We start from the raw sequence: 144,179 nt of genomic DNA, 5'->3' as shown, positions 1-144,179 counted from the left end.
ACGTAAGGGGCACTGTTGCCACGCTCCGGCTGAAAACGGGCATGGGAGGGAGCACTATAGTCTTGGTCATCGATGATTGAGGTCTCGTCCCATCGAACGGCCTGGATGGGACGGGGGCTGACCCGTGGCTGGGTTGCCGTGGACGCCACGGGTGGGCTGGCTTACTCGAGAAGCCACGGTTACGCCGGGTTGAGGTGCCTTGCGCCAGATGCTGCAGCCGGGTCGACATACCTTGCTGAGTCGAGGGTCTTGGCCTGGTTGCGGTCCTTGCCGGGTCGAGCGACCCGGCCTGGTGCACGCCGGTTTGTGGGGCGATGCGGGCCCCGCTGTTTTTGAAATAGATCCGGGTTCCGTTGCCTGCCCGGGGTTCATCCCCTCGACAACATCATTGGAAAATAATATGAAGCATAAAGCACCATGTTCAAGTACAGGCTACAACGGGTTGCGGGAGAGTGGACCGCTGGATATAGAAGGGGGAAGGTGATGGAGATGTTGGTGAAGATGATGGCGGTGTTGGTGAAGATCGCGGTGATGATGATGGCCCCCGGCAGCGCTCCGGCACCACCGGAAGGAAGGGGGAGAGAGGCCCCCTTCTTCTTCTTCTTCCTTGACCTCCTCCCTAGATGGGAGAAGTGTTTCCCCTCTGGTCCTTGGCTCCCATGGCTTGGGAGGGGCAAGAGCCCCTCCGAGATTGGATCTATCTCTCTGTTTCTACGTTCTCTCATTCTGCCCCTTCACCGTTTCCTTTATATCCGAAGATCTGTAACTCCGATTGGGGTGAATCTTTCGCCCAGATTTTTCTCGTAAAATTAGCTTTCCTGTGGCAAAAGAAGAGCACCAACCGCCTTACGGGTGGCCCACGAGAGTCCAGGATGTGCCCAGGGGGGAGGGCGCGCCCCCTTGTCTCGTGGCCACCTCGGACACCGTTTCGCGTTGATTCTTCCTTCGGAAAATTCCAAATATTCCAAAATAATTCTCCGTCCGTTTTTATCCCGTTTGGACTCCGTTTGATATTGGTTTTCTGCGAAACATAAAACATGCAACAAACAGGAACTGGCACTGGGCACTGGATCAATATGTTAGTCCCAAAAATAGTATAAAAAGTTGCCAAAAGTATATGAAAGTTGAAGAATATTGGCATGGAAGAATCAAAAATTATAGATACGATGGAGACGTATCAGGTACCGGGCCCTTGCATCTCTCAGCACCGTGTTGACGAAGTGCATGGGATGCTCGACGAGGGCAGGCGCAGCAGAAGAAGGGCAAAGCACGCTCCCCTAGCTTGGAGATGAAGCGCCCCAGTGCAGTTACTCGCCCAGCAAGCTTCTGCATTTCCCTGAGAGTTTGCAGCAGACTCATGTCTTCGATTGCCTTGACCTTCTCTGGGTTGGCCTCGATCCCTCTGTGAGACACGAGGAAACCCAGAAGCTTACCGGAGGGAACACCGAACACGCACTTCTCTGGGTTGAGCCACAGGTCCACTTTACGAAGGCTCGCGCAGGTTTCTTCCAGGTCCTATATCAGAGTCTTCGCCTCCCGAGACTTCACCACTATGTCATCGACATAAGCCTCAGTGTTCCTCCCGAGTTGCCGGCCTAATGCAATGTGCATCAGCCGTAGAAAGGTTGCACCCAAGTTGCACAATCCGAACGGCATGAAGGTGTAGCAGTACACCCCACACAGGGTCAGGAAAGCCATCTTCTCCACATCTTCGACCGCCATCTTGATTTGGTGATAGCCCGAGAAGGCATCCAGGAAACACAACAGGTCACACTAAGCAGTAGAGTCGACGATTTGATCGATTCGGGGGAGTGGGAACGGATATTGCGGGCAACCCTTGTTGAGGTTGGTGAAATCGACGCACATGTGCTCATTCCCCCCTTTCTTTGACACAACAACATGGTTCGCTAGCCATTCCGGATAGCGAACCTCGCGAATAACTCCCGCGGCTTCCAGCTTGCGGGTTTCCTGGACGATGAAGGCTTGTTTCTCGGTGGACTGCCGCCTTGCCTTCTGTTTCACTGGGCGTACGCTGGGGCATATGTTCAGATGATGCTCGATCACTTGCCTGGGGACCCCCACCAGCTGCTTGGGTTCCCACACGAACACCTCCTTGTTCGCGCGCAGGAAATTCACCAGGGCCTCCTCTTGCTCGGGACCGAGATTGGCGCCTATGGTGAAGGTGGCGCCGGAGGACCCATCCTCGTCGACCAGTACTCGCTTGGTCTCTGCTTTGTCTTGGGTGAACAAATGCTTCTTCTTGGTGGGCGCAGCCCCCTTAGCCTTGGAGGGATCGGCACTGGCGGGCTGCGCCACTGCGGCCGCCTTGAAAGCGAGCTTGAGCGCATGCAGGGCATCTTTTGCATCTCCTGCTATGGTGAGGACGCCGCTGCTCCCGGGCATTTTCATCAGGTTGTAAGCCTGGTGGGTTGCGGCCATGAACTGGGCCAAGGCCGGGTAGCCGAGGATGGCGTTGTACGGGAGGCCGATGGGGGCAACGTCGAAGTCGACCAGTTCCGTGCGGAAGTTGGCTTGGGTGCCGAATGTCACCGGGAGGCGGATCTGCCCCAGGGAGCCGGTGGGGCTGCCCCCGACGCCCGAGAAGGGCTGGCTGGGTTGGAGTCGCTCCAGCGGCACGTGGAGGAGGCTGAAGGCCTTGATCGAGAGCACATTGAGGCTGGCCCCACCGTCGATGAGGGTCCTGGTGACGGCCACCTGGCAGATGGTAGGAGTACACAACATCGGGAGTGCTCCCGCGCAGGTAGTGTTGGTGGGGTGATCATCCAAGCTGAAGGTCAAGTCGTCCTTGGGCACCGCCCAATCCGTAGGAACTCGGCGGCCAGTCAAGGCAGCACCGACCTGGCGGACGAACGGCTTGACATGGCGACTCATAGGTGGGGCTTGCGAGCCACCTAGGGGAGCCGCGATGACCGGGAGCGCCGACGCTGCATGGTGGGCGAGGAAGAGGCTGCGGAGCTCCTCCTAGGAGACCATCGAAGAAGCTGGCAAGTGGAGCAGCCACATGCGCGGGACGCCGGTGAGCGCCGTGGGTAGCCAGTTGGCCATGACCCGGTCATCGCCCCCGGCCTTGAGGATGGCCTCCTCATATGCTAGCAGGAAAGCTAGCGGATCCGCCGCGCCATCATAGCGTGGCGACATTTCTGGCTTGAACTTGTTTGGCCACAGCACCTGTCGCAAGGCGGCGTTTAGAGCTCGGAGCCCCCAGGTCCTGGCACTGGCCCCTACGGCCGGAGCTGGCGGCGGCGCATTGCTGATGTAGGACGGGCCGTCGACAGGGAGAGCTCCGGCGCACCCCTACCTGGCATGCCAAATGTCAGATTTCGAGTTCTGGCAGACCCTTGAGGTTTGAACTCTGGGGTGCGCGCGGAGATCTCTCCCCTACCAACCTACGTCCCAACGCCTCGCTAAGGATCTAGACTAGCAAGATGAACAACACAAGGGACACGGGGTTTATACTGGTTCAGGCCACCATTGTGGTGTAATACCCTACTCCAGTGTATGGTGTGTGGATTGCCTCAGGGGCTGATGATGAACAATACAAAGGAAGAACAACCTCGCGAGGGGTGTTCTTGTGCTGGTGTGGATGGTTCTGGCTAAGGTTCGATCTCTCGCTGCCTTGAGAATGGCTAGTCCTATTTATAGAGGCCCTGGTCCTCTTCCCAAATATTGAGCGGTAAGGGCACCAACAACGGCCATTTGAAGGGGAACATCTAGTACTGCTTATCCTGACTAAAGTTGGTCTTCGACTGCCAAAGGCCCTGATGATGACGCCGTCTTGGGCTCCACGGTGACCTCCACCCTGCCGCTCTGTTGGCTTTGGTCTTGCTGCACCGAAACGGTAGCCTTTGCCCGATACCTTGGTCTATGCTTGCCCCCTTTGCACCAAAGAGGGAATAAGGACACTGCTGTCACGAGTAATATGTGATACTATCCTAAAGAGACTCGAAGGTCCCACCAAGGATAGAACCGCATATTGAAACGCTTTTGCAAGGTGGACATCATTACATCAACATTACATAATAGATGGGGATACATACAACAGGCATACAGTGCCACACGAATACAACATCATCATACATAAGATCAACATCCGACTACGGATGAAACTCAAACAGAAGCTCAAACGACATCCACCCTGCTAGCCCAGGCTGCCGACCTGGAACCTATCCCCTGATCAAAGAAGCAGAAGAAGCACTCCAAACAAGTAAAATCGCTCTGGCGTCATGGTCATCGCATAACCTATACCTACAACTGTTGTTGTAGTAATCTGTGAGCCATGAGGACTCAGCAATCCCATTACCATGGGTATCAAGACTAGCAAAGCTTAATAGGAAAGGAAGGGTTAAAGTGGTGAGGTTGCAGGAGCGACTAAGAATATATGGTGGCTAACATACGCAAATAAGAGTGAGAAGAGAGCAAACGGAACGGTCGTGAAGCTAGCAATGATCAAGAAGTGATCCTGAAATCCTACTTACGTCAAGCATAACCCAAAAACCGTGTTCACTTCCTGGACTCCGCCGAAAAGAGACCATCACGGCTACACACGCGGTTGATGCGTTTTAATTCGGATCTGGTGTCAAGTTATCTACAACTGGATATTAACAAATTCCCATCTGCCACATAACCGCGAGCACGGATCTCGAAAGTTTATACCCTGCAGGGGTGTCCCAACTTAGCCCATGATAAGCTCTGGCAATCAACGAAGGATATTCCTTTTCCCAGGAAGACCCGATCGGAATTCCGGTTACAAGACATTTTGACAATGGTAAAACAAGACCAGCAAAGCCGCCCGATGCAGCGACAATCCTGATAGGAGCTGCACATATCTCGTTCTTAGGGCAACACCGGATAAGTGAAGCTACGAGTAAAACTATACTTCAAGTTTCCCCGAGGTGGCCCCGCAGGTTGCTCGGTTCGGACCAGCACTTAGAGAAGCACTGCCCCGGGGGGGGGGGGCTAAAATAAAGATGACCCTTGGGTTAATTACTCCCAAGGGAAAAGTAGGTGGTGGTGAGGCAAATGGTAAAACCAAGGTTGGGCCTTACTGGAGGAGTTTTATTCAAAGCGAACTGTCAAGGGGGTCCCATAAATCACACAATCGCGTTATGGACGCAAAATCCGGGAACATAATACCGATATGACGGAAACTAGGGTGGCAAGAGTGGAACAAAACATCAGGCATAAGGTCGAGTCTTCCACCCTTTACCAAGTATATAGATGCATTAATAATATAAGAGATATTGTGATATCCCAACATAATCCTGTCCACCAAGGAGCAATCTTCAACTTCACCTGCAACTCATAACGCTATAAGAGGGGCTGAGCAAAAGCGGTAACATAGCCAAGCAACGGTTTGCTAGGAAGGGTGAAAAAGGTTAGAGGCTGACATGGCAAATTGGGAGGCTTGAAGAGCAAATGATAGGTAGCGCAGCAAAGCAATAGAACGAAGCAACTAGCATAGCAATGATAGTAGTGAGATCCAGGGTAGCGGTCATCTTGCCTGAAATCCCGCAAGGAAGAAGAACCAGTCCATGAAGAAGATGAAGCCACGAAGCTGAACCAAGTGTAGACGAACGAGTCCTCACGATCGCAACGAAACGGGAACTATCAAGAAGAAGCACACAACATGGTAAACACACCACACAAGAATAAGGCATTATGCTCAACCAAGTATGATGCATGACAAAACTAAATGAAGCTACTCATGGCAAGAGATGATGCAAACAAGAACAACACATCAAAGCAAGTTTAATTGAGGCCGGAAACAACATATAACAATTCCGGTAAGTCCTCATATGCAATTTTCGAAATTGGTCCAGAACTGAATAAACCTTATGTTCATGTTGTTAAACAGCAAGTTAAGATGCACAAAGATGATCTACACGAGATTCTAGTCAAGTTACATATAAAGTTCATTTAATTTGGAGCTACGGCCTATAAGATATGAGCAAAACAAGTTAAACATGGCATTGATGCTAAATGCATCCAAACATCAAGGAAACACACTCAAAACATGGATGCAACAAGGTAATATGAAACTACATGCAATTCTAAGCAAGTTTCATATAGAGCACACTCAAAACGGAACAACGGTTCAACACATACACTCTATACAAGATATGACAACAATCTCTCCAAAACAGCAACTATGCATCTTGCAAGCATCAAAACAACATGCTACAACACCTCAACAAGAAACAAAATGCATGGCCAAGATGTACAGGTAATGCATGACAAAACATGAACACTGAGCTATCTCCAGAAATCACTAGAACATGCTCCAAAGGACATGGCAAGATTGCAAATAATAACAGTTTCAGACTTTGCAGAAATAACATCAGGTTGCAATGTTTAGAGTTATCAAACAACATGCTACAGGAACTTATCATAGAAACTTAAGGCACGGAATGATACTACTAAATGCATAGAACAAAAGTCCTTTACTGACCATGAGCCAAAAAGGATCAGAAGATAAGATGGCACCCTTGTAAACATGGCAAATGTTATGACAGAATCATACATGGCAGGAACAACAATAAGTAGGCATGTTGGTGAGCTTGTACCACTCACCACAGATCAATACATGGCATGTCAAGGTGACCAAGAGAAAGATGACATGTTTATTAATCTAAGCATGGCAAGAGCAAGTTCATAGGGTACATGGATCACTAGCAAAGCTCATGGCAAAACTGAACTTAATGTTAACAGGCTGACAACAACATTATTTAGCAACTTTGGAGCAAGATAACAACAAGCTACATCATGATATAAATTCAACCAGGGGCATGGATGGACAGAGCATGACATGTACAACAAAACATCCATAGTGAACATCTCCAGATTATGCACAGAATGACTAGTAGCAGCAGGTTTACATAGCATCATAATATAACACAATCAGTCTAGCAAAACAGCAACAACATGTACCCTACTTAACAAGCTCGATGCACTCACTACAAGACTCACAAAAATACATTGATTGCACCTCTATAAATATGGCATGGTGTAGTTCAAAACACATGTAGAGCTCATGGTCATAGGACGCACACACAAAATGCAATGAAAAGGACAAATCACCAAGTTCTGTTAACAGACAGCAGTTAACATCATATAGTACTCTTGCAACGGTGATTAGGCTATCTATATGAACTCAAACAGGCATGTCACAATGGAACAAAATGAAGAGAATCTCATAGTGAACATTTTGATATATTACACGTACAAAACGAAGCTATATGCATGGAGATATGATGTGATGAACATGGCATGAAATTGTAAGGGGATTTGGGGACTTCGCAGTTTTTCTGAAAAAATCGGAGTGCGTGTGGGATAGCTAAAGCACGCCCGGGCGTTGGATAGGTGGATGCTCACCAAGCGGGCTTCGGCCCAGGGTGGGGAGGAGGTCAGCTGGGCCTTGCAGATCTGGTTCGGGCTTGGCGCTGCTGGGCCAGGGCTCACACGGAGCACGCGAGCGGGCGAGCATGATCCCGAGCGACGACTCAATGCAGAGACAACGACGGTGTGACAGGAGCTCGTCGGACTCAGACGGACAGCGGCCGAAGCTGGCGGAGGTCACAGGACGGTGGATCCCCACCAAATTCCAGCGGATCTTGCCCGGGGGATCCCGTTCACGGTATCGGGCGGAGCTTCAAGGGCGGCGGCGACCTCCGGGCGCCACAAAGTAAGACGAGCGCGGGGTCCAGCCTTGACTAGGGGCGGCGCCGAGGGTGGAGCCCGACGGAGGCGCGGTCGGAGGACGTGGAGGCGGCGAGCTTCACGACCGGCGGCAGAGGCAGTGGTCGCCGACGGGGAGGCACTCGGGCGGAGAGGAGGCGGGGCACTGGGCGAGGCGCAGGAGCGCGGGGGCGACTCGGCCCAGAACCAGCCCGGGGCGGGCCTCGGATGGGCCGGCCGGCCCCTGGGCGGTGCTGGGAGGCCAGGGGGTGCGTGGCAGCCCCTGGTTGGCTGCGGGACGACGATGCGGCGGCGGCTGGCCAATGGCTGAGCGCCAAGTGGCGCCTGTGAGGCGGCCGGCGGCGGATCTGGAGGGGGAAGGCAGTGACGAAGCTATGTACCTAGGGTAGGGTCGTGGACCTGTCCAAACTACCCTACCCAAGGACATCTCTAAAAGAAACCACCTGTCAATCGACTCAGAGGTGTTCCACTCGACGGACTCAAAGACACTCGACCATGGAGCTAATCACTCGACCATGAAGACAACTACTCGACGCTCAGGAGATCTAAAGTCACTCTGCATGTAACGGTCTGTCATTAAGTAGCCTTTATGGTCTTCATAGCACTTTACGTGGGCGTTACGAGTAACCCCCTGTCTTAATGCACTTTAAACCCTGCATAACTGAGTGCTGGAGGGGTCTGGTAAACTCTATATAAGCCACCCCCTCCTCAGTGTAAAGGGTTCGCACCCCTGTAACTCATACGCATATGATCCAGTCGACCGCCTCCGGGCTCCGAGACGTAGGGCTGTTACTTCCTCCGAGAAGGGCCTGAACTCGTAAATCCCTTGCGTATACAACTACTCCATAACTAGGATCTTGCCTCTCCATTAGTACCGCCCTACACTACTGTCAGACTTAGAACCACGACAGTTGGCACCCACCGTGGGGCAGGTGTCTTAGCGACTTATTGGAGAAGTTGCAATTTTTTCCCGATCCCCTTGATCATGGTTTCAGGCGGAGTTTTGGTTGAAGGCCGCGAGATCCGTCTCGGCGCGCTCATGTTCTCGCCTACGACTCTGCTTGGCTTTAAGAGGCTCCACTCGATGTCGACGCGCTCCCAGTCCGCGGAGCGACGCACTTTCGCGCGTGCTTCCGCGGCGTCCTCCTACGGCAACCGTCGACCCAGTATCGGTCGGTCGTTGTGTCGTCCTCCCTCCCTGCTCCCCGCCAGCGTAAGCGCTCCGGCCGGTCGAGGCTTCAGCGGTGGGTGAGGCACGCGGTGGCCCGCCAGTCGGCCACCCCCCAAGTCGCGGGAATCGAGCCCGACGAATCTCTCTACGTCCTGTTCGACCTGTCTATTGGCTCCGTAGAGACTGCATCCGAGTGCGATAGCAGTGATCCAGCAGCGGAGGTTCTGATGGTCGATGGACCACTCGGTCCTCCCAGTTTTCCCAGCACTGAAGGAGGTGACGGCGGAGGCGATCCGAAGCATGCCCACGAGGAGTGTCGGAGTAAATGACCACGGGTAGCCTAACCGGCTCCCTTTGGCCCTCAGAAAATACAATGGGCCGACGGAGCCTTGAGGCGCCCAAGACGCGGGGCCGCCTTCTTCCGGCCGGCTATCGCCTGAGCCGACTAGCGGAAGGCGGACTGGCCGTAAGCAATCTTCGGGGGATGCCACAACAGGGCTGACTCCAAGAAAGCCGGCCCATGAAGGGCCGGCTCCAAGAAAGCCGGCCCATGAAGGACCGGCTCCAAGAAATCCGGCCCATGGCAGGCGGCCATGGGTCGCACCCTATAGTCAACTCCCCATAATAGTGACAGGACGGGGCGTGGCTACAGTGGACCTTGCCACCCTGGAATCTCGGAACAAGCATGGCTACAGTATACCGTATAGGGCGGACATCTCCTGTCCGGCGAGGCACTGTTGCCATGCGAACCATGACGCCATCCACGACGAGTCGCTGGTACAGCCTAGATACGGCGGGCCCCTTCGGTCAGGGAGACATCCGAAGGCGGCCTGGCCTCCCGTAGGCGGCCTAAGGCCAGGCCGGTTTGCTGCAGCCGGCTTGCCCTCCTCCTCGGGGCGCGCGCACCATCAAGCGGACAGGACGAGGTAAGGCTACAGTAAGCGCCCGCAAGGCGGCGGCACTGTAGCCATGCTTACCTCGACAAAGCCCTCATCATCAGAGGCAAGGCGACAGTAACCTGTCCCCGACAAGACCCCCCAAGCGGTGGGGCCGGTAGCCGGCAGGACCCACCAGTCGGTGGGCCCCAGAAGCCGGCGGACGTAGACACTGACAGCTTGGGCCCACGCCCAGGCCGGATTACCATTGTACCCCCGGGGGGTAGGCCTATATAAACCCCCCGGGACACCCATGCAAAGGGTTGGACTCTGATAGTTTTAGCCACCACGTAGAGGGAAGAAAGGAGTTAGCCATGCCCTTCCTCTTCCCCTCACCGAACAGCTCTAGGAGCAGCTTGTAGCAACTTATTCATCTAGTGATCATGCAGAGACCCCGCAGAGCAGCAGTAGGGGTGTTATCTCCACGGAGAGCCCCGATGCTGGGTAAGATTCACTGCGTGCATGTCTTCGCCTCATCCCGTTTCCAGGCACCGGTGATGTCTTACTGGCTCACACAATGATAAGCCATCCGTTGGCATATGTCGCTCCTACCACCCGACAAGGAGTATCTCCCCGAGCCCGTCAATTCGCTGCAGAGGGAAGATCTTCGCCGCCGGAACATGGATGCGCTACACACTCCTATCGTTGGAGAAACCCCTGAGGCTCGTGCCTTAGAGGACGCGCGCTTGGCCAACTTGGCTGAGCGCACTCGACTGGAGAACCTTCAGTGAGCACTCGACGAGCATGCATGGCAACGGGTTCCGGACTCCAGTCGATGGCAGCTCTTTCCACCACCGACTCAGGTATATCGAACTCTGATTCAGAATTTAGCAGTTGCGGCCCGTATAGCAGAGTCAATTCTGCCTTCCCAGTCAGAGGCTGGCAGAGGCTTGATGCAGATCAGGGATTTACTCCGGGCAGCAGGAGATCAAAATTCAGCTGTATCGCAGTCGTGGAACAGGATTCACAGCAGGTCCGTAGCTGCAAATACAGTTCAGTCGGCTCACAGTCCCAGATCGCCCCCGAGGCGTGAGGGGCGTGGAGACCGGCACAATCAGTATAAGAACCGTGAGCAGTTTGATCACCGATTCGATCGCGATGATCGACGTCGAGTGCCCCCCCTCCCCCAATGGGTGGATCGTACGCGCCTCGGCAACAGGATGATAGTCGTCAGCACAGTGTTGGGCGAAGGATTCCAGTCGACCCCAGGGAACCAGGCTTTGATGCGAGATCCATTATCGTTCAAGGTCTGGTCGATAGGAATAGAGCTCACCGAGAGGGTCACGACAGAGATGTACCCACCAGCAGCAGAGTGCGTGTCTCAGGACCATAGTGTTTTACCAGACCCATCAGGGCCACGGTGATTCCTCCCAACTTCAGGTTGGCGACTGCAGTCAGTAAGTTCACCGGTGAGTCCAAGCCTGATACTTGGCTTGAGGACTACCGAGTGGCTGTTCAGATTGGTGGCGGAATGATGAGGTGGCCATGAAGCATTTGCCTCTTATGTTGGAGGTCTCGGCCAGAGCATGGCTGAATCAGTTAGCACCCAGCACATTTACACCTGGGAAGATCTTTCCCGAGTGTTCGTCAGAACGTTTAAAGGAACTTGCAAATGACCACTAGGACTGATAGAGCTGCAAACTTGTGTACAGAAGCCGAATGAGACTTTGAGAGATTACATCCAGAGATGGATCACATTGCATCACACGGTAGAGAATGTATCTGATCACCAGGCAGCCTGTGCCTTCAAGGAAGGCGTTAAGTACAGAGAGCTGAACCTGAAATTCGGTCGAACCGGAGACATGTCTCTGAGTCGAATGATGGAGATAGCCACCAAATATGCCAATGGTGAGGAAGAGGATCGGCTCCGGAGTGGCAAACACAAGTCAGTCGCCCATGAAACCGGAGGAGGGAACTCCAGTCGGAAGCAGAAACGGAAAGCCGAGCCAGCTGCTCCTAGAGAAGCCTTAGCCGTGACTCAAGGAAAATTTAAAGGGAAGCCCAATGGGCCTTGGAACCCTAAGAAAGTGAAGGATAAAGAAGGAAATGACGTGATGGATTTGCCATGCCACATCCACACGAAGAAAGATGAGGAGGGTAATTTCATTTACCCGAAACATACCACTCAACAGTGTCGGCTCTTGATCCAACAGTTCTAGGGGAAATAGCCCAAGGACAAGGAAAAGGAGTCGGACAAAGTTGATGACAAAGAGGATAGTGATGATGGATATCCCCAGGTCAATTCCACCCTGATGATTTTTGCTGACGTTGAAAGCAAAAGTCGACTGGAAGATATAAACCGAGAGGTGAATATGGTTGCTCCGGCGACACCCAATTATCTGAAGTGGTCTCAGACGGCCATCACATTCGACTAGTCTGATAATGCGACGCACATAGCCACCCCTGGGAGGCAAGCTCTGGTGGTCGACCTAGTCATCGAAGGCACTCGACTGACTAAGGTGTTGATGGATGGTGGCAGTAGTTTGAATATACTATACGAGAGACACTGAAAGGGACGGGCATTCCGATGTCCAGACTCAGTACAAGCAACATTAGTTTCTATGGAGTCATTCCTGGCAAGAAGGCCGCATCACTCGGCCAGATTGCTCTTGATGTGGTTTTTGGTGATTCCAAAAATTTCCGCAAAGAAAAGTTGACATTTGAAGTCGTGGATTTCCAAAGTGCCTATCACGCTATTTTGGGCAGGCCAGCTTACACACGTTTTATGGCTCGACCATGTTACATTCACCTCAAATTGAAGATGCCTAGCCCTAAGGGTGTGATCACAGTTACTGGCAATCGCAAGAAGGTAGAAGAGTGCTTTCAGAAGGGCTCAAAGATCGCCGATGCTCAGATGGTAGCAGAAGAATGGATAGAACACCAGAAAAATGCGGACCCGTGTGATTTGTTGCAAGCTAAGAAGCCCGCCACGAAATCAGCGTTTCAGTCATCCGATGAGACAAAACCGGTTCACATTCACCCGACCGATCCCAACGCTGCTCTGACTCACATCTCCACAACACTCGACCCCAAATAGGAAGAAGCGCTCATTCAGTTCCTCCGTGAGAACTGGGACTTCTTCGCATGGAAACCATCTGACATGCCGGTTGTTCCCAGGGGACTGGCTGAGCACCGTCTACGGGTCGACTCAAAAGCAAAACCTGTCAAAGAACATCTGCGACGGTCCGCCGTCCAGAAAAGGAAAGCTATTGGCGAGGAGGTGGCTCGGCTCTTAGCAGCAGAGTTTATCCGAGAAATTTACCAGTCCGAGTGGCTCGCCAATGTTTTCATGGTCCCCAAGAAGGACAAGTCACTTCGCATGTGCATTGACTTTAAACTTATCAATCGGGCCTACCCGAAAGATCATTTTCCTCTCCCCCGCATCGACCAAATAGTCGACTCGACTGCAGGATGTGAGCGACTGTCTTTCTTAGACGCCTATTCCGGGTACCATCAGATCCGTCTGTATGGACCCGATGAGATCAAAATAGCTTCCATCACCCCATTCGGGTGCTTCTGTTATGTCACCATGCCATTCGGCCTCAAGAATGCCGGAGCCACGTTCATAAGGATGATTCAGAAGTGTTTGCTCACTCAAAGTAGTCGGAATGTGGAAGCATACATGGATGACATTGTGGTCAAATCACGGAAAGGTTTCGACCTGCTGACTGACCTTGCTGAAACATTTGCCAACCTCGGGAGGTATGATATCAAGCTTAATCCATCAAAGTGCACATTCGGAGTTCCTGGCGGAAAATTACTCCGTTTTCTCATTTCCGAATGAGGAATCGATGCAAATATAGAGAAAGTGGGCACTATAGTCCGAATGAAATGACCCGTACGTGTGCATGATGTTTAGAAGCTTACTGGTTGCTTGGCCGCTTTAAGTCGATTCATCTCTCGTCTCGGTGAAAAGGCATTGCCTCTTTACCGACTGATGAAGAAGTCATACAACTTCGAGTGGACTACTGAAGCTGACGCAGCATTTGCAGATCTAAAAGCCATGCTTTCTACCTAGCTGGTGCTTGCTGCCCCGATCAGAAAAGAGCCTTTGCTGCTTTACATTGCAGCCATAGGACAAGTCGTCAGTACAGTACTTACGGTCGAGCGGGAAGAAGAAGGGAAAGCCTTTAAAGTTCAGCGTCCAGTGTATTATATATCTGAAGTTCTGACCGCATCAAAGCAAAGATACCCTCACTATCAGAAGCTTGTATATGGGATTTATATGACCACAAAGAAAGTTGCTCATTACTTCTCTGACTATACCATTACAGTTGTCAGCGACGCCCCATTGTCAGAGATTCTGCATAACAGAGATGTAACTGGTCGAGTGGCAAAATGGGCGAATGAACTCCTTCCCCTGGATATCAGATTTGAGGCAAAGAAAGCTATCAAGTCCCAAGCAATAGCAGATTTCCTCGCCGAGTGGACTGAACAGCAACTGCCGACTCAAGTTCACTTGGAGCACTGGACCATGTTCTTTGATGGCTCTAAGATGCTGAATGGTTCCGGTGCTGGGGTAGTGTTGGTGTCCCCTCGAGGAGATAAGCTCAGATATGTACTCCAGATTCACTTTGATTCCTCCAATAATGAAGCAGAATACGAAGCACTTTTGTATGGGTTGCGTATGGCCATTTCACTCGGCGTCCATCGCCTCATGGTCTACGGCGACTCGGATTTGGTGGTTAACCAAGTGATGAAGGAGTGGGACGTCAGAAGCCCAGCCATGACTGTTTACTGCAACGCAGTAAGAAAGCTGGAGAAGAAATTCGAGGGGTTAGAGCTTCATCATATACCCTGACTGAAAAACCAAGCAGCCGATGACTTGGCAAAGATAGGTTCCAAGAGAGAAGCCATTCCCAGTGGTGTGTTTTTGGAACATATCCATGCACCGTTAGTTCAAGAGGATCCTTTCACCGAAGAAGCCCCGCAGCCAAAAAGTGCCACGGATCCGACTGAAGTCGAGGTCCCAGCCGTGGTCGACCTGATCATGGGAGTTTTGGTTATCACTCCTGACTAGACAGTGCCATACATCGCGTATATCCTAAGGAAAGAGCTCCCAGAGAATGAAGAAGAGGCTCGACAGATCGTCCGTTGATCGAAAGCCTTTACTGTGATGAAGGGACAGTTGTACAGAGAAAGCGCGACTGGAGCCAGCCAGAAATGCATAACGCCAGAAGAGAGTCGGATAATTCTTAACGACATCCACTCGGGGACCTGTGGCCATCATGCGTCCTCTCGGACTATTGTGGCTAAAGCATACCGAGAGGGTTTTTACTGGCCCAGAGCAAATGAAATAGCAAAAGAGATAGTCGACAAGTGTGAAGGATGTCAGTTCTACTCCAATATGTCGCACAAGCCACCTCAGCCCTGAAGACCATTCCAATCGTCTGGCCCTTCGCTGTTTGGGGATTATATATGGTTGGACCACTTAGGACTGGCAGGAGCGGCTTCACCCATGTACTGGTATCACCAAGTGGATCGAAGCCAAGCCTATCAAGAATCTTGATGCCGGCACTGCTATCAGCTTCATCAGAGAGTTGATATTCAGATATGGAGTTCCGCATAGCATCATCACTTATAATGGGTCAAACTTCGATTCCGACCAATTCAAAGCCTTCTGCGCTTCTCAAGGCACACGAGTCGACTACGCTTTAGTCGCCCATCCCCAGTCGAATGGACAAGCAGAAAGAGCAAACGGCCTAATTCTCAAAGGGCTGAAACCCCGGTTGATGCGTGATATCAAACACGCAGCAGGCGCATGGGTCAACGAACTTCCATCAGTTCTTTGGGGATTAAGGACTACTCCTAATCGGTCGACTGGGAGAACTCCGTTCTTTCTGGTCTATGGAGCTGAAGCAGTTCTTCTGAGAGACCTGCTTCACAATGCACCCAGAGTTGAGCTCTACTCTGAAGTTGAAGCAGAACAAGCCCGGCAGGATGCAGTCGACCTTTTGGAAGAAGAAAGAGAGATGGCCATGATCCAATCGACCATCTATCAGCAAGACTTGCGTCGATTCCATGCCAGAAACGTGAAGAGTCGAGCCTTCCAAGAAGGAGACTTGGTCCTCCGAGTGGACCAACAGAAGCCAGACAAACTCGCCCCTACTTGGGAAGGCCCCTTCATCGTCACCAAAGTTCTCCACAATGGAGCAAACCGTCTTTACAACATTGATCGCCAGATTGATGTGCCACAAGCTTGGAATGAGGATCTGCTCCGCCCCTTTTACACTTAAGTATTCACTCGGATGAGATGTAATAAAAGTACTCCTATAGTTTGTTTATCAAAGACAAAAGTGTTATAATTTTCCCATTAGTTGTTGCTGCTTTTGTTTATGTAAGAAATCCCCCAGTGGGTGGCTTAGCTGCGAATCCGTTTCGCCTAAGTTTGTAAAAAAATTTCCTACCGAGTGACGAGCAAGCCTCTCACTCGGAGACTTAGCTGCGAATCCGTTTCGCCTAAGTGTTCGAAATCCTACCGAGTGGAGAGCCAACCTACCACTCGGGGGCTTAGCTGCGAATCCGTTTCGCCAAAGTGTTTGAAATCCTACCGAGTGGAGAGCAAACCTCCCACTCGGAGGCTTAGCTGCAGTCCAGTACTCGCCTAAGTGTTTGAAATCCTACCAAGTGGAGAGAAAACCTCCCACTCGGGGGCTTAGCTGCAGTCCACTACTCGCCTAAGTGTTGAAAATCCTACCGAGTGGAGAGAAAACCTCTCACTCGGGGGCTTAGCTGCAGTCCAGTACTCGCCTAAGTATGAAATTCGTTCCGATCCACAAGGACGACGAGGTGCAGGTCGACTGCTACCTTCTCCTTCGAGTTACGGCACAAATACAATGTGAAGTAATAAAAATCTTACCGAGTGGAGAGCAAATCTCCAACTCGGGGGCTTAGCTGCAGTCCAGTACTCGCCTAAGTGTTTGAAATCCTACCGAGTGGTGAGTCTGCCTCTCACTCGGAGGCTTAGCTGTAGTCTAGTACTCGCCTAAGTGTTTAAAATCCTACCGAGTGGAGAGCAAACCTCTCACTCGGGGGCTTAGCTGCAGTCCAGTACTCTCCTAAGTGTTTGAAATCCTACCAAGTGGTGAGTCTGCCTCTCACTCGGGGGCTTAGCTACAGTCCAGTACTCTCCTAAGTGTTTGAAATCCTACCGAGTGGTGAGCCTGCTTCTCACTCGGAGGCTTAGCTGCAGTCCAGCACTCGCCTAAGTATGAAATTCGTTCCGACCCGCAAGGACGACGAGGTGCAGGTTAACTGCTACCTTCTCCTCCGCCGTGGGCCACGGGCTCCTCCGACGCGGCCCGCACCACCTGCGACGGCGCCCGGGCGTAAGGATGCCGGATGGCATTCAGAAGCACCTCCCGCGTTGCATCGAGACAGATAAGAAGATGCCCAACAGCAAAATACGGAGACTAGGGACTCACCATGGGTGCCGAATTCGCGTGGCTGTAGGGCGGCTTGCTGAACTGCCAGTCATCGGGGTCCAGAAAACCGGTCATTTGACCGATGAGGCAGTTGTGTCGCTGCAGCGGCAGAACCTGGTGCATAAGGAAGGCGGTGATGAGGTCGGTGCCGCTGAGCCCCTCTCATGCTTTCATCTCCGACACCCGCTCGCAGAGGCTGAGTATCTCCTGCGATGGGTGCCTGGGGTAATAGCCCCAGTTCTGGTTCGCTTGCGGCGGCGCGTTGACAAAGGCCGGCAAGTTGATGTGATCCGCGCCGAGGTTGTGGATGTAGAAGAAAGAATTCTGCCATTTCTTGGCAGAATCCTCCTACGGCATCTTGGGGCAATCAGCGCCCGACCTCTTCGAGATGATGGCGGCCCCGTAGTCAGAGAACTCTCTGGCCTTCGGCCCCTGCTGCTTCAAGGAGAAGAAGCGCACCCAGAGGTCGATCAAAGGTTCGACCCCCAGGTACACCTCACAGAGGGTGACGAAGCCCGAGAGCTGCACGATGGCGCCGGCGCCAAGAAGATGGGGCTGGAGCCCAAAGAACTCCAGGAAGTCGTGGAAGAAAGCACTTGCGGGAAGGCCAAACCCGTGCTTCAAGTGCAGGAAGAAGACTACACACTCCGTGCCCTCGAGCAGCGGTTCTCGCTCGCCCTACGACAGGCACACCACAACCTCTGTATCCCCCGGCAAACGCCTGGTGGTGCAGAGGTAGGCAATGTCGTCGGGGCTGACAGTCGAGCCCATCCATGACCCTGACGGTAGCGCCATCGATGGAGATGAAAGAGAAAGAGGGAAGATGAGCAGCGATGGAGCTCTGCTCGAAACAGCAGGCTTCACAGTGTGGCGGTCGCAAGGAAAAGAAGTAGGACGAAAAGGTAGGGGAGTGTGAGTGAGAATAATGTTCGCCACCCCCTCACGCCAATTTATAAGCCCCAGTTGAAAATGCGGGGGAGTGGGATCGTTTGCGCTTGCCCTCCCCACTTCCTAACAATAAGTGCACATGTATGCACGCAATAACTGCATAGGGAAGAGCAACCGACTTGCAGACACCGCAATAAATCTGCACACGTGGGCCAAGGGCACGTGGCGGCGGGCCCCAGCACATCGCCCAGTCCCGTCATGCGCATGGCCTGTCAGGCCCCTCCGGCTTCCAGGCGCCACGTGGCGCCCGCGTGAAGCCTAAGAGATTGCCTCAAGATTCTATGGACCCTTCGGTTTCCGCCGCTGCCGGGATGCCTCGATCCGGTTTCCAGAAACCGGCATGTAGTGGGTGTTGCCGGACCCGGCGGTCGCAACGTTCACCTCCTAAGGGGGGGCGAAACTGCGAAGGCCCTCCCATCCGAAGACGGAGGACCTTCACAGCTTTGGGGACTACTATCAAGGGGATGAACCCCGGGCAGCAACGGAACACGGATCCTTTTCAAAAACAACAGGGCCAGCATCGCCCCTCAAGCCAGCACATGCTTGGCCAGGTCGCTCAACTCGGCCAAGCCCCTCGACGCGGCCGAACTCTTCGACCCGGCCAAGCTACTCGACTCGGCCCCAATAACCAGCTCAAGGCAGCCGAACCCGGCACACCAAGACTTCTCCAACAATCCAGCTCCACCATTGGCGTGTTCCTCAACCGAGGGACGGGTCAGCTCCCGTCCCATCCAAGCCGTACGATGGGACGAGTCTCCATCTACCGATGACCAAGGCAACAATTCCCCGCCCATGTCTCTGGTCAGCCGGAGCGTGGCAACAGTGCCCCTCACCTGCCCACTGACCAGAGCCGGCGTGGCAACATTACCCCTATCGTCTATGTTGACGCCAGTAAGCGGCAACTTAATGGAGCGCCACTATACCCGACTCAACTCGGCCACTCCCTGACGATCGACAAGACGTGAGCAGTGCCCCTAGGCAAGCAGGGCCCACACCTAGGGGAACCCGGTGAACCACAGGCACCCGAGGGGTCCTAGCTCTGGGTTCCCAGACACTGACAACCCGGCCCTACGGTCTTGTAACATTACCATTGTACCCCTGGGGGGTTGTCCTATAAAATCCCCCAGGAGCTCTCATGTATACGGGCAAGCACACAATAACGTAGCCAACCGATCAGTAGAACACACATACAGGGAGAAGGAGCAGCCTAAGTCCTGGCCAGCCTTCCTTCTTCCTCCATACAGCTCTAGGACAACTTTGTACTGTCACACATCAACCACACTCGGCGGGACTAGGGGTATTATATCTTCGGAGAGCCCCGAACCTGGGTATGTCTTGTGTCCCACGCTCGCTCATGCCAACCTCGCCTCTGGAGCCCACCAGCGCCCTCGAGCCTCCTCCTCTCTTTAGCCATCCCTTGGCATTTGCTGTGCGCCCACCACGACACACGTGGTAATTTGACACGTGTACTAGTTATCCACTTGATGGAGGATCGTCTACCACGGGTGAACAAACAAATTGTGACTTGACACGTTATGTTAAAAAAGAGACAAACCATGTGGGGCCTACCTTATAGGCAAGGCTTTATACACTCGAGATGCTCTGTACGTATTACTTTTGATGTGTCCCGTCAACTCGCAGAATGAGGACAAGCTTGTTTAGTATGCCGTCTCCCACACCCATGGGCGAGGTGGCTCGCAGGACGAGGTGAAGCTTTCTCGGAGTACGCCCGCTCCCTCGCCCACACGCATGATGGCTCACAGGACGAGGAGAAAATTTTACTACTCCCTCCGTTTACTCCTTGTCCCTACCTTGGTTAGAGAGATTATCATATTGTTTGGAATATATGTCCTTTAGTAGATTTCAATATGAACTACGAGTACATACTCCAAACACTGATGTATATAGGCGTATTTTAGAGTGTAGATTCACTCATTTTTCTCCGTATGTAGTCCATATTGAAATGGACGTAATAGTACGCACTCTCCCTCGCCCCTCGACCCTCGCACACGTGGTGGATGTGTAGGAATTCATTCAGTCTCATATAGCTAGAACGATATATACTGCAGTAACATTATTGCTCGACTTCACGAAGAGGCGAAGAGCCAATCGCAAGGTTAATATTGTGGAGATGCCAAGCGCAAGGTTTATAGGAGACGAGTAGTAGTAGTACTAGTAGTACGTACTAGTGGTACATACTGTATGAGGAAGAAGACAACAAGATGTTTGTTTTGCGTGACAGTCTCTTCTTGCAGGACGTGCTAGACCTAGTGGACCTCATTGTTGCAATGGGACTACTCCCTATCATAGATGGCACAATTCAGAGTGATGGGCAGTGGGAATAATTCGGAGCTGCAAGTCGCATCGAAAGGAATAGCCATCCTCTACACGTGCTCCTATGTAAAATGAGTAAATGAGACAAAAAGAGAAAGAGACAAAGTAAAAAAATCACCAGCCTTAGATACAGCCCTATTGTATCAGTGAATGATATTTCTACGTCGTGATTGACATGGCTATATTATTAACCATGCTAAGGAGGTAGAAGTAGATTTTTATTAATTCATAGAAGTAGCAGCGAATGGATATTCAACGAGGAGTGAAATGATGGCTGCTTGGTTAAACATATAGAAAGGTGGCATCGTGATTTCACGGCTTATTAGTCATTATTACTGCCTATACTCTTTGCCCATATATAATAACCGCGTGGTAGTACAGTAGTGGGCTATACTTTTAATAACCGTGCTCGAAGAGAAGACGTGCACGCACCCACGCACGTAGTGTACTAGTAGCACTCTTTGTGTCTTTTGCGTCTTCCCCAAGCACACACGTGACACGATGGAGCTAATTTCTGTAAGATGATGCAGCCCACGTGATAATTTGACACGTCTAGTAGTAGTTACTCACTTATAAATAATGGAGGGCTGGGAACCACGCATGAACGATGCCACGTCATTTATAAATAAAGTTTCTTTCTTCACTGGTAAGTAATATAAATAGGTTCATATGGAGAGAAAAGGAAACCCTCCACTATAAACATAGCCATGAAGAGCCTACATGGTTACTTGCTGGGGTTGCCCTCTTCACACTCTCTCGCACAAAACAATCGGGGCCACATATTTGATCCGCCGAGGGAAGGGGTGGATGCTTAGTGTAGATGCGAACACCGTCGCCAATGGTGAAAACCCACTATCGGCACTGTCGGCGTCCTGGACTTGGGGGTATCCAGTCCTGCCTGCCTGCGGCCCACCACGTGGCTCCATCAACGGCCTGGTACGGCCCAGCTTCGACATCGATACCAGAAGACCCTCCGAGGGGCCAAGCCTCGCGAGGCGGACGATGCTAAGACCCCTGAAGGAGTTGGCCTCCGCAGGAGGGCTCCTGAGTGGCGGAGAGATCTATGCAGCAACCTAATGAGGCTCAGCTAACGTGAGCCATGAAGACCAAGGCCAGGCGAGCGCCAGGCAGGCGTTAGGCGGGCGCAGAGCACATGTTTCCTCATTGGTGCAAGGGAGGCAAGCCACAGGCACGGAGTCCCAAGGAATCAAGCAAAGGTTTCCATTCTGGTGCAACGAGACCAAGACCGCCAGTATGGTAGGACGGAGGTCATCACCGAGCCCACCGCAGCGTCACGACCAGAGGCTTTTCACAGGAGAAGACTACTTTTGTCATGATAGACTGTACTACTTGTCCCCTTTCAAATCCCGCCGTTGTGGGATCCCTTTCTGCTCATTTTTGGGAGGAGGACCAAGGCGACTATATCTAGGACTTAGCCACCACCGAAGAAGGGAGAGAGAATCGAAACCAGAACAAGTAGAGCACCACACCAGCTCAAGAACACCTCACCTCCTGAAGCTTGTTCATCCTTTGTAACCAGTTCATCCATAGCCCCTTGAGGCAATCCACCACACCACACTAGAGTAGGGTATTACACCACAATGGTGGCCCAAACTAGTATAAATCTCCGTGTCTTTGTGTCTCTGTGAGCTCTTTGCGCTAGGCTAGGGAGGACCGCGAGTAGGCAGGCTGGGCAGGTTGAGATCTCCGCACGCACCCCAGTGTTCAAACCTCTCACGGGTTCCCGGATCCCGAAATACGACATTTGACGCGCCAGGTAGGGGTGCGTCGGATCCTCTCTTTCGTCGTTCGCCTCGTCTTTGCTCCGACATCTCCATGGCCGACGCGCGCAGGGCTCGCACCAAGCGTCGGGCTCCGGTCGCCGCCCGCGTCGCTCAGACGGCTCCAGCGGGTGACGCTACACTCGCCGTGCTCCTTCTCCGGTGGCCAACGCTGCTACGGGCCCTGCCGGCCACGAGCAGCAAGCTTCGTCGCTACACCCGTCGGTGCGCCGTGACGGCCGCACCGCTACTCCATCCCTGACTCTAGTAGCTTCGTCGTCCCACGTGCGCCGTGGCCAGGTGGACGCGCAGGCTGCCCTGCTCACAGCACGGGAGCCTCTTCGCTACCGTCCCGTGGGTGATCTCTACGAGGAGTGGCTCGAGCGCATCGCCGAGCTCATCAGCGTCGCACATGGGGGCTTTGACGGGCCGGCTCGCTCACTACCTCAGCAACCACCTGCAAAGGGAGACGTCACGCACGGGGCTCCTCCTCCTCCTCTGGCCCAGGGAGCCATCGTCGAGCCAAGGCGTGTGGCTCTACGGTGCGACCTGCAGCGCCCGGCGCCGGCTCGGGATGACGTGAGATGCCAGGTGGTTCAACGTCCCCAAGGAGAAGCACGTGTGCTTCCAGCGCCCCAGCACTAGGCTCGCGAGCCGCCATAGGAGGTGGTGGCGCGCGTGCACCAAGACTACGTTCCACCCCCTCGATGACCTCCGGTGGCCACGGTAGGATATCATGCGTTCACTGTAGAGCTCCGCAACGTCGTCTGGCCGAGCAAGTTCAAGCCCGACCTGCCTCCATGCTACGATGGCACCACAGGCCCCGCCGAGTTCCTCCAGCTCTACGGGTTGAGCATCGAGGCGTCCAACGTCGATGAGAAGATCATGGAAAACTTGTTCCCGATGGCCCTCAAAGATAGCGCGCATTCTTAGCTCCTGAACCTGACCGAGGGGTCAGTTTCTTCATGGGAGGAGATGCGTAGCCGCGGGCGACCTGTGCTGCGTCAAGCAGTAGCCGGGGAAGACCTTGCATAAGTACATCCAACGCTTCAACAACGTCCACCTCAAGATCCCCAATGTGTCGGATGAGGCCATCATCTCTGCATTCACGGATGGCGTCTGCGGTGTCAAGATGAAGGAGGAGCTCTCCATCCACGAGGACCTCTGCACTGCTCTGGAGATGTTCAACATGGCAAACAAGTGTGCGAGGACTGAGGAGGGACACCTCTCCCTCCTCTAGCTCCCTGATGCTGATCCTGAAGACAAGAAGACCAAGACCAAGGACACAAAGCACAAGGGGCCAGCCGTGCTTGCAGCAGAGCCAGAGAACAAGCGCGGCTGTGGCCACCCCGAGTCATCCAAGGGCAAGCGGCCGTTCTGCGCCTTCCACAACATCTACATCCACAACACCAGCAACTGCCAGGAGCTCAGGGCTCTCCGCGACGGGCGCCTCGGTCGATGCCCCAAACGCAACGATCGAGGCTACGGCCGTGGAGGTGGCCGAGGTGGAGGGCGCTGGGACGGACATGACCACCGTCAGGAGTGGCGCGACCAGCCTCGTGAGGACGCTGGCAGGACCAATCTCGCAAGGGCAACTGGAGGGAGCAGCCTCATGAGGATCGCCCTCAGGCCAATGCAGCTTTGCCTCCTCTGCCTCCACCACCAAGAAGGAACGAAGATCACCATCGGGACTAGGGGGCTAGGGGCTTCCAGGAGCCACGAGCCATTGCCTGCATCTTGGGAGGCTCACAAGACCTAGCTTCTCGCCGTGTCTTCAAGTAGTTTGCATGTGAGGTCAATGCGGAGCTCCCAGGCTTTAAGCGACTCGCCCTCTCAAGTGGTCAAAGTGCTCCATCACCTTCGACTCCTCAGACCGGCTCAAGTGCGCGGCCACTGCTAGCACGCTCCCCATGCTCTGCTCCCCCATCATCAGCAACGTAACCGTCACCAAGACCCTCATCGTGGCGAAGCAGGGCTCAATGTTCTCTCTGTTCAGACGTTTGATAGACTCCATGTGCCATACTACCAGCCGCACCCCACCAAGCCATTCTCAGGAGTAACCGATGGATCAACACACCCGATCGGGCAAGTTCGCCTCCCTGTCACCTTCGGCGAGCGCAAAAACTACCGAACCAAGCTCATCAACTTCGACGTCGCCGACATCCGCCTGCACTATAATGCCATCCTTGGGTACCCAGCACTGGCCAAGTTCATGGCAGCGATGCACCACGGCTACAACATCCTTAGGATGCTAGGAAGCGGCGACATCGTCACAGTCGCTTGTCAGGAGAAGGATGCGGTGTGCTCCCTCGAGCGTGCTTTCCAGGCTGCAGCGGTTGAAAACCCAGAAGACAAAGATGGCGCCCTCCCTCCTGAGGTCGCCCCAAGACAATTAAGCTGCAGCTAGGCCAGGGATCTCGTGAGGAAGCAACACCCGATGATGCAGCACCGAGCCTCGCGTCTCTGGACGCAGCGCCTTCACCCATTTCATAGGAAGACGCGCTTGGCGCCTCTCTCAGGCTGGGCTCAGGGGCTCTCCTCTGGAGGGCCTCATACCTAGCCCATGTTGCGAGAGTGGCGCTCGGGCACCATGTGGAAGCGCTCTTCAGGGCACGCTTCCCAGGAGAAGGCAGCAGGGTGAGGCGCCAGGCGTGCAGGAGTTCATCAGCGAGGCAATCGACGAGATTCAGGAAGGAAGAGGTTTGCAAGGCGATCGTCGCTCGCCGCGAGGTGGAACTCGCTGCCCAAGTGAGGGTAAGGAGTTCCACGTCTGCATCGACATCCCTGCGCTCAACAGGGCCACGTCTCAGCAGCTCATGTGGCCGTCTCATGTCGGCCGATGCGAGGGACCACCCCACAGCTACGTCTGCATGCCTTTCGGCCTGGCGGGCATGTCTGAGGCGTTCCAGCGCTGCATGAGAGATGCTCAGGCGGCTTGCAAAACCAGGCACCAAGCAATCCTAGCGGAGATGGAGGAGCACCCTCAGGAGGCTTCTGGTCCGTTCGAGCCTCCCGAGGCCCGGCACTGGAGTGGCTCATGAGGAACGACTTCAGCAACACATGCTTTTTGGCTACTTCAACAACTCTTTAGCAACGATACCAGGTGACATCTTCCTAGTTTGTTCAGTTTGGGGGCGCCCCTCGGGCTGCATCATCCCCAGGCCGTGTGGGTCTGTCCCTAAGGCATGTATCATTTTGCATTCACCAAGATTATCTAATCATTTCCATGAGTTTATCTATGATCGTCACCTCATGACCTTCGCCCCACGGACCTGGCACGGCTGACTGATGCCATTTCTGCAGAACACACACATCGGCATGACGCTTGTGCTTGGGTCTGTCCCTGCAACGCTGATAAACCCTTGGATCAAGCTCTGGTTTGCGGCCCGCTCCGCATACGCCACCTCGCAGGGTCCTCGGTGCCTCCGTCTCACGCTGGGGGCTCTCGGCCTCCTTTGTAGTCTGATTTGCAGGATCACTCTATGACGAGCCAAGGGTCATCCCGGACGACCACCGTCCGGCCTCGCGAGTCGCTTGCATGTTAAAGGGGGCCCCTCTCGAGCATCACACCTTAGGAGCTCCTACTGGCTCTCTAGCCCTCAGCCCCTGGCCTTGACCACGGCATCGCGGCCTGGCATACCAGCGACGGCTGAGCTCGCTCAAGGGCCGGGTCCCAAGGACGTAGAGCACTTTGGCAAGCAAAGCAGGAGGATGGCCAAGACGGGCTGCACCTGACGGCACTATAGGCGCGACAAAACCTCTACGATGGATTCGGACCGCAAAAGATAAGTCTCAGCTCACTACGGCATCAGTTCCGCTCCACGGGCCTCATCCCGCAGTTCCACTTGGGCGATTCAACCCCCCTTTTTGATTTCCTGCATAGCTGCTTGCACGCCAAGGGGGACCTCATGAGCATCGCGCCTCATGAGCTCTTACCGGACCTTGGGCCGCTCACCTCCTAGCCTTGACCGTGACATCGCGACCTGGCATACTAGCGACGAATGAAGCCTGCCTGGGGACTGGGTCCCGCCTGCGTAGAGCACCATGCTGTCTAGGGAAGAGAAAAGGGAGGAGCTCAGCCGGACTGGAATACATGCATTCATTACAAAGTCAAAAGGAATAACATCACTATTGGGTACATCTCGGTCCTTACAAGCCCCACGGGGGCTGATTTTCATCTCGCTCAGGAGAAACAACTATAGGGCCTTGCAGCGTTGCTGACGACGCCGGGCGGCTGCTGCGGCAACACTCTGACCCCGACGGGAGCTTGGCGGTACATAGCTATCGTCGCTTGACTCTGGAGAATCGCTGGGCTCAGGAGAGTCGCTGGACTCCCAGGAGTCATCGCTGCTACTGGACGAAGCACTAAAGGGGGCAGCAACATATCCAGCACCCAACATGGCGTCCCTTGAGCGGTCTCCTCCGGGGCAGCACTCCAGCCGTTTGCCTTGCTCGTTGAAGACCTTGAAGAACAAGGTGGCCGCGTCGTCATACTCGAAGTGGATCGCCAGGGCTCCCTTCACTCGGCAAGCCCGGGCGACCTCGCCCCATCCTCGCGTCATGAAGACGTCCCCGGACGACACCACCTCGACCTCAGGCCCGGTGGCCAGGCTGCTACACCCAGTGTGCTGCAGCCACAGCTCCACTGATCCCCGCGGAGGCAGCCCGCCGGCGAAGAACCGCGGGAACCGGATCCAGGTATCGGGAGGCATCACCGCCCACACCACAAACTCGCGTGAGCTATCTTCGGCGTGGGTCCGTGGCATGGCCGGTAGGGTAATGACATCCTGCCATCCTCGTGAGGCGCCACTTCGGTGCGCACTCCTTCACCTTGTGCCCAGGCATAGAGAGGGAGGGGGAAGCTAGGTGGAGGCCTCGATTGCCAAGGCCTGGCCACCTCTCGCCTCACGCCAGCATCGCCATGGAGGTGGAGTCGCTTCTTCGGCAGGAGAGGGTCCGACTCCTCCCTAGGGGCCTTCCCTTTCTCTGCCGCAGAGAACCTCCTGATTGGCGCCATGGGAGCAAGACGGAGAAGGAAGAAACAGGCGTGAGCAAGACGAAAGAGAAATGAGCAGGGGCTCCACCTGCTCGCACGCTTATAGCCGGGAGAAGGTAAATCATCGGCCCCCCATGATTTCTAAGTAATGATGATCCTTTCTGCATGCAGCGTGCAGTCGTCAAGTCAAGCAGTTGCTGAGGCAGCATGGGGAAGCGGAGTCGCCCACGTCCAATCAATCGCCACGCATCATCAAGGCCGCATGCGGTTAGGGCCCGCGGCGCTCCGCACTTGCCCTTTGGCTTCGCCTGGAAGCCAAGTCCGAGCGCGCCTTGGGCCCGGGGGCTATTGTCGGCGTCCTAGACTTGGGGGTATCCAGTCCTGCCTGCCTGTGGCCCACCACGTGGCTCCATCGATGGCCTGGTACGGCCCAGCTTTGACATCGACACCACAATACCCTCGCGAGGGGCCAAGCCTCGTGAGGCGGATGATGCCAACACCCCTGAAGGAGTTAGCCTCCTCAGGAGGGCTCCTCAGGGGCGGAGAGATCTATGCAGCAACCACATGAGGCTCAGCTGATGTGAGCCATGACGGCCAAGGCCAGACGGGCGCCAGGCGGGCGCAGAGCGCCGGTTTCCTCTTTGGTGCAAGGGAGGCAAGCCATAGGTGCGGAGTACCGAGGAATCAAGCAAATGTTTCCATTCTGGTGCAATGAGACCAAGACCGCCAGGACGTCTGGACGGAGGTCATCACCGAACCCACCGCAGCGTCACGGCCAGAGGCTTTTTGCAGGTGAAGACTACTTTTGTCAGGATAGACTATACTACTTGTCCCCTTTCAAATCCCGCCGCTGTGGAATCCCTTCCCGCTCATATTTGAGAGGAGGACCAAGGCGACTATATATAGGAGTTAGCCACCACCGGAGAAGGGAGAGAGAATCAAAACCAGAACAAGTAGAGCACCACACCAGCTCAAGAACACCTCACCTCCTGAGGCTTGTTCATCCTTTGTAACCAGTTCATCCATAGCCCCTCGAGGCAATCCACCACACCACACTAGAGTAGGGTATTACACCACAACGGTGGCCCAAACTAGTATAAATATCTATGTCTTTGTGTCTGTTTGAGATCTCCGCATGCACCCCAATGTTCAAACCTCTCACGGGTTGCCGGATCCCAAAATCCGACAGGCACGTCCCGATCAGGGGTCCCCACCGTTCTCTCTCACAAAGCCGGTGAGGTTGCCTTCATCCCTTGCTCACTGTCGCGACGTGGGCAGTTGCCGCCTCCTGCCGCCCTCCTATAGGTTGAGCTACGTCCCGACATCCCTTAGGTACAACTTCCTTTAGAGCCGGCTTGCACCACTGCTCCAGCTGCCCACATCTATCCATGTGGATATTTCTCTACTTCTTTGGCCCGCACATACCTCTACTGGCTTCTATGTACTGTATTTGTGATGAGTTTATGTCTCATCAACTAGTCCCGGTAATCTTATTCTAATCACTCTTCTTCAATTTCTTTGCCATAGGGATGCTCATCTCGATTTTTGTGAAACTGCACAAAATGATCCGATGGTCAAAGGGTTGCAAACTTCATTTCTTGGGAAGCTCCAATGTTGCCAAAAAATTAAAGCTTGGTTAGGGTTTACGGTTCAAGGGCTAGGGACTGCATGGATCATTTTTTCTTTAGCTGTCTCCGTTCCAAAATAATTCTCAACTTTAGTAGTAGTACAACTTTGTACTATAGTTTGCATAAAGTTGAGACACTTATTTTGGAACGGAGGGAGTGCATATTGGCTATGATCTGTCAATCATTGAGATGCAATAGCATGCATGTTAGTCTCCTTTATATTTGATGAAATGTTGCAACGGGCAACCTTGGACGCAAGATACATCAAACAAAAACTGGAAGCTTCATAGCATTGTACAAATTTATCTCACCGAGAAATTACAGTACGTACTATACTAGTACTATGTAAAGAGTTAGGTGTCGCACAATGTCCAAAAATTATGGTGATAGTGTGAGGCGGGCCATGTAATCACTGAGCCTGCGTGTTTTCACTGCTTTTGCACTCCTCCACTGTAAGAATGGAGAAAATTGTAATCCAGTAGTACCTTCTTTCGCTGAAAGCGTGGGACATCCAGCAGTCGTACCACCTCAGTAATAATAACCAATGAGCTGCCAAATCACATAGACCCAGCAGTAAGTTGGACGGACGAAGCAACCATCACTCTTGAATCCGATTCTCCCTTCAACGCAGGCGCCAGTGAGAGGTCGCGTCCGCTCCGGGCATGAATGCAGCACCTATTCTTTGGAGCAGCGCTGACTGTTTTGGACTGGAAGCGCGCGCGGGCGATGGAGGGGCTTTGGGTGGGCTAGGCTGGCTAGGAGCAGGCATGGCAGTTTTCCGCCTGTCCCGACCGGACGCTTGGAAACGAGAGGATGCACCGACTCTCATGGCTAAATCATACTACAATACACACCATCTCTCTGTAGGAGTAGGTTGATGTGTCGCTCTCTCTAACACACACATGATGTTAAACACACACACATGCACATGCACACACAAGTTCATAGAATAGGAATATCATGTGAGTGCGAAGCCACAGGAAGTGAGATACAAATGGACTACGTACAAGAAGAGAAGAGGTGACGAATATTCCATCAAACCTAGACTGAGGAGTAGTACTCCCTCCGTCTAGGTGTTAAGTCATCTTACAAAAATCAGATATTCCCAAATGTTTAGGCGTCGTCCATTAACTTCGCATCTCAATCCCCTCTTGGCCTCGTTGCTAGCGAGCATTGTTACTTAGGGAGCATTTGGATCCTTAGCAAGAATGTTTATAGGCTAGCCGGGCAAGGTTAGGCATTTGGAACTGTGAAAATATGTTAGCTTTTGTGGGCCAACTAGCTTGGGTGGGCTAGAAAAACCTTGCTAGCTTAGGAGAGCCAGATCGGCTCGCTTCCGATGGCAAACTTCGCGCATGGAAAAATCGGCAACCACTCATGACAACAATTTTCACGGGGCAAGGCTGGTAAGAAAAAGAACTAAACTGTTTGACCAGGCAAGGTTGGCAAAGTGAAAGCTGGCTAGCTGGGCTAGCCGAGAAATTTCCTTAGAGCATCTCCAATGTATAGAGGCAGTGCAACCTCTAAGATGGGCCCCACATTAGTGCGCCTCTAAGCATGAATGAAAGTTCCACAGTGTATAAAGATTTTAACATGCCTCCAAGGTGGAGCTCACCATAAGCCTACAACAAATAAAAAATCCAAGCTACAAATTCTCATGCGCGTGCATGCAGGTCTCTTTCCTCCTCTCTTCTTTGTTTATTCACTTGGAGGCTGCCTCTAGTGTTGGAGGCGACGCTAAGCATAGAGGCGGACAAACTAAATTGTGAAGTGTATAGAGGCAGATGAGAAATCCTTAGAGGTGGACTTAAAGGTGCAAAAACATCACATTGTGGATGCCCTTACTAAGGCTAGCCATAGTGGGAGTAACTTAGGTAGTAACATAGCACATCCCAAGAAAAAATTGCTTATGTGGCATGGAGTTAATGAGGAAATAGATGCTTGTGGTATCATAATATGTTATTGTAAGGCTAGTTGTAATGGGGAGTAACATATACTAGTATCATGCATATGTTACTAGTATATGATACTACCTCCCTAATGCATAGTATCACACATGAGTATCATGTAGTACTTTATTTATTGCCATGCATGGCACATAGTAGCATAGCATTAATTATGATACAGTATCATGATATGATACTCAACCCTCTCTTCCTTCTTTAAGTCTATGACACCTCATCAAAATTGCCTAGTTGGCATGCATGATACTAGCTATGATACTTCCATTATGACCAGCCTAACATAACAGACCCCAAGGTAAAATGAGTCTATATCTCAATTAGGATGGTCGTAATGGTAGTATCATAGCTAGTATCATGCATGCCAACTACATAATTTTAATGAGGTGTCATAGAATTAAATGAAGAAAGAGAGTGTTGAGTATCATATCAAGATACCGTATCATAATAAATGCTATGCTAATATGTGTCATGCATGGCAATAAATAAAATACTACATGATACTAATATATGATACTATGCATTAGGGAGGTAGTATCATACACTAGTATCATATGCATGATACTAGTATATGACACTCCCCATTACAACCAACCTTAATGAAGACTTGCATGTTACCATCCATATGTTACTACCCACTATGAAGGTAGTAACATAGACTAGTAACATATGCATGTTACTAATCCAAGTTACTCACCACTATGACCAGCCTACGCAATGTAACCAAATGCTCCTTACTCTGCCTTGTTATAATAAGGATTCACTTAAAATAGTACGTGAGCGAACAAAGGGATCAATTGGACAGTGTTCACGAGCAGTACCGAGATGTGTGAGGTAAGATACACTGCTGGCACTTTTAATTTTTCTTATTAATTTGTTCATTTCACCCTCTGACTGGTGGGATCCAACATACTACGTGGAGAGAGGTAAGGTGACTAAGGCTGCATTATTTTTGTACTACAAACACTGCTTTAAATCCCAAAAGACCTTACCACCAAAGCCACATGACACGATTACGATTTAAATCCCAATGAGTCCCACGCAAAAAAAACACACCATGCTTGTCACACGGATGCAGGAATGTATAAAACATTATTTTCCTCTCGTTAAACATAACGTGAGGGTGGTGTAGTGATACGTCTCCAATGTATCTATAATTTATGAAGTATTCATGCCATTATATTATCATTCTTGGATGTTTTACAATCATTTTATAGCAACTTTATATCATTTTTTGGGACTAACCTATTGACCTAGTGCCCAGTGCCAATTACTGTTTTTTGCTTGTTTTTTACATCACAGGAAATCAATATCAAACGGAGTCCAAACACCGTGTAACTTTTTGGAGATTTTATCTGGACCAGAAGGAACCCAATGGGCCTGAGCTGCACCTAGGGGGCGCCCCAAGGGGGGCACAACCTACCTGGCCGCGCAAGGTCTCTGTATCCGTGAAAACCAATATAGACCCCGTTCCGGCACCCTGCCGGAGGGGGGCATCATCTCCGGTGGCCATCTTCATCATCCCGGCGGCCACCACAATGAGGAGGGAGTAGTCCACCCTCGGGGCTGAGGGTTTTACCATTAGCTATGTGTTTGATCTCTCTCTCTATATATATATATATATATATCATGGGCTTTGTTAATATAGTCGGATCATATGATGTTTCTCCCCTCTATACTCTTGTTATGATGAATTGAATCTTTACCCTTCAGAGTTTTGTGTTGTCGGATCGAATATTCAGAGATGAGAACACATGATATATGTCTTGCAATATGAATACTTGAGGTGAAAATGCGGTATCTTATTGATTCACTTGATATGTGTTATGGCATTCAACTCGCGGATTCCCGCGGTGATATTGGGGTAATCTATGCATATGGGTTGATGCACGTTTTTATTCGACGGAAACTTTGGGGGTCTCTTTATAGTTGTTTGTGTGGATTGAGTATTATGAATATGAATTTGCTTTGGTGTTATTCTAGTATGAACTCTAGGATAGATTGAACGGAAAAAATAGCTTTGTGTTCTTATAGTACGAACTCTTGAATAGATCGAACGGAAAGAATAGCTTTGAGTTGGTTTCGTGCCCTACAAACAATTCCTATCTTTTGTTCTCCGCTAATAGGAACCTGGGAGTGATTCTTTATTGCACTTTGAGGGATAATCATATGATCCAACTATGTTAGCATTGTTGAGAGGTTGCACTAGCGAAAGTACGGACCCTGGGCCTCATTTTTAAGCATTACAACACCATTCTTGTGCTCGTTTACTATTTTCTACCTTGATGTTTTCATTTATTCATATTATAAAAATATATTTCTACCATCCATATTACACTTTTATCACCATCTCTTCGCCGAACTAGTGCACCTATACAATTTTACATTGTATTGGGTGTGTTGGGGACACAAGAGATTTCTTGTATTTGGTTGCTGGGTCGTTTGAGAGAGATCATCTTCATCCTACACCTCTCACACATTGATAAACCTTTGGTCATCCACTTGAGGGAAAATTGCTACTGTCCTACGAAACTCTGCGCTTGGAGGCCCAACACATGTCTACAAGAATAAAGTTGCATAGTAGACATCAAGATCTTTTCTGGCGCCGTTGCCGGAGAGGTTAGGAAAGAGGCACTCACACCCCGTCAACGAAGCTCTTTTTTGGCGCCGTTGCCGGGGAGGTGAGTGCTTGAAGGTATATCTTTAGATCTTGCAATCGGATCTTTTAGTTTCTTGTTTTATCACTAATTTGGTTTATAAAAGAAAACTACAAAAAAATGGAATTGAGGTTGCAATTGGAACTTTTAGTTTCTTGTTTTATTGATCATCTTTATAATATCTTTCTTGAAAATGATGGATCGAAAAATTATGCTCAATTGATAGAAGAAGAATTTAAGAAAATGATTGGAATAAATGAAGAGCATGAATTCAATGTTGTTTGCATGAATTCTTTGAATATCCATGATGCTAATGATATACAAAGACATAAGCTTGGGGTTGGTATGTTTGATGGAGATGATATTTTTGGTCCCCCAAGTATTGATGAGAATATTTACTATGATGAAAGCATGCCTCCTATCTTTGATGATTATGGTGGTGACATGTATGCTAGATTGAATAATGATAACCATGAAACTTGTCATCATGATTTTAATTTTCAATCACATGATAGTTACTTTGTTGAGTTTACTCCCACTATTATGAATGAGAAGAAACTTGGTTATGTGGAGAGTAATAAAATTTCTATGCTTATGCATCATGAAAAGAGCCCTTTATGTGATGGTTATATTGTTGAATTCATTCATGATGCTACTGAAAATTATTATGAGAAAGGAACATATGCATTTACATATTGCAATAATATCAAGTTTCCTCTCTATGTGTTGAAAGTTTTGAAGTTGCACTTGTTTTGCCTTCCTATGCTAGTTGATTATTGCTCCCATAAGTTGTTTTCTCACAAAATCCCTATGCATAGGAAGTGTGTTAGACTTAAATGTGGTTTCCATGTGATACATGATGCTCTTGTTATGTTTCAACTTTTATCTTTTATACGAGCATCATTGAAATCATCATGCCTAGCTAAAAGGCATTAAAGAAAAGCGCTTGTTGGGAGACAACCCAACACTTTTACCTAATGTTTTTTTGTGTTCACATGATTAGGCTACAGTAGTAATCATGTTTTATTGCTTTTGTTTCAATAAAGTTCCAATTAAAGCCTTTGGGATGAAGTTGGGTGATAGTTGATTTGATCTTGCTGAAAAACAAAAACTCTTGCGCTCACGAAAATAGCTCTCATTTTTAACAGAAGAGTGCTTTTGAGTTGATTATTTTTGCAGAAGATTAATATACAAATTGCTCGCGTGTTCCAATTGTTTCATAATTTTAGGAGTAGCAGAAGTATGGTTTGAGTACAGATTACTACATACTGTTCTGTTTTTGACAAATTCTGTTTTCAATGCATAGTTTGCATGTTTCCTTGTTTATATGGCTTATATTGCTCAATATAAATTGTGGAAATGATATGCTACAGTAGGCATTGTGTGGAAATAATTTTGAATCTTGTCTTTGACAGTACCAAAAGTGAAATGGTTTGCTCTTTATCATACTAACCTATCTCACAAGGTTCCGTTAAGTTTTGGGTGATTAAAGTTTTCAAGTTTTGGGTGAGATGTCGATATGAGGAGAATAAGGAGTGACAAGACCCTAAGATTGGGGATTCCAAAGGCACCCCCAAGTTAATATTCAAGGAAGATCCAAGCAACTAAGCTTGGGGATGCCCCGGATGGCATCCCCTCTTTCGTCTCCAACATTATCGGTAACCTCACTTGGAGCTATGTTTTCATTCGTCACATGATATGTGTTATCCTTGTAATGTCATTTTGTTTTATTTTGCTTGTTGTTTTAATAAAATACTTAGACCTGAAAGTTTTTAAATAAAATAGAGTCCTCAAATAGGAGGTTAGGTAAGTGGCATTCACATCCCGTCAACGAGGCTCTTTTGTATGGAATTGCTCTAGTGCTTCACTTATATCTTTTTGAGCATGGTGTGCTTTAGTATTTTTGAAGAAATACTCTCTTGCTTCACTTAAATTAATTTGAGAGAAAGAAATATTATTCTCATTGATCTTCACTTATATCTTTTTGAGGTAGCTTGTCATTTACTCTTGTGCTTCACTTATATCCTATGAGTGAATTGTTGAATAAATTGAATGTCATGAAGTTGAAATCATATAATGCCTAGTGGTAGCTTCACATTGGGTTTATAAAAGTGAAATCTTTTGAGGCTTGACAATCAAAATATTGGTCATACAAGCAATTCACGAATAATTAGTATAAAGAAGAGAACTTTCACATGCAAATACACTATCTTGGAAATCTTTTGTGATTGTGAGCCTCCATCAAAATATTATATGCCAAAATTGTTGGCGTTGGACAAGGAAGACAACATAATGATTTATGTTTGTTCATATTCACATAGAAGTTATATTGTCATAGATCCTCCAACATGTGGTGCTTGCCCACTTATCTTTGCTAGCCAAAAATTCCGCATCAAGTAGAGACACTACTTGTGCATCCAAAAATCCTTAAACCCAAATCTTGTTTTGGGAGTCCACCATACCTACCTAAGGATTGAGCAAGATCCTTCAAGTAAGTTGTTATTGGTGCAATAAGGCAATAAAAATTGCTTCTAAAAGTGTTAGAGCATTTAGTGTAAGAGAAAATTGAGCGTTGTACAAACTAATGATGGCAAAACAATAAAAGCGACGGACTGCATAATAAAGGTTGCTATCATAAGGGGCAATATAACGTGACATTCTTTGCACTAAGGGGTTGAGCATACAAACAAATAAGTGCATGTCAACGTCTGCTTCCCTCTGCAAAGGGCCTATCCTTTACATTTATGTATTACTTTTATGCAAAGAGTCAAAGTCTTTCTGTCTATTCCTTTTTATTTTTCTCCTTTGGCAAGCATCATGTGGTGAGGAAAGATCTAGGCACATATGTCCAGTTGAATATGGGTAGCATGAGTTATTATTGTTGACATCACCCAAAGGTGAATACGTTGGGAGGCGAAATTATAAGCCCCTATCTTTCTATGTGTCTGTTTGGAACGTTTTCCTCATGTGTATGCGGTGAGTGTTAGCAATCATAGAAGACTATAATATGGTTGAGTATGTGGAACTCTTACTTAGACTCTATTGAATAAGTTGAATTGCAATTGCTTGGTGACTGAGAACACAGGTTGTTGAGTTTCAAGAGAGTTCATTGTTTGAACCTTTACATGTGAATTGGTTGCTACTATAACATGAGAAGTTTTATAAGAAAGAATTGATGTTATGATGCTAGAAAATGTGATTGAAATTATGATTGATCAAACTTATGCACTTTGCTAGCATTCACACTTCATAAATTATTTCTTTTATCATTTACCTACTCGAGGAAAAGTAGGAATTAAGCTTGGGGATGCTGATACATCTCCAATGTATCTATAATTTATGAAGTATTCATGCCATTATATTATCATTCTTGGATGTTTTACAATCATTTTATAGCAACTTTATATCATTTTTTGGGACTAACCTATTGACCCAGTGCCCAGTGCTAGTTGCTGTTTTTTGCTTGTTTTTTACATCGCAGGAAATCAATATCAAACGGAGTCCAAACACCGCATAACTTTTGGAAATTTTTTCTGGACCAGAAGGAACCCAACTGGCCTGAGTTGCACCTGGGGGGTGCCCCGAGGGGGGCACAACCCACCAGGGCACGCCAAGGGCCCCCTGGCACGCCCAGGTGGGTTGTGGCCACCTTGGTGGCCTCCCACACCCCCTCTTTACCTTATAAATTCACAAATATTCCAAAACCCTTTGGGGTTAACCTAGATCAGAAGTTCCGCCGCTGCAAGGTCTCTGTATCCATGAAAACCAATCTAGACCCCATTCTGGCAACCTGCCGGAGGGGGCAATCATCTCCGGTGGCCATCTTCATCATCCTGGCGGCCACCATGATGAGGAGGGAGTAGTCCACCCTCGGGGCTGAGGGTTTTTACCGGTAGCTATGTGTTTGATCTCTCTCTCTCTCTCTCTCTCTCGTGATCTATATCATGGGCTTTGTTAATATAGTTGGATCATATGATGTTTCTCCCCTCTATACTCTTGTTATGATGAATTGAATCTTTACCCTTCAACGTTTTTTCTTGTCGGATTGAATATTCAGAGATGAAAACACATGATATATGTCTTGCAATATGAATACTTGAGGTGACAATGAGGTATCTTATCGATTCACTTGATATGTGTTATGGCATTCAACTCGTGGATTCCCGCAATGATATTGGGGTAATCTATGCATAGGGGTTGATGCACGTTTTTCTCTGATGGAAACTTTGGGGTCTCTTTATAGTTCTTTGTGTGGATTGAGTATTAATATGAATTTGCTTTGGTGTTATTCTAGTACGAACTCTAGGATAGATTGAACGGAAAAAACAGCTTTGTGTTATTTTAGTACGAACTGTAGAATAGATCAAACGGAAAGAATAGCTTTGAGTTCGTTTTGTGCCCTACAAACGATTCCTATCGATTGTTCTCCACTAATAGGAACCCGGGAGTGATTCTTTATTGCACTTTGAGGGATAATCATATGATCCAACAATGGTATCATTGTTGAGAGGTTGCACTAGCAAAACCATTCTGGTGACCATTTACTATTTGCTACATTGCTGTTTTTATTTATTCATATTATAAAAAAATATTTCTACCATCCATCTTACACTTTTGTCACCATCTCTTCGCCGAACTAGTGCACCTATACAATTTGTGATTGTATTGGGTGTGTTGGGGACACAAGAGATTTCTTGTATTTGGTTGTAGGGTCGTTTGAGAGAGACCATCTTCATCCTACACCTCTCATGGATTGATAAACCTTAGGTCATCCACTTGAGGGAAAATTGCTGTAACATCCCAAATTTTCAATTTGGAATGTTATACATTAGATCATCATTGCATATCATATTTTATTGCATTTCGGCTTGATCCTAGAAATTTCTTCGCAACTCAAGGACCCACGGAGAGAGTTGGGCATTTCGTTATTTTCATATTTGAGTTTTCTCAAATTTTGAAATGAGGATCATTTGATTTTAATTATTTTCTCTTCGAATGTTACTTTTATGAAAATAAAAGAGAGCGGATAACATGAGTTCCCCAAAATAAAGAAATATTGGAGATTAAATATTAAAATCAAATAAGAATTTTATTCTGAGTTTTATCGCTATTTTATTTGAATTAGGAAAAATATGCGTTTTCCAAAATTATATTAGAGGCCCAAATAAATGTTCACTTTGTCCGTTATATTTTTAGACGACGGGGAAAATTTATTTCAGGATTTTTGGAGTCTGTTACTATATCTTTTATTTGTTTTTCTGCACGCGGAATTATTTTTTAAAAAGGAACCGACCTAGTCGGGCCGTGCCCGACTAGGACTCGCCCGGCCGGCCTTATAACCCACGCCACGACCCCGCAACCCACACCCCCGCTCCGCCGTCGAAACCCTAGACCTAACCTGCCGCCGCCCCCGGACTTCGCCACCGCCCGCGCCAGCCACTGTCCCGTTGCCGGACGCCGTCGCCGCCACCCGCCGCCTCGCCGCTGACCCCGCCGTCCGCCGGAGTTGCTCGCCGCCGCCGCCGCCGACCCGCGTCCTGAGGTTGCCGCTGCCGGGTTTTGCAGGAAAACCGTACAGTTTTTTTAGAAACCCTCGGTTATTTTTTTAGATCGTTTTTTATTTTTTTACGGTTTAGTTATCTAGCGAACGTCCGTTCGTATGTTTGTTTTAATGAATGGTTTTCACCTGTTAGCCGCAGACAGTGAACGTTCGTTCGTTAGCCTGTTCGTCGGTTTTTATTTTTCTAGGGATTTTCCGTGATTATTTTCGATCGTGATTTCTGCCCTGACTTTCGTTTTAGTTTATCTTTTCGCTTGTTTATCGAAATCTGGTGATTCAAGCGCCTAGATATTCGCCTTGAAGCCCTCTTTCTGTTTAACCAACTTGAACAAGATTTCAGTACTGTAAATTATGACTTAAGTCCAGATTAGTAAACGGATCTTGTTTCTTTCGCAGTTTGAGTTTCGTTGCTTCGTTTGATTTGATTTTTTTTGCAAACCGGAGTTCTTAAGTTGAACTTTCTGGTTAGATCTCTTATTTGAGTTCTACCCATGCTTCTAGTTGAGTGCTTATTGTATGTTTGTTTGTTTGCGATAGAGTACCCGGAGTGCTAAGCGTGCTACTACGAGTCTCTAGGTTTCACGGATCATCAGCAAGGCAAGTAACACTATGATCATACCTCTTTACTACCCAGTTTTATTGCATTAGATCAATACTCAAACATTGCATGGTTAGGATCTGATTAAAATGTGGGTTTTGGGAAGTAGATGATGAGGTAGAACCTATTACCTGTTTATTATCAAACCTTCGGGAGTTACTTCTACGTTATGCTTATACTGCTATGCTATGCTCGTAGACGTGGTTTGGTTTGAGTGATTCATGACAGATGTGAGTGTTGTTACTTAATGGTTAACTTAAGTGGCTACTTTAATACACATCTGGGTGGATTGCTTGAGGCACCCTAGAGTACCAGTGATTGTCAGGGCACCTAGAGAATCCAATGTTGTCCTAGGATATCACGGAGTACCCATGTGATCATCCTACGGTCCGCCACCCAGGCTCAAAGGGATCATAAGATTATTCATGCTAGAAAATTACATGTGCAGCCACAAGCTATTATGGGCTCTAGCATAGTTGAATATGTTGCAAGACCTCTTTCAGTGGTGGGCTAGCAGATGTAGGGGAAAGTAGGTGTAATTGTCCACCCAGAGTAAAGAGTTATTTTTTCAGAAAGTCCGTGCCTCGTTTCTTCGACCATGGATGTATTCGAGTCTTGTGGGGAAAAGTGCGCAAACCTCTGCAGAGTGTACAAACTAATCATGGTTAGCCGTGACGCTATGATGCACGTCCTGAGTATCTAGTTCTTGGATTATCATGTTGATCTCGTCACTCTTAATATAATTTGATTGGGTTAATGATGATGCTTAATTGGGATTGAGTTGGAGGAACCTTCTCAATGTTTAACAACCACCATGATAGTTAAATAAAATTTATTCCTTTGTTGTAGGGAGAAATTGGCTTTATGCAAAACTCTAACCATAGAGCTTTCCACAAGACATATATGCATGTAGTGATAGCATTTATTCTGTTCATTACTCTCTATGTGTTACATTGCGAGCATATTCCATGTGCTGACCCGTTTTGGGCTGCAACGTTCATGTTGTAGACTTTTCAGACGACTAGTAAGGTGCCATAGGTCGTTGTCTTTCACTCAGTGATGTCGTTGGAGTTAATGGACTCACTTTATCTTCCAAGCCTTCCGCTGTTATCGATTTTATATGGCCTTAAGCCATATTATTGTAATAAGTTCTCTTTTAAGACATTCGATGTAATAAGTGTGTGATTGCTACTCTGTTATAAATCCTCGAGTACTGTGCGTGTTAGCATTATCGATCCAGGGATGACACTGATGCACAGAGATCAGACTGTTTGAGGTCTGGTCGCTACAAGATGGTATCAGAGCACATGCTGACTGTAGGACACAACCACTAAGCTAAAGCCCTAGATCACTACTCTATTCTCATTTATGACTCCTCTCCTTTTTCTACTCTTTAGGATGGCGGATGCAAGGAACATGTTCACTCAACCGGATGAAGGTACACCCTTTGGACGACACTTGAAGGAAGTCACCAGATACCTGAACATCGGAATACCAAGCTTCACCGGGACCTACATCACCACTTTACCAGAAGAGGAGCGTTGGATGATTCAAGTTCAAGTTCCAGGAAGGATGTTCATGCCAGTCACTGAGCCCATAGAGTTTTCCTTTGATGCACCAACCTGGAGTCTAGGAAAGAGCATGGCAGCCCACATCACCATGGGACACATTGGAGACATTTATCACAAGGATCTCAAGGATACCATCTACAAAATTTGTGGGCACCGAGATGAGCAATGGGAGATGATCAGCACCAGGAAGGATAGATCAATTGCAGCTTTCATCCAGGAGTTAAACCAGCACATTCATTGCCAGGAGAACCAGATGCGCGCAGGCATGATAGATCTGAAGAAGGCAATGACCAGGATCATGGAGCTGGAGGAAGAACTCAAGTCTACACGCAATGTATATGAGGAGGAAATGACGATACTCATGGAGAAGAATGACGACTTGACGAGGAAGCTAGGAGTATTCATGGGAGACCCCGTGCCAGGAGGAGAAGACGATGATTCCACTTGCCTGGAGAACTACATCATCATCGACGACACCGACTCAGACCCTGGCGATAGCGATGATGACTTTGTTGATGAAGCTGGAGTAGATATCATGGAGTCTTCCACCGATCAATTTTTCTAGTTGACCACCATATCAGTAGTAGTATTCCCCCATGTATATAGTATAGTCCGAGCACTTTTGTAATGATAGTTAGACCGATGTATGCCCTTGTTTGAATTGATTGAAGTGATATTGTTTCTGTTTGTCTCATGTGCATATGGGTAGTGTTTTCCCTCTAGATCTCATTCTATTCTATTTTCTCATCTTTTCTAAACCCATCAGATGCCTCCGAGACGCGACAATGGATTTGCTTTCCCACCGGAGCTCACTCAGTTGATCAAGCTGCAGAATGCATTGATGCAGATACTAGCCTAGAATCAAAACGAGGGGAACAACAACAACAACAACCCACCTCCACCACCACTAGTTGATCACTTAGCCCGTTTCTTAAGGCTCAATCTGCCGGTGTTCTCCAGTAGCACCGAGATGATAGTTGCAGATGATTGGCTCCGCAAGATTGGAAGGGAGTTGACCACTACAGGATGCACAGATGCGGAGAGAGTGCGTTTTGCTGCACATCATCTTGATGGACCCGCAACATCATGGTGGGAGAATTTCACAGCCACTTACCCCATCGACACTATCACATGGGACTAGTTTCAGCAGGCTTTCCATACTGCCCATGTTTCAGCAGGAGCAATGGCCATGAAGAAGTGTGATTTTCGCAACCTGCACCAAGGAGGACACATAGTGGGCCAGTATGTGGATAATTTTAGTAAGTTAGCACGTTATGCCCTAGATGACGTTGCTACAAATGCAGCTCAGCAGGAGAAGTTTCTGGAAGGACTGAATGATGAGCAGACCATGCAGTTGATGGTTGAAACCTTAAACAACTACTAGGAGTTGGTAGATAGAGCTCTTATATTTGAAGGGAAGCAGTAGCAGATTGACAACTGCAAGAGGAAGTATGGACAAGGGAAGTACAATTTAGGAGCTCAGCAGAGATCCCGTTTTACCCCAAACTCGGGAGGACCCCTTCACCATAACCATGGAGGTCACAATCACAATGGAGGGAGTTCGCATAACCATAGTGGCCCCAAGAATGGGAATGGTAATGTAGGAAGCAACAACCACAACCATTCCAACCCAGCAACGCCCGCCAAGAAGCATCTAAGTCACATTACTTGTTTCAAGTGCGGGAAGAATGGACATTACGCCACGGAGTATTCTGAAGCAAAGAATGGAAATGGCAATGGAAGCTCTGGGAAGAAGCCCAACCCTTTCAACAGGGGACAAGTGAACCACGATAACATGGAGGAGGTCGAAGCCCAGCCAGATGCAGTAATAGGTAAGTTTTGGGGTAAGTCATTTACTGCAATAGTTCTATTTGATACTGGTGCATCTCATTCATACATATCATGGGGATTTGTGGATAAGTATAAACTTCCCACCAAAGTTCTTAGAACACCTATGTTAGTAAGCTCACTAGGAGTGGAACATATGGCAAGCCAAGGATGTTTTCAGACGCCATTGACCATAGGTAGGCATGTTTTCCCCTCAGACCTGATAATTTTGGAGTCGCAAGGTTTGGATGTGATTTTGGGTATGGATTGGTTATCGATGTATGGAGGGAACATCGATTGCGCCAGTAAATCGATTTTTCTCACCACCCTAGAAGGAAGAAGGATTAAGTATGTATCCCGACATGTGCCGAGAGGACTCAGGTGAATTCCTTATCAGGAGTTGTACAGGAGGAATTACGCGTGGTGAAGGATTTCCCTGATGTATTTCCAGAAGAGTTGCCAGGCATGCCACCAGATAGAGACATTGAGTTTTTGATTGAGCTTTCGCCAGGCAAAGGGCAAATATCTAAGAGACTGTACAGGATGCCCGCAAAGGATTTGGAGGAAATTAAGAAGCAGATTAAAGAGTTACTGGATAAAGGGTATATTCACCCAAGTTCTTCACCTTGGGGATCACCAGTGATTCTAGTGGAGAAGAAGGATGGATCATTGAGGATGGTTGTTGATTATCATGGATTGAATGAAGTAACGATCAAGAACAAGTACCCACTACTGATGATCAATGATCTATTTGACCAATTGCAATGAGCTAAAGTATTTTCCAAGATTGATCTATGATCAGGATACCACCAGCTGAAGATTCAAGAGCAGGATATACCTAAGACAGCTTTTACCACGAGGTACGGGCTATATGAGTATACCGTTATGTCATTTGGTCTGACTAATGCGCATGTGTATTTCATGAACATGATGAACAGGGTGTTTATGGAGTTTTTCAATAAGTTCGTCATAGTGTTCACTGACGATATTCTGGTCTACTCAAATAATGAAGAGGAGCACAAGGAGCATTTGCGTTTGGTTCTTGAGAAGCTCAGGGAACAACAGTTATATGCCAAATTTAGCAAGTGTGAATTTTGGTTGAAGGAAGTTGGATTTCTCGGACATGTTATGTCCGGAGAAGGAATAGCAGTAGACCCCACCAAGGTTGTTTCTGTGACTAAATGGGTAGCACCCACCTCAGTTGGAGAGATCATGAGTTTTCTTGGACTCATAGGATACTACCGGAGGTTCATTGAGAATTTCTTGAAGATTGCAAAGCCCATGACGGAGCTGTTAAAGAAGGACACCAAGTTTAATTGGACTGAGGAATGTGAGGCCAGTTTTCAGGAGTTGAAGAAACGTTTGGTTACAGCTCCAGTGTTGATTCTTCCAGATCAATGCAAGGATTATCAAGTGTATTGCGATGCTTCTCGTCGAGGACTTGGAGTAGTGCTTATGCAGGAGGGAAGAGTTGTTTCATATGCCTCACGACAGCTTAAACCCCATGAGTTGAATTATGCTACACACGATTGGAGTTAGCAGCCGTAGTACATGCGTTGAAAACGTGGAGACATTTTCTCATCGGAAACCACTGTGAGGTGTACACGGATCACAAGAGTCTGAAGTATATCTTCATGCAGAAAGAGTTGAATCTCAGGCAGAGGAGATGGTTGGAGCTCATTAAGGATTATGATATGAGATTGCATTATCATCCCGGAAAGTCTAACATAGTAGCTGATGCGTTGAGTCGCAAGAGTCATGTTAATACAGTCATGACTGGAGAATTACCCAAGGAGTTAGCAGAGGATCTTCGTCAGCTATGTTTGTAAATAATTTCCAGTGGTTATGTAGCAGCATTGGATATTCAGTCTACTTTGATGGATAAGATCATAGAAGCTCAGAAGACGGACAAGGAGATTGCCGAAATAAAGGAAAGGATGAGCAAAGGAAAGGCTAAGGGATTTCGTGAGATGAACACGATAACTTATGGTTTGAGGACTGCGTATATGTGCCTAATGAGTTGGAGATCAGGAAGTTGATTCTGCAGGAGGCCCATGATTCACCGTATTCGATTCACCCAGGAAACACCAAGATGTATCTGGATTTGAAGGACAATTTATGGTGGACCAGAATGAAGAAGGATATTGCAGAGTATGTAGCAGTTTGTGATGTATGTCAGAGAGTGAAGGCAGCGCATCAGAAGCCAATAGGATTACTATAGCCATTGCTGATAATATCCGAATGGAAGTGGGATAAGATAGGCATGGATTTTATCACGGGATTTCCCAGGACTCGTTCAGGCTATGACCCAATATGGGTTGTAGTCGATTGTTTGACGAAGGTAGCTCATTTCATCCCAGTGAAGACCACTTACACCAGTGCTAAGTTGGCAAAGATATATATGACCAGGATCATATGTCTGCGTGGAGTTCCGAGGACCATTGTATCAGACAGAGGAACCCAGTTTACCTCAAAGTTGTAGAATCAGTTGCATGAGACTTTTGGTACTAGGCTAGAGTTCAGTAGAACCTTTCATCCACAGATAGATGGACAGACCGAGAGAGTCAATCAGATTCTGGAGGACATGTTGAGAGCTTGTGCGCTAGATTATGGATCTACTTGGGACGAGAATTTTCCATATGCAGAGTTCTCTTACAATAACAGCTATCAAGCCAGTTTGAAGATGGCCCCTTTCAAAGCTTTGTACGGAACGAGGTGCAGGACACCATTATTATGGGATGAAGTTGGAGACCGTCAGTTGTTTGGACCATATTTGATTAAAGAGTCTGAAGAGAAGGTAAAAATGATTCGCGATAGACTCAAGGTAGCCCAGTCCAGGCAAGAGCTATGCGGATTCTAAACGAAAGGAGACAGTTTACAAAGTCAGAGACATAGTGTATCTTCATGTGTCCCCACTTCGAGGAGTAAAGCGATTTGGAGTAAAGGGAAAGTTAGCACCATGTTTTGTGGGACCATACAAAGTTTTGGAACGTATGGGAGAAGTTGCTTACAAGTTGGAGTTGCCTGAAGGATTGTCAGGAATTCACCATGTGTTCCACGTTTCCCAGTTGAAGAAGTGCCACACAGAGATGGTCGATATTCCTCTGAGAGATACAATGCCATAGGAAGCGATTCAGTTGGATAGCGATTTGACCTACGAGGAGAAACCAGTCAAGATTATCGAGTTTGCCAGCCGAGTCACATGCAACAAAGTTATCAAGTTCTGCAAAGTTCAGTGGAGCCACCATGCCGAGGATGAAGCCACCTGGGAACGGGAGTAAGACCTACGGAAGGACCACCCGCACCTATTTTCTACCCAACCCGAATCTCGAGGGCGAGATTCATCTTAAGGGGGGTAGGTTTGTAACATCCCAAATTTTCAATTTGGAATGTTATACAGTAGATCGCATATCATATTTTATTGCATTTTGGCTTGATCCTAGAAATTTCTACGCAACTCAAGGACCCACGGAGAGAGTTGGGGATTTCATTATTTTCATATTTGAGTGTTCTCAAATTTTCAAAAGAGGATCGTTTGATTTTAATTATTTTCTCTTTGAATATTTCTTTTATGAAAATAAAAGAGAGGGGATAACATGACTTCCCCAAAATAAAGAAATATTGGAGATTAAATATTATAATCAAATAAGAATTTTATTCAGAGTTTTATCGCTATTTTATTTCATTTAGGAAAAATATACGTTTTTCAAAATTGCATTAGAGGCCCAAATAAATGTTCACTTTGTCAGCTATATTTTTAGAGGACGGGGAAAATTTATTACAGGAATTTTGGAGTCCGCCTAGTATTTCTTTTATTTGTTTTTCTGCATGCGGAATTATTTAAAAAAAAGGAACAGACCTAGCCGGGCCGTGACCGACTAGGACTCGCCCGGCCGGCCTTTATAACCCACGCCCCCGACCCTGGAGCCCACCAGCCCGCTTCGCCGCCGCCAGCGCCGCCGGATGGCGCCGCCACCAGACTTCGCCGCCGCCCGCACCACCACCCACGCCGCCCGCGCCAGCCACCGCCCCGCCGCCGGTCGCCTCGACGCCAACCCTGCCTTCCGCCGGAGTTGCTCGCCGCTGCCGCCGACCCGCGTCCCGAGGTAGCCACCGCCGGTTTTTGCTGAAAAACCGTAAGGTTTTTTAGAAACCCCCGGTTATTTTTTTAGATCGGTTTTTATTTTTTCCCGGTTTAGTTATTTAGCGAACGCCCGTCCGTACGTTCGTTTTAATGAACGGTTTTCACGCATTAGCCGTAGACAGCGAACGTTCGTTCATTAGCCTGTTCGTCAGTTTTTCTTTTTCCAGGGATTTTCCGCGATTATTTTCGATCGCGATTTCTGCCCTGATTTTCGTTTTAGTTTATCTTTTTGCTCGTTTATCGAAATCAGGCGATTCAAGCGCCTAGATCTTCGTCTCGAAGCCCTATTTCTTTTTAACCAGCTTGAACAAGATTTCCCTACTGTAAAATTTGACTTAAGTCCAGATTAGTAAACTGATCTTGTTTCTTTCGCAGTTTGAGTTTCGTTGCTTCGTATGATTTGATTTTTCTGCAAACCGTAGTTCTTAAGTTGAACTTTCTGGTTAGATCTCTTATTTTTGTTTTACCCGTGCTTCTAATTGAGTGTTTATTGTATGTTTGTTTGTTTGCGATAGAGTACCCGGAGTGCGAAGCGTGCTACTACGAGTCTCTAGGTTTCACGGATCATCAGCAAGGCAAGTAACACTTTGATCATACCTCTTTACTACCCAGCTTTATTGCATTAGATCAATCCTCGAACATTGCATGGTTAGGATATGATTAATATGTGTGTTTTGGGAAGTAGATGATGAGGTAGAACCTATTACCTGTTTATTATCAAAACTTCGGGAGTTACTTCTACGTTGTGCTTATACTGCTATGCTATGCTCGTAGACGTGGTTTGGTTTGAGTGATTCATGACAGATGTGAGTGTTGTTACTTAATGGTTAACTTAAGGTGGCTACTTTAATACACATCTGGGTGGATTTCTTGAGGCACCTTGGAGTACCCAGTGGTTGTCAGGGCACCTGGAGAATCCAGTGTTGTCCTAGGATATCCCGGAGTACCCGTGTGATCATCCTACGGTCTGCCACCCAGGCTCAAAGAGATCATAAGATTATTCATACTAGCAACTTCCGTGTGCAGCCACAAGCTATTACGGGCTCTAGCATAGTTGAGTATGTTGCAAGACCTCTTTTAGTGGTGGGCTAGCAGATATAGGGGGAAGTAGGTGTAACTGTCCACCTAGAGTAAAGAGTTATTGTTTCATAAAGTCTCTGTCTCGTTTCTCCAACCATGGATGTATTCGAGTCTTGTGGGGAAAAGTGCGCAAACCTCTGCAGAGTGTACAAACTAATCATGGTTAGCCATGTCCCCGGTTATGGACATCTTGAGTATCTAGTTCTTGGATTATCATGTTGATCTCGTCACACTTAATATAATTTGATTGGGTTAATGTTGATGCTTAATTGGGATTGAGTTGGAGGAACCTTCTCAATGTTTAACAACCACCATGATAGTTAAATAAAGTTTATTCCTTTGTTGTAGGGAAAAATTGGCTTTATGCAAAATTGTAACCATAGAGCTTTCCACTAGCCATATATGCATGTAGTGATAGCATTTATTCTGTTCATTACTCTCTATGTGTTACATTGCCAGCATATTCCATGTGCTGACCCGTTTCAAGCTGCAATATTCATGTTGCAGACTTTTCAGATGACGAGTAAGGTGCCATAGGTCGTTGTCTTTCACTAAGTGATGCCATTGGAGTTGATGGACTCACTTTATCTTCCAAGCCTTCCGCTGTTATTGATTTTAGATGGCCTTAAGCCATATTATTGTAATAAGTTCTCTTTTGAGACATTCGATGTAATAAGTGTGTGATTGCTACTCTATTATAAATCCTCGAGTATTGTGCGTGTCAGCATTACCGATCCAGGGATGACACTGATGCACAGAGATCAGACTGTTTGACGTATGGTCGCTACAATTGCTATTGTCCTACAAAACTCTACGCTTGGAGGCCCAACACGTGTCTACAAGAATGAAGTTGCATAGTAGACATCATGTAGCTGGTTAGCTTGTTTGCTCATCAAACTTGAGGTCTCGAGTTCGATAACCACACTTGAGCATAATTTTGTTTTTGTTCCACTTCTTTCTTCCACCCAATGACAGGTAGGTCCCGTATGACAGAGAGAAAAAGTGATCTGGGGCGGCGCCAGGAGGATTCTTTGACTGGTCAAAATGGATGGATACGGAGCTATACGATCTCGTAGTGACCATCATTACGTATACGCTGCAGCCTCGGCACTTGTTTTCTACGGTTTGCACTCTTCACACTCTCTCTCCACTATATATATATACACGCTGGTGCCTCAGCACTTGTAGTTTCTCTCTTCACACTCTCTCACCCTCTCCAGATCTAAACAAGACTTCATTGGCCTCTCTCTCCCCCTCACTGCTGGTCAAAGAGACGGCAGGATCCGTCCGCCGGGAAGGGAAGGAGGCTTAATGTTGTTGCCGTCGATGAGTGAGGGAATCCACTACCGGCGTAGTTGTTCTCTTTCACCCAGCAGCGGCGCTGCAGGGCCTCTGACCCCTTCTTCCTTACTGCTGTACATAGTGTGGGCAGAACGTCCTCTCGCCCATCGAACCACACCCCAAGAACCTTAAGGTATAATTTACTTATTCCACATGCATTGCTCTAGCTGCATGTGGCCTTTTTCCGCTTCTGCACTCGAATCTAGGTGTTGGATCAAACAAGAAAGTAGTGGGGAAAGTTGTATAGCATGAATCTAGGATGTGGTTCAAAGAGGAAAGGAATGGGGGAAAGTAGTGGAGAAAGTTGTATAGCATGAATCTAGGATGTGGTTCAAAAAGGAAAGGAAGGGGGGAAAGTAGTATAGCATGAATCTAGGACATGGTTCAAAGAGGAAAGGAAGGGGGTAATGTACTAGTACATACTGGCTATCCAGCACCTATGTTGGTCTAAAAGGGAAAACAATGACCAAGCAGTACGCACATTTGTAATGAACTGATCTTTTTGTTTTGGGGGACAATGTTGTAGAGTTGGAGCAGGACTAGATTTGCTACACTCACATAGGGAAAGGTGTCTAAAGATAACAAAACTGGGACCAACACAAATATGCTCCTTGGTTGTTTGTTCTTTGTTGCAACAAACTGTGCATCACCCCTTCATACATAGGTAGATGCACATGGTGCTGGTGCATCCACTGTCCCGTGCAACTTTTTAGCTGTTGTTAATCTAAGGCCATGTTTGGTTAAAAAGTCCTAGGACTTTTTTTAGTCACAACTAAAAAGTCCCTAGTCCCTACCTACTTGGTTCCAGGGACTAAACATGGACTAGAGGTTATTAAATGACATGCTAAAAGACCATGTTACCCCTAGTAATGAACTAATAGAGATAAAGTGCGATGTGGGGCAACTGTTGGAAAAGTCCCAAAAAGATTCTCCCTCGGGGTCTTCTTTCTTTAGTCCCATATGCCCACTTTTAGTCCCTAAAAGTCCCTCCTATTTGGTTTAGATGGGACTTAAAGGGACTTTTTTAGTCCCTACACCAAAAAGTCCCTGTAAACAAACACCCTCTAATAATGCCGCTGGAAAATTGATGCAATGCCACAGTTAAAAGAAAATTACATGTTTAACAAATTGTATTGTTAATATAATCTCTGTATTAATAATGAATCAATTCCACCATTTGAGAAATGCTACTGCCTTGCTTTTTTCCCATTTAGATAAGTTAGATGCTTCTTTTTGTTGGCTTCTGTGTCATCCATCATTATTGACCACTAGTTGTTTCCTTTGCACCTCTATGTAAACAGGGTTATCTACTTCACCTCGTTGCTATTGTGACCTTTTTTTGCACTTCACAAAACACTTTTGTTTTAAGAGTGTTTTGTGCAGTTCAACCAAAATGTCACATCAACAACGTTGCTTGATTGCTTGATCTTTAGTGGAACTGCAAAAGAGGAGATCTTACTTCCTATCCGTGTTGGCAAATTTGGCTCAGATCTTCTTCTTGTGAGTTGTTTGAATTCCACGTCATGAGAGGTCAGTACTAGCCTTCTTCCACATGATTGTGCAGTGTGCTTTCATATGTTGTGCTACTTGTACGGTAATGTTGCTTGATTTTAGTGAATTGCACAAATGGAGACAAGACTCCCAACTCTTGGCCTGTATTTTGCCACTTTCATCAGAAAATTTATGTTGTTTTTTAGTGCTATACTTGTGCTCCCTAATTGGCATGCCAAATCTTACATCAAAGGCGAAGCTTGTCTATTATTGAACCAAGTGATGAAGGGGAAGAACAAGCGGAAGAAAAACAAAAATCAACTCCCGGTGCTGTAATGAAGCACTAGAACTGTGATGACACAAGTAATGATACAGTTTTGCATCTTAATTTATTGCTATGGCTGGAACGAGCAATTGTTTTGCCACTGATTTGATGCCACTCTTAATGTAATATGTAATTATCTCTACTTGTGCAAATAGGGATCTTCTTTGAAGATACCATATATTTTAGTGGAACTGCACAAGAAGATGTTGGAAACATTAAACTAATCGAGGAGTATATAGTAAGCATGGGAACCACAGTAGAGAACAACACATGGTTCCGGAGAAGTGCTTGATTTGTATGCTCTACACAATAAGCCTCCCAACAAAGGTTGGTACTCGCTCATGGATTTCACCCATATGATTGAGCTTTGTCATCTCTATTGGTGTTGTTCTACTGTTTAGATACTGTCATGAGAAAGTGGTATTGTCCTTGAGAAGTGCTTCATCTGTGTTGTTTTAGATATTTCCTTTCCTTTTTTTTGAGACAGCAGGGATGCTAGAATTTAGCTGTCCTCTTGTCTTTGCACAACATGATCATCCTCCTCTGAAGAAGAATATGGAGTACGTGAAGTGACTAGTTTCAATTATGCCAGGATGAAGAAGCCCTATGTATCTTCTCACCAGAAGGAGCAGTTGAAGGTTTACATTACTCCCCACAAGACCATTCTAACTTTAGCTCAGAAAGACTGACAGATCTTGCTGTGATGCGCAAGTACAATGTTGTTATAGGATTCTTTTTGATGAGTTCCATTTTATTTAAAGTGTGCTCTACATGGACCATGTAGGTGCCTGTTTAAGCGGTCAATTCATAGTACAGTTTGCTTTATACTAATCACTTTTTTTGTATTTGTGCAAACAGGGGTGCTCAGCTTGATTTCAATGGGAACTGCACAAAATGTTCATGAATACATCAAATCATTCATTTCCACCACAATAAAGGAGGTGTTGAATCATTCATTTTGTACTATAGGACGCGACCACTAGAATAAGCCACAAGATTTCTCTCCTCTGCTTATTTCTAATTCTCCTCTATTTCTACTCAATAGATGGCGGACCCCAAGAAAAAGTTCACTCGGCCGGATGATGACACCCCTTTCGGACGACACTTGAAGGAAGTCACTAAGTACTTGAACATTGGACTACCAAGCTTCACTGGGACTTTCTGTGCAACTGTACTAGAACAGGAGCGCTGGAAGATCAAAGTCTGGGTACCTGGGAGCATGTTCGCGCCAACAACGGAGCCTATTGATTGATACCTGGATGCACCAAGCTGGAGTTTAGGAAAGAACATGGCCGCCCATATCACCTTTGGACGCATATGTGAGGTGTATCACAAGGAGGTGGAAAACACTATCTATCCAATATGTGGCCGCCAAGACGAAGAATGGGAGATGATTCGTACCAGGAAGGAAGGATCAATTGCAGCTTACATTCAGGAGATGGGTGATCACATTCCTCGACAAGAGAATCAACTATGTTTCAACATGAAGAAGATCAAGAAGCTGATGAAGAAAAACAATGTGCTAGAAGAGGAACTCAGGTTTACACGCGATGTATATGAGGAAGAAATTGTTGTACTACTGGAGAAGCATGATGATTTGAAGAAGAAGCTAGGACTACCCGTGGAGAATCATAAGCAAGAACCAGCAAAGCAGATCCGTTCGGAGGACTACATCATCTTGGATTACACCGACACGGATAGTGATGCAAATGATGACATTGATGACGACTACGTTGACGAAGCTGGAGCAGATATCATGGAGTCTTCCTCTGATAAAAATTTCTAGACAACCACCATGTTACTAGTAGTATTCTTCCAAGTAGTTAGCATTGATCGAGTTCGTAATGGTAGTTAGGTCATTTGTGTGAACCTTGTTTGATATTGAATGAAGTGAATTCATTGTGTTTGTCTCATGAGCATATGGGTAGTGAAATCTCTCTTAGACCTTATTATATTCTGTTTTCTCACCCCTTCTACCCATCAGATGCCTTCGAGATGTGACAATGGATTCGTGTTCCCACTGGAGCTCACTCAGTTGATCTAGCAGCAGAATGCCTTGATGCATATGCTAGTTCAGAACCATAACCAAGGCAACAACAACAACAACAACCCACCGCCACCACCCCTTGTTGACAACCTATCCTGCTTTCTGAGGTTGAATCCGCTGGTATTCTCTAGTAGCAGTGAGCTGATTGTTGCAGATGATTGGCTCCGCAAGATTAGAAGAGAGCTTACCACTGTAGGATGCACTTATGCAGAGAGAGTGCGCTTTGTCGCACATCAGCTTGATGGACCCGCATCATCTTGGTGGGAGAACTTCACTACCACTTACCCTATTGATACAGTTACATGGGATCAATTTCAGCAAGCCTTCCACACCGCCCATGTTTCAACAGGGGCTATGAGCATGAAGAAGCGCGAGTTTCGCAACTTGCGCCAAGGAGGTCGTACAGTGGGATAGTTTGTGGATGAGTTTATCAAGTTAGCACGCTATGATGTGGCCACAAATGCCGCAAAGCAGGAGTAGTTTCTTGAGGGACTCAATGATGAGCTGAGTATGCAGTTGATGGTGGCACCATTCAACAACTACCAGGAGTTGGTAGACTGGGCCCTCATGATAGAAGCCAAACAGCAACAGATTGACAATCGCAAGAGAAAGTATGGACAGGGGAGGCATACTTCTAGAGCTCAACAGAAGCCCCGCTGTTCCCTGTACTCGGGAGGACATACTCACAACCATAGAGGCCATAACCATGGAGGACATACACATAATGGAGCAAGTTCGCACAACCACAGTGGCCCCAAGAATGGCAATGGGAATAGAGGAAGTTGCAGCCATAACCATTCCAACACCTCAACCCCAGCCAAGAGGGACCTTATCCACATTACTTGTTTTAAGTGCCAGAAGACCGGACATTATGCCAATGATTGTCCTGAAGCCAATAATGGAAATGGCAATGGAGGTTCTGCAAAGAAGCCCAACCCCTTCACCAAAGGTCAGGTGAACCACATTAGTGTGGATGAGATTGGGGATCAACCGGACGCACTTGTTGGTAAGTTTTTGATTAATGCATTTTAGCACTTGTTCTTTTTGATACTGGTGCATCGCATTCATTCATATCAAGGGGATTTGTGGATAAGTATAAGTTGCCAACAGTAGCCCTTAAGTCACCAATGTTAGTAAGTTCCCCAGGAGCGGAGTATATGGCTAGTAGGGGATGCTATTAGTTGCCAGTAACCATAGGTAGGCATGTTTTCCCCACCGACCTAATTGTTCTAGAGTCACAAGGATTGGGCGTGATACTAGGCATGGATTGGCTATCCATGTTTGAGGGAAACATTGATTGCGCCAGTAAATCAATTCTTCTAACCACCCCGAAAGGAAAGAGGATCAAGTATGTATCTAGGACTGTGCCGAGGAGGACTGAAATGAATTCCTTATCAGGAGTTGTTCAGGAGGAAGTATCAGTGGTGAAGGATTATCGTGACGTATATCCGTAAGAGTTACCAAGCATGTCACCAGATCGAGACATAGAGTTTTTGATTGAGTTATTGCCAGGCACCGGACCAATATCCAAGAGACCGTATCGGATGCTCGCAAAGGATCTGGAAGAAATTAAGAAGAAGATTAAGGACTTACTGGAGAAAGGTTACATCCGACCAAGTTCATCACCTTAGGGATCCCCAGTGCTTCTAGTGGAGAAGAAGGATGGATCCTTGAGGATGGTTGTTGATTATCATGCGCTGAATGAGGTCACGATCAAGAATAAATACTCTCTGTCGATGATCAATGATTTGTTTGACCAGTTGCAAGGAGCTAAAGTTTTCTCCAAGATTGATCTTCGATTAGGTTATCACCAGTTGAAGATCCGAGAGCAGGATATACCTAAGACAGCTTTTACCACGAGGTAGCGGCTATATGAGTATACAGTTATGTCCTTTGGTTTGACTAACGCCCCTGCTTATTTCATGAGTATGATGAACAAGGTGTTCATGGAGTTTTTGGATAAGTTCGGCGTGGTCTTCATTGATGACATTTTGGTCTACTCAAAGAATGAAGAGCATAAGGAGCATTTGCGTTTGGTTCTTGAGAAGCTTAGGGAACATCAGTTGTATGCCAAGTTCAGCAAATGAGAGTTTTGGTTCAAGGAAGTTGGATTTCTCGGACATGTTATATCCGGAGAAGGAATAGCAGTAGAACCTACCAAGGTTGCTTTTGTCACTAAATGGTTGGCACCCACCTTAGTGGGAGAGATCAGGAGTTTTCTTGGACTAGCAGGTTATTACTGGAGATTTATTGAGAATTTCTCCATGATTGCAAAGCCCATGACGGAGTTATTGAAGAAGGACACCAAGTTTAAATGGACTGAGGATTGTGAGGCCAGTTTTCAAGAGTTTAAGAAATGTTTGGTTACAACCCCAATGCTGATTCTCCCAGACCAACGCAAGGATTTCCAAGTGTATTGCGACGCTTCATGTCGAGGACTTGGAGGAGTGCTTATGCAGGAAGGAAGAGTTGTTTCATATGCCTCACGACAGGTTCGACCTCATGAATTCAATTATGCTACGCATGATTTGGAGTTAGCAGCCGTAGAGAATGCGCTCAAGACATGGAGACATTTTCTCATTGGAAACCGTTGTGATGTATACACGGATCATAAGAGTTTGAAATACATCTTCACGCAGAAGGAGTTGAACCTTAGGCAAAGGAGATGGTTGGAGCTAATAAAGGATTATGACATGAGATTGCATTATCATCCAGGAAAGGCCAATGTCGTAGCAGATGCGTTGAGCCGGAAGAGTTATGTTAACACGCACATAACCGGAGGATTACCCAAGGAGTTAGCAGATGACCTTTGAGAGCTATGCTTGGAGATAGTTCTGAGAGGTTATGTTGCAGCATTGTAAATTCAGTCCACTTTGTTGGGTAAGATCAGGGAAGCCCAGAAGACGGACAAGGAGATTGCTGAGATAAAGGAAATGATGAGTAAAGGTAAGGCTAAAGGATTTTGTGAGGATGATCATGACACTTTATGGTTTGAGGATCGTATTTATGTGCCTAATGACCCTGAGATCAGGAAGTTGATTCTTCAGCAGGCTCATGATTTGCCTTACTCGATTCACCTAGGCAACACCAAGATGTATCTGGATTTGAAGGAAAGTTTCTGGTGGACAGGAATGAAGAAGGATATTGCCGAGTACGTAGCAGTATGTGATGTATGTCAGAGAGTTAAGGTAGAGCATCAGAAGCCAGCAGGATTGCTACAGCCATTGCCGATACCCGAATGGTAGTGGGATAAACTTGGCATGGATTTTATCACTGGATTACCCAGGACTCGTTTAGGCTATGACTCTATCTGGGTTGTAGTTGATCATTTGATGAAAGTAGCCCATTTCATCCCGGTGAAGACAACTTATATGAGTGCTAAGTTGGCAAATATATACATGACCAGGATCGTATGTCTACATGGAGTTCCGAGGACCATTGTATCAGATAGAGGAACATAGTTTACTTCAAAGTTTTGGAATTAGTTGCATGCAACTTTGGGTATCAGGCTAGATTTCAGTACATCCTTTCATCCATAGACAGATGGACAGACCGAGAGAGTCAATCAGATTCTGGAGGACATGTTGAGAGCTTGTGCGCTAGATTATGGATCTAGCTGGGATGACAATTTACCCTATGCAGAGTTCTCTTATAACAACAGTTATCAAGCCAGTTTGAAGATGGCCTCTTTCAAAGCTTTGTACAGAAGGAGGTGCAGGACACCGTTACCATGGGATGAAGTTGGAGATCGACAGTTGTTTGGACCAGACTTAATCAGAGAGTCTGAGGAGAAAGTTAAGTTGATTCGAGACAGACTCAAGTTAGCCCAGTCGAGGCAAAAGAGTTATGCAGATACTAAACACAAGGAGGTAGCCTACGAAGTCAGAGATAGAGCATATCTTCGTGTGTCACCACTTCGAGGAGTTAAACGTGTTGGAGTAAAGGGAAAGCTAGCACCATGTTTTGTGGGACCATACAGAGTTTTCGAACGCATGGAAGAAGTTGCTTACAAGTTGGAATTTCCCGAAGGATTGTCAGGAGTTCATGATGTGTTTCATGTTTCCCAGCGGAAGAAGTGCCACGCAGAGATGTCCGACATTCGTCTAAGGGATACAATGCCACTAGAAGCAATTCAGTTGGATAGTGATCTGACCTATGAAGAAAAGCCAGTCAAGATTCTCAAGTTTTCTAGCCGAGTTACTCACAGCAAGGTCATCAAGTTTTGCAAAGTTCAGTGGAGCCACCATATCGAAAAGGGAGCCACCTGGGAGCAAGAAGAAGATCTTTGCAAGGACCACACAAACCTTTTTGCTGGCCAGCCTGAATCTCGAGGGCGAGATTCATCTTAAGGGGGTAGGTTTGTAACATCCCAATTTTCAATTTGGATGTTATACATAGATCATCATATGCATATCATATTTTATTTGCATTTTGTTGTTGAAAGGATCGATATAGTTGACTAGGGGGGGTGAACAGGCAACTAACACTTTTTAAACTTTTATTTACCAATTTAAACTTTGCATCAAAGTAGGTTGTCTATATATGCAACTATCTGAGCAACCTATATCATGCAATAACAACTAGTACATAAGCAAGCAAGGGATACAATTCAAATAAGCTTGCACAAGTAAAGGCACGAGATAACCAAGAGTGGAGTCGGTGGAGACCAGGATGTGTTACCGAAGTTCCTTCCTTTCAAGGGGAAGTACGTCTCTGTTAGAGCGGTGTGGAGGTACACTGCTCCCCAAGAAGCCACTAGGGCCACCGTAATCTCCTCACGCCCTCACACAATGCGAGATGTCGTGATTCCACTATTGGTGCCCTTGAAGGCGGCGACCGAACCTTTACAAACAAGGTTGGGGCAATCTCCCCAACTTAATTGGAGGCTCCCAATGACACCACGAAGCTTCACCACAATGGACTATGGCTCCGAGGTGACCTCAACCATCTAGGGTGCTCAAACACCCAAGTGTAAAAAGATCTGCTAGGTATTAGTGGGGGGAATCAAATTTCTCTTGGTGGAAGTGTAGATCGGGGCCTTCTCAACCAATCCCGAGCAAATCAACAAGTTTGATTGGGTAGGGAGAGAGATCGGGCGAAAATGGAGCTTGGAGCAACAATGGAGCTTAGGGATGGAAGAGGTAGTCAACTAGAGGAAGAAGACACCTCTTATATAGTGGAGAGACAAATCCAACCGTTATCAACTTACTCAGCCCGCGACCCGCGGTACTACCGCTCCAGACAAGCGGTACTACCGCAGGGGCTTACGGTACTACCGTGGTGGTCCGTGGTACTACCACTACAGTGGCAGGGGCCAGGACAGAGCCACCAAGGCTGAGAGCGGTACTGCCGCTGACGCGGTACTACCACTCCCCCTTGCGGTACTACCGCAAGGCCAGTGTTAGATTTCAGGTTCCGACAGACCCTTTAGATTCGAACACTAGGGTGCGCGCGGATATTTCACCCACTACCTACCTGCACCTCACCGCCTCGCTAGGATCTAAGCAATCAAAGGAACAACACAAGAGACATAGGGTTTATACTGTTTCAGGCCACCATTGTGGTGTAATACCCTACTCCAGCGTGTGGTGTGGTGGATTGCCTCTTGGGCTGATGATGAACAATACAAGGAAGAACAGCCTCGCGAGGGTCTGTTCTTGGCTGGTGCGATGAACTACAAGGGGGAGTTCAGTCGCCCTTTTTACTGGCTTCCAGATGAGGATCCCATGCCTCTACCTTATGGTGGCTAGTCCTATTTATAGGCAAAGGCCCTGGGCCTCTTCCCAAATATTGAGCGGGAAGGGCACCAACAATTGGCCATTTTGAAGGGGAAAATTCAGTACACTTATCCTGACTAAAGCTGGTCCTCACCTGCCAAAGGCTCTGGTGGTGACGCCGGCTTGGGCTGCACAATGACCTCCTTCCTGCCGTTGCGACGGTCTTGGTCTTGTTGCACCGAAACGGATGCCTTTGCTTGATGCTCTTGCCTGCACTTGCTCCCTTTGCACAAAAGAGGAAAGAAGGACACTGCGCGGGCTGGCGCCTGCCTGGCGCCCTTGGTCATCATGGCTTGCGTCATGGGCACCTCGTGAGGTACCCCACCTTGATCTCTCCACCTCCTCGCGAGCCAGCCTGACGAGGCCGTGCCTGAGGAAGCTTCCTGTCGTCCACCCCGTGAGGCTTGGCCGCTCGCGAGGGTCTTGAGCTCGTGCTGATGAAGATGGGCCATGCCGGGCCACCCCTTGAGCCACGCCGCAGGCCGTAGGCAGGCAAGTCTGGGGACCCATGTTCCCAGAACACCGACAGTAGCCCCCGGGCCCAAGGCGCGCCCGGACTTGGCTGAGCAGAGAAGCGAAGGGGTAAGTGCGAAGTGCCACGGGCCCTAACAGCCTGCGGCCTCGGGCACCGCGTGGCGGTTGATTGGACGTGGGCGGCCCGGTTACCCCCATGCCTCCTTATTTTGCGACCAGCTAGGCGGACCCGTGGTTGTACACAGTCGTTCCTCTTTTAGCTGTTTGACCGTCCCCTGCTCTTCCTCCTCTCGAGCTCCAGCCTCTACTTCCAATCCAATCTCGAATCCTCCCTCTTCCCGTTGCCATGGCTCCGATGAACAAGGGGAAAGGGAAGAAACCGGTGCCTCTGCCTCGCTCGCCGTCATTGGCGGCTCCCGCCGTTGATCGGTCGATCATACTCAACTGGGAAGGCTTGGGCAAGGTCAGCTCTGCTCTGGCCACCATCTTCAACGAGTGCGGGAGGACGTCGACTTGGCCCGCATCCCACTTCTCCATTGACAGAATAGTCACCGAGGTCCAGTACATTGCCGACGCCCTATGGGCAGGATTGTTTCCCCTTTTTCCGATTTCTTCAACGTTGCGCTTTCCCATTACCAGATCCATATGATGCATTTCGGTCCCGAATCCATTACTCTTCTTGCCGTCTTCGCCTTTGTCTGTGAGGCGATGATGGGCATCCCTCCTTCGGTTGCCTTGTTGTGCCACTTTTCTCTCTACGCCTCGTCGATCCCACCCAATGCTCGGGGTGCGTGAGCTTCATTGCCGCACCAGAAACAGTGGCTTCAGGGATTGATTTCAGCCTTCCTCCGTCCGTGCCTGGGTTCCGGGAGCGGTGGCTGTACGTGGATGTAGGAGTGCCCAGCCCCCTGCTTTCGGAGCGAACGTTGCCCGCTTTCCCCAATTCAGGCTGGGGCCAGGAGACGCTCACGAGCCCCCGGCTCATCTTCGTCTGGCATCGCTTCGTGCTCTTGAGGGCGCTTGGCGTGACAGCGCCCAAGGTGGTGAAGGAGTTCCTGCTACGCCGCATTGCTCCTCTCCAGCGCCACTCCCGCCAGATGTGGGCCTTCAGCGGGCGTGAAGATCGCATGAGGCTCCAGGAGGAGGACCTGACGCCCGAAGCGCTGAGGAAGGTTCTCTTGGTCTTGACTGTGGACCCTTCCCCCGGCAGCGTCCGGCAAGGGGGGGCTTTGCTGTACCTTTGCTCAAACAGGGGCAACTTTGTGAAGCAGATGCCTGGCTTCAACGAATGGGGGTTGCGCCCCGCTGACCTCACGGGGCCTTGTGAGAACCCAGTGATGGTGACTGTCCTTCCAGTCGCACACAGCGGTCCTTCCTCGAGTGGTGGAGCAGGGAAGCATGGGCCGTTGGAGGCTGAGGGGGCCCCTGCCGGGGTAACGATGCCGGGCAGCACTCCTTAGGGGGAAGCTCCTGAGGCCCGTACTGTTGCGGCTGAAGGCGTTGAGCCGCTGCCCGCGGTACCTGTGGTTGAGGCCCCTGGGGCCCCAGCTACCCTTCTTGGTGAGGCGACCGGTGGCGTGCATCAGGACGACGCCCCGGACGCTGGGCATCTTGACGCTTCTTCCCTGGTGTAGGCTGCCCCCTGCGCTCAACTCCTGGGTCGCTTCTGTGTGGACTTCGAGGCTCTCCGGAAGAGAAGGGAGGCCTTGGGTGACGATTACCCTTACCGCCTGCTGAAGCGCCAGAAGTATTTCGCCATTGATGAGTAAGCCTTCCCCTTTCCTAGCTCCTGATCCTCCTGTTGCTTTGGCTGATCCTTGCTCTGCAGGGCCCTTCCTGCCGAGCTCACGGAGATGGCTGAGGAGCCATCCCCCCAGGCTCCGCCCTCTCCACCGTCTTCGAGCACTTCTAGCTCAAGCAAAGCCCTTGCGGTGGGGCCGGCCGGAGAGGTGAGCCATCCTGTGGTGCATCGCGGCTCTATGCGCCTCACGACCCTCCGTCGTGAGCCCTCTCGGGGCGTAGCCAGCCTGCCTTGGGCTTTGCGTCTGATTGGCTGAGGTCGACCCTGCGCTCTTCATTTGGGGATGGGCTGGCTCCTGGCCGGGCCTCTGGCGAAGCGTGCCCGGCCATCACGAGGGCGCCAACCCCCAGCCCCCTGCCTAGAGGGGGAGTGCTGATTGGTGGCTCCCCGCGCTTACTTGGGGCGGATGACGACGCAGAAGACGTGCTCGAGCGCGCTCGGGGGCGTCGCTTTCTTCACCAAGAGTTTCTCCGGAGGGCGGCTGACGCGGTGAGCCGGCTTGGTGAAGAGCTTGCTGATGAAGATGCACGCCTCGAGGCCGAGGGCTTGCGCCTGGCTGAAGAGAGGCACAAGCTGAAGGCGGTTGTTGCCTTCGCGCGCCACTAGCATGACCTCGACAATGAGGAGGCCGAGGCATTGCTGGCGGCCTCTCGGGAGGCCCGTTCCTGGGCCGTCGAGGAGGCCCGAGCGGCTGACCGACGGTGTGAGGCGGCGGATGAGCGGGCGCGGGAACTCCAGTCCCGGTGCCATTCCCTAGAGTAGCAGGTGGAGCTGCGCGAGATGGCCCTTGCGTCAATGAAGGTGGCTTCGGTCGACCAGGCAGAGCTCCCGAGGCGTGAGGAGGAACTGACACTGGAAGCTGCTGAGCGCGCACGTGATCTTGAACATCTAGAGACGAGAGAGCGCTTGGTGACACAGGCGGAGGACGACGTTGCTGCCCGTGAGGCCCGAGTCCTGGAAGAGATTGAACGCGGGGTGGCGACGGCCCGCTTGAACCTTCAGCGCGAGTTCGAGGAGAGGCTGGGGTTGATCCGGGTAAAGGCTGAAGGCAGGGCCGCCACCCTGAGGGCCAAGCTGGAGGAAGTGATGCGGAGGGCCGACGCTTCCCGAGCCGCCCTCGACGTGGCGCAGGAGGAGCTGACTACCTCCCGCGTTGAGGCGCTTCTTTACGCCAGCAGGTGGACGAGGCTGAGGCCGTTGTGCGGCAGAACGAGGACGAGATACGCCAGCGGCGGCTTCTGGAGCATGAGCACTGCCCCATGCGCACCACTCTCCGGGAGAGAGCCAATGCAGCCTTGGGTAACATCTGCGAGGCGTCTATTGACAAGCCCCATGCAGTCAACTATGCTGGCATTCTTCAGTTCTTCACCGATGTGGTGACGCGGCTGGAGGCGCGGTCGATCAGAGCCAACAGGCTGGTGGAGGAGAGGAGCCGCGCCCTGCTCGGGCGTGCCTTCTCTCGTGTCTTCAGCCACCTTCAGAACATGCTTCCCAACTTCGACTTGGACGCCACCATCGCCCCAGTACCCCAGGCCGTCCGGGGCGACCTGGCGCGCTGGGTGGAAGACAACGTGGATGCCCTTGTCAGTGCCTTTGCTTCTGATAATGACGACGTGGTCGTGGCTGCTGATGAAGGCGATGTGGTGAACGGCCCTGATGCCGCTGATGGAGACGCGGAGGGCGATGGCAAGGCCGGTGACGCCAGCGACGATTCAGGAGGTGCCCCTGAGGATGCATTGGGGGATTTATCCGATTGACCGTGTGTTGTCCCTGCTTCCTTACCCTGCGCAGATAGAGTTCGGGCCTTGCCCTGAAGGTTGTAAGAGCATTTTGGGAGGGGGAGCCCCTCATGTAAAAACTCGCATTCAGCGTATTAGTAGATGCGATATCACCTGTGCGCCTGCGCCAAGCGGCTGACTTTGCGACGAGCTGGCGGGCTTGTTTACCTTCGACCCCCTAGGGCCTCGAGTTAGCCTGCGGAGGGTTGTGGTGTCTGGAGCGTCTCCTGAACGAGCCCATCGAACCTGTAATGGAAACCTCCTGAGAGGGTGTGACGACGGCAGTCTGGGGTGCATGCAAGCTAGGCCTGGCCCGGCTCGTGAGGGGCTCCTGAACTAAGGCTAAGTGGTAACCAGAACGCGAGAGATTGCTCGAACGAGACTAAACACCCCTTCCCCGAACACACACAAATCTTCGAGCTCAAATCCGACTTAAATCCAACGGGGGAAAACGACAGCCAAAGGGAAAAGCAATGAAAGCAGAAAAAGGCCGCGTCCGGCACCTAGTCTAGTCTTGGACGTCTTCTCACCAGCACGGAGCTAAGTCCTGCCACTGGGCATGGGAGGGAGCCCGAGGGCCTGAGGCCGGCACCCCTGAGACTCCGGGGCATGTACAACCCCACTCATTATTACGTGAGAGTGTCACGGGGCGGCGAGCTTCACAGGCACTGGGCCTTCTTCACAGGTACTGGCCTTGCTTCATATTGCCAGACAAGGGCCCCGCCTTGCGCCACACTCTAGTGCCACCGACGACGACCGGAAACCAGGACGCCACCGATTGGGTAGAGCGGTCGCCATCGGTTCCCCCGACGACCACAGGTCCTCTGCAAGGGGCAGGCCCTGAGGCACCTCCCCAGTAGAGGGCCTACCTCCTGAGGACGCCTTGCTTCGAACGCCGCGGTGGTGATGCCGGATCTTGGCCCCTCTCCTGCAGCCCCCGGCGCCCTCCTCCTGAGGGGTAAGAAGCTGCGGGAGTGGGGCAGCCGCCCGCTGTGGCAACCTGTACCTCCTGCGATCCATGGTTGGCGTATGCCTGCTCCTGAGGAATTAGTGGTACCTGATAATCGTTGCTTCCAGCGTAGCCGACGGTGCCTTCCCGGGGATCCTGGAAGAGCTTAGCTTCCGGTGCCTCGTCCCCCCAGTTTGGGCCGAGGAGCGAGCCTTGTTCGTCCTCATGCAAGCGCCCTTGGTCCATCATATGGGGCACGTACTCTTCTGGGGACGCTATTCCGAAGGCCGCGCCGTAGCGCCCCGCGTGCCACGCAGTGCTGCTTGAGGCGCCCGCTTGGGGGTGGTAGCACGGCGGCCCACCGGGGCCGTGGGTTGTGGTGAGTCCTCCTTCGATGGCCAGGGGCGGAGGCGGCGCCGCTGCTGGCCCAGTGCTGACAACCTGGCCGGTGTTGGGGTGGCCTTGGAGCCCGCTTGGGGCTGCACGGGCGTGCATGGAGCCTCCGTGCAGGCCACCCTGGACCTGAGGTGGGGGTTGGCTGTAGAAGGGGGAGCCCCCGAGGCGGAGAAGCCCAGGCGCTCTACCACCCGCTCTAGCAGCACGTCATGACCACCTTCTAGCAGCCTGCATTGCAGTAGCTCTCGGGCCACTGTGAGCGTGGCCCTTGAGTTCGCCTGCTGCCGTCAGGTGTACGGCGCCGTGGCCGCAGCGTGGTGGGAGGCCCTCGCCGCCGACCGCGCCTGCCGTGTCGTGAGAGCTGTCGTTGTCTGTCCGCGCCGCCCGCGGCCCACAGCGCCCTGCGGACCGCGAGCTGCCTGGGGCATGGGGTTGCCCGGGGCGAGCGGCTCTGCGTGGGAGGGCCAGGCCACCCAGGGATTAGGGTTGCCTGCTTGGTCGCCGGACATGATGATGATGATGCGACAGGACGCGAAGCGGCAGAAGGTGGATTCCGGCACCCCTACCTAGCGCGTCAAATGTCGGATTTCGGGTTCCGGCAAACCCTTTAGATTCGAACACTGGGGTGCGCGCGGAGATTTCACCCACTACCTACCTGCACCTCACCGCCTCGCTAGGATCTAAGCAATCAAAGGAACAACACAAGAGACACAGGGTTTGTACTGGTTCAGGCCACCATTGTGGTGTAATACCTACTCTAGTGTGTGGTGTGGTGGATTGCCTCTTGGGCTGATGATGAACAATACAAGGAAGAACAACCTCGCGAGGGTCTGTTCTTGGCTAGTGCGATGAACTACAAGGGGGAGTTCAGTCACCCTTTCTATTGGCTTCCAAATGAGGATCCCATGCCTCTACCTTATGGTGGCTAGTCCTATTTATAGGCAAAGGCCCTGGGCCTCTTCCCAAATATTGAGCGGGAAGGGCGCCAACAATTGGCCATTTTGAAGGGGAACATCCAGTACACTTATCCCGACTAAAGCTGGTCCTCGCCCGCCAAAGGCTCTGGTGGTGACGTCGGCTTGGGCTCCACAATGACCACCTTCCTGCCGTTGCGACGGTCTTGGTCTTGTTGCACCGAAACGGATGCCTTTGCTTGATGCTCTCGCCTGCGCTTGCTCCCTTTGCACAAAAGAGGAAAGAAGGACACTGCGCGGGCTGGCGCCCGCCTGGCGCCCTTGGTCGTCATGGCTTGCGTCATGGGCACCTCGTGAGGTACCCCGCCTTGATCTCTCCGCCTCCTCGCGAGCCAGCCTGACGAGGCCGTGCTTGAGGAAGCTTCCTGTCGTCCACCCCGCGAGGCTTGGCCCCTCGCGAGGGTCTTGAGCTCATGCTGATGAAGATGGGTCATGCCGGGCCGCCCCTTGAGCCACGCCGCAGGCCGTAGGCAGGCAAGTCTGGGGACCCCCGTTCACGGAATGCCGACAGCCAGGATGGACTAGGTTGGAAAGGGCATGGATGAATAAAAATACTTCCGTGTCTACTTCGACTGAAAATCGAACAGTGCAAACATCCGACACGGAACTACCGCGCCTGGCTTGCGGTACTACCGCGCAGGGAGCGGATGTAAAAAATTACATCCGCCCCTACTTCCGCTCGTGCTACTGACCCGGACCAGGACTCATGGTACTACCGTGCACCTGGGGTTGTACTACCGCATAGGGTGCGGATGTAAAAAATTACATCCGCCCCTACAACTGCAAGAGAGGCTGAGCCTGGCCTGAGGCCACGGTACTATAGCTCCATAGGAACGGTACTACCGTGTGCGGTACTACCGCTCCTAGGAGCAGTACTACCGCATGCCTTAGAATAGCAACACTAGGAATCCTTCTTTTTGCATAAGTATGAAGATAACAGAGGATGCTCCAAAGCGCAAAGGGAAAGGCGGTGCAAAGGGAGAAAATGTGTACGTGATGATTCCACCTGAACCTTTCCACCGCAGACCACCTCTTAATAGTACGGCTATCCTATGACTCAACTCCACCAACAGAGACGTAGAACACCACCGTCTTCAATAGTCTTCGAGGGGTAACAAACCGTCTTGTGCCTAACGACGAAGCAACTGAAATACTCAAGGCACACGATTAGTCCGCAAAAGCATTGTCATCAATCACCAAAACACCTTAGGGATAAACATGCCCTTACAATCTCCCCCTTTTTGGTGGATTGATGACAATACGGGATTTGCACGAAGGGAAAGAATGTAGCACAAGCAAACCCCACATCTCTAGAATATAGACGAGCTCCCCCTAGATTCGTGCTAGAGAGTAAAGTGCTTTGGACTGCACGACACGAATATTAGGATCACCACTCTCCCTATATTTTAGAGACAAAGCACATCTTGCAATAGAAGGGCTAACACTAAACAAGATAGTAACTAAGAGCGTAGCAACAATAGCACAGAATAGCAGGCTAAAAAAGGTACGAACGAGTGCATATGTCTTACACCATATGATAGACCAAGTCTCACGAGCAAACTAAACCAAAGCAAAGCAAGGTTCAACAGAACACACACGAGCAAAGCAAACACAAGACTCTCGCAAATCCATACACTCTCTCCCCCTTTGACATCGAGACGCCAAAAAGGCAGAGAGAACACCTACACACAAGTGGTGGCTCAAGCGGAGTAGTCAGAGTCACGGTCCTTGTCAGACTCGGCAGCAGGAATGGTCTCCTCGACGTCCTCCTCAAAATCGGTCCACTTGAAGCCTTGCTTCGCCATCCACTCAGCCTCCGAAGTGATGTGATCCTCAGAACCACCAGAGACGTACTCTCCATACAGTTTCAATATCTTCTTGTCCCGGCGGCGACTCTCCTTGGAGGCAACATGATACCTGTACTGACCCTTGGCCTGCATGCAGAACAAGGTCTTCATCTTGTTCTTCAGCCTCTTAGCCCAAGATGGCTCATAGGTAGGAGGGGTGTAATCCTCAGAGCTGACCTTATCTGCTGGCTCCTCCACATCCTCATCTGCATCCACATCCATGGCAGCCGCAACCTCAACACGAGAAGTGGTGTTAGCCCACTTAGGCTTGACACGGAGCCGGATGGAATCATGTCGAATCCAATCAGGGGCCTCAAAGTTATCCTGAGGGTAGAGCTTGTCCCAAGTTGCAGTGATCAACAGAAATAGATATGGTCCATAAATGGGAACCTTGCGGTTGAAGATGGCAAACCGAAGCTCACACCACATGATGTGTGAGACATCAAGTGATAACGTCTGAGAGTTGCGCGCTTCTTCACAAAGGAGCAACATGTCCACCAGATAAGCGTTTACCTTGTCCTTATCCCCAATGCGTGGGAAGAGAGAGTTGCGGAAGATCCGGTACATGATGTCAAGGAAAGAGTTGAGCACCCACGAAGACTTGCCACTGGAGAGCTTCTTCTCAACAAGGAAGGGCAGAAGCTTGTTCTTGTTGGCAGACTCGGAATTGGCATGAGGACGAACACCTTGGGTTGTGGCGAGCCCCTCATCCGAAACACCAAGCAGAGTCATGAACTCCTTCCATGTAGCCGTTAGCCGCCGACCATTGGTCATCCAAGTCATCGTCCTGTCCTCATTAGGGTGAGAGTACACCGAGGCGAAGAACAGAGCCACAATCTCCGGATCATAGTCTTTGGGGAAGGAGATGATATGCTCAATGCCAAACTGCTCCACTAGATCCAGAGCCTCACAAAAGTATGCCCGGTGCTTCTCTTCCCTCATGTGATGCATGTCAATCCAATGCACATCCACATAAATATTCCTCTTGGCCTTGATCACATCCAAATAAATGAGGTTCTGCTGCTTGGTCCAGAACAACTCATTCCCTCGAAGGTTGGCACGAGGAGTCACGTAGGGATTGATCTTCCAACGAGAGACGAACTCAGCAAGCGGCATCTCATCCATACTCATGGCGGGTTCCTTGTCTTTGGTGGCGGTGGTCTTGGTCCTGCTTTTTGGGGCATTGGAGCCCTCAGGAACTTCGTCTTGATTGCGAAGGCGCTAGGAGCCTGTGTCACGGCTTGGAGTGGACCGGCGAGCATTAGCACCTGAGCCACACACCACAAACACGCAAGAACCGCGAGAAGGATCAGTGCAAAGAACTCAGCAAAATAGAGAAACAAGTAGAATTTGCACATAATAATTGCCACATGATAGATTTGACAGCAACAGTAGCACTGCTTGGTCGCGTGGAACTAAAAAATTAGTGCCGCAACAAATCACGGTAGTACCATTCGCGCGGTTGTACCACGCTGTAGGTACGGAAGTACCGCGAGACTGGTAGTACCGCGCCGGAGGTGCGGTAGTACCGCGTGTTTTCAGATCTGAAACAACAGTTGAATCTGAGAACTACCATGATGACAAAGCGGTACTACGGCTGATCAAATCTACCATGGGACAACATATTATGTATAAACTCTACGCATTACTACTCTCCTCCATCCTACTCTTGCAAAGATTTAGCCTAAAATCTCAAGAACAACTAGCATCTCCCCAAAAACCTAGAAGCAAAAGAACACGCCAAAAAGAGAGGGATTTGGGGAAACACCTTGGTCCATGGCAAGAGGAAGTGGTGGGGAACGATCCCACCGGTCGGAATCCGAGGAGAGCAGCCGGAGAGGGAGATTCGGCGAGGGTCTCCGGCGCCATTCGTGGGCAGGAGAGAGAGAGGCAGCATGGGGAGAAGGAGTGAATGGGTATGGGGGAGTTGGAACTCCCCCTGCCCGCTCATAACCCCCACGCACTCGCTACGTCACGGTAGTACCACGACTCATTGCGGTAGTACCACCCGGGCGGAAGTACCGCGCCGTGGGCGGTAGTACTGCTCAACCAGTGGCAGTAAAAATATACTGATGTGCTAGTTGCGGTAGTACCGTGCCCTGCGGTAGTACCGTGGCATACCACGGTAGTACCATGAACCCAAGAGAATGCAGTTTCAAACACGGGAGAAAAGCGACTTTGCACGGAACCTTCAAGAACACACACACCAATGAACTAACAAGCGAAACACTGCAACCGACCACGAGGCAACAAAGACCAAAACAAAACACAACCTCTCCAAGGAGGGGGTGGTGGCCGAAGCCACCTATGTTTGATTTGATTGGTATGGCACCGCGCAGAATTATCCTTGGGCCCATGACCAAAACTCATCTTTGAAGCACCTGTACCAACAAAATTGGCTAATATGAAAGAGTTGATTAATTTATGCATAATGGGGGGAGGGAGAGTTCATTGAGAGAACAACACTCCCCCTATATCCATGCCTACACCTAAACTAGACAACAAGTTGAGTGAGGTGGGGTGTGCACGGGCTCAAGTCACATTGCTCGAATCAATGATATTTAGGTCATGCCTTAACTCGCGAAATCTTGCTTCATCCAAGGGCTTCGTGAAAATATCTGCAAGGTTATCATGAGTGTTGACATACTTGAGCTTGATCTCCCCTCGCCTAATATGATCCCGGATGAAGTGATACCGAATCTCAATGTGCTTCGTCTTGAAGTGTTGCACCGGGTTGAGAAAAATCTTGATGGCACTTTCATTGTCACACCAAAGAGGCACTTTGTCACAAATGACACCATACTCCTTTAAAGTTTGCCTCATCCATAGGAGTTGTGCACAACAACTACTGGCCGCCACATATTCCGCTTCGGTGGACGAGAGAGACACACAACTTTGCTTCTTGGAAGACCAACTTACCAAAGAGCAACCAAGAAATTGGCACCCTCCGTACGTGGACTTCCTATCCACTTTGTCTCCCGCCCAATCAGAATCCGTAAAACCTTCAAGCTTGAAGTTTGCTCCTCTTGGGTACCATAAGCCAAAGTTTGGGGTATGAGCCAAATATCGAAAGATTCGCTTGACCGCCACATAGTGGCTTTCCTTCGGTGCGGCTTGAAACCGTGCACAAATTCCCACACTCAACATGATATCCGATCTAGATGCACAAAGGTAAAGCAAGTATCCAATCATGGAGCGATATACCTTTTGATCCACCGCTTTACCATTGGGATCAATGTCAAGTTGGCACTTGGTAGGCATTGGAGTAGAAGCCGTATTGACTTCACTTAGCTTGAATCTTTTTAGCATGTCTTGAGTGTATTTGGCTTGGTTGATGAAGGTACCTTCTCTTCTTTGTTTGATATCAAAACCAAGGAAGAACTTCAACTCTCCCATCGAAGACATCTTGAACTTAGAGGTCATGAGACGGCAAATTACTCATTGAAAGCTTTGTTAGGGGAACCAAAGATAATATCGTCAACATATAGTTGGCATACAAACAACTCCCCTTTGACCTTCTTAGTAAAAAGAGTGGGATCGATTTTCCCAATCTCAAATCCGTGATCCTGTAACAACTCGGTAAGGTGGTCATACCACACACGTGGGGCTTGTTTAAGGCCATAGAGTGCCTTCGAGTTGATACACATGACTCGGGAAGTAGGGATCCTCGAACCCGGTTGGTTGCTTGACATAAACCAACTCATTAATAGGACCATTAAGAAAAGCACTTTTCACATCCATTTGTTGTAACTTAAAGTTGTGATGGGAAGCATAAGCAAACAACAAACAAATGGATTCAAGGTGGGCAACAGGAGCAAAAGTTTCACCGTAGTCGATACCCTCGACTTGGGAGTAGCCTTGTGGTACCAATCATGCCTTGTTGCGAATGATGTTCCCATGAGCATCTTGCTTGTCCTTGAAAATCCACTTTGTTCCAATGCCGTTGTGGTTCCCTGACGGCCTTGGCACCAATCTCCACACCTTGTTGTACTCGAAGTTATTGTCGGCCTTCTGGGAAAGGGGGTACCCAGACTTGCCTGCCAGCGGCCTGCGGCGTGGCTCAAGGAGTGGCCCAGTACGACCCGTCTTCATCAACACAAGCTTAAGACCCTCGCGAGGGGCCAAGCCTCACGGGGCGGACGACAGGAAGCTTCCTCAGCCACGGCCTCATCAGGCTGGCTCGCGAGGAGGCAGAGAGATCAAGGCGGGGTACCTCACGAGGTGCCCGTGACGCAAGCCATGACGACCAAAGCCAGGCCTGCGCAGAGTCCTTGTTTCCCCTTTTGTGCAAAGGGAGCAAGCGCAGTCAAGAGTATCAAGAAAAGGCAACCATTTCGGTGCAACAAGACCAAGACCAGCAGAACGACAGGATGGAGGTCATCGTGGAGCCCAAGCTGGCGTCACCGCCAGAATCTTTGGCAAGCGAGGACCGACTTTAGTCAGGATAAGTGTACTAGATGTTCCCCTTCAAAATGGCCAATTGTTGGCGCCCTTCCCGCTCAATATTTGTGAAGAGGCCCAGGGCCTCGCTCTATAAATAGGACTAGCCACTCTCAAGGCAGGAGAGAGTGGTGGAACCCTAGCGAGAACCACCAACACAAGAACACCCCTCGCGAGGCAGTTCTTCATTGTATTGTTTATCATCAGCCCCTGAGGCAATCCACTACACCACAAACTAGAGTAGGGTATTACACCACAATGGTGGCCCGAACTAGTATAAACCTCGTGTCACTTGTGTTGTTCTTCGTGTAGTTTAGATCCTTGCGACGCGACGAGACATAGGTAGGTAGGAAGTGCGATCTCCGCGTGCACCCCAGAGTTCGAACCTAGAGGGTCTGCCGGAACCCAAAATCCGATGTTTGGCGCGCCAGGTAGGGGTGCGCCGGAATCCGCCTTCCGCCACCCTGTTTTTTGCCGCCCCTCGCATCCATGTCAGATGCTCGTCGAGCCTGCGCCGAGTGCTGGGCCGCCCTCGCCACTCGTGTCGCCCAGACGGCCCCCGTTGGCGGGTGCCGCCGTCGTTCCCCAGCGCATGCCATCAACACCGCCACCGGCCCGACGGGGGACGAGCAGCAGTTGTCGTCTCTGCATCCTTTGGTGCGGTGTGAAGCCTGCACGGCCACCCCGTCGCTGACTCCAGCCGGTTCCTCGTCCCACGCCCGTCGTGCTCCTGCGGACGCGCACGCCGCGCTGCTCCTGGCGCGGGAACTCCTGCACTACCGTCCCATCGACGACCTCTACGACGAGTGGCTCGCCCGCATCACCGAGCTCGTCAACGCCGTTGGGGGCTCCCCTGCTCCATCCCTCTCGCTGCACCGCGCCCCGCCTTGCGCGGGCGAGGAAGCTCCGGGGGCGCCTCAGCCGCCTCTCCCTCAAGAAGGCGCCTTGGCCCCAAGGCGCGTGGCCCATGGATGGAACCCGCTCCGTCCGGCACCAGCACAGCAATAGAAGAGCTACCAAGAGATCCCTCGTCCCCAAGAAGCTGCCCGGGCGCTCCCCGTGCCGGCCCATCACGACCGCGCTCCTGCTCCAGCACGCCAAGACCCCGCGCTGCTCCTGGTGACAGTGCACGGAGACTCCCAAGATCAAGCCCTGCATCATCCGAGGCCTCCCGTGGCCACTGCAGGCTGTCGCGCCTTCACCGCCGAGCTGCGCGGCATGGCCTGGCCGGGCAAGTTCAAGCCAGATTTGCCCCCACGCTATGACGGCACGGCCGACCCTGCGGAGTTCCTCCAACTCTATGAGCTGGGCATCGAAGCCGCCAACGGGGACGAGAAGGTCATGGCGAACTGGTTCCCCATGGCGCTCAAGGACGGTGCCCACACCTGGCTCCTGAACCTGGCTCCTGGCACGATTTCCTCCTGGGACGAGATGCGCACTAGATTCATCGCCAATTTCCAAGGCACATGCGACCGGCCCCCGGCCATGAGCGACTTGCGCCGCATCAAGCAGCAGCCAGGAGAGACCCTGCAGAAGTTCATCCAGCGTTTCAACAACGCTCGCCTTAAGATCCCCAGGAAGTCTGAGGAGGCCATCATCTCAGCCTTCTCCGATAGTGTGCGTGACGTCAAGATGAAAGAAGAGCTTGCGATCCATGAAGACCTGTGCACCAACCTTGAGCTGTTCAACTTGGCAACAAAGTGCGCTAGGGCTGAGGAAGGACGCCTTTCCCTCCTCGAGCTGCCGGCTGCCGACCCAGAAGAGAAGAAGCCCAAGATCAAGGACATGAAGTGCAAGGGAGCGGCCGTGCTAGCAGCAGAATCGGACACCAAGTGGGGAAGAGATCAGCCTGAGTCATCCAAATGCAGTCGGTACTACATGTACCACGACCTCCACACCCACAACACCAATGAATGCCAAGAGCTCAGGGCCGTGCGGGACGTGTGCGCCGGCTGACGCCCCGAGCGCGACGACTAGGGCTATGTCCGAGGAGGAGGAAGAGGTGGAGGACGATGGGAAGACCGTGGCCCTCGCCAAGGGTGGCACGACCGACCTCGCGAGGACCGCTGGCAGGATCAGCCTCGCGAGGGAGGCTGGAGGGATCAGCCTCACGAGGATCGTCCTTCGGGCAACACGGGCCTCCCTCCCCTGCCACCACAGCCAAGGAGGAACGAAGACCATCATCAGGACGAGAGGGCTAGGGGCTTCCAGGAGCCGCGCACAATCGCTTGCATCTTGGGAGGAGCTCAAGCCCCAGCCTCTCAGCGCATCTTCAAGCAGTTTGCTCGCAAAGTGAATGCAGTCCTCCCCAAGCTCGAAGCCACGCGCCCCCTCAGATGGTCAGCATGCGCCATCATGTTCAGCTCAGCGGATCAGCTCAAGTGCGCAGCTACAGCCGAAGTCCTCCCGATGCTTTGCTCCCCGATCATCAGCAATGTGCAAGTCACCAGGACCCTCAGCGATGGCGGGGCAGGGCTCAATGTCTTGTCCGTCGAGACATTCAACAATCTCCAAGTGCCATACAACCAGCTTCAGCCAACCAAGCCTTTCTCAGGAGTCACTGATGGTTCCACAGTCCCGATAGGGCAGGTCCGCCTTCTTGTCACCTTTGGGAAGCGCGACAACTACCACACTGAGCTCATTGACTTTGACGTCGCGCACATCCGCCTGTCGTACAATGCCATCCTCGGGTACCCAGCTCTGGCCAAGTTCATGGCCGTGACTCATCATGGTTACAATGTCCTCAAGATGCCAGGAAGTGGTGGAGTCATCACAGTGCCTTGTGAAGAGAGATATGCAGTATGTTCTTTGGAGCGTGCTTTTCAAGCCGCATCAATTGAAGACCCAGATCACAGAAGCGGAAGGCTTCCCGAGGCACACCCTAAAAAGAAGAAGGCGTCGGTTGGTCAGAACCCTCGGGAGGCAAACCCCTCAGAGTCCATGCCCGTTCCAAGGGCGCCTCTTCTGTCGCATAGGAAGGCGCTCCCGGCGCCCACCTCAAGCAAGGCTCGGGGGCTCTCTCCTGGAGGGCCATCGACTTTGCTAAGATCACGAGGGAGGCGCTCGGGCACCACTTGGAGGCATGTTTGAAAGCACGTTTCCCTCAGGCAGGAGCGAGGCAAGGAGGGCCAAACCCTCGGGAGTTCGTCAGCGAGATCATTCAGGAGCTGCTGGAGTCAAGAGTCATAAGTGGCAGCCGCCGCTTACGCGCCGTAGCTCCCTATCCGGGCGAGGATGGCGGGCTGCGCGTTTGCATCGACATACCAGGGCTCAACCGAGCAGCCTCTTAGGAGCGCCTCTGGCCCTCACACATGGGACCCTGTGAAGGTCCACCCCACATCTATGTTCGCATGCCTTATGGCTTGCCGAACACGGCTGTTGTGCGCCAGCGCCTCATGAGGAGCATCCTGGAGGCCCAGGCGGCCAGGCGTTCCGCAGTCCTAGCAGAGATGGAGATAGTCCATGAGGAGTCACCAGCGCCTCCGGAGCCTCCCGAGGCTCCTGGGCCTGGGGGCTCGTGAAGATTGGCTTCCGCAGCATACGACGTCGCTACTTCAGCATCCCTTCATCTTCAGCACCACCAGGTGACATCTTTCGAGTTCGTTTTTCAGCTGGGAGCGCCCTCAGGGCTGCATCATTCCTAGGCCGTGTGGGTCCGTCCCTGCAGCATGTATCCCTTTTGTTCATGTTTTTAGCTTGCTTTGTTGGGGGCGCCCCACGGGCTGCATTATCCCCAAGTCGCTCGGGCCCGACCCAGCGATATTAACCTTTCTCCGCACCTATCTAAATGGATTTGCTCCCTCATGATTAACGCACTTAACTTGATCGCCCGCTCGGTTGACACCAACTGATGGAGCCGCTCCCTAACGGCACGACGCTTGCGCATGGGTCCGTCCCGGCAACGCCGATAATCCTGAGTGGCTGAGCTCTGGCCGCGGCAGCCCCACAAGGCGCCACCTCACCAAGCCCTCAGCGCCCTCATCACCCTTCTAGAGGAACCACCAGCTGGCTGGCAATTGTAACGGCAACGCTCGTTTTCCTTGTGGTGAGCTCGCAGGATATCTTTAAGGACCAACATCGGGGGAGGCCTTCGCGGCGTCTCCTTCTCTCTCGACCGCGTGAACCGCTTGCACGTTAAAGGGGGGCGCCTAAGCATTGCGACTCACGGGCTCTTACTGGCCCTCCAGCCCTTACCTCCTGGCCTTGCCCATGACATCACGACCTGGCATACCAGCGACGGCTGAGCTCGCTCGAGGGCCGAGACCCGAGGACGTAGAGCGTGAAGGGGAGTAAGGGAAAGGGGGAAGAGGCTCGCGAGGACCCCCCCCCCCGGCAACTCCTCAGCTGCCAACGCGTGGACCTGGCGCCGCGCCGAGGAGAGCCTTCAGACTCTCGAGATAAGTCATCCTCCGGAGCTACTAACTACTGCAACACCGACCTTGCACCTAATGCAGCTCCGTGTTGGCAACGTTGCGCTCCTTTCTCACCGAACGATGGCTGCTTGAGCGCTAAAGGGGACCTCTTGAGCATCGCGACTCAGGGGCTCTTACTGGACCTCGGGCCGCTCACCTCCTGGCCTTGACCACGGCATCGTGACCTGGCATACCAGCGACGGCTGAAGCTTGCCTTGGGACCGGGACCTGTCAGCGCAGAGCATCGAGCCCTCACGAGGTTCGAAAGGAGGAACTAAGCTAAGGCGGGACGAGCATCTCACACTGCTTCACGATAAGGATCATATTAACAAAAGGAACTACAGACACCTTACAAGCCCCCACGAGGTGTGTTCTTGGCTCCTCGCAGGGATGAAAGACGCGTATCCTAAGGAGTCCTAACTACAGGGACCATGACGGCAGACGCCATCAACAGTGGGCCGCGCAAGGCCAGCACCAACCTCATCCAGATCAACTGCGTCAACCGCTGGGCGTGCCGGCCCTGCTCGGCGTGAGCTCGGAGGCTCGTAGCTATCGTCACTTGTCGCCATGGTCAGGAAGAGTCCGGAAGTGTCACTGGACCCTTCGGTATGTCCGCTGCCATCAGGGGAGCTCCTAGAAGAGCAGGCGACGGCAGGCCTGGTCCATGCCGCTCAAGAGCTTCGGTCGCTACCTCTGGGACAGCACTCCAGCTGATGCCCATTTCGTCGAAGACATTGAAGAGCATCAAGGAGGCGCCATCGTAATCCAGGTGGATCACGAGGGCCCACTCCGATCGGCAGACCCGGGCGATCTCACCCCAACCCTGGGTCATGAAGACCTTGCCTGGAGCGACGACCTCGACATCCGCTTCGGTCGTAGGAGTCTGGCAGTCGGCGTGCTGCAGCCAGAGCCTGAAAGGCCCCCTTGGCGGAATCTCGAAGGCGAAGGAAGGAGGAAGGCGAATCCAAGATCGAGGAGGCATGGTGGCGTGAAGCACAAGCTCGCGGGAGGAGGCCTCAACGTGAACCCCGGGAGGAATGACGCGTACCGCCATGACCCGCCGACGGTGACGGCGCCTCTGGCAGTGCTGCTCGGCGCCTGCGCCTTAGGGACCCTCGGTCCAGGCGTATGAGGGTAATCGGAATCCAGGAGGCGGCCGCTCGAACCATGGCCTCGACACCTCCTGCCGGTTACCCTCCTCTCCGCGGCGAGAGATGAGCCGTTTCTTCGGCGGCAGCGGGGAAGGACCCTCTCGGGGGGTTTTCCCCTTCTCCTCGGCAGAAAACTGTCGGATCGGTGCCATTGGCGTATGGTGGAGCAAGGGCGGAGAAGAAGGCGGAGAACAGCAGGAGAGGGTGGACTGGAAGGGCTCTCACCGTTCCGTACATATAGTCGGAGGAGGCCAACCGTCGGCCTCCACGATCACAAGTAATCATGAGGTGCTTTGCATGCAGGGACTTGAAAATTCGTGCAGTTGCCGAGGCGTCGTGGGTAAGCAGGGACGCCCACGTCCAATCAACCGCCACGCGGCGCCCAAGGCCGCAGGCTGTTGGGGCCTGCGGCACTTCACACTTGCCCCTTTGCTTCTCAGCTAAGCCAAGGCCAGGCGCGCCTTGGGCCCGGGGGCTACTGTCGGTGTTCTGGGAACGGGGGTACCCAGACTTGCCTGCCTGCGGCCTACAGCGTGGCTCAAGGAGTGGCCCAGTATGGCCCATCTTCATCAACACAAGCTCAAGACCCTCGCGAGGGGCCAAGCCTCGCGGGGCGGACGACAGGAAGCTTCCTCAGGCATGACCTCATCAGGCTGGCTCGCGAGGAGGCGGAGAGATCAAGGCAGGGTACCTCACGAGGTGCCCATGATGCAAGCCATGATGACCAAAGCCAGGCAGGCGCCGGCCTGCGCAGAGTCCTTGTTTCCTAGTTGGTGCAAAGGGAGGAAGGGCGGGCAAGAGTATCAAGCAAAGGCAACCATTTCGGTGCAACAAGACCAAGACCAGCAGAACGGCGGGATGGAGGTCATCGTGGAGCCCAAGCCGGCATCACCGCCAGAGTCTTTGGCAGGTGAGGACAGACTTTAGTCAGGATAAGTGTACTAGATGTTCCCCTTCAAAATGGCCAATTGTTGGCGCCCTTCCCGCTCAATATTTGGGAATAGGCCCAGGGCCTCGCTCTATAAATAGGACTATCTACTCTCAAGGCAGGAGAGAGCGGTCGAATCCTAGCCAGAACCACCAACACAAGAACACCCCTCGCGAGGCAGTTCTTCCTTGTATTGTTCATCATCAGCCCCTCAGGCAATCCACCAGACCACAAACTAGAGTAGGGTATTACACCATAATGGTGGCCCGAACTAGTATAAACCTCGTGTCACTTGTGTTGTTCTTCGTGTAGTTTAGATCCTTGCGAGGCGACGAGACATAGGTAGGTAGGAGGTGCGATCACCGCGTGCACCCCAGAGTTCAAACCTAGAGGGTCTTCCGGAACCCGAAATCCGACAGTTGTTGAGTTCTTCATGCATGGCGTTGAGCCAATCCGAATCTTCGAGAGCCTCATAGACCTTTTGGGGTTCAACACAAGAGACAAACGCGTGATGTTCACAATAGTTTTCTAATTGCCTACGAGTGCTTACCCCCTTTCTTAGTCTTCCAACCACATTCTCCATGAGATGAACTTTTGTGGTGAGCTTGGAAGCGATCTTCGCGGCAGGACGCTCTAATTCCTCCTCGGATGTGGAGGGAGGAGGATTAACGTGACTATCTTGAGCGCCGTCTTGAGCTTGTTCAAGATCTTGAGCTTGCTCTTGATCTTGAACTTGCTCGAAGGGGAGAACTTGACCTTGGGCATCATTTGGTGAATCATCACCATCTTGAGGTTGATCTTGCCCTTGGTCTTGTTCACGAGGTTGAGGGCCTTCACTATGTTCTTCGGAAGCGTGTGGGTCTTGGGTTGGTGCTGGCTCCACTTGAGTGGAGCATTGTCCTTCTCCTTCGGCCACAAGGGGTTCCTCAATGGGTAGGACATGACCAATACCCATTCTTCTTATGGCTTGGGGAGGAATTTCATCACCTACATCACAAGTACCACTTTACTCCACTTGGGAGCCGTTATTCTCGTCAAACTCTATGTTACACGTCTCCTCAATGAGTCCGGTGGACTTGTTGAGGACACGGTAAGCATGAGAGTTTGAAGCATAACCAAAAAATATGCCCTCATAAGCTCTAGCTTCAAATTTAGACAAACGAACACCTTTCTTGAGAATGAAACACTTACGCCTGAACACCCGGAAGTACTTGAGGTTGGGCTTGTTGCCGGTGAGTATTTCATAAGGAGTCTTGTTCAAGCCTTTGTGGAGATAGAGCCGATTGGATGCATGACATGCTGTGTTGATGGCTTCAGCCCAAAAGTTGTAGGGAGACTTGAACTCCGCCATCATGGTTCTTGCCGCATCCATCAACGTCCAGTTCTTCCTCTCTGCGACACCATTTTGTTGAGGGGTATATGGTGCAGCATATTGATGTTTGATCCACTCATCACTAAGAAACTCATCCAAGGTGTAGTTCTTGAACTCGGTGCCGTTGTCACTTCTTATTGTCAAGATCTTTGCATCATGTTGGCGTTGAGCTTCATTTGCAAAGTCGATGACGGTTTGTTGAGTTTTACTCTTCCTCTTGAAGAAATATACCCAAGTATATCTTGAGTAATCATCCAAAATCACCAAGCAATACTTTCTACCCCCAATACTATCGAAGGATGGAGGCCCAAAGAAGTCCATGTGAAGGATCTCCAAGGGTCTCTTCGAGTAGATGGTAGTCGTGGGAGGGTGAGCCTTCTCATGAAGCTTCCCTTCGATACAAGCACTACAAGCACGATCTTTGGCAAAACTAACATTTGTTTGTCCACGGACATGGTCCCCCTTGAGAAGACTTTGCAAAGATCTCATATTGACGTGGGCTAAATGGTGATGCCAAAGCCATCCCACATCAACTTTAGCCATTAGGCATGTCGCGGTCTTAGTGGGTCGCTCTGAAAAGTTAATCACATAGAGACCATTCTCAACATGCCCAACAAAGGCTACTTTAAGAGTCTTGCTCCACAAGAGGGCCACGGTATCAATATCAAAGAAGGTGGCAAAACCCATGAGTGCAAGTTGACGAACGGAAAGAAGATTGAATGCAAGGGACTCGACAAGCATGACTTTCTCGATAATAAGATCATGAGAAATGACAACCTTGCCAAGAACCAATACCTTAGAGGACGAGGCATCACCCCACTCAACGTTGGTGGGCATAGATGGAATCTTGTGCACGCCCACCACCAACTCCTTGCTTCCGGTCATATGATTTGTTGCTCCACTATCGAGCAACCATGATCCTCCACAGGAAGCAAACCCCTACATGAAATCAATGCTTGGTTTTAGGTACCCATTGAGTAATGGGTCCTTTGATGTTAGCAACAAGGGTCTTGGGAACCCAAATATACCATTCAATATACTCATAAGGAGAACCAACAAATTTTGCATAAACATGTCCATCACTAGCACGGCATAACACATATGAGGGGTTAAAGTCACCGGCTTTGTTGGAAGGGGTGGCATTGCCCTTCTTGACATCACCACCCTTCACATTGTTCTTCTTCTCCTTAGGAGCACCTTCTCCCTCCTTCACAAATTTCTGCTTGAGAGGAGGAGGTCGTTTTGTCTTGTCATTCTTCTTCTTGTTCTTGGACTTGGGAATAAACCCAACTCCCTCCTTGGCCACAACTTCCTTTTGATTTCTCAAAAGGTCATTGAGGTTTTTCTCACCTTGAATGCATGTCACAAGACCTTTCTTCAATTGCTCTTTCAACTGGGCATTCTCCTCCACAAGATGCACATGCTCACAACACGGGTTAGTAGCATTTGCGTTATCAATTAAGACCATATGAGGAAAAGTGGCTTTCTCCTTGGTTAACTTCACTTGGAGTTGAACATGAGACTCCTTGAGGATAGCATGATCACCCTTCAAGGCCTTGTGAGCCTTGTCAAGTACATCAAACTCCTCTTTGAGTCTAGCAAGATCAACCCCAAGTTTAGTCTTCTCGGAGTTTGCCACACGAGAGACAACAATAGCATGATCAAGATCTTTCTTTAATTTAGCATGGTCATCGTTGTCTGACTCCTCAAGAGTTAAACGATGCCCACGCTCTTCCTCGAGGGCATTAGAGAGATCCGATATCTCATCGGCATAGTCACGACTATGACCTTCCATCTTAGAGATGGTTTCTTCATGAGCCTCGATCATGTCATTGGCTTCACCAAGTTGTTCCAAGAGAGCAACAAAGTGCTTCTTGGATTTACCCTTGAGTTTACTCATAAAAGACTCAAACTCATTCAACTCTTTATTAGACCCCTCATTTTCATCAATGCAATCCGTCAAGAAAGGATTAGTAATGATGGTGGTTTTGATGTTGGGGGTTACCTTGTTAGTGGCTTTAGCCATGAGGCACTTGGCGGTGATGTTCTCGTTGGGTGAATCAAAGAGAGACACCCGAGGAGTAGTAGCAGTGGCAATGGAGGCCATGACCATTGCATCTCCATCTTCATCATCATCGTCATCCTCATGGTATTCTTCTTGAACCACTAACCCTCGAGTAGGAGTCTTCTTGGTGAAGTTGTTCTTGTTGGGGAAGGACTTGGCTTTGTCTTTTCGAATGAGCTTGCCACCATTGTCTTCCCGCTTCTTGTAAGGACAATCCCGCAAGAAAGTGAATCACAGTGCCACAATTGTAACAAGTTCTCACTCGTTGCTTGCCCTTGAGCCCACTTGAATTGTTCTTGTTGAAATTAGGCCTTGTGTTCTTCTTGCTCCAAAATTGCCTCGAAGCAAGAGCCATGTGCTCATGATAATCATATTTTGTATCCTCGGGATTGCCCTCCTCATCTTCCTCTTCTTCCTCTTCTTCCACAATGACCTTGGCCTTCAAAGAAAGATTGGACTTCTTTGTTCTTTGAGAACGGAGCACCGCATTGTCGGCGGTCTTGTCCAAGATGCTCATAGCAACGAACTCATCCAACACTTCACTCGAGGTCATGGAGTGGAGGTCTGGTCTTTGACGATTGACGGAGGACATGGCTTGTTGTAGGGCATCATGGCCTTGAGGAACTTGCGCTTGATCCAATTATCATCCGTGTCCTTGCTCCCATGATCTCGGAGTGAGACCGCGCGTTTGATAACTCTCTGAAAGAGCTCACGAGGTTCTTCATCTTCCTTCATTGAAAATTCATCGGCTTCATCTTGCACCACTTCATAGTTGGAGCGTTGAATGCTTGCGCTTCCCTGATAAAGAGACACAATGCGATGCCACGCGTCTTTGGCCATGACATAGGGTCGAAGATAAGGAAGATCTTCAGGAGGAATAGCATCTTGGATAATGAAGAGAGCATTCTCATTGAATTGATTATCCACAACTTCTCTAGGAGTGAAGTTGCTTCCGTCATGTGGATAGAAACCTTCTTCAATGATTCTCCAAAGATTAGTATTCACATGGTTTAAATGATGCTTAAAGCGATACACCCAAGAGTCAAAGTCCTCATTTTTCACAATCTTAGGAGGAGGACTGGCATGATTTAAATGAGTAGAGGGAATCGGTCCTCCTTAAGTTGGAGGTTACACATGGGCAAAGATGCCGGTGCCATTTCTACCACTAGTATAAGGACCCTTTTCACTATTAGCTTTCCCCTTGTCGGAGGAAGCATCCGTCACCTTGTTAGTGGGATCACCCACTTTCATCGGCGCGGTAGACAGTTTAAGTCCTTCTAGGAATTTAGTAAACATGCTTTCAACCTCGGTCGTCATGGAGGTTTTCAATGTGTCCAAAGCCACATTGAATTCCTCACGAGAGACCGTGGTTCCCCCATCGGTCTTAGACGAGATAGGATTCACACCGAAGTGCTCCTCCACACCGTCTGTGGTGTCAACCATACTCTTCGGACGACAAAGTCCTTAATAAAGAGACGAGGCTCTGATACCAATTGAAAGGATCGATATAGTTGACTAGAGGGGGGGTGAATATGCAACTAACACTTTTTAAACTTTTATTTACCAATTTAAACTTTGCATCAAAGTAGGTTGTCTAGAGATGCAACTATGTGAGCAACCTATATGATGCAATAACAACTAGTACATAAGCAAGCAAGGGATACAACACAAATAAGCTTGCACAAGTAAAGGCACGAGATAACCAAGAGTGGAGCCGGTGGAGACGAGGATGTGTTACTGAAGTTCCTTCCTTTTGAGGGGAAGTACGTCTCCGTTAGAGCGGTGTGGAGGCACAATGCTCCCCAAGAAGCCACTAGGGCCACCGTAATCTCCTCATGCCCTCACACAATGCGAGATGCCATGATTCCACTATTGGTGCCCTTGAAGGCAGCGACCGAACCTTTACAAACAAGGTTGGGGAAATCTCCACAACTTAATTGGAGGATCCCAATGACACCACGAAGCTTCACCACAATGGACTATGGCTCCGAGGTGACCTCAATCGTCTAGGGTGCTCAAACACCAAAGAGTAAGAAGATCCGCTAGTGATTAGTGGGGGGAATCAAATTTCTCTTGGTGGAAGCGTAGATCGGGGCCTTCTCAACCAATCCCGAGCAAATCAACAACTTTGATTGGCTAGGGAGAGAGATCGGGTGAAAATGGAGCTTGGAGCAACAATGGAGCTTAGGGATGGAAGAGGTAGTCAACTAGAGGAAGAAGACACCCTTTATATAGTGGAGAGACAAATCCAACCATTATCCACTTACTCAGCCCGCGACCCGCGGTACTACCGCTCCAGACAAGCGGTACTACTGCAGGGGCTTACGGTACTACCGTGGCGGTCCTCGGTACTACCGCTGCAGCGGCAGGGGCTAGTCCAGGCCAGAGCCGCCAAGGCTGAGAGTGGTACTGCCGCTGACGCGGTACTACCGCTCCCCCTTGCGGTACTACCGCAAGGCCAGGGTGGACTAGGCTAGGAAGGGCACGGATGAATAAAAATGCATCTGTGTCTACTTCCGCTAAAAATCGAACAGTGCAAAAATCCGACACGGTAATACCGCGCCTGGCTTGCGGTACTACCGCGCAGGGAGCGGATGTAAAAAATTACATCCGCCCCTACTTCCGCTCGTGCTACTGACACGGACCAGGGATCACTGTACTACCGCGCACCTGGGGCGGTACTACCGCATAGGGCGCGGATGTAAAAAATTGCATCCGCCCCACAGCCACAAGAGAGGCTGAGCCTAGCCTGAGGCCACGGTACTACAGCTCCATAGGAGTGGTACTACTGTGTGTGCCTATGGTACTACCGCGAGGGCGTGCGGTACTACTGCAGGGGCCTGCGGTACTACCGCTCCTAGGAGCAGTACTACCACATGCCTCAGAATAGCAACACTAGGAATCCTTCTTTTTGCATAAGTATGAAGATAACAGAGGATGCTCCAAAGCGCAAAGGAAAAGGCGGTGCAAAGGGAGAAAATGTGTACGTGATGATTCCACCTGAACCTTTCCAACGCGGACCCCCTCTTAATAGTACGGCTATCCTACGACTCAACTCCACCAACAGAGACGTAGAACACCACCGTCTTCAATAGTCTTCGAGGGGTAACAAACTGTCTTGTGCCTAACGACGAAGCAATTGAAATACTCATGGCACACGATTAGTCCGCAAAAGCATTGTCATCAATCACCAAAACACCTTAGGGATAAACATGCCCTTACAGTTGTGATCCTAGAAATCTTAAGCAACTCAAGGACTCGAAGAGAGAGTTGGAGGTTTCACTAAATTTTAATATTTGAATTTATTTTCAAATTTGAAAAGAGGATCAATTTGATTTTAATATTTTCTCTCCAATTATTTCCAACAATAAAAATAAATGAGAGAATATAATATGACTTCTTCAACAGAAGAGAAATATTGGAGAATTTTTCTAAAAAATCAAAAAAAATTATCTGTATTTTATTTGAATTAGACAAAACTTGCATCTTTGAAAATTGCATTTTAGTCGAGAAAAATGTCCATCTTGTCCTAAATATTAGGTTGGACTGTGAAAATTGTTTTTGGAATTTTTTTAGATTTTTTTGTATTTTATCAGGATTTTTTTATTTTGTGGTGAAATTATTATTTTAAAAAAACTTCCCGGACCGCACTTGGTCGAAGCCCAGCCGTCCCGTCCGAGCGCCGCCGCCTTCCTGCTCGGGAGTCCGACCCCGAGCTGCCTCGCGCCGCTGCCGGAGTCCCCTTGGACTCCGGGTCACCCCTCGCCTCGTCTTGCCCCCTCCTCCAAGGACGCCGCACCCCTGGCCTTAAATAGTGTCGTCCCGCCGCCCTCTCCTCCTCACCAGAAGCCGCACCGCCCGCACCACTGCCGCCACCGCCTGCCTACGCCGCCGCCACCGGTGGTGCTGCATGCCACCGCCGCCGCACGTCGCCCCGCCCCATGCTGCGCCTCGCCTTGCCCCGCCTCGCATCGCCCCGCCGCCGCCGGAGCCGAGCCGAGCCACCGTCGCTGACCCGATCTCACCGCCGACGCCGTTGACCGGTAAGGACCGGTCGGTTCTTTCGGTTTTGTTTTGGTCTAGGTTAGATCGGTTTATTTTTTTGGTTAGTTTATTTAACGAACGTTCGTTCGTTTAGTTCTGTTAATGAACGTTCACATGGTAGAGTTATGTTTTTAGTTTATTTTTCGTCCAGGGACCTATCCGTGAATAAGTTTTATCACGATTTAGCCCCTGATCTTAAAACTAGCGTAACTTTTTGCTCGTTTGTCCACATTAGATGTAACCAGTGCCTAAATCTTTGTTATGATCTCTTATTTCTAGTTAACCAACTTGAAGATGATTTCGACACTTTAAAATTTGAGTTTAGTTCAGATTAGTAAACGATCTTGTTTCATTCGTATCCTGAGTTTCGTTTCTCCATTTGAGTTTTTTTCTTTTTGCAAATCGTAGCTAATCACATGTACCTAATGTTAAGATCTAATCCACATGAAAATAATGTTGTTAGGTTTTGTTTTCTGTTTAGTTTAGCCGTTTGCTTGTTTCATGTTTGATTTGGAACTTTTGTCGATTTCTCCCCGTTTCATTTGAGTGATTGCTTATGTATGCTACTGCTTGTCTATGCTAGATTATTCGAAGTGCGGAACTTTTTACTACGAATCTCTAGAGTTTGCAGATCGTCAGCAAGGCAAGTTACACTTTGATCATACTCTTCTATACCCTGTTTTTACTATGCATTAGTTATGCCCCTCAAATATTTGCATGAGTAGGATTGGGAACATGTGGTTTGGTTGTAGTACTTGAGGTAGGAACCTAATACCTTTTGGATCACCCCGGGAATATACCTTATCCTTTATTATTGCTTAGCCATGCTCGTAGACGGGGACTAGATCATGATTCACATGGAAGTTATGAGAGTTATTAAACTTGGATAACATTAAGGTGGAAACTTTTATACACATCTGGGTGGATTGGTTGGGGCACCTAGGGAAGCAGTCTTGTCTATTAAGGCAAATCCCGGGGTACCCGTGTGAGTTTTCCTCGGTTCGCCACCTAGGCCCAAAGGGGTCATATGATATTTCATGCCTAGAAAGTTCTGTGTGCAGCCACAAGCCATTATGGGCTCTGGTATAGTTGAGTAAGTTGTATGAGCTCTCGAAGAGGTGGACTAGCAGATGTAGAGGGAAAGTAGATGCACCGGTCTGCCCGGAGTAGAGAGTTAATGCTTCAGAAAGACTATGTCTTGATCTTCCGATCATGGATGCAGTTAAGTCTTGTGGGGAAAAGTGTGCAACCTCTGCAAAGTGTATAAACTAATCATGGTTAGCCGTGTCCCCGGTTATGGACATCTTGAGTATCTAGAATTGGATATTATTGTTTATCTCATCACTCCCTAATTAATTGAATTGGGATTAATTATGATACTTGTTTAATTGGGATTTTGAGTTGGGGGAACCTTCTCAAATATTGGAACAAATGGGGAGTAGTTTAAATAAATTTATTCTTTTGTTGTAGGGAAAAACTAGCTTTATGCAAAACCATAAACTTAGAGCCTCCACCAGCCAAGTATTGCATGTAGATATATTTTTTGCATTCATTGCTTTACAGTGTAACTCCGCCAGCATATTCAATGTGCTGACCTACATGACTGCAACGTCTCATGTTGCAGACTACTCAAACAATGAATAAGGTGTGATAGGTCGTTGTCTTACACTCAGCTATATTGTTGGAGTTGATGGACTCATTTACCTTCGAAGCTTCCACAGTTATTTAGTTTAGATGGCCTTCAACCATATATTATTGTAATCATACTCTTTATGAGGACTCGCTGTAATATGTGTGTGATTGAACTCTGTTATAATTCCTCGAGTATTGTCTATGTCAGCATTACCGATCCAGGGATGACACTTAAGCACACAGACTTCGGTTCCATTGGGACTGTGGTCTCTACAAGATGGTATCAGAGCACACGCTGACTATAGGACGCGACCACTAGAATAAGCCACATGATTTCTCTTCTCTACTCATTTCTAATTCTCCTCTATTTCTACTCTATAGATGGCGGACCCCAGGAACAAGTTCACTCAGCCGGATGACGACACCCCTTTCGGATGATACTTGAAGGAAGTCATTAAGTACTTGAACATCGGACTACCAAGCTTCACTTGGACTTTCTCTGCAACTATATCGGAAGAGGAGCGCTGGAAGATCAAAGTCTGGTTACCTGGGAGGACATTCACACCAACAACAGAGCCTATTGATTTCTACCTGGATGCACCAAGCTGGAGTTTAGGAAAGAGCATGGCCACCCATATCACCTTTGGATGCATATGTGAGGTGTATCACAAGGAGAAGGAAAACACTATCTATCAAATATGTGGCCATCGAGACGTAGAATGGGAGATGATTCGTACCAGGAACGATGGATCAATTGTAGCTTACATTCAGGAGAAGGGTGATCACATTCTTCAACAAGAGAATCAACTATGTTTCAACATGAAGAAGATCAAGAAGCCGATGAAGAAAAATAACGAGCTAGAAGAGGAACTCAGGTTTACACACGATGGATATGAGGAAGAAATTACCGTACTACTGGAGAAGCATGAAGATTTGAAGAAGAAGCTAGGACTACCAGTGGAGAATCATAAGCGAGAACCAGCAAAGTAGATCCGTTCGGAGGACTACATCATCTTGGACGACACCGACATGAATAGTGATGCAAATGATGACATTGATGATGACTACGTTGACAAAGCTGGAGCAGATATCCTGGAGTCTTCCTCTGATCAAAATTTCTAGACGACCACCATGTTACTATTAGTATTCTTCCAAGTAGTTAGCATCGGTCGAGTTTGTAATCATAGTTAGGTCGTTTGTGTGAACCTTGTTTGATATTGAATGAAGTGAATTGATTGTGTTTATCTCATGAGCATATGGGTAGTAAAATCTCTCTTAGCCCTTATTCTATTCTGTTTCCTACCCCTAATACCCATCAGATGCCTCCGAGATGTGACAATGGATTTGTGTTCCCACCGGAGCTCACTCAGTTGATCTAGTAGCAGAATGCCTTGATGTAGATGCTAGTTCAGAACCAGAACCAAGGAAACAACAACAAAAGAAACCCACTACCACCACCCCCTATTGACAACCTAGCGCGCTTTCCGAGGTTGAATCCACCGGTGTTCTTTAGTAGCACCGAGCCGATTGTTGCAGATGATTGGCTCCACAAGATTGGAAGAGAGCTGACCACTGCAGGATGCACTAATGCGGAGAGAGTGCGCTTTGCTGCACATCAGCTTGATGGACCCGCAACATCTTGGTGGGAGAACTTCACCACCACGTACCCTACTGGTACAGTTATATGGGATCAATTTCCGCAAGCCTTCCACACCGCCCATGTTCCATCAGGGGCTATGAGCATGAAGAAGCGCAAGTTTTGCAACTTGCTCCTAGGAGGTCATACAGTGGGGCAGTTTGTGGATGAGTTTAGCAAGTTAGCACTCTATGCCCCAGATGATGTGGTCACAGATGCCGCAAAGCAGGAGAGGTTACACAGATGCCCCAGTGGATGGTGGCAACATTCAACAACTACCAGGAGTTGGTAGACTGAGCCCTCGTGATAGAAGGCAAGCAGCAACAGATTGACAATCGATAGAGGAGTATGGATAGGGGAAGGATACTTCTGGAGCTCAACAAAAGCCCCGCTATTCCCTGTACTCAGGAGGACATACTCATAACCATGGAGGCCATAACCATGGAGGACATAAGCACAATGGAGCAAGTTCTCACAACCACAATGGCCCCAAGAATGGCAATGGGAATGGAGGAAGCAGCAGTCAGAACCATTCCAACACCTCAACCCCAGCCAAGAGGGATCTAAGCCACATTACTTTTTGATGTGCCAGAAGACCGGACATTATGCCAATGATTGTCCTGGAGCCAATAATGGAAATGGCAATGGAGGTTCTGCAAAGAATCCCAACCCCTTCACCAAAGGTCAGGTGAACCACGTTAGTCTGGAGGAGATTGAGGATCAACCCGACGCAGTTGTCGGTAAGTTTTTGATTAATGCATTTACAACACTCACTACAAAAAAATACACTTCCGTGATGATACGTGTTTGTCACAGTAGGTCGCGTTTTTTGTCATGCATGTACATCCATGACAAATTTATGACAGAATCAAGATAGTCATACCTGTGCTGTCGTAGAAGTGTTCCATGACATTACCAAAATTATCATCACGGAAGTGTCCACTTCCATGACGATAAATCGCGCGTCACAGAACTGCATTCGTCAAGGGTGACTAACACATGGCATCCATCGTAATGGAACATTGTTAAGCTATCGGGTCGGGTTTTGGATCCGATAACCCGTTAACAGCCCCGACCAATGGGGATTTTCCACATGTAAAATCATCATTGGCTGGAGGAAACACGTGTCGGCTCACCGTTGGGACAGATGTCATCCACTCATTGGACGGAAGGTGCCTATGATACGTTGACACGTGGCACGGCCCAACAGAGGCACATTCCTGTGAAAAAGCCGGCCCGTTTGACTTGGTTAAAAGGTGGTATGCTGGCCCACGGAATGCCTGTTCACGGCAAGTTTGCATATAGCCCATTTATAGCCCGCTAACTGAGGGCCCGTTACGCCCTATCCGAATTAGGCCCAGTAGCGTCATCTGGGCCATCCAATATGATTCAGCCCGTTTTAACTTCCGGCCCATGTGTGGCCCATGACTTCTTTCGGCCCATATGAGGACTTTGTAACTCTTGGCCCATTAACAGCCCATTGTGAAACTGGCCCGTAATGAACAGTGTATCACTTTATAACCATTAACGGCCCGTTATTCCATTGGGCCGTTTCCAGCCCAAGTTATCTTTCGGCCTTCTCAGGGCCCATTGATTCTTGGGCTCATTTGCAGCATTCGGTTACATACGGCCCGTTACTATCATTTTCTGCTTGTGGGCCAAATTCAGCCCGTCGTTACAGTCGGCCCGTTTGCGGACCATTAATACGTTGGGCCGTTTTCATGTCAAAAAAACCCGTTGGGTTGTTTTCATAGAGTTATCAAATACGGCCTATTAACTGCCCGTTATGGTCCACGAATAGTACGGCCCATGATTGGCGAAATGATGATACGCCCCATAGAAGGCCCATGGATCCTACGGCCCGTATGAGGCCCATGGATGGTACGGCCCGTAGAAGGCCCATGGACCCTACGGCCCGTAGAAGGCCCATTGATCCCTAAGGCCCGTATAGAAGGCCGATGGATCCTACGGCCCGTATAGAAGGCCAATGGTCCTACGGCCTGCAGGAGGCCCATGGTTACAACAGTCCGTGTGTTGCCATGATTATTTTGGCCTAGTTACCAAAAATAGGCTATTGTGGCCACTAGAAAAACACAGAATAAGAACTGCAGTGACTACAAGCAAACAACTAAACAAGACAATAAGGAAATAAATAAGCAAGCAATTAAGGCTAGCCTATTACCGCTATTACACATATTACATCCACTGGGCATCAAAGTTCGCCACCAGTGCAAATATAGGGAACAAAGCAGCATATTACATACACTTGGCCATCAAAATTGGCCACCAGTGCAAATAAACGCGGCAGCAAAACAAGAGCATAACTGAAACAACTTCAGAAGAGCTCAAGAAACGTTATCCTGGGTATCCACCATGCTGGCAATAAGCTTAGCAAGCTGATTAGCTTTGTCCTGTTTGGCGCTAAAATCCTCCAATGCTTGCTGTTGCACCAGAAAGTATGCATCTGAATGCTCCAGGGACTTCCGCAGTCCTTCCGCTTCTTGTCGCAGCACAGCTGATCGATGTCTTTCAGCTTGTAGTTGAGACTCAAGAAACCGAACTGATTCAGACAGTGAGTTTGAATAGCTTGTGCATGCGGTAGTGGCCAGTAACTCGAACACTAAACCAAGACAGGACTTTGGGGTTGTCTCGCTGTCTTCAAGATAGTCTTCCTTAGCTGTTTTATCAGCTTTGTTGGAGACCAACAAGGATGTGTCACTATCCTGAACCTTATCTGCATTACTTCCTTTACCATTGCTTAATAAGGCACTCTTCCCCAATATTCTGTCAGCATTCTAAAAGAAGAAACAAGCAGACACATAACAAGTTTAGCATGTACTAGTATATGAAACTCATTTCGGTGAACCAGTTCATTAGTAAGGTGGACAGGATTAAACTACCAAGTCTTCTATTGCCAAGTACTAGTACATAATAAAAGCATCAAACAAACATATATCTATGTCCTATGGTCACTGCATTGTCTTGCCAAATCAAAATAGAGACACGGTTCAAATCATATCAGTTCAAGACAAAGCAGCAGTGAAAGAATACAAAGCGTGGGAAACTACACGGCACAACAAGATTTCAGATGGGTACCACGGGTCTACATGTACAACAACACTATTGGCTCTGTTGTGATGCTAGTAATGTGCATGATATGAAAGTCAACTGTATACACAATTGAAATTGAAATCAACAGAGCTATTGATAAGAGCAAACCTGTTAAAGAAACATGCGTGAACATACCTGCTGTGCCATTGGAGTTTCGATTGGATCCTTCAATTTAAAAATAAGTTCGTATCAGTAAATACAGTGATACAAGAGCAAAGCAATCATAGTTAAAAAAGGCGCGCCTAAGCGAGCGCTTAAGCGCGCCTAGGCTCTAGGCGTTGGCAAAACGCATTGCGCATAACTACGCATAATCTGTGCATAACTGCGCATAAGCATGCGCTTTGGTCAGTAAAGCGCAAGGCGGTGGCAAAACGCACAATTAACGCCTAGCGCTTTTTTGAACTATGATAGCAATGGAATCTTAAATTAGAACAGTTGTTCTTCAGGTTTAGGCACTTGTTCTACATGAACAGAGTACAGTAAGACGCAAGAATAAAATACTTAAAAATAGAAAATGAGCTCATAGACCTTACCACATTCTTGGTTCGGGACCAGTACAGAACAAGGCGTTCCCAGTCATCGTCCAGTAAATGTGTCTCAGGAGAACGTAAGGGAATTTGATGAGTTTCTTTGCCGGTGAAGTACGTTTTCTTCAGGTAATTCCGATACTGCCACCAAGCATTCTTGAAGATAGCAGAGGTATTAGCACAGGTTACCTCATCCTGAGTTTCCAAATCGGTCCTTCTCTATAGAGAAAAATGGGAAAATTTGTTGTATTATAACCATCATGGAGGTAGGATGTATGGGACGAAGCAAAGTAATTGCCATGAATAACATTACTTACACATAACTCCTGGACAAACACCTGCAACTGGCATTTTCCTTCATCTTCAGTATAATATTTCCAAGATGGGAAGATACGCACATACGATTTAACAACATCAAATGCGATAGATGCTAAACTACGACTGGCTGGTTGTGCTTCCTCCACAGGAATAGGCGTACTAACTGGTGGAGTTGGGGTTCGCCGTGATAGTACTGGCCCTTTGGGCACTGGAGCTGCCTTACTAACTGCTGTTGTTTGGGAGCTCTGTGGTGGAGATGGTGCTGTGTCAACAGGAACTGGGTTACTATCGGCTGGGGTTGGGGTTAGATTGGGTGAAGCTGGTTCTCTGTCCATCGCAGTAGGGGTACAATCTGCGAGAGTTTGGGTTATGTGTGGTAGGGCTGGTTCTTGTGCATGTACAACCGGGGTGCTATCTCCACCAAGAGGTAGCACTGTTTTATTTGAAGACCGTGTTCTTATTCCGCTAGATACTGGCATCACCCGCTCCAATTCAAATGGCTGATAAACAGGAAACATAGTTGAATGTACAGACATTGTATGAGAGACAGATGCAATAGATAGTGTGGAAAAAAGAGGGCATGAAATAGTTGACATGTATATTGTTTAACTAAAACGGATAGCATGACATAATTTCACATATATGATGTCTATCTAAACTGGATAGCATAGCATAACATAATTCAAAGATATGATGAATAACTAAACAGGATCGCATGACATAATTCACCTACATGTTATCTAAGTAATCAGGATCGCATCATTTAATTCACATATGTGATTTATATGCTAAACAGAGGGCATTCGATATGATGTCTGAACTAAGAACATGGTGTTGAATATTGTGTATATGATGTCTAAACTATGCAATGCAAGACACCGTATGCATGATATGAGCAGTATAACCGTGCCAAGTTAGAGCATACACCTCAGTGGGGGAATAGGACTGGTCATCTGTCTCTGAATCCATCTCTGAGGAGCTATCGGGACCCAACAAGAGATCTGCTTCGACAGGTAGCACTGTCTGCTCTGAAGGCCTTGTTTTCACTCCAGATTTTTCCATCTCCCACCCAAATGGCTGATTCACAGGAAGAGTAGTTTAATGTACAAACATTGTCGACAAATGGAAATGTAATGAAGAAAAGGATGGGCAAGATATCATTCAAATATATGATGCCTGGTTAAACAGGATGGCATTGCACATTTCACATATATTATGGCTGGCTAAAAGACATGAGACTGCATAATTCCCATATATGATATAGAAACTAAACAGGTGGCATTACAGAACATGTCTAAACTAAGCAGATGACATATATGATGTCAAAAGTAGGCACTGCAAGGCAACATATGCATGATATGACTAACATCATCATGCCAAGGTAGAGCAAACACCTTGGGGGTAAATAGGAGTGGTCAGCGGCGTCTGAATACGCCTCAGAACAGATATCTTCCTCTGGATTACAATCTGGAGAGGGGTGGGGAGGGTTTGCCATTGAACCCACCATGGAGCGATGTCTGCATGACATTGTATTGCCGCGCAAAACTCTTCTCTTTTTCTCTACATGTTCAGCATGACTGTGTACAATATCTGACATGCATACGAAAAAAATATGGTGAGATTATGTAAGGAGAGCATGCAGAAATTTAGAGTGATGGTAACAACCAGTGGATGGATCCAAAAATAATGATAGCAGGCTGATGATTGCTTTAAATTAATAAAAAGACAGATGATGATTGCTTTACTATTTGTTTCCCACCCAAGATGAACAACATAGGCATACCCTAGGTGAACCAGATATTAGACAGACATACTATTCATTGCTGCCTCGATATGTGCCCCACAACTAATTTAGAACTCAAGTTTGAACATGAATTTGGACCTGAGTTGGGAGTCCAAGAGCTGAACAGGACGATAAAGTAGCAGGTAAGTTTAAGCAATGCATAACATAAGCAGAAACAAAAGAGTGCGACCTCTCTTGTGGACCCGTGTACTCCTCAGGTTCATCTGCTGAGTCGATGATGGTGATGCCATTGGGGTGCGTGCCGGCGGCAGGGAAGGAGATCTGAGGCGGCGAAAGACGGTCAGGAGTCGTGATGTCTGGTTTGGTGGATGCTTCTGTCGATGGAGCAGCTCAGGTGAGGTGGACGACGTCGCGGCAGGAGCAGGACAAACCACACAAAGTTCCCTTCGACACGTACCTGTAACTGAAGTAATTCTGTAAGGGCTCATTTGGCTTGCATGATTCTTAAAACGCAGGGATAGGAAAAACACCGGAATAGGATAGGAAAATGCACATGGTAAACAGAGCATTTGTAAACACAGGATTTCTATCAACTTGGGTGTTTGGTTTACAGGAATTGGAAGAGCAGAGGAATGCAAAGAAACATGGCCAAAATAAAGAGAAACCATATGAAAGCGTGTACAGTTAGAATGTTATTCTGGCACTAATGCACTTGGTCTTGTTTTCATGCATAGGATTTTGAAAAGTAGGTCCAGGTGGATGTTTTGCTTCATTCCTTTCAACAAAATGCATGAATAATTGAATAGTAGAGTGCCATTGGAAAATTCCCTATTGCTATGTTTTTCCGTTGAACCAAAATAGCCCTAATGGATCGACGTGAATGTATAGTAATAAGTGACGCAACAAGTGTACAACCTCTTTGCCGTAGCCGTGTCGACCTCAGCATCATTGGGTTGGTCGCTGAAGCAGTTGAGGCAGAGGTGGCTGTCGGAGGTGTGGAGGAAGATCTGAGGAATCTGTAGACGGCGTCCAGGGCACTGCTCTGTTGTGATGGATCGTTCTGTCGTTGGAGCAGCTCCGGTGAGCCGTAAGACGTCAAGGCTGAAGCAGCACAAGACAGACATCGTCAATCTCAAGTGGGATTCTAATAGCATCTCCAATAGATGATGAAAAATGGATGTAAAATTAACATCACCAAAAACCACCTGACTACAACAGATGAGGTAAAAACTGTTGACTCTGAACTTAACTGTCGAAACTGAAATTAACTGTGGAATCTGAATGCTACTGTCGAAACTGAACGCAATGGTAGCAGAGAGACACTTGACATGTAGTTTAGGGAGGGCCTGCAGTTCATCTTCAACCTGCGCACCCCTGAGCCGCCTGCCACCACCTACCGAACCGCCGGCCCCAGCGCCGCCTCGCCGCCCCGAAACAACTCGCCACCGCCGCCCCGGCCAGCCCTCTAGGCCCCCCCCCCCCACCCTGAACCCTAAGATAGATAGTGGGGTACCTCTCCGGCGAGCCCCCGTCCCCGCTGCGGGTGGTTCTTCCTTAACTCCGGCGAGCCCCCCCCCCCCAACCCCTGAAAATCGACTGACCCAAAAGTCGATTCAGTTGACTGAAGTGTGGCTTAATCGAAGCAGAGTAGCAGCACGAGCGAGGGGGAGAGCAGCAGCAGCTGCTGGGTGAGCGAGTGATCGAGCAAGAGCCGGAGCAGCAGCAGCAGCGCGAGCGAGCAAGAGCCGGAGCAGCAGCAGCAGCGCGAGCGAGCAAGAGCCGGAGCAGCAGCAACAGTGCGAGCGAGCGAGCGAGAGCCGGAGCAGCAGCAGCAGATCTGGCTGGTATGGACGCCACTGCCGAAGGGGCCTCGGACTTGGGGAGAGCCGCCATGGAGATGTCGCCCGCGGCGCCGGCTTCAAGGTAGCCGCTCCAGGCGGTGCGGGATGGAGCACCGTCGGCGCCGGGAGGTCGAGTTAAGGAGAAGGTGCGATGCGATGAGTGTACAACCTCTTTGGTGGCGCCGAGTAGGCCTCGGCTTCGTCCGAGGAGTCGGTGAGGATGATGCGGTTCCGGTTGAGCAGGTTAAGGCGGCGCTGTGGGGATGGAGCAGCCGCGATAGATGAGGCAATCGTCGGAGCAGCTCCTTGGAGGTGGAGGACGGGGCGGCTGAACCGGCAGGACGGTGAGATGGACGACGGATCCTCATCCGGGGAGGTGGACGAGGGACGTCGAGCTGTTGCGGTGGACGACGTCGTCAGGGAAGAGGCTCCGGCTGGGCAGCGGTGACATGGCGGACGGAGGAGGGTGGGGTTTCGCGGCTGGAGCGGAGAGGTTATGGCGGCCTGGGATTTCGAATGGCGAAAAGGGGGCGATGGGAGGGGGTGAAGCATGACTTAGGGACGCGCTTGTCCAAAATGTAGGGTGTGTTACAAAAGTACCCCCCACCGATTTGAACTAGCGGCCCTTTCGGCTCAGGGTTAGAAGGGGGATTTCACGTGTCGGGATTTGGCAGCTGGAGGGAGTTTTCGCGCGCGTTGTAATTTCGGGATAGCAAGGCGCGGGTTGTGAAGGCGCCAGTTTTGGGAGCACGATATCTGAATTTTCGGGATATAACAAGACGCGGGTTGAATTTTAGGGACAAGCCTAACGTGTAGTAATATTGTACTTGTACGTACCAAATCAATTCGCACTTCCCTCAACCAAAAAGAAAACAAAAAAAATAAAACTATTCACACCACACAAAGAGAGAGTCTTGCCCGTTTTACTATACAAATGCTATTCAAAGCTACTCCCTCCTTCCATCTATATAGGGCCTAATGCGTTTTTCGATGCTAACTTTGACCAAATATTAGAGCAATGATATATGACATGCAACTTACACAAAGCACACCGTTAACTTCGTCTGTGAAAGGTTCTTTCAATGATATAATTTTCACATTGTGCATGTCATGTACTATTAATCTTGTCAATAGTCAAAGGCGGTCTTAAAAATCTCATTACGCCCTATATAGATGGAAGGAGGGAGTATGAATCCATGTTATGTCCGATTAATTTTTTTCGCTTTGCTGTATAATGCATGTAACCTACTCATACCAACATTTTAGTGCATTCCAAATGTCTATACTACCGCTGCAATTCGAACTAAATTTGAATTCGTTTCTCTATTTCAATAAGAATCTACAATCATGATTGTTGCCAACTTCAACCATCATAGTTTCCTTGCTATCCGCCAGATATAAATCGGACGGCCTATAATGCAGGATGGCAGGCACACCATCATCAACAACTCCGTTTTTTATAAGAGTAGAGATAAAATATATTAAATGTAGTATAACATGTTCATAAACACACCATGTGTATCACCGTTATATATATTCACACATACGTCGGTTTAAAACACTATGATAAATTCTTCAAATATCCAAATTCGCTTTTTATAATGAAGTATATATGATCTCTATTCGTCTTTTACACCCACACAACCCTCTTATCTTTGTAGCTAGCGCTAACTTTCTCTTGTGCATGCACACGCCCGCATCCCTCTCACCCTCCCTCAGCATTCTCTAGCTCCATCGCGCAAATTCGTCTTTTCACTTTAGGTCGTTCACCCACGGTGTGTGTAGGCCCCCCAGCTCCTTCTTTACGGCACACATCGATCGATATGCCTCTCTAGCCAGGTGTGCCTAGCACAAACACAAGCTTCCCCTCTTCTCTTGTCACCGTCCATGCCTCACTCCCACCACTCTTTTCATCGTTCTCGTACTCGCACACTCCTCCCCGCTCGATATAGTATGCCTCTCGTACCACCTCCTACATGCATCCCTCTATCTCTATCCTTCTCCTCGTGCCTCGTTTGCTTCTAACACACACATGCATGTATACCGATCGATCTCCCAACATATACCTGGATCGACTTTAACTACCCCCCCCCATCGATCGACGTACCTCACAAGTTATGTCTCTCCTTTCTCTAACAAAGGGCGATTGATCTTCCTATGTAGTTATGTCTGCTTACCACAACCACATCGTCCCCCCTCATCATTCGTGCATGCCTCCTGACCCGTCTCTCACACGCACGTGCATAGACAACAAGCAGCCATCTCCTCTCTTATTGATATTGCGGGCGTGCCCTCCGTTTGTCTAGCAAGCCTATCCCACCATTTGTTAGAAGCAACTCCACTACCACCCCCTCCAACACTCTAGCTCTGTCTCTCTCCCAACCTTATTCCTCTCATGCACATATGCATGGATGCCGATCGATCTCCCTTAATACATGAGGCAGATCGATCTCCTTAATACATGAGGTAGGCCTCTCTCCTCCTCCACACATATACCAGCCATTGTACCTCTATAGTTAATTGGGCCTCCCTCTTCCCCCACCACACACCGATAGTCGAGCGCTGCAGGTAGGTATCCATGCCACAGAGACAAACTGCACATGTCCCCTCTCACGTTCCAGTAGGCCAGCCACTCTATATCTTTGACGTGGGCACACACAAATTCGATGGCACTCTTTATCGATCGCGCGCGCACACACACACACATCATCCCTCTTTTCGATTCTATGGACACCTCAAGCCGGTGATACCTCCACTCTCTTCTCGTGGATCGCCCCCTCTATATATATGTTATATCCAGGACTCTATTTCACACACATTGCATATGTTACATTTTTTGATTGACCCCCCCCCCAAAAAAACTCTCAAGAACCCACACACTATATCTCTCTAGGTTTGTATCTCTCTCACACAACCCCACGTAGGTGGTGTACGTATACAAGAAGAGAATAGGTGCACCGTGCACGTACTCACGCTTCGTGCCCAGCCACACCCGCGCGGGTACACGGTGGAGCTCATTTCTTTACGAAATGGCAGCCCACGTGCTAATTTGAACGCCTGTAGCGGTTGTTTACCTAGGGAGGTCGTGTACCACGCCTGCACGAAACAAAGTTCGACTTGACGCGTTGCCGCGTTATTTTTAAATAAAGTTATAGCGCTCAATGGCACGTACACAGAATATAAAACGATTTTTATGGAGAAAAAGGTAGTCCGCTCACTATATACAATGGAGCCTTGCGTGCCTGGTTTGTCGCTCTTCAGAGTATCTCACACAAGGCTGCGGTGGCCTCTCTCTCTCTCACCGTTGGTCACTGATCCGGCCGCATCCCGTCGCCGGGGGAAAGGGAGTGCGGTGGCCTCTCTCTCTCTCACCGTTGGTCACTGATCCGGACGCATCCCGTCCGCCGGGGAAAGGGAGGAAGTGCATCGTTTCTCCGTTCGACAGCGCCGAGGCAGCACGTCCCGATCTGCGGTACACGCCGTTCTCTCTGACCAAGCTCCGGCGCGGCAGGGCCTACGCCACCTGCTCGCAGATTCCGCCCGCCGCCGCTCACCTAGTTACATCCCGACGACCTCCAGGTATCCCCTCCGGCCTTGCTCCACTGCCCGTCTTCCCACGTCGCTGCATGTGGATCTTCCATAGTTCTTTGCCCAAAACGTAGCTCGTCCAGCGTACTTTCCATATTGCATTCTCGTCCTCACACCGTTTTAGACAAACACAACCGTGTTGTTATCTTCCCTTAGGGCAAGGAATATGCTTCTTTTTTGTCGTCGCATGTGTCATCAACTGTTATTGGCCAGTAATTGTTTCCTTTCTACCTCTTTTTTGCAAACAGGGCTATCCATTTCACCTCGTTGCTATTGCGACCTTTTGGTGAACTGCACAAATCACTTTTTTCTTAAGAGTGTTTTGTGCAGTTGTACTAAAATGTCACATGGGCAACGTCTCTACATTTCAGTGCGACTGCACAAAGGGAGATTGGTTTTGCTCTATCCTCCTCATCCAACTCCGAGCCTAATCTTCTCCAACTAGTTAGTCTTAAAAGAGACTGCAAAGGTGACCGGCTTCTATTTATGTGTTTATTGTTTCATCAGCAGTCCTCTATTATCGTAATCACACTTAATATCTTTGGAACAGGGACGCTCAGCTCTATTTTAGTGGAACTGCACAAAATGATCGGAATGTTGCATGCTCCAGACAGCTACTTTTTTCCCAACATGCCTTGTTGATTTAGACAGAGCTGGGGGGACGTTGCTGCCAATGAAAGCATGGATCAATTTTAATTTAACACCTTCTCACAACTCTGTCTTCAGTTGTGATGTAATTATTAGCTCTGATCTGCTAATAATTGACATGCATTAGCAAGGAAGTTAGTTTTTTATTGTTTCCGAAAGAGCATCGATGGCAAGACACGCGAAACAGAAGCTGAAAGCTCACACCATTGTACAATTTCATGTCTCGCTGGAAAATTATTTGTATAGTACGTCAATTATGTAAACAAATGATGGAAGCTTGATAGCATTGCCAGAAGCCTCTTCATCATCCGGGTCCATGTGCCATGCACAAAATTATACTCCTTCGTTCCTAAATATTTGTCTTTTTACAAATTTCAAACGGGCATATTTTAGAGTGTAGATTCACTCATTTTGCTTCGTATGTGTACTCCCTCCGTTCCTAAATATTCTATTCGTCTTTCTAGAGATTTCAACAAGTGACTACATACGGAGCAAAATGAGAGAATCTACACTCTAAAATATGTATATACATCCGTATGTGCCAGTCCATTTGAAATCTCTAAAAAGACAAATATTTGAGTAGTCACTCGTTGAAATCTCTAGAAAGACAAATATACTCCGGAGTATATTTAAGAACCGAGGGGGTAGTGCACAACCGCATGGGAGACTCAGCCCGGTCGTTGCGCCGCATTAATAGTGAGTAATGAGCAGTCAAATCGTAAGCCCCACCTTTCCCACTGTAAGTTGCTCTGAAGAAGCAACCATCAATACGCTCTTCTTTGAATCCGCTCATACTACTCCATCCGTCACTGTTTATACAGCGCGCTTCAGAAAAAAGAAAAAAGATCTGTGGGACCAAGGCGACTAGCGATCGGCCTGAAAAATAGCATTGGTAGTTGTAGCACGACGTCTATTACTAATAGAGGGAATAATGCGTACACACATGCATGCAGTGCTTCCATCCCGGGTACACACATGCATGCACTTACTCCATTCCATAGTTACATGGAGAGAAAATTGTGGACTTGATTGCAGTTACCACGCCCTAATTAATTGAGCATTAAACCAAACACGTCTAAAGTCTCTCTGGTGGTGGAAATGCATTGAGAGAAATGCGTCATAATGAAGCGCGCCCTGTAAACTGTGACGGAGGGAGGAGTAGTATGAGGGATCAAAACCAAGTACGCGTATGGCCAGTCGGTCAACGCACCTCCTCTTGGCATATCACTGACATGTGGGACAGGAGTGTGAGCAAACCGACCTCAATTGACGGCAAAGAGCCAACCCGCCGTTCCTTGAGAGAGATGAGGAGCGAGAACACATAGATGAGTTCGCCTGGAGGCCAAGATATATTCGAGCATGGTTGGTTGATCGATATCATTCATTACATGTTGATGTTGGGCTGCCGTTTTCCGCCCTTCTCCAGAATAAGAGTACAAACGCTCCACCATGCGGTTCTAGTAGTAGTACTACTCGTACTACTGCGCTTGGCTCTTCGCCTCTTCGTGAAGTCGAACAATGATGGTACTCCGCATGTTGGGTACTACATTGTATGCCTATGACAATCTGACACCGAATGGACTGATGCATGTCCACCGAGGGTAGGTTGCATTAGCCAAAAGGCGTAAGCAAGCTTCACCTTGTCCTGCAAGCTTCTCCTCGTTCACCGAGTTGACGGGACACACCAAAAAGTAGTGCTAGTCCATACTCCCTCCTTTCCGGTTAATATGTCTCAATCCTTTTTGCGGGTAAATGAGAGAGCTTTATTCATATATAAGAATTCTTAGGACGATCATCCAAGACACTAGTCACTGGGAAGCGAGGTACCCCGCAAAAAAAGAAGTAGGAAGCGAGGTGTTTCATCAAGCCAGCTCTCGGCCACATTCAAAGTGCAGCAAGCACGGTTCGCACGAAGATGCGCCGCAAGGTTTGCTGACCTGTTTACATGCTGAATAACAAAAAAGAGGAAATATTACCGAGCGCTACTATTTGTAACAGGATATGAGCCAGAATTAAGCGAGAATTGTGGCGAGTGTTCCATGCAATCAACTTCCATTATCACATGCGAGAACCCTCGAAGATAACCAAATGTGTTGAAGATTGCTTTATCACATTTTAAAATTATAATAAGAGTGCAGACGCTCCTCCATCCGGTTCCTAGTACTAGTATAGTACGTACCTTTATAGACTATATTAGTAAACTTTGCGCTTGGCTGTTCGCCTATTCGGGAAGTCGAACAATAGTAGCACTAGTAGTATAGTGTATGCTTCTGGCAATCTGACACCGAATTAACTGTTGCACGTCCACCGCCTGAGCGAGGGAGAGCTTGCATTAGTCAAAAGTTTCTCCTTGTCCTACGAGCCACCGCGCGCAAGTAATGCTAGTCCATACTGCCTCCTCTCCGGTTAATATGGATTAATTTCAAACGAGATAAATACACTGTCTGTCACTGTATATTTGTAAAAATACGGTCAGTGGACTTCATAATACGCTCATTGCGCTCAATATATATATATATATATTTCCGGTGTTTATACGGTCACTAGCTCACCCTGACTGAGTATGTGTGTGCATGCACGTGTAGGTTGAGCACTTAGCGTGACCGTGTGTGTTCCGTCGTGTGCTCGGACATGCATGCATTAGGGCGTCGCGCGCGTTTTTGTGTCCATGTGTACGTGTGACTGTTGCATACACGTAGGGGGAGTACGTGTAGGGGCACTAAGGAGCAGTCAAATCACACAGTAAATCACGTCTGTCGTGTTCGTGTCTCACCCTCCTCCACGGCTCGACCCCACACGGTCGCTCGGCATGCCACTCACCGCAAACCGAGTATACGATAACTTTCCCGCCTGCTTGTCGATGGATCACGCCATGGAGTACTACTAGCACTACTGGAAGAGATTGACGAGTTGGGGGAGGACAGCTAGCTGTAGCACGGACTCCCAAAAACTTTTTACATGCATGTTGTAGCCGGCTATTGCGACCTTTGAACACGGAGCAGCCGCGTGCACCCGGAAGCGGCGCGGGCGACGCTCTCTCGGCCGGCGCGCCGCTTCAATGCCGGTGCCAGTGAGAGGTCGCGTCCGCTCTGGCCGGGCATGAATGCGGCACTGACCGTTTCGGGCGGGAAGCACGCGCGGGTGATGAAGAGGGTTCGGGTTGGTCAGGACCGGCCGTGGCAGCGGTCCGGACGTGCGCAAACAAGAGATGTTGTACGTTAATATTGCTGCGTATATAATTAACAACGTGAATAATGTGCCAGTTGGACAAATATGATTGGAGATGGAGATGGAAATGGAATTTTACGTAAACACGGATATGCATGTCTATGTCTATGTGTGTGTGCGCGACGACTCTCGCGACCTGGAAGCGGGGGCGTGTTTTTGATCGAGTTTTCTTTCTTGGTACGTTAGAAAATCAGTTTGTCCAATTCACATCTAGATGTTATTTAAGGATATCACATCTAAGCTCCCACAAGTATATAATGTAGCAACAAGAAACAAAAAAACTAGGACAAAAAAATAGACCACAAACTATCGATGCTCATGGTCGCGCCTCATGGTTGCGTCGGCTGGTGAAGCTGATCGATTTTCAATGAAAAACAAGTTGTCTTCCATCAGTGCTCTTTGCTTGTTACGCACAAAGATGATATCCTTCGTCAGTTCACCTTGGTTGCGTTGGAGACGCAGTCGTCTTTCACGTTGGTGCAATTTTATCACACAATTGGCTATGAACCAAATGTTTCCTCGAAGAAGGATCGACGTTGGTACTAAGAGCATAAGTTTTGTATTGATTTCTAAGCCTTCTCACAACTTTGTCTCCAGCTCCCCTGTAATTTTATTTGTCCAGCTATTGAATTTGATTTAAAAAATGGTGTGGACTAAAAACCCGGATGGACGTAGTAGCCCTCCATTTTTATTTACTCCGCATATTAGATTTGACTGAAGTCAAACTTTGTAATACTCTCAAACCTTTCCGATAATTGAAATTAAAATTCTTTATTTGTACACACTCTCACACGTTTCCGATAATTTGGCGCATGTGTGGTTGTTCACTTAAGGGAGGGTAGTGTACCACATGTGAAGGACAGGAAGTGTGACCAAGACGCGTGGGCGTGGATCGTTAGTTCATCGAAAGTAGTACTCCCTTTGTACATTAAATAAAGAGTTTCATTTCGTACTTACACAATTTAAAATGATTGTTATGGAGAGAATAAGAAAACCACTCCACTATATATTAGTCGTATACACACGAGAGTACTATATGGACGCAGCTTCATTGACTTAGTGCACCTGCCTTTGGGTTTATGACACGTGGGCCCAAAATGTGGGTGGCTCACCTGTCATACAGCCAAAAGCAGATGGAGTGAAGGCACCGGAGCTCAGTCTATACTACATCAGTACATATATAAGCGGGAGCCTCAGCGCTTGTTCTCTAGGGTTTGCACTCTCCACACACTCGCCGCAATACATATATGTTACACGCTGGAGGCTCAGCGTTCATTTGCTAGTGTTTGCTATATTCACAGTCTCTCACCCTCTCTTCACCAGATCTAAACAAGACTGTGTTGGCCTATTGTCTCTCTCCCCCCTCACAGCTGGTGAAGGAGGCGTCCGTATTCCGTCGCACCGGGAAGGGGAGGAGGTGCAACGTTAACTCTATCGCCTTCGGCGAGGGAGGCAATCCACTGCTGGCCGCACTGTTCTCTTTCACCCAGCGCCTGTGCGGGAGGGCCACCGACCCCTTCTTCCTCGCTACCGTACGTAGTCTGGGAAGATCCGGCCTCCCGCCGCACGCCTTGCCACATCCCGACGACCCTAAGGTATAAGTTTCTTTGAAACCGTCGTTGCTCTAGCTGCATGTGGATCTTTTTCGATCTGTAGTCGAATCTAGGTCTTGGTTCAAAGAGGAAAGAAAGGTGCGGTGGGGTGGAGCATGAATCTAGGACGTGGTTCAATGAGGAAAGGAGGGAATAAAAGTAGTATAGACTAGCTATCCAGCCGCTTTGTTGGTCGAAAAGGGAAAAAGTGGGTAACCCAGTACACACATCTGTAAGGAACCGATCTCTTTGTTGAAAAGGGAAAGAAACTGGGGGGGTCGGGTAGTTTGTGCAGGACTAGATTTGCTGCCCTCACATAGGAAAAAAGTTCAAAGAGAACAAATATGGGACCAACACAGATATGCTGCTTGGCTACATACTCTGCATCACCCATTTATACGTGTGGACTCACATGGTGCTAGCATGTCCAATACAGCTATTTTGCTAGAATGCCACCGGAAAATTGAAGCAATGCCACTGTTAAAAGTAAATTACATTTTTTAACGAATGTTGTTTCAAGATTGTGTCTTTGTTAATATGAATCAATGCTACCGTTTTAGAAATGCTACTATCCTACTTTGTTTTCCATCCAAGATAAGTTAGATGCTTCTTTCTGTCACCGTTTGTTTCATCTTCCTTTATCGGCAAGTAATTGTTTCCTTTTTTGCCTCTATTAAAACAGGAGTCAATATGAATGAATCACACTGATGGAGAATTGCTCCTCTCCTGCTTTGTTTCCCATTAAGACAAGTCATCAACCATTATTTCTCAGTAATTGTTTCCCTTATACCTATTGTTGCTTACAGGGATATCAAAATTAAAGCTCGGTTTTATTCCGACTTTGATTTTAGTTGAACTGCACAAAAGGAGCCAATGTGTCCAAGGCAAACTGCTGCGTTACTGGGTCCAGTTGGTCGTTCCACTTTGCAGAAAGAAGCAGTCACTAGATGCGGTACATTACAGAAGGAATGACCGAGAAGCTTTATAGAGTATTATTAGACACCGGTGACATGACTAGTCTGCAGAGACCATTGGCAATTTAACAACACGTGGAGTGCCCTGGGCAAAAAGTGCCCAAACAAGTACAAGAAGCTAAGACAGGACACGATCATAGGCATTACATATTTTGAATGGGAAAAGCTTGTCAAAGTTTAATCATTGATGTTAGCAAGAAGACGTTAGTTTAATATATTGGAATTGGAAAACCTTGTCAAAATTTGCTCATTGATGTTAGCAAGAAGACGTTAGTTTAATATATTGGAATTGGAAAACCTTGTCAAAATTTGCTCATTGATGTTAGCCAGAAGACATGCATTTGATATTTTTGAGTGGGACGCCCTTGCTGTGAGCAGCATCGAGTGTTTTTTTTCCTATTCCTGAGTTCAGTTTAGAAGTAAATAGTTACTCTGCTGAGATATTCCTGTGTTAAGAGTTTGTTCTGAATATTGTCTATGTAATGCCAGGCCTTGTGTTTGATTGCAAAGTTGAGCTTGGAATGTTGTGGCATGCGGCATCACGAGCTGTTCACCGTGCCTCCTGAGAATAATGCTTCGTATTGTTTTGCATGTCGATCTAATGCCAGTGATTTGCTTGTTAAGAAGATCATCCTCTTCTGTTGTTTCCGTGCGTAAGAAGTTCATCGTCTGATGTTTCATTCATAGCCTATACGACATGTCGGGTAGGTTAGACGTGAAACCATATGATCTTCCGACCAACTCATGATATTAGGCCGTGATTGGATCGTCGTTTTCCAACCAAAACCGCTTGTAAAACTGACGCTTGTAAATTAAAGCAGATGGTCTCGGGCGAAGGCGCTTGGTTGGTTGATTTCGACTAGTAAAATATCGGAAGTACTTCACACACGATAAAAAGGCTGAATGACACTTGGACGATTGCTAATTCAGCCGTTAGCTATTGTTTCAGCCTTGCCCATGGATGGCATGATACGCACGTCGTGCATGTATCGTCTGGTAATGTCGTCCATATAGCAATGCTCGTAAAATATACACTGGTCTCTCAAATTACACGCGTAACCCGCCGGTTTTACTTACAGACCTCGGGCCTTCCGATGACGAGTAAATTACACTTGTATGTTAATACAGGTTTGAAATAAACTAGAGCTCCCAAGCGCGGCCTTACCGTTTCATGCCGTCTCAGTTTCTCGAAGGTGCGCATAGGTGTCCGATGATCCTGGCTTCCTGAATGAGCACCGGGCGCTGTATCAGACCTCCGTAGGGCCCGCGAGGCCCTCTCCGTTGTCCTTCGAGTTGTTGCGCTCGCCGTGGCGCCGAGCATTGTTAACATGGTCAACGAACATGAGGATTCAGGAGATGACTTTATTTTGACTGGATGACACTAGGGACCCACTAGGGCCATAGCCGTACGTACGCAACTGCCTCCTTATTATGTATAACTATTTTTTTTGCTTTCTCCTGGTTTCCTGACATCACGGTCCCACACCATTGTCAACCTATGTAGTCAATATAAACGAGAGAATTGCACAAGGTGCGGCGGACAACTAGGACCAAGAAGCTCGAGCAGTATTTGTGTTTTTGAGGCGTGAGCACTGCAGAGTTTTTCTTGGCGATGATTTCGTTGTTGTTCAGAGGAGAGCAGGGTATTAACTGGGCAGGCTGTGGCCCTTCTAGCCCAGGCCAGATATCCAGCCCAGATACTACTTTTTTCAAGATGAAAATGGCTAGTCCAGCTATACGTCTTTTTGAGGAATACCCAGGCAAGGTCAACTTGTTATTCTCTGCCCCGCTGTGCTGCAATTTTTTCCTAGTAGGGATGCATTAGGTTTAACAGGAAAATGGGCTTTAAAAATAATAAATGGGATGTAATTATAAGAACTGGGCAGTAACTATAAAAAACTGCACCAAACACGAAATTAGTTTATAAAATATTATTTATGGATTTTGAAAATCTTAAATTTTCATTATTGCACGCGCAATGTTTCGTTGGATTTTTACGTAATACAAATTTATATTTAATCTTAATAGAAATTTCAGGATAAAAATATTTCAGATCCCATCAAAATGTGGGAAATTTTATTGAATTTTGTCTTCAACGGTTGGTTGAAATTATTAATCGTTGTCCTAGCTAGAAAATGGGTTGTACTTTTAACAAACTATAAATGGGTTGTTGTAAATTCCATTAGAATTCAAAAATGGGCTGTACATTCTTACAAAACGCAAATGGGCTATAAGTTCTCTGCCACACACTTGTGGGCCTACTAAGTGACGCATCCCCTAAAAAAATAAGTTGACGTGTATGCAAGGCTTTGTCAACTTATTATAGTCAACACACATTTCTAGCAGCAGTGGCCGTTGGACGTCTATCCAACGGATGTCGCGCTTCTTCTTCAATCTCGGATATTCTTAGCTTCGGCCGCCCAAAAAATGATTCCTCCCCCTGACATCTGGGGCGCACCCTTTAGGAGGCTGACATGTGGGCCTACTAAGTTGGAGCGTACAAAGGGCTTTGTCAACTTAGTCAATATAAAGGATTCTAGCTTCAGTGACCGTACGATGTCCATCCAACGGCCGTGGTGCTTCTTCAACCTCTGGTCTTCTTGGTCCAGCCGCCCAAAGTAGCGCCGGTCGTGTCGCCTGCTCCTGCCTCCCGTGGCCGGCTGTGATGCCGCGGAGGCCTCACCGCCCCCATACTACTCCCACCACTGGCCAGGCCATCCCTCCACTCACCCACACCCCCTGTTATTCTTCGGCGACGGCAACCTCACACCACAGCCAAACCAGTGAACCCTCGTACTCCTCTCCACGTGGGCTTCCACTGATGCCTCTTCCTCGGCTCCGTGTCGTCCCCTTCCTAGGCATCGCCGTCGTCCACCGCCCTGGTGCTCTCGGCGCGACGTGGTCAACATGGTCAACGACCAACTTCCATCGGAAGAGTACTGTACGTGGAGAGGCTGACAGCTGGGTCCATGGTGGCCGTAAGGAAGTGCCTCCTTATTACGCGCAAAATAATTATTCCTCCACCTGACAGCAAGGACCCGCCGGACGGGCCACCTTATTTCGCGAAAAAACGTTTCCCCCCTGATTGCTGGTACCCACCGGACGGGCCACCGTATTTCGCAAAAAAAACGTTCCCCCCGCTATCAGCTCGGACCCACCGGAAGTGCCTCTTTATTACGCACAAAAAAATGAATACTCCCCCTGCTAGCTGGGACTCACCTTGGTGGGAAGCTGACATGTGGGCCTACTAAGTTGACGGGGACGGAGGGCTTTGTCAACTTAGTCAATATAAACGATTCTAGCTCTAGTGACCGTACGATGTCCATCCAACGACCGTAGTGCTTCTTCAACCTCTGGTCTTCTTGCTCCAGCCGCCCAAAGCAGCGTCGGTCGTGCCGCCTGCTTCTACCTCCCGTGGCCGGCTGTGCTGCCGCGCAGGCCTCACCGCCTTCATACTACTCCCACCGCTAGCGCGGCCATCCCTCCACTCCACTCACCCACACCACCTGTTATTCTGCGGCGACGGCAGCACAGCCGAACCAGTGAACCCTCGTACTCCTCTCCGTGTAGGCATCCACTGCCGCGTCTTCCCCGGCAATCGTCCACCGCTGTGGTGCTCTCGGCGCGGCGTGGTCAATGTGGTCAACGACCGAATTCCATCGGAAGAATACTATACGTGAAGAGGCTTACAGCTGGGTCCACGACAGCCGCAAGGAAGTGCCTCCTTATTATGCGGAAAATAATTATTCCTCCACCTGACAGCAGGGACCCACCGGACAGGCCACCAGTATTTCGCGAAAAAAATGTTTGCCCCTGACTACTGGGACCCACCCGACGGGCCACCGTATTTTGCAAAAAAAAATTTCTCCCTGCTATGAGCTCGGACCCACCGGAAGTGCCTCCTTATTACGCACGAAAAAATGAATACCCCCCTGCTAGCTGGGACCCACCTTGGTGGGAGGCTGACTTGTGGGCCTACTAAGTTGACGGGGACGAAGGGCTTGGTCAACTTAGTCAATATAAACGATTCTAGCCCCAGTGACCGTATGATGTCCATCCAACGGCCGTAGTGCTTCTTCAACCTTTGGTCTTCTTGCTCTAGCCGCACAAAGCAGCGCCGGTCGTCCCGCATGCTCCTGCTTCCCATGGCTGGATGTGCTGCCGTGGAGGCCTCACCACCCCCTACTATTCCCACCACTGGCCAGGCCCTGCGGTGATGGCAGCCTCACACCGCAGCCAAACCAGTGAACCCGGGTACTCCTCTCCGCGCGAGCTTCCACTGCCGCGTCTTCCCCGGCTCCTCGTCGTCCCCTTCCTAGGCCTCGCCGTCGTACACCACCCTGGTGCTCTCGGCGCGGCATGGTCAACGTGGTCAAGGAACGACTTCCATCGGACGTGGACTGTATGTGGAGAGGCTGACAGCTGGGTCCACGGCCGCAGCAAGGAAGTGCCCCCTTATTACGTGCGAAGGTGCAGCTGGTGGGTCCCTGCAGTTGCATCCCTGACTGCTGGGACCCACCAGCTACATCTTTGCACGCAAGGAAGTGCGTCCGGGCAAAAAAAAAACGATTCGCCCCCTGACTGCTGGGACCCACCAACTACATATTCACACGCAAGGAAGTGCGTCTGGGCAAAAAAAAACGATTCGACCCCCTGACTGTTGGGACCCACCAGCTACATCTTCGCAGGCAAGGAAGTGCCTCACAGTCGGGACCCACCTGGTCGAAGCGTACGTACCATTGTCATTTTGGTCGCGAACGTGTACGTACATATATACTGGTGGATGTAGAGGCGTGCACGTGTTGTAGTAGAGGCGCGCACGTAGCATGTACACGTACGTACAGCGGCGAGGGTGCAAGAAAGAAAATACGACCACGTACGTACATACAGGCAGGGTCTCTAACGCCTATCGCGCATACGTACATGGCTGGGTCGGAACGGAGAAACAGCATCGTCGTCGTGTTCATGGGGAGCCAACCGGCTGGGTCGGAATGGAATGCGTGTTCGTGTTCATCGGGAGGGCTTGGACGGAACAGGCGATGGAAACGAGGCCTGGCGTACTGCACAACCGAGGAAACGGCCTTGTGTTCGACCGGCCACGTTCGAAACGGGGTCCTATTGATCGGGAGGGGCCTGGCGTACCGCAAAACGGAGGAAACGGACCTCCTACGGTCGAAACGGGGGTCCTGTTGATCAGGAGCGGTGTGGTGTACCGCAAAACAGACGAAATGGACCTCCTATGGTCAAAACGGGGGGCCTGTTGATCGGGAGGGGTGTAGCGTACCGCAAAACGGACGAAACAGACTTGTGTTGGAGCACTACGGTCGAAACGGGGGTCCTGTTCATCGGGAGGGGTGTGGCGTACCGCAAAACGGACGAAACGGACTTGTGTTGGAGCGCTACAGTCGAAATGGGGGGGAGGGGTGTGGCGTACCGCAAAATAGGACTCCATGGGATACTGTTCATCTCCACCGTCGACCTCCTCCAGCCTCCACGCGCTACCGTCGACCTCCTCCAGCCTCCACGGGCTCTTGTTCATCCAGCCTCCACCGCGCGCTACTCCACCGGCTACTGTTCAACAACCCCTCCATGGGCACCCCTCCACCGACTACTGTTCATCCAGCCCTCCACACCACGGGGTCCTGTTCAACCACCGCTCCACGGCCACCCCTCCATCGTCTACTGTTCATCCAGCCCTCCACACCACGGGTTCATGTTCATCCAGAGGCAACGCCACCGCTCACTGTTCATCAAAACCCCCCGCAACACTCACTGTTCATCCAATCGATCGGCTTCAGTTAGCAGCAGTAGCGAAGGAATCGCTCCATCGGGTTCAGTTAACAGCCATCAATCGATCGCTTGGGTTCAGTAACGCGTAGCCTGCAGTGCAATTGCTCGGGTTCAGTTAGAGCCCAACGCCTCGCTCGGGTTCAGTTAGAGCCAACGCCTCGCACACACGCGCGTACGTACGAGAGAAACGTGCACCGCTCCGCCTCCGACCTCCCACCGTAACCGGCAACTCCCTGAAATTTTCCTCCCCCTCGCTTCTACCCTGGTTTTTTCCGTCATGGACGACCCAAAGAATGCCATGCAGCGGCATCTCCGGCCCGCCCAGGACGAAAAGCCCATTTTCTGTCATGATTTTTTGTCATAGAAGTAGGAGCCCACCACATCTATGATGATACCGGGTTTTGTCACAATTATCATCATAGAAGTGTCATATGTATGACAGAAAAAAATTCGTTCGGCCCAAAATGTCACGGATGTGTCTTTTTTTGTAGTGACTTGTTCTTTTCGATACTGGTGCATCGCATTCATTCATATCAAGGGGATTTGTGGATAAGTATAAGTTGCCAATAGTCTCCCTTAAGTCACCTATGTTAGTAAGTTCCCCAGGAGCGGAGTATATGGCTAGTAGGGGATGCTATCAGTTGCCAGTAACCATAGGTAGGCATGTTTTCCCCACCGACCTGATTGTTCTGGAGTCACAAGGATTGGACGTGATACTAGGCATGGATTGGCTATCCAAGTTTGAGGGAAACATTGATTGCGCCAGTAAATCAATTCTTCTCACCACCCTGGAAGGAAAGAGGATCAAGTATGTATCTAGGAATGCACCGAGAAGGACTCAAGTGAATTCCTTATCAGCATTTGTTCAGGAGGAAGTACCAGTGGTGAAGGATTATCCCGACATATTTCCGGAAGAGTTACCAGGCATGCCACCAGATTGAGACATAGAGTTTTTGATTGAGTTATTGCCAGGCACCGGACCAATATCTAAGAGACCGTATCGGATGCCCGCAAAGGATCTGGAAGAAATTAAGAAGCAGATTAAGGAGTTACTGGAGAAAGGTTACATCGAGCCAAGTTCATCACCTTGGGGAGCCCCAGTGCTTCTAGTGGAGAAGAAGGATGGATGCTTGAGGATGGTTGTTGATTATCGTGCACTGAATGAGGTGACGATCAGGAATAAATACCCTCTCCCGATGATCAATGATTTGTTTGACCAGTTGCAAGGAGCTAAAGTTTTCTCCAAGATTGATCTTCGATCAGGTTATCACCAGTTGAAGATACAAGAGCAGTATATACCTAAGACAGCTTTTACCACGAGGTATGTGCTATATGAGTATACAATTATGTCCTTTGGTTTGACTAACGCCCCTGCTTATTTCATGAGTATGATGAACAAGGTGTTCATGGAGTTTTTGGATAAGTTCGTTGTGGTGTTCATTAATGACATTTTAGTCTACTCGAATAATGAAGAAGAGCATAAGGAGCATTTGTGTTTGGTTCTTGAGAAGCTCAGGGAACATCAGTTGTATGCCAAGTTCAGCAAATGCGAGTTTTGGTTGAAGGAAGTTGGATTTCTCGGACATGTTATATCTGGAGAAGGAATAGCAGTAGACCCTACCAAGGTTGCTTATGTCACTAAATGGTTGGCACCCACCTTAGTGGGAGAGATCAGGAGTTTTCTTGGACTAGCAGGTTATTACTGGAGATTTATTTAGAATTTCTCCAGGATCGCAAAGCACATGACGGAGTTATTGAAGAAGGAAACCAAGTTTAAATGGACTAAGGATTGTGAGGCCAGTTTTCAAGAGTTAAAGAAATGTTTGGTTACAACCCCAGTGCTGATTCTCCCAGACCAACGCAAGGATTTCGAAGTGTATTGTGACGCTTCATGTCGAGGACTTGGAGGAGTGCTTATGCAGGAAGGAAGAGTTGTTTCATATGCCTCACGACAGCTTCGACCTCATGAGTTGAATTACGCTACGCATGATTTGGAGTTAGCAGCCGTAGTGCATGCGCTCAATACATGGAGACATTTTCTCATTGGAAACCGTTGTGATGTATACACGGATCATAAGAGGTTGAAATAAATCTTCACGCAGAACAGAAGCTTCTTTTAAAAAGGGGTGCACTGGAGATATAATTAATTAATTGAAGCTACCCACCTGTGTCCGGCTGAGCCGAACAGAAGCTTCTTCTCCAGTGACTGAGCTTTAGCAACTTAACTGCAGGTGCAGTTGTGTAATTGACATGTGGCCCAAATGCATGTTGGGCCCACGTGTCAGTGACACAACTACACCAGCAGTTAAGTAACTCAAGCAGCGTCCTTCTCCAACATAGCTCTTCGACTCCACGTCACCGCCAAGAAGCTAATCGGCCGTCAATGGTCAACCCTCCTAGCTTTGCTTCAACCGGAGGGTAGCAACGGTGGCCTTACTTCGACCCGAGCGATGGCAACCTACCATGTTCTACTCTTCCTCGTTTTCTCTGTGGTGCGGCCTCGTTGGTAGCGGGGCGGGGCCTCGACGGAGCCGACGATGTCCTCTATCTCGTTGCCGGCAGGGCGGCACCTCAGCCAAGCAGGGGAAATCCTCCCCCTCATTGCCAATAGGGTGGGGCCTCAACTGAGCCGGCGATGTCCTCTGCCTCGTTGTTGGCGGGACGGGGTCTCGGCGAGCTAGGACCTCGCCGAAGCCGGCGAGGTCCTCCGCCTCGGTGTCAGCAAGGCGGGGCCTCGGCGGAGCCGGAGATGTCCTCTACCTTGTTGTTGGTGGCGCGGGGCCTCAGCGGAGCAGGGCCTCGTCGACGCTAGTGGAGCAGGAACTCGTCGGAGACGGCATTGTCCTCTGCCTCATCCTCGGTCTCGGCAAATAGCGCCTCGTCCGCTTCATCGCCCTCTTTGTAGGCGGCCGCAACCTTCGCCACCCGCATGCGGTACAACCAGCACTCGAGGCAGCCCTCGCGGGTAGAGCGGTATGAGTCAAGTAGCGCCTCCTGCTCCGCCCGCTCCGCGGTGATCTGCTCCTCCGCCTGCAGGTGCTCATGGAGGAGATGGTGGTTGTAGGCAGCGTCGGCCTGCACCACCCGGAACTGCTCGAGACGCTTCTGCCTCACCGTGTCCATGTATTGGGCATGGGCCTTCCCGATGGTCATGTGTCACGACCGGTTTTCCAATAAAAATATTTATTGAAAAGCCAATCTTTTAAGTCCAGTATGAGAGAAATCCTCCACACTGGCAGACAAATTCTTGATACAATAAGCCAGTAGCATAAAATATATTACAGGGTCGAACTACGGTTGCTCAACCAAATTATTACAAGCACGCCAATAATCATACATAATGGCGGACAGAACACAGTGGTGTGGAGACATACTACTGACTCAAGGATAGGCTGGTGGTGGAAAAACACAGCGGGGAGAGAAATACAAGACTCTACGTCTGTCATCTCTTCGAGCGTCGAGGAGAGGCTCGATGAATTTATTTGGTAGCGGAAGCGGATATAAAACAGTGGCAAAATCCAGGGTCGCACAAGACTGACTGGGACTCCTCTAAGTGTCGGACTCGCTATCGAACTCTTCATCCATGAGATCGCCTTCGTCAGCATCTGGCCAAATCAACAAGCCAGTGAGTACTTTGAAAGTACTCGCAAGACAGTTCGGACGTAAGATATAACAAATGCATGCATGGATGCAACATGATTAATTCCTTAATGCACAATAAATAAAACTGGCATAACGGGTAAGTAAAAAGGGAAAACGGCGGTAGTCCGCCTGAAATTCCACAGAACATAAATAAGGACCGATCGGGTGTCTGAAGCGACGCCTCGAAAGGTGAACAAATAAAAATAAGGAAAAAGATGCCACGGTCGGGCATCTTAGCGACACCACATAAAGGGCTTTTAAAAGAAATGCCACGGTCGGACGTCTGAGCGACATCGCAGAAAGGGCTTTAAAAGAAATGCCACAGTCGGACGTCTGAGCGACATCACAAAAAGGGCTTTAAAAGAAATGCCATAGTCGGACGTCTGAGCGACATCGCAGAAAGGGCTTTAAAAGAAATGCCACAGTCGGACGTCTGAGCGACATCGCAGAAAGGGCTTTAAAAGAAATGCCACAGTCGGACGTCTGAGCGACATCGCAGAAAGGGCTTTAATTCACAAGTAAATAATACTCATAATAAACATTCAATTCATGAAAACAAACGGGTTAGTCCATCCACAGGAGTGATCATTTAACCGGACTTAGCACTCATGCGATTCACCGGAGTCTCTGTCATCAAAGCTGACAATTGATTAGGATAAGAAGGAACGAAACTTGACATGGAAGAGATGATTTGGAGGAATATATGACTCTGCAGAGTTTGTACAAATTTTTCCCACAGTCAACGGATTTCCGTAGTCACGAAGGACTAGTTCCGTTTACGGTATTTCAGAAGAAAACACAGCTAACCGGTACACACCCATCCTACCTCTCGATGCTAGGAATCACCCTAGTCATCGTCCAAGAAAAACTTTTGAGACGGGGAGATCACAATCTCGAATAGCATGGGATCAAATTTATATACGCGCGCTCTAAGGGGTGCCCCCCTCTCGGTCCCAACCGGAAACACCCATGCCCCCTGACCGGATGACTGGCTTTAATCCAGGGCCATGGAACCATCATCACGGCCTCTCCTCTTTGGTGTGTACCATGAAAGTGGTTTGGAACTTACTAAACTGTATTCCTTGCGGAAAACATGTGGTAGTACAAGGAAGGAAATGATAGGTACTGGACCGATATGGTTTGACACGGAAGTCACATAGTCTGGCGTAAGACTGGCATGCTACAACACTGCCGTCGTACCCATCCTCATGCCAACACATGGCCATTCATATTCACATTCATCCACGTATGGATCATCGAACTCACTTACCTCATTATCACATAAAATAACGTTCATCGGTATACTCACCGGCATGCCATGAAACTAACTAAATGCAAAACATGCCAAGACACTCATCATATCAAAAGTTCAAACATTGCTTGCCTGGTTCAGAGTAGTCGGAGCCTAGCTCGGTGAAGTTCGCGGCTCCGTCACCTCCTTCGGTATCTACGGTTTAAAGAAAATATATGCGCTAAAGTAAATACCAAGGAGAGCACAGAAGGTAAACCAAATATTTTTGAAATAAATCTGATAAAAAACTAGACAAAATTTTAAAGAGAACAGAAAAAGAATCAATCAAAAATACTTTTCTGATTAAAAGTTATAAGGGTTTTTGTCCAGGGACTTATCTGTAATGAAACAGAAGATTTCCAGGGGCTAGTTTAGAAAAGCAAAAAACGCTTCGGTAGCGATTACGCCAGCCCGAAGAGAAAACGTATTTGGCAGAAGGCGTTTTTAGATAACGCTTCGTTTAGAAAGGACAGAGAGGCTGACAGCGGGTCCCACTTGTCATGTTTAAATCTTCAAATGGGAGGGACGAGGCTCGTCGGCGCCCGAGAGCTGCTGTGGTCGCCGGCGGCGATCCACGGCGAGGCATGGGGATCAGAGGTTACCAATGTGCTCACCGTGTCCTTCCACAACGGTGGGTGGTGGTGTTGGTCGCCGGTGAGCAGCACGTCGACGGCGGTCTCAACTCCGGCGGACGGTGGTTCGGGCGTGGATGGAGCTCGTCGGAGAGGGCTGCAAAGATTAAATTGAGGTGGGGGTTAGACTACTGGGTGCAAGAGAGGGCTACGGACGAGGTTTGGGCGCCGGAGGTGGCCTCACCGAAGTGAATCGAGCTGGAGGCCGAGGCGGGTCGGGGCGGCCGGAGCTGGGGAAGGAGACCTCCTCGAGGTCCCCCTAGTGGCCTGGCGGGGCTTTGGTGAGGAGTGGTGGATGCTGCGTGCACGAGGGTGAGCTCGGGGCCCCTTTATATAGGCGGCCCGAGGCGGTTGCCCGTGAACGGAGATTCCCGGCGAGCGATTACGGTGGCGCAGTGCTCGGTCGGGGTGGTTAGGGGGTCGAGCGTCATCACGGAGGTTCAAAGGGTCCGTTTTTGTGCTAAGCTGGCCGGGGTTTGGGTGTTAAGGGCGAGCTCGACGGAACGGGGTGGCGCGGGCCCGTCGGCGGCAGAGAGCGCGCTCCGTGCGTGCTGCGCCACGGCGACGGTGCCGCATGCGTGCGCTGGCACGGAGAAGGCCACGCGGAGCCACCAGAGGATTTGGGCGGCGCCGAACGGCGTTGCGCCGCCGTTCTCCTCCCTGTCGGCCGTAACGGGGAGCCGGCCGCCGCAATACACGCCGGCGCAGGCGGGCCAGGGCGCCACCGACGCCAGGGTCGCGCCAAGTGCGCGTGTGAAGCTTCGGACAAGCAAGCGAGGCCGCGAGCAACGTGCCAAGTGCACTGTGGCCGCGTGACTGAAACTGTCGAAACTGAAAACTGAATTTTCTGAACTTTGAACAGTAACAATGCCCACCAGGTGTTCGACCGAATGATCCAAGCATGTAGGGATTTTTCCTTGAGCTGATTTTTGGTGGAGTGGCTTCTCTTTGCTCAAATAGGCTGCCTGAATTTTGGTGGAATTTTTGGAGGAGTGTAGATATGAATTTCACCAAATTTGGCAAATCTGGTCCAAACTTGCAGAGACTAAATTTTGAAAATTTTGAAAAGAGGAGGAGTGGATCAAGATGGTTCTGAGTTGTGGGTTCAAAGGACAATCCAGGAGAATTGGTTTGAGGTCAAAACTCAATTGCAATAGGGCACTTGCTTTGAAAATCTCTCAGGCTCCAAATAATTTTCAGAATTGAATTGAGGGGAAAAATAATTAGAATAAAAATCCAAAACCAGTTTGGATTAGTTGGGACAGAGAATTTAGGTTGATCACAAGTTGTAGGGGAGGTTTTGGAGGGGTTTTACCACATAGGCAAAAATGCCAAGTCATGGTGGTTCCAAGATATGAAAATCCCAAATTCATGGAGTTTCTTTTTAAAAGAAAAAGATTAAACTCCCAAAAATAATTTTGAGAGAGAACCAACAGAGAAGAAGTTTCAAAAGGTCAAACACCAAAGTTTGAAGCAAGAACAAAAACCTTGCCAAAGGAAAGAAAGTTTCTTAAGAGGAAGGTTTTCTGGAAAATTTAAATGGCCTCTTTTCAAAAACCACAAAGTTTTTGCTGAAAACCAAAGTAAAATTTTGGAGTGTCACAACACCAGACCGCTCCCGGTGAACAGGATCCCGTTTTGACCACAGGCGGCCGAACAAAAGGCCGTTTCCTCCGTTCTGCGGTATGCCAGGCATCGTTTTGGCTGTTCCGTCCAAGCCGGTTGACTCCCTATGAACACAACGCATTCCGTTGCCTCTCGATGAACACGACTACGCAGTTTCTCCATTCAGACCCAGCCGGCTGGCTGCCGATGAATAGGACGCCGTTGCTGCTCTCTGCTGCCTCTCCATGTACCTGAGCCCTAGCCGTACGTATGCACGAGTAGGCATTCAAGACCCTGCTTGTATGTACATACACGGCCGTATTTACTTTCTTGCACCCTGGCTGTACGTACGTGTACACGATATTGAGGGGACTGCGTGACATGCTATGTGTGCGCCTCTACTACGACACGTGCCCTTGCTTACTCGGCCACGGTTCATCGCTGCAGCCTGCAAATAGACTGATCGACCAGTATGTATGTACACGTTCGCGACCAGAATGACAACGCTACATATGCTTCGACCACGTGGGTCCTGACTGTCAGGGAGGATAAGGAGGCACTTCCTTGTGTGTGAAGTTATTGCTGGTGGGTCTCAGCTGTCAGGGGGAGAATCATATTTTTTTGCCAGTAATATGGATGCACTTCCTTGCATGCGAAGACGTAGCTGGTGGGTCCCAGCAGTCAGGGGGGAAATGTTTTTTTGTGAAATATTGTGTCCCATCCGGTGGGTCCCTGCTATCAGGTGGAGGAATAATTTTTTATGCGTAATAAGGTTGCACTTCCTTGCTGCGGCCGTGGACCCAGCTGTCAGCCTCTCCACACACAGTATTCTTTTGATGGAAGTCGTTCCTTGACCACATTGACCAGGCCGCGTTGAGAGCACCAAGGTGATGGACGATGGTGAGGCCTAGGAAGGGGACAACATGGTGCCGGGGAAGACGCGATAGTGGATGCCCATGCGGAGAGGAGTACGAGGGTTGATTGGTTTGGCTGCGGTGTGAGGCTGCTGTCGCCGCCGAATAACAGGGTTGTGGGTGAGTAGAGGGATGGCCTGGCCAGCGGTGGGAGTAGTAGGGGGCGGTGAGGCCTCCGCGGCAGCACAGCCGACCACGAGAGGAAGGAGAATGCGGTGGTTTGGACGGCCAGAGCAAGAAAATTAGAGGTTGAAGAAGCAGGACGACCATTGGATGTTCACAATCCAACGGTCAATGGTGCTAGAATTGTTTGTTGACTAAGTTGACAAAGCCCTCTATACGCTTCAACTTAGTAGGGCCACAAGTCAGCCTCCAAATCTGGTAGGCCCCAGCTGTCATGGGGAGCACTTGTTATTTTCGCTTGATAAGGAGGCACTTCCTTTCGTGCCAAGATATAGCTGGTGGGTCCCAGCTGTCATTGGGAGGATTCATTCTTTTTGGCGTAATAAGAAGGTACTTGCTTGCATGCAGCCATGGACCATGTGGGTCCCAACTGTCAGCCTCTCCATGTACATTCCTCTTCCGATATTGTTGTTTGTTGACAACATTGACCACGTCGTGCCGAGAACACCAACACGATGGACGATGGCAAGACCCAGGAAGGGAATGACCCGGAGGCGACAAAGCCACATAAGTGGAGGGATGTGGGTGAGTAAGGGATGGCCTGTCCAGCGGTGGGAGTAGTAGGGGGCGGTGAGGCCTGCGCGGCAGCACAGCCGACCACGGGAGGCGGGAGCTGGTTGTCCCGCTGATGCTGGATTTGGCGGCTGGAGCAAGAAGATCAGAGATTGAAGAATCACAACGGCACATCCAATGGTTACATCTGCTAGAATCGTTTGTTGAGTATATAGTAAGTAAAAAAAATCTTGCATACGCATCAACTTAATAGGCCCACAAGTCACACAATTCCCTATTTTTTTAATAATTTACAACTCATTGCAACTTCTTATGCAATTTATTGCAGTCCGTTCTTTTTTGTTGGCCAGAGCCGGGTTAAAAATTAAATGAAATTTCGCATATTTCGGTGGGGTCCAAACTATTTTTAATACTGAAATGTCGAGCCAGATTTAAAGTACTTTGAAGATATATTTAAATTAGGTTAAAGGCTAGTGAAATTGGAATCTAAAAATGTGAACAAATTCAGAAATTATAAGTAATTGCCAATTTGTCATCTATTTTTTATATTTACATCCCATTCCATATTAATTTCAAGATTTGCAGTCGTCTTGAAAGAGTTCAGCCCATCAGGGCGTAGAAAAATAAGTAGGCCTGGATTGGGTATTCTTCAGAAAAATTAAAAATGGGCTCATTTTCACAAAGAAAAAGCTGGGCTGGTTATGTGGTGAACGTAAAATATAAGCCTGGGCTAGACGGGCTACAACCCAGTTGAAGCCCTGCTCCGTCTCAACAATAACCAAAAAAAATACTGCTCGAGCAGCTACGTCCCAGGTGTCAGCTGATCTTGTGCTGTTCTCTTGTCTATTGACTATATACGCTGACAATGTCGTGGGTCCCAGATGTCAGCAAACCACTAGGAGGAAGCATTTTCTTTTTCTATACGCTGACAATGGAGAATATAAAAAATGAGTAACTTGCTTGCGTACGGCCATGGACATGATGGGTCCCTACTGTCATCCTCTCCACGTACAATCCTCTCCCGATTCCTCTTGTTTGTTGACCATGTTGACAACACGAGAGGGCAGCGCTACGGCGAGTGCACCAAAGCGCGCAGAGGACGACGGCGAGGCCTCGGAAGCCGGCGTTAATGATTTAGGAGACGGTGGGGCGGCGATGCGTGCGTTGAGGCCAGCCAGCCATGGGAGGCGGAAGCAGGTGGCCCTGCCGGTGCTGGTTTGCTTTTGGCGGCTGGAAGAAGACGAGACTGAAGAAACACGATAGACTATAAAAGCAGCAGGTGTACTTAACAACCTTAACTGAAACTAGAAGGGGCACTTAACAACCATAGCTGAAAGCAGTATGAGTACTTATATAGGTTTAACTGTACAAAGCACGTCTCGAACAATGCTACTTTTCCTACAATTAACCAAGGGTGAGGCCACCAAGCCCCAGGAGAAGGTGCAGGTGCCATCCCGCGCATCCACAACCTTCTCAAAGCAACTTCATCTCGCAAGGTGGTCAATAAACAGGATATTCACTTCAGAGCCATGGAAAAGCATGAGCATAACCTTCTGTCCTATTCTCCAAGATGGACATGCCTTGATTATTTGAGACCACCCATGAATAAGTATCTTTTCACCTCTAAGGGGAATGGAGTAGGTCGACATCAACATCATGTTGTGACCAAGCACAAGTCTGACACAAGCAAGGCAATATATATAGGAACAGTAGAACTGGGCTGTTTTTGTCTCAAGAAGATCACAATTGTAAAACATCTATTTACAGAAAACATGTGAGCAGTGGCACAGTTGGACAACATATATTACAGAAAACATCTCGTACCATAAGTTTCTCGACACAGTTGGACCAGTTCAACATGTGAGCAGTGGCACACATATCGCACATGGCCTTCCACCATTGAAACGCCCCACAAGGACCTCAAGTTGATCAATGAAGTGTAGGAACTTGTGGCTATCGTCCCAGTCAACTTCAGTGCCATTAGTAACAGTCGAGTTCTTATAGAATAACAAAGGAGTAGCATGCTTAACTTTGAAATAACCTACACATGTCACCAATTGTAAGAAATATCAGTTAGAAGTAGCATATTCACAAGAGAAGGGAATCACAAATCGTTGCTACTTCTAAAGTTAAATTGTGATTAGTTAGATAGAATAGGTGGATTGAGAAGTAATCATGGCAACAAGCAAGAACCAGATACAAAACTAACATGGATGAACTACTGGAACGACGTCGGGGTGGAATATTACCGTGAAGATGAGACCATGTTGTGCTATTTCCATCAACATTCATGCGCCAACTTTCAGTCCATAACACGTGAGAAAGTTTATCCAAGTTTGGCCATAAATAAAGCAGCGATCTTCTTGGTTCATGAACCCAACTCGGAACTTATATCCATGGCTTGTCTTCAATGTGACCATTAAACTGGTGTATTCAGTTATGGCAAGGCTGACCATCTTGAGTACATGTGTTATGGCAAAGCAAGGAATGCACTGCAGGAAAAATAATATGAGAACACAATGTATTCGCTATCCAAATCTAGAAATAATTTCCTCCTTCACGTCAGTGTTGACCATGGTACTAGTACCTTTTATCCAAATATAGAAATCCAAATTTCCAAATTATTCAACAACATGTTCAAAAAACCCCACCCACCCGGATAGAAAAGAGGATTCTAGGAACATACTATGAGGGTTTTAAAATTCTATGTTAGGATGAGAAGGAACAAGTGTGGCGTCTTGCCGAGGACGCAGAAACCTGCAGGGTCCTCGCACTTTGGGCACTTCAAATGAAGCACACTAGATTCGGTAGGAAGAAAAATACATCAACGACGGCGGCTACCATCCTAGGATTACCTGCGACAAAGGGACTTGGATATATCGTGGATGGATGAAGAATTCGTACCTGGTTCTCCATGAGAAAACCCTATGCAATCGCCGAGAGGGTTTTTCTCTAAATAAGAAGACGAGAGGGAAGGGGATTCAGGCCCAGTGAGAGAGGGGGTTTTCTATGAACAACCAGACGAAGGAGAGGGGGATTCAGGCCCAGTGAAATATTGCTGCTTCGTCCATCCAGCTTACTGCTAAATCTGGAAAGGTGTTTTTTTTGGGATTTGATGGCTCATTGGCAATTTCTAAGGATCTACGACCGAGGTGAGTCTACCGTGCAGTTGTGCACTCTAATTTGGTGCATGGCACATGGACCCTGTTGCCGGATGCCCCACATATCAGTGAAAGGAAGTAGAAAGGCAGGAGTAACTAGTTACGTATAAATATATTTTTGACAGAGAGATATTCCCTCTGTAAAGAAATATAAAAATATTCTATATCACAACTTTATACATAAGAAAAATCAAGGGGAATATATATAACATAATATGGGGGTTCAGCTGAGAATATAATGCTCATACAGACTCATGGTTCTGGACTTTGTGCCACAGGCCGGTGGGCCTGCATATTTGGCGGCCCATGTGTTCTACCTCATCACATTTCATATTGCAAGCAATTGGTACGACACATGGTTTAGATGTTGTCGCAAGGCGAATACAGAAAATTGAATAAAGGACGACAGCCGTTAGAATGAAATCAAATGACAGTTCCTAACCAACCATCAGAGTTGCAATTTTGTCAACGATATCCTACATGATAAATAATACTGTAGTACTACTTATACACATAGGACACTTGTTTCACCATGCCATATTATTACATCGAAATCTCTCAGAGGATAGATCAGTCCGGCAGTTGCGTGCTGCTACTGAAGAATTTCAAAGTTGATTTGGACCAGCTCTCCTTGCCAAGAAATTTCGATTTTGACATCACCCCCTACCGCAAGATTTGATTTAGATTTGAACCTTGACCATCCTTTAACATCAATCATCATGCGACCATCCTTTGTACTTGCGGTTATTGAGCAGGTTCATTCACACCATGGCAGCGCATGGTGAGAGAAACTTGGCCATGGTTGCCCGGATTGTTGAACGACTCCCTTGTTGCTCTAGGAATTCTTTGTTTGCAAACAAGAAGACATACACAAACAGTTAGATCAACACAGTGAATCATGTTAAACAACATGGAAAGAAAAAAGAACGAAGCACTTGGGCAGACAATGCTTACCAAGAAGGTGGAGATGTCGGTTTTCGTAAGGACTTTGGTATATGTAGTGCGAACTACAGCCCAGTCTGTTGCCGCTGCACGGGCCGGAGCAGATGCAAGTGCAACTTCATGTGTTGGGGCAGGTGCCGGAGCCTTTGCTGGTGCCCGTGCCTGTGCGACTAGTAGTGCCGCTGCTTGTGCCGGAGATGGTGCTCCTTGTGGAGCTGGTGCCGGTGTCGGAGCAGGTGCTGGTGTCGATGCCCGATCCTCCGGTAGATCAACCTGATCCACTGATGCGGTTGGTGCCCAATCCTTAGGTGGATCAAACTAAGCTGCTACCGCTGTCAGTGCTAGAGAAAGTGCTGTCAGGGAAGCTGCTAGTGCTTGATCCGTTGCTGAAGGTGGTACCGATGTGCGAGACAACAACGATCATCTCTGGTATGCTATGATCAGCTTTCTAACTTGACTAGGCTTCGTGACCTTGATACATTCTTTTTCTTCATTTCATTTAAACATGAGAAGGACTAATTGTGGCGTGTTTGTTAAAGCAAACTGCAGTTCATCATAGGGCTTCAGATTCTACTCAGACAACAAACTGGCCCAATTGTGTCCAGTAATATAAGTGATGGATAGTGCCTTCATTAGTGACACAACATAAGAAGTGAAACCTGCAAAAATAACCACCATAGAGTAAACCAAACGGTTTATTCTATGGTGAATGTCACATGGCAAAACCTGCATCATAAAATTGCAGCAAAAGTAAGAAAACATGACATTAAATCAATAAGATTTAGGCAGTAAATCAATAAGATTTACTTGATGTGCATGAGTGAATCCTTACAAGGAAATCACTATGTTCAAGTTGCAAACAAAACATTGATCGTCCAATTACGCGTGGCATGCAGGGCCCCCGGTTACTCCCACAAGCAGGACAGTCCAAAGGTCCTGACAAATCGTATGGACCGAACATCCATGGGATTGGAAATCCTGGTGGGTGCGATAAACCCTGCAATGCATAAAGATATTGGAGTGTAACCATAATTGATAAACTATCCTCACAAAAAAGATGAGCTGGATACCTCAAAATATATAGATCGAATTGAGTTGACAGACATTAACATAGACTGTTCTCAGGACTCGCCAGACAACAAAAGCGACAATACTAAACAATACAGGGTTCACACACACAAATCAACTACTGAACAATAGTACTTACTACAGACAAGCAAAGTTGCACTAATTAAACTCTGTAGACTATTTCTTGCCATCGACCTACGGGATGTGCCCCGCATAACTGACTAGGCTATGGACTTGGTGAGAGATGTCTACCAGCACCAATACCATCTCGTCAACCTTGAAGAACCTAACAGAGTGGTCTTTCCACTCATAAACATGACGATGAAGAGAGTCTGCATCAGATTTGTTGGGAAGCTTTACAAGAACCACACCCTTCGTAAACGAAGGCACAACCAGGAAATTGTTGTGGTGAAGTACACCCTCAAGAACACGCCTACAACAATGCTACTAGAAAACACTAGTTCAGGACATGTGGCGACAAGGACACAACAGCTGGATAGTTTAGCAGTAGAACTCATACTCAGGTCTTCCAGTTCACACGACATGACTTTGAGAACTTCATCTCCACCGCGGAGCTGGTTCTAAAACAGAAACCAAATATTTTTTACTACATCCGTTCAAAAATATAAGATGATGTTCGATATTTTACTCCATATAAGACTACATATACGCACAGAAATGAGTGAACAAAGACACTAGAACATGTCTTGAAAGGCATGAGAGCAGAGGGATTACTTGCAATATCCATAACACAAGTTACTGATGCTAACATACTCTCTTCAAAGGTAGCACTGATGTTCATAAAGTAGTTTAAAGTAATCTATAAGAAATCAGTGTCAACCTGTCACATGTTTTGGTCAAAAGAGGAATTTAGAACCATCATTTGGCACACAAAAATCACATGCAAGATCACCAAAAAGTTGTACTACTAGTACTAGTACTGCGTGTTAGATGAAAAAACACGATCAAGATCGAGAAAAAGATCATCAAGAAAAGATATTACCTTGACTTGCTTAATGAGGGATCCCGAAGAGATCAAGGGGGGCTTGGACAGGGCGATGGCCTTGAGCTTGTCTGCGGTAGTCTCGGCGGGGTGCTTGCGCTTCTTCATGCCCTAAGACTCGATGATTTTGGTCAGAGCCACGGTTTTGGCTAGAGCCATAACCATCACTTCGGCCGGTGCTCCAGGGTCCATCAAGAAACTGTCAAGTAGAAATAAAAGAAAAGAAACCATAATCACAAACCCAAAAGAAGAATAGAGAGGGAGTGATAGGATCAGTCTAGGGGTTGCAAGACCGGGCCTTTGCCAGAATCAACACCATTGATGTGCTTGCTACCTCTTGAGCACTGTGTTGGTTTTCCCTTGAAGAGGAAAGGGTGATGCAACAAAGTAGCGTAAGTATTTCCCTCAGTTTTTGAGAACCAAGGTATCAATCCAGTAGGAGGCTACACGAAAGTCCCTCGTACCTACACAAACAAACAAGAACCTCGAAACCAACGCAATAAAGGGGTTGTCAATCCCTTCACGGCCACTTGCGACAGTGAGATCTGATAGAGATAATAAGATAAGATAAATATTATTCACATTTTTATGATAATAGATTGGAAAGTAAAGATTGCAAAATAAAGTAGATCAGAAACTTATATGATGGAAAATAGACCCGGGGCCATATGTTTCACTAGTGGCTTCTCTCAAGATAGCATAAATATTACGGTGTGTGAACAAATTACTGCCGAGCAATTGACAGAAAATTGGATAGTTATGAGAATATCTAGGCATGATCATGTATATAGGCATCACGTCCGCGACAAGTAGACCGACTCCTGCCTGCATCTACTACTATTATTCCACACATCGACCGCTATCCAGCATGCATCTAGATTATTAAGTTCATTAGAACAGAGTAACACATTAACAAGATAACAAGATGTAGAGGGATCAACTCAAGCAATATGATATAAACCCCATCTTTTTATCCTCGATGGCAACAATACAATACATGCCTTGCTACCCCTGCTGTCACTGGGAAAGGACACCGCAAGATTGAACCCAAAGCTAAGCACTTCTCCCATTGCAAGAAAGATCAATCTAGTAGGCCAAACCAGACTAATTAATAATTCAAAGAGACTTGCAAAGATAACCAATCATACATAAAAGAATTCAGAGGAGAATCAAATATTTCTCATAGATAAACTTGATCATAAACCCACAATTCATCGGATCTTGACAAACACATCGCAAAAAGAGTTACATCGAATAGATCTCCAAGAAGATCGAGGAAAACATTGTATTGAGATTCAAAGAGAGATAAGAAGCCATCTAGCTAATAACTATGGACCTAAAGGTCTGTGGTAAACTACTCGCAACTCATCGGGGAGGCCTTGGCATTGATGTAGAAGCCCTCCATGATCGATTCCCCCTCCGAAAGAGCGCCGGAAAAGGCTCCAAGATGGGATCTCACGGGAACAGAAGGTTGCGGCGGTGGAAATAGGGTTTCGTAGTGCTCCTGGATGTTTTCGGGGTACATAGATATATATAGGCGAAGGAAGTCGATCAGGGGAGCCACGAGGGGCCCACAAGGGTGGGGGGCGCGCCCACCCACCTAGGGCACGCCCTAGACCCTCGTGGCTGCCTTGTTTGCTTCTTGACGTCCACTCCAAGTCTCCTAGATTGCGTTTATTCCAAAAATAACTCTCCCGAAGGTTTCATTTTGTTTGGACTCCGTTTGATATTCCTTTTCTACGAAACACTGAAATAGGCAAAAAACAACAATTTGGGCTGGGCCTCCCGTTAATAGGTTAGTCCCAAAAATGATATAAAAGTTTTTAATATAATAGCATGGAACAATCAAAAATTATAGATACGTTGGAGACGTATCAAGCATGCCCAAGCTTAATCCCTGCTCGTCTTCAAGTAGGTAAATGATAAAAAGAGAATTTTTGATGTGGAATGCAACCTAGCATATTTCTCAATGTAACTTTCTTTATTGGGGCAAGAATGTTCAGATCCAAATGATTCAAGATAAAAGTTTAATATTGACATAAGAGTAATAATACCTCAAGCATACTAACAAAGTAATCATGTCTTCTCAAAATAACATGGCCAAAGAAATCTATCCCTACAAAATCATATAGTTGTTGGGAACGTAGCAGAAATTCAAAATTTTCCTACGTGTCACCAAGATCTATCTATGGAGAGACTAGCAACGAGGGGAAGGAGAGTGCATCTACATACCCTTGTAGATCGCTAAGCGGAAGCGTTCAAGTGAACGGGGTTGATGGAGTCGTACTCGTCGTGATTCAGATCACCGATGATCCTAGTGCCGAACGGACGGCACCTCCGCGTTCAACACACGTACAGCTCGACGATGTCTCCCACGCCTTGATCCAGCAAGGAGAGAGGGAGAGGTTGAGGAAGACTCCATCCAGCAGCAGCACAACGGCGTGGTGGTGATGGAGGAGCGTGGCAATCCTGCAGGGCTTCGCCAAGCACCTACGGGAGAGGAGGAGGTGTCACGGGAGGGAGGGAGGCGCCAAGGGCTCAGGTATGGATGCCCTCCCTCCCCTCCACTATATATAGGGGCAGGGGAGAGGGGGGAGGCGCAGCCTTGCCCCTTCCTCCAAGGAAGGGGTGCGGCTAAGAGGGGGGGAGGAGTCCATCCTCCCCAAGGCACCTCGGAGGTGCCTTCCCCCTTTAGGACTCTCCCCTTTTCCTATATCTTGGCGCATGGGCCTCTAGGGGCTGGTGCCCTTGGCCCATGTAGGCCAAGGCGCACCCCCTACAGCCCATGTGGCCCCCCGGGGCAGGTGGCCCCACCCGGTGGGCCCCCGGGACCCTTCCGGTGGTCCCGGTACAATACCGATGACCCCGAAACTTGTCCCGATGGCCGAAACAGGACTTCCTATATATAAATCTTTACCTCCGGACCATTCCGGAACTCCTCGTGACGTCCGGGATCTCATCCGGGACTCCGAACAACATTCGGTAACCACATACAAACTTCCTTTATAACCCTAGCGTCATCGAACCTTAAGTGTGTAGACCCTACGGGTTCGGGAGACATGTAGTCATGACCGAGATGTTCTCCGGTCAATAACCAACAGCGGGATCTGGATACCCATGTTGGCTCCCACATGTTCCACGATGATCTCATCGGATGAACCACGATGTCAAGGACTCAATCAATCCCGTATACAATTCCCTTTGTCTAGCGGTATGGTACTTGCCCGAGATTCGATCGTCGGTATACCGATACCTTGTTCAATCTCGTTACCGGCAAGTCTCTTTACTCGTTCCGTAACACATCATCCCGTGATCAACCCCTTGGTCACATTGTGCACATTATGATGATGTCCTACCGAGTGGGCCCAGAGATACCTCTCCGTTTACACGGAGTGACAAAATCCCAATCTCGATTCGTGCCAACCCAACAGACACTTTCAGAGATACCCGTAGTGTACCTTTATAGCCACCCAGTTACGTTGTGACGTTTGGCACACCCAAAGCACTCCTACGGTATCCGGGAGTTGCACAATCTCATGGTCTAAGGAAATGATACTTGACATTAGAAAAGCTTTAGCATACGAACTACATGATCTTGTGCTAGGCTTAGGATTGGGTCTTGTCCATCACATCATTCTCCTAATGATGTGATCCCGTTATCAACGACATCCAATGTCCATGGTCAGGAAACCGTAACCATCTATTGATTAACGAGCTAGTCAACTAGAGGCTTACTAGGGACATGGTGTTGTCTATGTATCCACACATGTATCTGAGTTTCCTATCAATACAATTCTAGCATGGATAATAAACGATTATCATGAACAAGGAAATATAATAATAATCAATTTATTATTGCCTCTAGGGCATATTTCCAACAGTCTCCCACTTGCACTAGAGTCAATAATCTAGTTCACATCGATATGTGATTAACACTCAAGGTCACATCCCCATGTGACTAACACCCAAAGAGTTTACTAGAGTCAATAATCTAGTTCACATTTACCATGTGATTAACACTCGATGAGTTCTGGGTTTGATCATGTTATGCTTGTGAGAGAGGTTATAGTCAACGGGTCTGAACCTTTCAGATCCGTGTGTGCTTTACAAATCTCTATGTCATCTCCTAGATGCAGCTACCACGTTCTATTTGGAGCTATTCCAAATAACTGTTCTACTTGGAGCTATTCTAAATTGTTGCTCCATTATACGTATCCGGTATCTCTACTCAGAGCTATCCGGATAGGTGTTAAGCTTGCATCGACGTAACCCTTTACGACGAACTCTTTTACCACCTCCATAATTGAGAAAATTCCTTAGTCCACTAGTTACTAAGGATAACTTTGACCGCTGTCCTGTGATCCATTCTTGGATCACTCTTGTACCCCTTGACTGACTCATGGTAAAGCACACTTCAGGTGCGGTACACAGCATAGCATACTGTAGAGCCTATGTCTTAAGCATAGGGGACGACCTTCGTTCCTTTCTCTCTATTCTGCCATGGTCGAGCTTTAAGTCTTAACTTCATACCTTACAACTCAGGCAAGAACTCCTTCTTTGACTGATCCATCTTGAACACCTTCAAGATCACGTCAAGGCATGTGCTCATTTGAAAGTACTATTAAGCGTTTTGATCTATCCTTATAGATCTTGATGCTCAATGTTCAAGTAGCTTAATCCAGGTTTTCCATTGAAAACACTTTCCAAATAACCCTATATGCTTTCCAGAAATTCTACGTCATTTCTGATCATTAATATGTCAACAACATATACTCATCAGAAATTCTATAGTGCTCCCACTCACTTCTTTGGAAATACAAGTTTCTCATAAACTTTGTATACACCCAAAATCTTTGATCATCATCAAAGCATACATTCCAACTCCGAGATGCTCACTCCAGTCCTCAGAAGGATTGCTGGAGCTTTGCATACTTATTAGCATATTTCAGGATAGACAAAACCTTCCGGTTGTATCACATACAACCTTTCCTCAAGAATCGTCGAGGAAACAATGTTTTGACATCCTATCTGCAAGATTTCATAAATAATGCAGTAATTGCTAATATAATTCCAACAGACTCTTAGCATCGCTACGAGTGAGAAAGTCTCATCGTAGTCAACTCCTTGAACTTGTCGAAAAACATCTTAACGACAAGTCGAGCTTTCTCAATGGTGACACTTACCATCATTGTCTGTCTTCCTTTCAAAATCCATATGTACCTAACAGCCTTACGACCATCAAGTAGTTCTTCCAAAGTCTACACTTTGTTTTCATACATGGATCCTCTCTCGGGTTTTATGGCCTTGAGCCATTTATCGGAATCCGGGCCCACCATCGCTTCTCCATAGCTCGTAGGTTCATTGTTGTCTAGCAACATGACTTCCAAGACAGGATTACGTACCACTCTGAAGTAGTACGCATCCTTGTCATCCCACGAGGTTTGGTAGTGACTCGATCCGAAGTTTCATGATCACTATCATAAGCTTCCACTTCAGTTGGTGTACGTGCCACAGGAACAACTTCCTGTGCCCTGCTACACACTTGTTGAAGTGACGGTTCAATAACCTCATCAAGTCTCCACCATCCTCCCACTCAACTTTTCGAGAGAAACCTTTCCTCGAAAAAGGACCCGATTCAAGAAACAATCCCTATTGCTTTCGGATCTGAATTAGGAGGTATACCCAACTGTTTTTGGGTGTCCTATGAAGATGCATTTTATCTGCTTTGGGTTCGAGCTTATCAACCTGAAACCTTTTCACATAAGCGTCGCAGCCCCAAACTTTCAAGAAACGGCAACTTAGGTTTCTCCAAACCATAGTTCATACGGTGTCGTCTCAACGAAATTATGTGGTGCCCTATTTAAAGTGAATGTGGTTGTCTCTAATGCCTAACCCATGAACGATAGTGGTAACTCGATAAGAGACATCATGGTATGCACCATATCCAATAGGGTGCAACTATGACGTTTGGACACACCATCACACTATGGTGTTCCAGGCTGTATCAGTTGTGAAACAATTTCCACAATGTCTTAATTCTGTGCCAAACTCGTGATTCAGATATTCATCTCTATGATCATATCATAGATCTTTTATCCTCTTGTCACGACGATCTTTCAACTTCACACTGAAATTACTTGAACCTTTCAATAATTCAGACTCGTGATTCATCAAGTAAATATACTCAACATCTACTCGAATCATCTGTGAAGTAAGAACATAACGATATTCACTGCATGCCTCAGCACTCATTGGACTGCACACATCAAAATGTGTTACTTCCAACAAGTTGCTATCTTGTTCCATCTTACTGAAAACGAGGCTTTTCAGTCATCTTGCCCATGTGGTATGATTTGCATGTCCCAAGTGATTCAAAATCAAGTGAGTCAAAACGGTCCATTTGCATGGAGTTTCTTCATGCATATACACCAATAGACATGGTTCGCATGTCTCAAACTTTTCAAAAACGAGTGAGCCCAAAGATCCATCAATATGGAGCTTCTTCATGCGTTTTATACCGATATGACTTACGTGGCAGTGCCACAAGTAGGTGGTACTATCATTACTATCTTTTGGCATGAACATGTGTATCACTACGATCGAGATTTAATAAACCATTCATTTTAGGTGTAAGACCATTGAAGGTATTATTCAAATAAACAGAGTAACCATTATTCTCCTTAAATGAATAACCGTATTGCGATAGACGTAATCCAATCATGTCTATGCTCAACGCAAACACCAAATAACAATTATTTAGGTTTAACACCAATCTCTTTGGTAGAGGGAGCGTGCGATGCTTGATCATATCAAGCTTGGAAAAACTTCCAACACATATCGTCAGCTCACCTTTAGCTAGTCTCCGTTTATTCCGTAGCCTTTTGTTTCGAGTTACTAACACTTAGCAACCGAACCGGTATCTAATACCCTGGTGCTACTAGGAGTACTAGCAAAGTACACATTAACACAATGTATATCCAATATACTTCTATCGACCTTGCCAGCCTTCTTATCTACCAAGTATCTAGGGTAATTCTGCTCTAGTGGTTGTTCCCCTTATTACAGAAGCACTTAGTCTCGGGTTTGGGTTTTACCTTGGGTTTCTTCACTAGAGCAGCAGCTGATTTGCCGTTTCATGAAGTATCCCTTCTTGCCCTTGCCCTTCTTGAAACTAGTGGTTTCACCAACCATCAACAATTGATGCTCCTTCTTGATTTCTACTTTCGCGGTGTCAAACATCGCGAATACCTCAAGGATCATCATATCTATCCCTGATATGTTATAGTTCATCACGAAGCTCTAACAGCTTGGTGGCAATGACTTTGGAGAACCATCACTGTCTTATCTGGAAGATCAACTCCCACTCGATTCAAATGATTGTTGTACTCAGACAATCTGAGCACAAGCTCAACAATTGAGCTTTTCTCCTTAGTTTGCAGGTTAAGAAAGTCATCGGAGGTCTTATACCTCTTGACATGGGCACGAGCCTGAAATCCCAATTTCAGCCCTCAAAACATCTCATATGTTTCGCGATGTTTCAAAAACGTCTTTGGTGCCTCAACTCTAAACCGTTTAACTGAACTATCACGTAGTTATCAAAACGTGTATGTCAGATGTTCGCAACAACCACAGACAACGTTCGAGGTTCAGCACACTGAGCGGTGCATTAAGGACATAAGCCTTCTATGAAGCAATGAGGACAATCCTCAGTTTACGGACCTAGTCCGCATAATTGCTACTATCAACTTTCAACTAATTTTTTCTCTAGGAACATATCTAAACAGTAGAACTATAGCGTGAGCTACGACATAATTTGCAAAAACCTTTTGACTATGTTCAGGATAATTAAGTTCATCTTATGAACTCCCACTCAGATAGACATCCCTCTAGTCATCTAAGTGATTACATGATCCGAGTCAAACTAGGCCGTGTCCGATCATCACGTGAGACGGACTAGTCATCATCGGTGAACATCTTCATGTTGATCGTATCTTCTATACGACTCATGTTCGACCTTTCGGTCTCCGTGTTCCGAGGCCATGTCTGTACATGCTAGGCTCGTCAAGTTAACCCTAAGTGTTTCGCGTGTGTAAATCTGTCTTACACCCGTTGTATGTGAACGTTAGAATCTAACACCCGATCATCACGTGGTGCTTCGAAACACGAACTGTCGCAACGGTGCACAGTTAGGGGAGAACACTTCTTGAAATTGTTGTAAGGGATCATCTTATTTACTACCGTCGTTCTAAGCAAATAAGATGTATAAACATGATAAACATCACATGCAATCAAATAGTGACATGATATGGCCATCATCACTTTGCTCCTTTTGATCTCCATCTTCGGGGCTCCATGATCATCATCGTCACCGGCATGACACCATGATCTCCATCATCATGATCTCCATCATCGTGTCTTCATGAAGTTGCCTCGCCAACTATTACTTCTACTACTATGGCTAACGGTTAGCAATAAAGTAAAGTAATTACATGACGTTTAAGTTGACACGCAGGTCACAAATAAATAAAGACAACTCCTATGGCTCCTGCCGGTTGTCATACTCATCGACATGCAAGTCGTGATTCCTATTACAAGAACATGATCAATCTCATACATCACATATATCATTCATCACATCCTTTTTGGCCATATCACATCACATAGCATACCCTGCAAAAACAAGTTAGACGTCCTCTAATTGTTGTTTGCATGTTTTACGTGGCTGCTATGGGTTTCTAGCAAGAACGTTTCTTACCTACGCATGAACCACAACGTGATATGCCAATTGCTATTTACCCTTCATAAGGACCCTTTTCATCGAATCCGATCCGACTAAAGTGGGAGAGACAGACACCCGCCAGCCACCTTATGCAACTAGTGCATGTTTGTCGGTGGAACCGGTCTCACGTAAGCGTACGTGTAAGGTTGGTCCGGGCCGCTTCATCCCACGATGCCGCCGAATCAAGATAAGACTAGTAACGGCAAGCATATTGAACAATATCGACGCCCACAACTACTTTGTGTTCTACTCGTGCAAAGAATCTACGCAATAGACCTAGCTCATGATGCCACTGTTGGGGAACGTAGCAGAAATTCAAAATTTTCCTACGTGTCACCAAGATCTATCTATGGAGAGACTAGCAACGAGGGGAAGGAGAGTGCATCTACATACCCTTGTAGATCGCTAAGCGGAAGCGTTCAAGTGAACGGGGTTGATGGAGTCGTACTCGTCGTGATTCAGATCACCGATGATCCTAGTGCCGAACGGACGGCACCTCCGCGTTCAACACACGTACAGCTCGACGATGTCTCCCACGCCTTGATCCAGCAAGGAGAGAGGGAGAGGTTGAGGAAGACTCCATCCAGCAGCAGCACAACGGCGTGGTGGTGATGGAGGAGCGTGGCAATCCTGCAGGGCTTCGCCAAGCACCTACGGGAGAGGAGGAGGTGTCACGGGAGGGAGGGAGGCGCCAAGGGCTCAGGTATGGATGCCCTCCCTCCCCTCCACTATATATAGGGGCAGGGGAGAGGGGGGAGGCGCAGCCTTGCCCCTTCCTCCAAGGAAAGGGGTGCGGCTAAGAGGGGGGGAGGAGTCCATCCTCCCCAAGGCACCTCGGAGGTGCCTTCCCCTTTAGGACTCTCCCCTTTCCTAGTATCCTTGGCGCATGGGCCTCTAGGGGCTGGTGCCCTTGGCCCATGTAGGCCAAGGCGCACCCCCTACAGCCCATGTGGCCCCCCGGGGCAGGTGGCCCCACCCGGTGGGCCCCCGGGACCCTTCCGGTGGTCCCGGTACAATACCGATGACCCCGAAACTTGTCCCGATGGCCGAAACAGGACTTCCTATATATAAATCTTTACCTCCGGACCATTCCGGAACTCCTCGTGACGTCCGGGATCTCATCCGGGACTCCGAACAACATTCGGTAACCACATACAAACTTCCTTTATAACCCTAGCGTCATCGAACCTTAAGTGTGTAGACCCTACGGGTTCGGGAGACATGTAGTCATGACCGAGATGTTCTCCGGTCAATAACCAACAGCGGGATCTGGATACCCATGTTGGCTCCCACATGTTCCACGATGATCTCATCGGATGAACCACGATGTCAAGGACTCAATCAATCCCGTATACAATTCCCTTTGTCTAGCGGTATGGTACTTGCCCGAGATTCGATCGTCGGTATACCGATACCTTGTTCAATCTCGTTACCGGCAAGTCTCTTTACTCGTTCCGTAACACATCATCCCGTGATCAACCCCTTGGTCACATTGTGCACATTATGATGATGTCCTACCGAGTGGGCCCAGAGATACCTCTCCGTTTACACGGAGTGACAAAATCCCAATCTCGATTCGTGCCAACCCAACAGACACTTTCAGAGATACCCGTAGTGTACCTTTATAGCCACCCAGTTACGTTGTGACGTTTGGCACACCCAAAGCACTCCTACGGTATCCGGGAGTTGCACAATCTCATGGTCTAAGGAAATGATACTTGACATTAGAAAAGCTTTAGCATACGAACTACATGATCTTGTGCTAGGCTTAGGATTGGGTCTTGTCCATCACATCATTCTCCTAATGATGTGATCCCGTTATCAACGACATCCAATGTCCATGGTCAGGAAACCGTAACCATCTATTGATTAACGAGCTAGTCAACTAGAGGCTTACTAGGGACATGGTGTTGTCTATGTATCCACACATGTATCTGAGTTTCCTATCAATACAATTCTAGCATGGATAATAAACGATTATCATGAACAAGGAAATATAATAATAATCAATTTATTATTGCCTCTAGGGCATATTTCCAACAATAGTCTGGCTATGCTCTATCTTCATCACCCAAAATATTTACATCATGCACAACCCCGATGACAAGCCAAGCAATAGTTTCATACTTTTGATGTTCTCAAACTTTTTCAATTTTCACGCAATACATGAGCGTGAGCCATGGACATAGCACTATATGTGGAATAGAATGGTGGTTGTGGAAAAGACAAAAAAGGAGAAGATAGTCTCACATCAATTAGGCGTATCAATGGTCTATGGAGATGCCCATCAATAGATATCAATGTGAGTGAGTAGGATTGCCATGCAACGATACTCTAGAGCTATAAGTGTATGAAAGCTCAACAAAAGAAATTAAGTGGGTGTGCATCCAACTTGCTTGCTCACGAAGACCTAGGGAATTTTGAGAAAGCCCATCATTGGAATATACAAGCCAAGTTCTATAATGAAAAATTCCCACTAGTATATGAAAGTGACAACATAGGAGACTCTCTATCATGAAGATCATAGTGCTACTTTGAAGCACAAGTGTGGAAAAGGATAGTAACATTGTCCCTTCTCTCTTTTTCTCTCAATTTTTTTATTCTGGTGGGCTTGTATGGCCTCTTTTTTTTTTACTTGGGCTTCTTTGGCCTATTTTATTTTTCATGAAGTCCGGACTCTCATCCCGACTTGTGGGGGAATCATAGTCTCCATCATCCTTTCCTCACTTGGGACAATGCTCTAATAATGAAGATCATCACACTTTTATTTACATACAACTCAAGAATTACAACTCAATACTTAGAAGAAAATATGACTCTATGTGGATGCCTCTGGTGGTGTACTGGGATATGCAATGAATCAAGAGTGACATGTATGAAAGAATTATAAAGGTGGCTTTGCCACAAATACGATGTCAACTACATGATCACGCAAAGGCAATATGACAATGATGGAGCGTGTCATAATAAACAGAACGGTGGAAAGTTGCATGGCAATATATCTCGGAATGACTACGGAAATGCCATAATAGGTAGGTATGATGGCTGTTTTGAGGAAGGTATATGGTGGGTGTATGGTACCGGCGAAAATTGCGCGGCACAAGAGAGGCTAGCAATAGTGGAAGGGTGAGAGTGCGTATAATCCATGGACTCAACATTAGTCATAAAGAACTCATATACTTATTGCAAAAATCTACAAGTTATCGAAACTAATTAGTACACACATGATCCTAGGTGGATAGATTGGTAGGAAAAGACCATCGCTCGTCCTCGACCGCCACTCATAAGGAAGACAATCAATAAATAATTCATGCTCCAACTTCATGACATAACGGTTCACCATACATGCATGCTACGGGAATCACAAACTTTTAACACAAGTATTCCTCAAATTCACAACTACCCAACTAGCATTACTCTAATATTACCAGCCTCATATCTCAAAACAATCATCAAGCATCAAATTGATCATAGCATTCAATGCACTCTATATGATAGTTTTTATTATACCCAACTTGGATGCCCATCATATTAGGACTAATTTTAAAACCAAAGCAAATACCATGCTGTTCTAAAAGACTCTCAAAATAATATAAGTGAAGCATGAGATATCAATAATTTCTATAAAATAAAACCACCTCCGTGGTCTAAAAAGATATAAGTGAAGTACTAGAGCAATTGTCTAACTCAAAAGATATAAGTGAAGCACATAGATTATTCTAAAAAATTCTGATTCATGTGTGTCTCTACCAAAATGTGTGTATAGAAAGGATGATTTTGGTAAACTAAAAAGCAAAGACTCATATCATACAAGACACTCCAAGCAAAACACATATCATGTGTTGAATAAAAAGATAGCTCCAAGTAAAGTTACCGATAGACAAAGACGAAAGAGGGGATGCCTTCCGGGGCATCCCCAAGCTTAGGCTTTTGGTTGTCCTTGAATTTACCTTGGGGTGCCTTGGGCATCCCCAAGCTTAGGCTCTTTCAGCTCCTTATTCCATAATCCATCAAATCTTTACCCAAAACTTGAAAACTTCACAACACAAAACTCAACAGAAAATCTCATGAGCTCCGTTAGTGCAAGAAAGCAAACCACCACTTTAAGGTACTATAATGAACTCATTATTTATTTATATTGGTGTTAAACCTACTGTATTCCAACTTCTCTGTGGTTCATACCCACTGATACTAGCCATATATTCATCAAAATAAGCAAACAACACACGAAAAATAGATTCTGTCAAAAACAGAACAGTCTGTAGCAATCTGTAACTTTCGAATAATTATGGAACTATAAAAATCCTACCAAAATCGGAAGTCCTAGGAAATTTGTGTATTAATCTTCTGCAAAAAGAATCAACTAAAAAGCATGTTCCAGTGATTTATTAAAATTATTCTTGTGCACGCAGAAGTTTCTATTTTTCAGCAAGATCAAATTAACTATCAACCAAGATGATCCTATAGGTTCTACTTGGCACAAACACTAATTAAAACATAAAACCACATCTGAACAGAGGCTAGATGAATTATTTATTGAATAACAACAAGTAAAAATATTGGGTTGTCTCACAACAAGCGCTTTTCTTTAAAGCCTTTTAGCTAGGCATTGATAATTTTAATGATGCTCACATGAAAGACAAGAATTGAAGCGCAAAGAGAGCATCGTAAAACACGTGATAAACACGTCTAAGTCTAACATAATTCCTATTCATAGGCATTTTATAAGCAAAAAATTAATTATAGAAAGCAAAAATTAGCATATGCAAGGAAGAAGAAAGAGACGATAGCAATCTCAACATGAAGAGAGGTAATTTAGTAACACGAAAATTTCTACAACCATATTTTCCTCTCTCATAGTAATTACATGTAGGATCATAATCAAGTTCAACAATATAGCTCTCATAAAACATATTCTCAACACGATCCACATGCATGCAAAGTTGACACTCTCCAAGATAGTGGGATTAACATTAACTAAAGTCATGACCTCTCCAAACCCACTTTTATCAAAAATATCATAAGATTGAACATACTCCAAATATGTGGGATCTAAAGTTGACACTCTTACAAACCCACTTTCAATATTATTGCACACACTATTATCAATCTCATATTCATCATGGGGCTTAAATAAATTTACAAGATCATAAGAAGAATCACTCCAATCATGATCATTGCAACAAGTAGTAGACATAGCAAAACTAGCATCCCCAAGCTTAGAGTTTTGCATATTATTAGAAAAATTGACATCAAGAGAATTTATAATAAAATCTTTGCAATCATGCTTTTTATTCAAGGATCCATTGTGAATCTCTTCATAAATTTCTTCATCACAATTTTTAGATTCACGAATTTCAAGGAAAACTTCATAAAGATAATCTAGTACACAAAACTCACTAGCAATTGGTTCATCATAATTGGATCTCTTAAAAAGATCGGCAAGCGGATGAGGATCCATAGATCTTAGGTTCTCTGTTTAACAGTAAATAAACAACTATTCCAACCAAACGAGCAAACGAGCCAAGTAAGACATCAAAGCAAACGAAAAAGACGAACAGAAGAAGGGTGAATAAACGGCAAGGGTGAAGTGGGGGAGAGGAAAACGAGAAGCAAATGGCAAATAATGTAATGCGAGGGAGAAGAGTTTGTAATGGGTACTTGGTATGTCTTGACTTCAGCGAAGACCTCCCCGGCAACAGCGCCAGAAATCCTTCCTTCTACCTCTTGAGCACTGCGTTGGTTTTCCCTTGAAGAGGAAAGGGTGATGCAACAAAGTAACGTAAGTATTTCCCTCAGTTTTTGAGAACCAAGGTATCAATCCAATAGGAGGCTACACGGAAGTCCCTCGTACCTACAAAAACAAACAGGAACCTTGCAACCAATGCAATAAAGGGGTTGTCAATCCCTTCATGGCCACTTGTGAAAGTGAGATCTGATAGGGATAATAAGATAAGATAAATATTTTTGGTATTTTTATGATATAGATTGTAATGTAAAGATTGCAAAATAAAGTAGATCAGAAACTTATATGATGGAAAATAGACCCAGGGGCCATAGGTTTCACTAGTGGCTTCTCTCAAGATAGCATAAATATTACAGTGGGTGAACAAATTACTGTTGAGCAATTGATTGAAAAGTGCATAGTTTTGATAATATCTAGGCATGATCATGTATATAGGCATCACGTCCGCGACAAGTAGATCGAAACGATTCTGCATCCACTACTATTACTCCACACATCGACCGCTATCCAGCATGCATATAGAGTATTAAGTTCATTAGAACAGAGTAACACATTAGGCAAGATGACATGATGTAGAGGGATAAACTCAAGCAATACGATATAAGCCCCATATTTTTATCCTTGATGGAAACAATACAATACGGGCCTTGCTGCCCCTGCTGTCACTGGGAAAGGACACTGCAAGATGGAACCCAAAGCTAAGCACTTATCCCATTGCAAGAAAGATCAATCTAGTAGGCCAAACCAAACTGATCATTCGAAGAGACTTGCAAAGATAACCAATCATACATAAAAGAATTCAGATTTTTCTCATAGATAAACTTGATCATAAACACACAATTCATCAGATTTTGACAAACACACCGCAAAAAGAGTTACATCGAATAGATCTCCAAAAAGGTCGAGGAGAACATTGCATTGAGATTCAAAGAGATAGAAGAAGCCATCTAGCTAATAACTATGGACCCGAAGGTCTGTGGTAAACTACTCACAACTCATTGGAGAGGCCTTGGCGTTGATGTAGAAGCCCTCCGTGATCGATTCCCCCTCCGACAGAGCGTCGGAAAAGGCTCCAAGATGGGATCTCACGGGAATAGAAGGTTGCGGCGGTGGAAATAGGGGTTTGTGGTGCTCCTGGATGTTTTCGGGGTACGTAGATATATATAGGCAAAGGAAGTCGGTCAGGGGAGCCACGAGGGGCCCACGAGGGTGGGGGCGCGCCCTGGACCCTTGTGGCCACCTGGTTTGCTTCTTGACGTCCACTCCAAGCCTCCTGGATTGCGTTTGTTCCAAAAATAACTATCCCGGAGGTTTCATTCCGTTTGGACTCCGTTTGATATTCCTTTTCTGCAAAACTCTGAAATAGGCAAAAAAACAACAATTTGGGCTGGGCCTCCGGTTAATAGGTTAGTCCCAAAAATGATATAAAAGTGTTTAGTAAAGCCCATAAACATCCAAAACAGGTAATATAATAGGATGGAACAATCAAAAATTATAGATACGTTGGAGACGTATCAGCGCTCACCTTTCCTTCTTTGGGAGAGAAGAACAATGGCAGAAGCAGGTCGGGGTTTTCTTGAAGAAATGAGGAACAAGATGAGGGAGAAGCGAGTTGGGGTTTTCTTCAAGAGAGGAAGCTGAGGGAGAAGAGTGAAATGACGGTTGCTTCGTCCATCCAACTTACTGCTGGAAAGGTGGGGGTTTCGTGAATTGATGGCTCATTGGGCATTACTGCGGCGCTTCGATCGGGGTAGTCTACCATGCAGTTGGGCACTCTAGTATGGAGTAATTTAGTACATGGCAAGTGGACCCCAATGCTGGTTGTCCCACACGTCGGCGAAAGTGAGTAGCAAGGTTCCCGACGACTGTCGAGGAGGATCCGCACGGTAGAGCGTGTCGACTGTTTGTGAAGAAAAAAATGATTACAGCCAGCATTTCCACTCTTATGATGGAGGAGTGCAAAACACGACAGCTACTTGAACTTACATAGTGCTCCTACTACTAGGCATGTGATGTGGTTTATACGACAGTACTACATAATCTTCTTGCTAGTGTAGTAAGATATGACGACAACAAATGATGGTGTGCGCATGTCAACTATATGAACAGTAATGTAACATAGTACCCC

The sequence above is a fragment of the Triticum aestivum genome, chromosome 3B (assembly GCF_018294505.1).
Source record: "Triticum aestivum cultivar Chinese Spring chromosome 3B, IWGSC CS RefSeq v2.1, whole genome shotgun sequence".
Taxonomy (NCBI): domain Eukaryota; kingdom Viridiplantae; phylum Streptophyta; class Magnoliopsida; order Poales; family Poaceae; genus Triticum; species Triticum aestivum.
This window is presented reverse-complemented; position numbering follows the sequence as displayed.